Raw genomic sequence first — 122,410 nt, forward strand, 5'->3', positions numbered from 1 at the left:
TCCAGGAATAGTGAAATAATGCAGGTTAAACAAACTATTTAAAATCAATATTTCACGTCCTCCCTGCCAGGAATTGAACCCAGGGCCTCAGGAATGGAAGGCGAAACGGCAATGAGACGGGCGTATCTCCACTCGATTTCCTCACCCAGGATTTACACCTAAGAGCAGCCATTGAGTCGAAAACACTCGTTTGAGTTTTATATGCAGAATTGTATTCTGCATCTGCCTGAACCCAAACAATAATGTGTTTTATTTATTAATTTAAATAATCATCTACATATTACATATATTAATAGTCTTATTATGGCTTTTTAGGCTGTCCCCGTGTTATCTCATTTCATGATGTAATAGGAATGTATATTTTTCCCTTGTTGAGTACTACAACCTATTTTTTAAATTTCATTATTGTGATCAATTTAACTATCAACAATTTACTTCTACTTCTGGTTCGGTAATTACAATTACGTTTTCCACAGAGGGTGTAACACAATCTATGCTGGCTTATCTATAAGTCATTGCACAACTCTACTCCGTAAAAAACTCTGTAAATACCTCTATATTCTCAACAGCTTCATCTCCGTTGAAAAAATCTAAAAATTGTATTAATGACCGCATAAGCCCATATTAAATATTTTAAAATCTATGAAAAAAGTTAATTTAAAAATCACGACAGTTTAATTTTTTTAAATACGTATATAAATATTGAAAAGAGACGGTGTGAATAGGCCTTATTAGAGCTTTCAGCAAGTCACGGAACCCTCGCTGGTCATTGAACTCGAGACTGGCTGCAAGGGTGCAACGCCATGCATTCTCCCACTGAGCTACAAATCAGTTGTAATCAACCTTTAACAATAAAATTTAAAAAACTTTTTTTTTCCTGGATATGTTTTACGTATTTTTTTTCTTTTCAAAGAATTAATTGCGTCCTTATTTTCGACTCGATGGCTGCTCTCAGGTAAAAATCTTGAATAAGGAAATCGAGGGCAGAAAAGTCCTCTTTGTTGTGTTGTAGTAAGTGCGTTCGCCTACCATTCTTAAGGTCTTGGGATCGATTCCTGGCAGGGTGAATGTGTAATATTGATTTTGAAATTTGTCTAAACTCAATATTTGGCACCTAAAGCGTGGGACGGATCACCTTACCCTTATGTTATAAATGATCAACATACTGCATTTGGTTTACAAATGCAGTGTTCTATGCATCACTGATTATTATGATTATTTTTGCAAGATTTCATTAAAATTATTTTGGCATCTTAAAGAAAAATTTAATATAATTTTCTAATTCTCTTTATACATCTTAATTATTTTATAAATAAAAGACGAGTGATACTTTAATCCACAAATTTGGAATATCCAGTGACCGGTTTCATCGCTTTCGCGACATCTTCTAGACTGGCATCTTTATTAAGGAGTTCAATGTATTTATACAAAACAGAGGTAAGGATAGATAATTCAAAATTATATGAAAGTAAATTAAATAAAGTTATTTTTAGCATTTTTATATTTTTAGCATGTTTTAAATAAGTGTCTATCGCAAGAGGCTAAATTAGCAGTTCATAATGGAGTTCTGGTACCAACCCTAATGTATGGAAGCGAAGCATGGAGTTGGAAAAAAAGGGACGAAAGTAGACTGAATGCTGTTGAAATGCGATCCCTCAGGCGAATGTGCGGAAAAACAATGTATGATAGGTGCCCTAATGTCGAAATTAGAGCAGAATGCAAGGCTGAGTTAAGCATTATCGACAAAATTAAGAAAGGTCTTTTGCGATGGTTCGGTCATGTGGAGCGAATGAATGATGAAAGAACGGCTAAAAAGATTTATGATGCGAATGTGTCTGGTTGTAGAAGTCGAGGAAGGCCGAGAAAGACATGGCATGATCAAGTACAACAAATTCTTGAAAGTGGTCATGTGAAAAGTCGGAATAATCGACGTGCGTGCATGAGAAGATGTATGAATGTGAAGGAAGCAAAGGAAGTGTGCCAGGACAGAGTGGTGTGGTGTTCTATCCTCTCTGCCTACCCCTCTGGGGAAATGGCGTGATGGTTAGTTAGTTAGTTAGTTAGTATTTTTAGCTTAAGGATCATTATCATTTTTTTTTTGTTTGGGTTAACTAATGAGTTAATATAATGCTATTTTAATGAGTTTTACGTAAGGCACTAAAAATAAAATACTTATACTCATTAAAATAGCATTATATCATCTCATTAGTTAACTCAAACAAATAAAAAATTGATAATGATCCTTAAGATAAAAATAACTTTATTTAATTTACTTTCATACAATTTTGAATTATCTATCCTTACCTCTGTTTTGTATAAATACATCGAACTCCTTAATAAAGATACCTGTCTCGAAGACGTCGCGAAAGCGATGAAACCGGTCACTGGATATTCCAAATGTGTGGGTTAAAGTATCACTCGTCTTTTATTTGTATAATAAATTACAATGAACTTCCATCAAGAATTTTCACTTACAAACTTAAACGTCTCTTTTTTCATCTTTAAAACGAATGGTTGATTATTTCTGTATTCTTGGAGTGCGGCACCCCTCGTGGCATTTACCGAATAAATGTGTAAAGCTAGGGTTTCCTAGGACAGCGGTGCCCGTATCTTTACGGCCGTAGTGAACGGTGATGCGGTGGACAGCCGTCGTAGAGGTTGCTAGAGAGTGGTTTTATTTTTTAACGGTGTTATCAACACCGTTTTCCTAGGAAACAACTCTCTAGTCACCGTTACGACGGCTGTCCACCGCATCACCGTGCACTACGGCCGTAAAGATACGGGCACCGCTGTCCTAGGAAACCCTAGCTTTACACAAAGTATTCACCGAAATATCGCGTCTGTCATCGAAGGGGAGGGTGTGTGAATGTGTGTGAATGTGTGTGTTCAGTGTTTATGCGTCTGTAGAATAAAATCACCCCGATCTATAAATCAACAGGTTATATTGGCCATTGAACAGCTACTATGACACTAATGTTCTCGTGTATTGGTGGACAATAGGTGCACACACACATACACGCGGGTTTACGAAATCACGGATTCGTAATAAGGTATTATCTGATTTCTTTGTTCATCTAATTCAGTCCAAACTAGTGCTACTACTACTACTACTACCATCACGCCATTTCCCCGTAGGGGTAGGCAGAGAGAATGGACCGCCACACACGTCTATCCTGGCATACAATCCTAGCCTCTTCCACATTCATACATCTTGTCATACATGCCCTTCGGTTCTGTCTGCTTTTGACATGACCAGACTTAAGATTTTGGTTTATCTGATCATGCCACGTCTTCCTTGGTCGTCCTCGTCTAACGTTGCCGTTCATTTTTGCCATATATACTTGTTTTACCATTCTCTCGTCGTCCATTCGTTCTACGTGACCAAACCATCTCAGAGACCCTTTCTTAATCTTATCAATTATACTTGTCTCAGATTTACACTTTCGCCTGATTTCATCATTCGTAACCCTGTCATACATTGATTTCCCACACATTCGTCTAAGAGATCGCATTTCAACCGCGTTCACTCGGCTTTCATCCTTCCTCTGCCAGTTCCATGTTTCACTTCCATACATAAGTGTTGGGACTAAAACTCCGTTGTGCACTGCCAGTTTAGCTTCGATCGACATATTTTTATTAGAAATTACTGTGCTTAGTGCTCCGTTCATTTTGTTGCCCGCATTCACTCTTCTTTCAACATCTTTTTCTACTCTTCCATCTCTTGAAAACATGCTTCCCAGATACACAAATTCTTCAACTTGCTCGAGACATTCGTTGTTTACATTTATTATGCAGTCAGTAACCTCACTATCCCTTTCAAATACCATCACTTTTGACTTACTTTCGTTCATCGCCAATTCGCTCTCCAGGCATACATCATACATTCTAGAGACTATTTGCTGCAAATCAGCCTTGCTGCTTGCTAACAGAACTGCATCGTCAAACTAGTGAACCTTGTTTAATAAAATATTATACGAAATCGGGTTTTGTTTAAATTTGTTAATTATTTATCATTATTATGAATGCGTAGTGGAATTTATGAAACAAAAATATAAGACAAAAATATGTTGCATAAGATTCTCAACTATCCCTATATTATAAGTTTATCAGTAGATTTTTATGTTTATGATTGTTCCACTGCAAAAACGGGCTAATTGAATGTTTTTCCATTTTCAACAATTTAATTCGATTTCTTTTCCTAAATAAGTTAAATATAATAGAACATACTAAACGAACAAAATGTGGCATCTTGTCTTATAAATTAAAAAAAAATCATTTGGGCAAAAACCCAGTCAAAAATGCGACGGTTGGTTCAGTAAGCTTGATTTTGTCTGTTCAAGGAATGATTTTTTTTTAAATTAGCGTAGACGTTTTTCTTTGTTTTCTTTCTGTTATTGAAAAGGTAAAATTATATTTTACATAAAAATATTTTTACGTGTGCTCTTATAATAACAAAGTAAATTAAATTAATTTATAAGTTGTTTAACACAGATATCTGAACATTCAGTTTAAATTTCAATTTTTTTTTCTTCTTCAAAAATGTTTTTTCTCACATCCTAATATTTTTTTCATAACATACATAAAATTGAATTTTGATACTTCGCTTTTTTTCTTAATGTGTGTCTGATTTTCGCCTTTATCATTTCATTCGTCATACCGCCCTATCCGCACCCGAGGATGCATAGGGCACTGTATTGTAACACCAAATGCAGCGAATATTGACAGTTTTATGCATGAAAATAAAGTGATCAATCTTTCGCCTCCGGTGCCTGTCCAGGGACACTGAAATATTGCAATGTAAAATCACGTTTAAAGCTTATATATATTTCACGTAGACTAATCGAACTTTAGGATTTTTATCTGAGAGGAGCTAGCAAGCCGAAAGCACTCGTCCAGGATTCTGGTTCTATTTCACACACAGAACTGTATTCTTAATCTGCCTGGGTACAGAGAATTTTATTTATTAAATCATTATTTCTTATTTTTAATCAACATTTTCGTTTCTTATTGGCTTTCTAATTGCTAAAACATGAGAACATTGCTTTTTGACACAAATTATAATTAAATGTGGATATTTAAATATTGATGAAGAGTACTTTTTTCATTGATGTATGGCTTATGATATTTTTCGAATAAATAATTACTTTTGTAATTTTAAAATACCTACATACATTAGATTTTTAAAATTGTATTACAATCAAAGTAAATACAAGCATAATAAATCGCTTTGTCAGTGTTTTCTAGATCATTTTTGTATAAATAGGACCAAAGCATACTTAAATCACGAAACTGACAGAACCCATGTTACTTCTATTCCAAGGTCAGAAATATAATGATTGTTAGTGTTTTTTTAACATACCTATTTAAAATCATCCATCCCCTTTAGACCAGCCACCCTTCGGGTCCAAACAAGGTCGAGAAGAGAGAAAAAATCTCAGGTAACAGGGTAGCAAGGGGTCGTAAACATGTCAAGTTCTTTGTTCGACGTCAGCTGTTCGTTCTATGTTCTATGGAATTCATTGAAATCAAAAATTATGACCGTAATTTCTTATCTAGATTTTCGATAAATGCTTATGTTAAATTATATTGGTACCTGCATATTTTTATACAAGCGTGTTTATTTATGATAATTCAATTTACTTATACATATATATATATATATATATATATATGTTGCTCGGTCATTATTTATTATCGTACTGTTACAATATTCTACTGAGTTAAAACAACAATAATATTTCTTTACAAGAAATCCTTTTGCTATTTTTATGATGATTGGCGTCTACATAAAATAAAAAAAATCCTTTTAATGTCGTATCCAGCATGTGTTGTGTTTTACATTCCTTGTAAAATATATTAAAGGCCTTGTTATAATATTATTAGATGCTCACTTCATTTTGTATAAAAATGACGCATTGTCGTTGACTAGTATCAAGATTTATTAGGTTCCCGAATTGAATAAATCTGCCCCTAGCTTAAGGTTTTTCTTTTTAAAATAAAATCATGTACGTTCTTTAAAAATGCATCATTTTTGTACTTCCGCCATTGGAAAAAACGAAAAATAAAGAGTGTTTTTAAATCTAGTTAAATCTATCTATGTAAGTTATTTTTAAATATCAGAGTTTTAGAATTTTTTACGCAGTACGACTGTTGCTCAGAGGCACCTTTCATTTAACTTTAAAGGAGCTTCGGTGCTTAGCTTACCAAAAACGTTTAATATTTTGGAAAAGCTTATTAAGCTCTCTAGGACGAGATCCATTTTTTATGACAAGGGTTGGATTTTCCTCGGGGGCGGGGGATTTGAGTTGCAATCTCCTTTATGATTATTTTATTATTTGATTTGGTTGTTTAACGTTTATCATATCGTGGGAATCGTAGCACAACGACAGATGTGCGTAAAATGCGACATTGACTTTCTTTAATATTTGATATCGAAAAAGTTATATAAAGGCTTTTTTTTCAGGTTTGAAAAAATAAACTCTATATAACGAACCGATGTATAAAATGATTTACTTTTTTATTTTATTTTTTATTTATTTAATTTTACAAGACGCCCAAGGGGCATTTACAAAAAATATACAGTTAAGTACAAACATAGTGCGTAAAAATTTAAAAGATAAACAATACATTTAGAAACAATAAGAAGCATACTGCCATGCAAAATAAAAAGTGAGACTTTACATAGTAAAAAAGAAAAAAATAATTTTATATGGATATAATAAATGTAATTGAATTAAAAAGCAAATTGTAAGTAACTTGTAAAGAATTCAAACAAAAAAATAAATACATTTTCATATACTTATAAGTATAAAAATAAATATACAGGTAACTACAAACAAAGAAAGTAATAATTTTATAAATACACAACACATTAAAAGAAATAAAAAAAGATTTTATATACATGTAGAAACAATAAAAAGCAAACTGCAATGCAAAATAAAAAGCGAAACTTTGCATTAAAAAAAAGATTAAAAATATGAATATAAGAACAATGTTAAAATTAAAAAACAAATTGTAAATAACTTGTTAAGAATTCTAAATATATATATACACACATATATACACATATATACGTATAAAAAAATGTTATTAACAAATTAATCTTAAAAACAAATAATGAAAATTAGTTAACGGTAAGTATATATGTGAACTTTTGTACAAGTTGTGACGTAAAATGTTTAAAAAATCAAACCGCTCTCACGTAAATTTGAAGAAAATCACATGCGTCGTTGTCCTGATCATGACGATATGTTTGTCTTTGTTCGTTCTTTCTTGATGTGTTGTGTTTTTTCATGATGTTATTGGAAGTGACCAACCGAAGTTCTGAATTCGATTTCGGCAAAAAATTGTCCGAAACCTGCGATTGGGATGTGTCGGATTACGTTCAGCTGTACTCGGGTGCATCTTATGGCTCGTGAGGGCGTGACTCGGCCGCGTGACCTGGGACTTGTGACCTTTAGTTCGTTTCGGCTTTCGGTCGGTGTTGTTAATTATTTGTATAACATCATTACGAACCAAAAAGCGCTAAAAATAAACAAATTCATTTCATTGTGTATTGCATTTAACACTTATTTTAATAAACTCGTAAGGTTAACTAAGAAAAACGCCCAATTTGTGACTTTTAATGTATTTAAATATGTTTTGTTTTCGGTTTTGGTCGGTCACTAGTTATTGGTTATACTATACTACAATAACATGTGATAGTCGGTCTAAGAGCGAGGTCGACAGCCGTATACATCAAGCTAGACTTGCATTTAATAAAAGGTCAAAAATAATTTAATCAAATAATATAGACCTAAAACTAAGAATACTCCTAATCAAGACCTATGTATGGAGTATCTTGATGTATGGCTGCGAGACATGGTGCCTGTCCGAAAGAGATAAACGGAGACTAGAGGCTTTTGAGATGTGGTCCTATAGAAGACTACTAGGAATTTCCTGGAGAGCCCACATTACAAATGAGGAGGTTCTCCAAAGAATCGAAGGTGGAAGGCACCTGCTCAGGACCTTGTCCGAAAGGCGAGCGAGATGGATCGGCCATGTAATACGTCAAGAAGGCCTCCTGCATGTCATAATGGAGGGGATGACCGAGGGGACAAATTCTAGGGGACGCCCACGCCGAGAGTACCCGGAGGACCTATTAGAGGACGTGCGCTGCTCATCATACGTTGACTTTAAAAGAGCCGCACAAGACAGGGAGGAATGGAGGAGAAGGATGAAAGTAATTGCTGCCAGCCAATCCCAGGATTGAGACCAGAGAAGAAGATACTACGATATTATAAAATATTATTGTTGTTTTATAATTTATTATTTTAGCATATTATTCGTCCCAACTTAACACTGGACTTTAGTCTCACGAAGTTCGGACATTTGTCTCAAAAAATTCATGTAAATCGGGTCGCGGGCGTGGTCTCGAGGTAGTATTGTGGACTCACGGACCAAAGGGCCCAGGTTCAAATCCCACTCTACCACAACTGGAATTCCATTTTTCCAGCACAAGTTATTTACGACTTGTAGGAAATGGTCTGAAAATTTAAGCGTTTGAGTAAATAATAAAAACTTTAGTATTTCTCTTTTAAAAAAACAAAAAAAACACGATTTTTTTCTTTGCTACGACCTTGTGTTAATAAATTGATAACAATGATAACATTGCCAATAGCTGTTACCTAATCAAATTATAACAACAATAAAAACAGCTGAAAATCACAAAGAAATAAATCAAAATTAGATCAATTTTACACAGACGTAAAACAAATACACAACGGTACGGTACATAATAACAAGAATAATACGTGGAAAAACACCCCATCGTGAAGACAAGTTGACTTTGAATAGTGTTCTGTGAAAATTATATTTATAGTATGAAACCAGATGCTTGCCCTAATAATATTACGTGTTCTGATTTCTGTTATGGCATATATGTATGTACAATGTATTGTTAATTTAGTTAATAAAGACGCGCGTATAAGCATCCGTGAGTGCGTGTGCATTTTCTTTGTTTGAAAACATGACGTTCGCGGCTTGAAGCGTCACAGCTCGCATCGCGTTAAGCGTTGTTCGCTTCTGGTATTATTCGCCATGACTGTAAAATCAACTGTAAATGATGATCCGCTTCGTGCGAGTAACCTTGATCCCAATTTATGGTGGTCCTAGTTAGAAGCAGTCGTAAAAATTCTCGCCGCGTTTTTACTTCGCCGCGCCGCCATTTTAAGAACAGTTTCAAACGATTGATAAACGGCTGATGGATAGCGGAAAACGGTAGCCGGTAGCTACTTTGGTACTAGGTGTATCAACGGAAAATGGGGCATGTTGTGGTTAGTAAAAATATATAATATATTTAGAAGCATTTCCCTGTTTGAATACGTAAATACAATCCCTTTAACATACATAAATATTATGAAATATCGTGATTGTTTGGGGGTAAAGGGCGAGCTCGCATTTTTTGCACAAATGTTACAACTGCTATAACCGTAAATTTATTTCTCTAAAGAAAAAGATAAATTAATGGAACGAAAAAGAAAAAATAATTTAATGTTAGTTAATTGAATAATAATAATACGTCAGGACCTTTCTCTAGGATTTGTGTAAAAAATATATTACCCTAAAAAAGAAACCTACTTTTTATATTAAGGAACATTTTCCACTTGCTTTTTTTGTTGCGGCACTATTTTTTTTATAAATAACGACTCAACGTTCGTGATTAAAACACGAAGAAAAATTCGATTTTATCACAAAATTGTTTGTTTAATTCTTATTAGGTTAATTTTTATTACCTTTTTGTGTTGTTGTTTGTGTCTTATCGAAATGTATTCAGTTTCCTCGGTAAGATACGAAGGTAGATAATTTGTTTAGGAATCCATAGAAAAGGCAAAGGTTATGTTCGTGTAAGTTTTTTGTCTATTACATAATAGTTTTCCCTAACATATTCGTATTTGCGCATTTTCCAAGTTCAAAATATCAAGCCGAACGCTTCCTGCTTCGCGTGAAAGAGACATCATAACAAAGTCGAGTTATTCGAGGAAAACGAGTGAGAAAGAGACGCGCTTACACACATGCCGCCCGCGTTGGATAGAGACGCAACGAAAACAAACCGATTACAGGGGTGTGAGCGGTGTATCAATTATGCGCAATCACTTAAGAGCAAAAGAGACAGTGAGAGATGACCTCGTATATTCCATTTCAAACGGGGCTTGAGTGAAAGGGACTTCGGGAAAGTATACGGTGCGAGAGTGAGATAGCACGAAAACAATTCCATTTGCCAAAGCTTCTCAATTTTTTGAACAGATTTTTTTTAGTTTAATATTTATTATAATACTTGCGGAAAAAATGTTTTTGTTTTATAATATGACATACACATATTTTAATTTTAATAATCTTTATTAAAACAATATTCATCAAATTATTTAGCTCTATTCGAATAATATATTTATGGTACTTTTTCTTTTCCTATTCATATTAATATTTTTTCTCTTACAAACTATTATTAATAAAAAAAATAATGTGACCTCACTGGGATTACTCGTGCCGAGGAAACTTTACTATATACGTTTTTTAAAAATATTTTCACATTTGAAATTTAACAAAGAAGACTAACTTAATAAACAGAAATAATTAACAAAACGTTCAGAATTTATGTACACCTATATTATTTATATTACAAAATGCATAATGAAAGAAGATATAACATGCATATTTATGATGGAACATAATATTTTGTTTAAAAGTTATTTTGCCATTTTTTAAAGATTTATTTTCATCGTAATGTAAGTATAAATAAGTTTATGTTAACCTATTCTGTGCCAGACATGTTCCCATAGGTTTAGGCCAGCCATTTTTAGGAATTAAACTATTGGTTTAAAAAAAACTATAAAAATTATTTTTTTCCAATATTTTACAACGTACACCTGAGTTTGAAATAAAAAATGTAAAAAAAAAGATTTTTTTATTTTGATAATACAGTTTAGACAAAAAACAAATTATAAATGTCTAGTTTTGAGCGTATACATCTCAAATTACGCTTCCCATCCTTATAAGACACATAGACTTGATTTATTAATTCCATATGAAGCACAATATTGATATAATAAAATAGGATATAATTCATTAGTGTATACCTTGCTAAAAAAGATTGTAAATCTTTAAAACCGGATTTAAAACTTTTAAAAAAGTGGTTAAAAATAAAGGTATTTTATTATAATTAATAACCACACATTTAGTGCTTCAAATGTAACATTTATGCTTATAAATCGTTTATAATCTTATTTAAATGACAATTTGTCAAATAAATAATTTAAATCATCAAAATAGTCAGTCAAAACCCGAAAATACTTGAACTTGAAATAAACGCACAAGGTCCGCAAATGGGCGTTGATCCTCTATTCATATTTTTTTCAAATTGCTAAACCTAATGTCATCTGACGGCTATTAAACAAATTATTTTACGAGATTACAGATCTCGGAAGACTTTTAGTCGATCGAAAATCGATTAACGTGCAAATACGTCCTCAAAAAATGTCGTTACAATTTGAAACTGAACTGAACTCTTGTAATTCTTTACAGACTCCGTGTTTTAAGCCACAAAGTACGCGTGAGATATCTCGTTCTGGCCCAACGCAATACAACAGCTTTCGCGAGATATAACACTTTATTTGCTGTGGGAAATTACAGAACCAACACTGGCTTTTTTTCACCAATGCCAAGAAAGTTAAGGCTTTACAACGAAATGTCCATAGATAGCTCGGTAGATGTTTTCCTACAGCAAAAAGAGTGATACAAAAGAGAAATAATAATCTCACTTTTCGAAAGATAAAACTTACCGGCAGAGTAGTCTTGTCTCTGAGATAATAATTATTTCTTCATACATTTTGTTGTTATATTATGAAACTTAATGTTGTTTTGAACATACTTTTATACCTTAAATTAATTAATCATAAGGGTTTATTCAATAACTTGTGGATTGGTTTAAATAATAAAAAAATCTTTCCTGACCCAGGCGGAGTTAAATTAGTTTTGTAAAAACAATAAAATTTGGGGTTTAGAAGGAATTTACTTGTATAAATATAAATTCAATGTATCTTTGCATTTTTTTATGAATTTAATGTGTGCCAGTACCAATTTATGCAATCTAAAATAGTAAAAAAAATATTGAATCGTTTCAAAGTAACACGACAGTATTTTACTTTGGTAAGATTATGCCAGACTAGGACAGTAAAATACGGCTTCACTGTAAACAGAAAGAGATGTCATCAAAACAAATCGATATTCTCCGGAAAAGTTTCCCCAATCCCTTGTTTATTTGGCATGCGGTTATTTCCAACAAGACTTCGTATCTAACCATTGCGCAAATGTCGCGCTCTGATGTGGCGGTGGTTTGGGAATATGCGTCCAGGCACGTGGGTTGAACAGAGACAGAAATACATCGCTCCGAAAGAGACAGCAAGAAAACAAATCGATAAAGTTATCATAAGAGCGAGAGAGAAGGCCAAACATTCCATTGGTAGTGTTTTCGACCCACGGAAGCTCGCCATAAAAGCAGTTTAAATACGGACACCGTATAGCAAGAAAAAATACAGCCGCACAAACTGTAAACTTTATATGCGAACGTACTTTTTTTTTTACGAAGTGTCTCTAAATGTTTTCTTCCGCAAATCGAATTCGAGAGCGAGATGGCGGGAAAACAAATAAAACCCGGTCGAATGGCCCCGACCGGCTTTTTAAGATTGTTTATGCCAATAAAATTCATTATTTTGTACACGACAGATTCGTTTATGTGACGATAATACAGTCACGTGTAAAAAGTACTAATTTTAACTTTTAACTAACACGATTCTGACGATAGGAAATTACTTAAATATTTTTAAATCGCAACGCATCAACCGAATGTGGATTAGGATGTTTATAGTGGTTGGTGTTCTACGGTTCTAAACTTCCTGGGTTCGATTCCTAGCAGGGTGGATGTAAAATATTGATTTGAAAGGTTGTTCAAACCGCAATATTTCCGTGATCCTGGACTGGACTGGACTGTAACCTAAAGAATACAAAAATATGTGGCCAGCTAAGCTATACGTTGAAAGAAAAAGTTCAGTTTTGTTTTAATTTTAAGTTGTTAATAGACTATCAAATTAAGCCAATTAAATCAAATAAAAAAAAAAACATTTTTATGTATCGTTTTACCATCGCTATGATTTTTTTTAAATGTATCTTTTAAATTGTATCTGAAAATGAAGGTACAGGCGGCGGCTTCTCTTCATCAATATCGGCCTCTTCAGCTGTCTCCTTCAAGCTGTCTCGCGTCTCACAAGCTTTCGATAGTTTCCATCCCACACGTTGGGATATTGTCGTCAAATGTGACGAAATTGTTGAAATTCGTCTGTGTGTCAAGTCTTAGCCAATCATCTTCAGAAACCTTAACTTGTTCTAATTGTCATTATATCTCTCTTTTTCTTTCGAACGTTCTGCGCATTAGAACATACACAAAATATTAAAATATGTCAAATACGCATCGTAATTCAAACGATGAATGCGATAAAATGGTGGATAGAGAAACGATCGATGCGATCAATTTTTGTATGTTTTATATGAAACTATTTCGGAGTTGGAAGAAATAAACGACACATCTGGGAAAAGGATTATTCGAGGAACGATAGAGGTTTCTCTACTTAAAAATTTAATTATTTTTCCATCTGTCAGATTGCCGAAGAAACAAAATGGAAATTTCGTTAGTGTTGCCAGGGTAGTAATTTGTTTTCCCTACTTTGCTCATCTAATAAGAGAATTAATGAAAATTGGATCTCGAATTAAACACCTCTGTGGTGGACATTTGACTGACCTTATCATTAAAACATCAAATATTATTTAACATGATATAAAAATATCAGTTTAAAATAAAATTTATTTTATATTTTAAGTTTAAAGTTCATTAATTCAATTCTCCGCCCGTGACGTCACAAGTTGTCATCGGTAAGTTGTGCTGATATTTAAAAGTAGAATCTGTCAAAATACACCAAACGTTGAAAAAAAGGCTACCCGGAAACTGTAAATTTATCACAACGCTCTTTTAAAAAACCAGTAGGAGATAGGTATCTACAGATACGTAAGTCTAAGTACCTACACACTGCGCATAGAATATTAATATCTTGAAGTTACATCGTTTTCGTCAATAAATTTAATAACCGAATACTATTTCGTGAGTGGTTTAATAATAGTCAATGCTACTTCCTCATACAATAATTAAGGTTGAAATAGATAGTATTAAATGATATAAAATAACTTTACTGCAAACCAATAATAAGTTTATTGAATTTATTATGTACTATGATTTCTATTTTATAACTAAATCAATTACGACATTACATTTTAATTTTTTTAGTTTTAAACATGTTTCTTTTACTGTTCCAAATATCGTTGATATAATATTGTATTTTAATTACAATATATTTTGTATTCAAATTGAAAATATATTACGTATAAATAATTTCATATAATATTCCCAAGGAGTTTTTGTAAAAAACTCATTTAGGGACATGCAGATAACAATATTTATTTACAGACGTATTTATATTTTAGGCTATAACATTATTTACAAAAGCAAAATAGGAATTATGATACACTCGGATTAAAAGAGTGAAAAATTTTCAAAAAAATACATAATAAAAGTTGTGAAAATGAATGCAAAATGATATATACATAATACAATATAATACAATAAAAGAAAAAAAAAGTTCAAAAATTACATTTACGAGTATGTGCATAATACAAGCTGAATGAATATGAAAGTGCAAATGTTAAAAAATTACAAGAATGAAAAAGTTTTTAAAATCTACAAAATATATGCTAAATTAATTAATAAAATATATTTTGTCGTTAATTCATTAAATTTTTTTTTTAGAAACGCGTATTATTTTTCCTGTTAATTTATCCATTGTTTTTGTTCGAAACGCATTATCAACAAATTAGAATATAAATGATGTTCTATTCTGATTTTCAAAATATTTTGCATTTTAAATCTTCAAAAATCAATCAAATAAGCATTGTTATCTTCAACTCAGTTTCGATAGAAATTCATGTTATGTGGGTTTTTCTCAAAAATGAATAGGAATAATTACCACAGAAATATTTCCGCGAGCGTTTCTTGAATTTTAATTCGTAAAAGAAAATCCCGAATGAATAATTCATTCCTCGTTTTCTTGTTTATTGATGGCGCACAGTACAGTAATTGGGCATTAAATTTTCGAATCGCCATCTTTGAGCCATAGACAAAGAAATTCGCGGAAAATAGGAACTGTGGTGCGCATGCCCTGACCTTGGGGGTAACGATTCCCGCATATCAACAAAGTAGTACCTACTCGAGCACGTGTCGGTACTATGGATCAACTCTAGGCTCCCATTTTAACGACCTGATTAAGCATTTTCACGGACAGCACCTAAATAATGCACACCAATTTTTTTTTGAAATTCCTAAATAACGAGGTATGAATTTTATTTTAATAGAGTTTTTTTTAAGTATAAAGCAATATGGAAATTTATTTTAACAGAGAGGATTTTTTTTTAGTATATAATATGGAAATCTACGCGTTTGCGGGACTTATGATAAAAAAAGGAAATAAAATAATTTCAAATTCGAATCCATAAAATTACGCAGAAACGGGCGATAAAATTGCCAACGGTCCATTGTTTAACCAATGAAATGTAAAATCGCGGTGCGACTCAATGAACTACAAAGTAAAGTGTAGCTACAGTGGAAGTACTTCTTCCACATACCCGAAAATCGTTTTAAGGACCGTAGGTCTTGATATCGGTTTAGTTCATACAAAAAAGCAACATTTTTTGTCAATAAACGAGTTACTCTTTTAAAATTTTCAATTTCATTTATTGAAATTTTAACTGAATTTTACTCTATTACTTTTACTTTGCTTTTGGGAAATTTTGTGTTGATAAGGCAAAGAGATTTAAGTCAGCGAATATATTATAGTATATCGTTGACTTATCTCCCTTTACCTTATCAACACAGGATTGTATTGAGGCCTTTTTTCGGATATTGTCATCTTCCTCACGACCATATTACAAACACAAACGAAAGCAAAAACTGTGTTTACTTGTATCAAATTCAATATATGTTTGTATTATTATGTATCCTCATATATTTTCTACTAATATGTAATGATTTCTATTTATTTTTTTATTTAATTTTTATTTTTGTTTCTCTTCTTAATTTATTTTCATTTTTACTCCTTTCTTTGTGTAAAATGCATTTCTGTCTTCATATTTAAAAATGCACTTCTTTTCTTTCCACTTTTATACTAATATGTAAAGATGATATTTTTGATATTTTTCTTTTTCTTCTAAAAATCATTAATATATTTTTTGCTACTTCTTTGTAAAATACATGTCTGTCCTTATTTGTATATATGTATGTAAAACACGTAAAAGCCTAAAAGGCGTTTAAATAAATTATAAACGTGTATGTCCGTTATAGTATTTTTATAAATTTAATAACGTCAAATGACATTATTTTTTTAATTTCTTAACTCCGACACCCTTCGTACAAGTCACCAAATTAAAAATTCCATAATCATGCACCTAGCAGTGCTTATTTAAAGGTTATTAACTAAACCAATTTAATCGAGGTATGGCCGCACTTTAAAAAAACGTAGCTATGCAGAAAGCACCCAGCCATAAAAAAATTTACTGAGATAATAGCAGTTTGTAAATCTATACAACAGCTGGAATGTTTTTTACTTTGACAAATGATAAATAATGCAAACCTTTTTTTTTTACAATGCAAAAAAATCAGTCAAATAAATAAAACTCAAACATAATTTAATTATGGGTTAAAGGAATTTTTTAATGAAGTCTGGCTGTGACCACACAACCTAAAACATGCATTTTGCTGAAAACAATTAGATCTAATATTACTGAACGATACCCCTTTCGAACCTTGAATGTATGAGGTAACATTCTGTATTAAAACATATTTTTTGTTACAGACGTTTTTAAATGGATACATTTATAAAATTGTATTAATTCACTTTTTATATATAGCTCCAAGAGTGTTCAACGTCTTGGATGAACATATTAAGTTCTCCAAAATAACGTCTATATTTAAGTTGAAGATCCATAATTGGATTGTATCGAGGGGTAGAGACCACTGTATGAGATTGCTTCGGGAATAAATGCATAACATCGCTGCTGTTTTCATTATTATCTATATACGTATATCGTATATGTGTATATCATCATTGTCATACGGATTATTATATAACGTTTCTACATTCCATTTTTCGACATGTATAGATTTTTATTATTTATATTTTTCTATTGTTATTTTGTATATTTTTCTATTATTATTTTGTATATTGTTTTGATTATTTTGCATATTTTTTTGATTATTTTGCATATTGTTTTGGTTACCTGTATATTGTTTTAATATGTAAATAAATATTTTTGATTTATATATCGAAGAGTCCCGACTTAACACGGAATTTTCTAACACTTCAGGACATAAAAAAACATATAATTGCGTCTATGTAAATTTGTGTATTTTGTGCATTAAATAAATAAATAAATAAAATTCATTTAAGATAAATAGATTTCTGGAGGCATTAACCTTCTTATGAGCATCTATACCGTAAGATTTTTCTAGTGCTGTGGGTGTTTTCTGCGAAATGTCGTTTTTGAGATCAACGCTATTTTTAGAAGGTATTACAGTTTTTTTTTATTAAAGTGGAGAATTTACCTTACTGCACCCGATAGCACTAATATCTAATCTTGCCAAAGTTGTGCACTGGCTGTTTTCTGCATAACTACGTTCAAATGAGCATTAGTTTCTAGTTCCTACCTACATAAGTGCTGCGAGACAACAACAGTCTACGCACACAGGTCAAAAAGATGCCCAAAGGTGGACTTACAAATAAGTGTTTTACCGAGTTTCATGGAATTACGAACAACACGAGAGAACAATAGTAAAATGGCACCGAATGAAAGGGCTGACCTTTTCGTTTCTCATTTTACAGCCATGCTGGTATTGTGCTCGGTAAATAATGTATAGGTACTGTTAACGAAAAGCGGACTGTAACGAAAAAACGAATTTCCTTCAGTTTTGTAAAAGGTTGGAAATATTTGAATCAAGGATAGGAGCACGGAAATTGACCTACCTTTGTTGCTATGGGGATGTTCTTCTATTTTGGACACTGGATGAAGAAAGTTCACTGTGAATGATATTAAACGATTTATTATAATAACTTTCACAACGACGCGCGACGATTCCAAGATTTTTTATGCAATGTTATGTAATGTCAAAATTTTGTTAATAGTGTTCTAAATCTAAATGTTATATCTTGATGTTAGTTAGGTACCATTAGGAAAGGTTAAGGGAAGGATAGGAAACAAAGGAAATCGGCCAGGAATAATAAAGATAAATGCAGTTTTATACTACAAGTACATATATTATACAAATCGCTCATCCGATAAAAAGGTCATAACTATATAAAAAAACATATAAGAGTACAGAATAAATTTTACAAAATACTCTTGTATGACAAAAAAAAATTCTCAAACATTGTCATATTTTTAACTATTTTTTGTATTTTTTTTATTTTGAAAAATCCGTTAAAGTTATATAAGAAATATCATAAAGTCTAGTCAAGCTATGTCTCGTCTGGTTGGGGTAGTTATCGTGTGCTTTTTCGGGTTAATTTTAAATTTGTCTCCAGTGTAATTTTTCAAGTGGTAAGGTAAGCCATTGTGTTTAAGCCCATTGTTTAGTATTTTTTAGTGTCCTTCGTTTGTGCTTTTTGAATGTGGTAGTGTTGTTGTTGTCTGGTTATATTATTATATTTGTGTATGTCAGCATTTTTGGTGAATGTTACGTTATCGTCTTGGTAAAAAATGTAATAGCATTTTTAAGAAAAATCTAATTGTATGACACGTCGGTATTGCTAAAGGGTGGAAAAAAACTCTGAAAAATGCATGGTTTTAAGACTACGCGTAAATTTTGTTTTTTGGTTCTCCAATGATTTCAGTTTTTTTTTTTATCTCTCTATTTTATCGTATGTGCGATATCTATATCGTCGGTGATACCACGTAACCTGTTTTATTACGAAAATGTTTTAATGAAATAAATTCGTTATTAGCCGCTAGTTTTTAACTATTTTTATTCTAAATAATTAAAGTTTTTTTTTTATATTCCAGCGGTATTTGTGGTTGAATTAGATCATAAGTGTAATAATATATTACCCTACAATGCCCAATGTAGACGATCTGCTACATACCGATTTATTTATTTATTCATTAAAAATTACAAAATTAAATATTTATGAACTTATTAAGGCTTTTTAGGCTATGCCCGTGTCAATCCACAATAAATAACAATAAAAATACATAGTCAAATTAATTGGATCAAATTATAATGACATAGAATCACAATCTAGAAAAAAGGTAAATGTAATAAATAATCAAATTCCAAAGAATACAATGCAAAAAAGATAATCAGAAATAATTTTTAAAATATAAATTATACAAATTAAGAATCACACATAATCAAATGTACAAAATAGTGGTATCATTAAAATCAACAAAATAATAGTAGTATTAAAAAAAAAACACAAAATAAGAGCATGATTTAAATCAACAGAAAAAGAATATATTTATATAAAAGCATAATTGAAATGATAATTGAGTTATGTTTTCTAGAAATTCACTCAATTATAGTAAGAAATATAAGGAATAGGAGCAATAAATCATATGCCAAATAATAGTACGTACTAAATTAAATTATATAAAAATACATAATAAGAAAAACATAAAAATTATCAATATGTATAAAAAGCAAATGAAAGTAAAAAGCAAATAAAAGTAAAAGTAAAAGTAAAAGAGTATGGAAGGAAAGCAGATTTGTAAATTTTTGCTAATTTCGTCCGATAATCGGTGTATAAAAATGATTTCAAACATGTTTATCACTCGGCAACTAGTCTATCGTATACATACTAGCCATTATAATTTATTTTTAAAAGTTGCCACCAGGGTAAATTTTTTTGATAAAATTTGAAACAAAAAGTCAGTTGCGCGTATTCTGTAAAAAGTGTAATTTAGCTCAGGTTCGTGGGGTGATTTATTTGGTTTTTTTAAGATTCGAAGTTATAATTGTTTCCGCAACTTTCATTATTATATAAACAGATGTTCATGAGAATCATTATTTCTTGTTTTCCTTACACTTTCATATTTTTTAACCTTTTAATGTCCGATGTAGCATATTGTCCACATAACCTAAAATATGAAATTAAAACTGTTTTTTTTTATTTTTTAAAAAAAAACGTTTTTATTTAGAATTAGAAAAACATGGGCATTGAAGAGTTAAGATAACGCCTTTTATTTATTTAAAACTTCAAGTACAAAGAATAAGTACTTTGGCGGACTTATTTCTAAAAGCAATATCTTCCTTTTTTTAGAATCCCCTGCCAAAAAAATTCAATTAATGGTTACGTGGTATTGCTATATCACCGAAGCTATAATTATAGGTTTGGTGTTAATCGAGGTGAGGGTACATTTATATAATTATTATTTTATTAATCAAGTTAATAGATCCCCACAGAGGAAATGCGTGCGAGAAGGGTACTCAATCATTAAATTAAGGTTTCGTGGTAATAGAATTCTCATTAAATATCAATTATTACTCCATAGGTATGTAATAAAAAAGTTCGTTCGTGATATGTTTTTAATGGAAAACTTCAGTCTGTCTGTTTTATATCAAAACGCCTTCAATTTAGATAATTGAAAAGGCCAATGAGATTCGCCCAAACTGCATGTGATGACTCATTGCAGTAGCGCAAAAGTACACAATTTTCTTATCCCAACGCTGCATTTGTAAACTAATTGCGGCGCATTTTGATTATTACTTACATGACGAGAAGATCAGTCTTACGCCTTAGATGCCAAGCCATAAAAACTACAAAATATTGTAATAAAAATCACTTCTTTAAATCAATATTTTATGTGGACTTTGACAGAAATTTACTCTGCAACCCCATGCGCGGTGATTAAACGCACTAACCACTATCAATTAGACGAAGAAAAATACATTCTGTTTTACATCTTTTATTACATTTGACCGTTTTAATTTATTGGAGAAAAAAAAATATTTGGAAAAAGACATAAAATATATTCAGGAAAAGACTCGAATTGATATGCTCTATCAAATATTCAAAGCTTTTACGGGGTACACAGACGAACGTTTACAAAGGGTAACGTTCTTAAACGTGACAAAAGAAACTTGGTAATAATTTATATGGTCGTTATTCGATTTTGGAGTACTCTTATACTTTTATGAGTAACATTTTCTACGTTTTTCCCGAGTCGCCAGCGACTATTGATATTGCTGGGCAGACCTTGGCAACCTTCTGAACTCCGTCAGTTTGCCCCATTTAGCCGAAACCTCAGTTTTAGTAAACTTAGACCACACGGCTTGCGAAAAGGGCCGTGGAATTTCTAAAGCCCTGTTTTTTGTCAAACTCTCATCACGTTCCTTTTTTACTCGCTGGGACCTGGAATCGTATGAGGTTGGGCCCTGAGTTGTGTTAGGTAGGCGACCAATATGCCGAGAACGTACATACACAGAACCTTCTCATCTACCCTTCGTACGAATGTCACAATTTGTGATTTTAAAACGCTTTGTCATGGTTTTTATTTACGTTTGTCGCTTTTCAGAACCTCAAAACACACGGAAAAATCATATTTCGAGATATTTTAACAGAAATAGAGAGCATTTTCAAAATTGAATATAATTTGAGCGTCTGGGAATATACAGAGGATAAAATCCAGTATAAGTCTACTCGGCGGCCTCCGTGGTGTAGTGGTCAAGACGCTTGACTCACGCTCGGAAGGTTCCGGGTTCGATTTCCGGTGAGAACACGAAGATTAAAATGTGATTTTTCTCAAGCCTGGGTGTTCTGTGATGTAATTCACCACTGTGATTGGGCCTCCTGGCCTGTTGTGGAGCAAAAATAAAAAATAAAATGAAAATGAAAAAATGATATAGACGTATTTAAAGTATTATTGATTAGCATTTGAATCATAGTTTTCAATGTTGTTTTTCGTTTTTATTTTTTAAAAGAATAACCAGTTAAGCTTCTAGTTTAGAGGCTTTTCAGCAGATGGAAAAGTGGGGATACGGTAGGTAGTTATGAAAAATACACCACGACACCCAGACTAATTAAGAAAAAATCTTTCTTGGACTTTTCTTATAATCGGTAGGAATCGAACCCGTTACGTTAATTTCACAGTTAGTTATCTTACCAACTGCGCCAAGGCGCCCGTCATGTAAAATACGAAACAATTCAGCATATTTTCCCAGAGCTTTGTGCATCATTAATCATTTTGTGGTACGATAATCACCTTTGACAGAAATTACTTCGGCTTTCCTTTGTTGAATTTCGAATAAAGTAGTGATGTCATGGCATAATCATGTCTTTTTATGCTTTCTTATCACGCTATTACTACCAGAAAGGTAGAAAAAGAAAATCTACAGCGAAAGTTAATTTTTTTACGAAAAGGGGTATTTTACAAATTTACTCGGAACCTGGCAACACTTGATAACTTTAATCTGTCAGAATTTGTTACCGTCATGTCATGGTGATAGCAGTATTTCCTTTATGCCTAGTCCTTTAGAATACCTTCACAAAAGCGTCAGAACTTGTCAGACCCTCATCAATTGCAGGAAGGTGAACAGTCTTTACCTAGTTGCATTATTACGCGCGATTTTGACACATTATTAGTAAAATTATGTCGACATTTTCAAGAAAACGAAAAAGCCACATCCGTACCGAGATCGATACAGTTCGCCGTATTGGCCTTCATCCTACTTTTAAATCACGAAATGATCACTATAAGGGAGTAGAGTACGAGATACGACGTGAAAAGTGTCAGGGTAGCTCTCGGCGTCTTTTCAGCGCGCGGGCTTGTTTTGTTCTCCGCCATTTTGTCTCGGGCGTCTCATCCTTGAATGGGAACAAGTTTACTGGGGCGGCGGACAGCGGAGAATGGGGAGGGAAAGTGTGGGGAATGTGCGGTAGTTACGTCAGGGTAGGTGGGTAGTGGGTAGGTACTAATCGCTACGTATCGTGCCCGCGTAACTGGTAAGTCGCCTACGCAATTTTCCTTCTACGTTACGCGTACCCCATTTAGTAAACAGCGAACTGGAAAATTTGCCCCCGCTCGCGCTGGAATCACTGTAAGTGCAAAGTCATCAGTAAAGCTTTTGAATGAACTTGTTAGTATTAATGTGTAATACATAATTATAAACAATATTTTCAGTATTAACAATATTATGTGTTTGTCCAAATTTTTGTATACAAGAAGTGGGTTGTGACATATCTGTACCTTAAAGGATAAACCACGGGTGTCAAATTGAACAAAATGTTCATGAAACAAGATTTTTTAATTGTGCGATTTCCTAAACATTATAACTTTTTAACCAAATGAGATAATTTCAACCTTTAAAGAACTTTCAATGTCAAACAATGATTTTTAAAAAAAAGTTCATATTAAAATAACGTATCCCGGACTCCTGATGTTTTTTGTACTAAAACAATGATGTCTTCAGAATTTTATTTCAACTTAAAAAAGCATTTCTATGACGAAAGTGGACTTCGGTGTTCACGTATAAAATAACTTATTATGATAATTTCTGCATTTTCAACTTGTGGCAAAAAGTGGACTCCCGTGTTTTATCCTCTAAGGTACAGATGTTGATGATCATAACTCCCAAGGGGTTGAATCCGGTTTTTGTCTACAAAAATTTTAGTATAAAAATTGAAAAATATTTTCAGCCGTTGCCTAGTATGCAGATAAAAGAATTAAGCCAGAATATCACCCGCATCAATAAAGGTTTCAGCTTTTCAACTTATCAACAAATGGAAGAATTGAAGAATAGGTGAATAAATATTTGATAATTGAATAGATGTTTGAACATAAGCAGAATGGTGAATACTGTGTGTAATGTGGCCTCTTAAACCAGCTAATGACCGGTCATAAACCCTTTAATTGCCTAAACTTATATATTCCCTTCTATAAAATGTTCGTCAACTCTGTTGTAATTTGTAATTTATTAATATTTTAAGTGCATATGTCCAAATATTTCTATGATTTTTTTTAAAAATTGCAACAGAGAGGGAAAATTTTTGTTATTGAGAAGGAAATATGGAAGTCTCGGCATTTACAGGACTTCTGATCTGCCATTGGCTGATTTATGTGGCCACTTTACATAATGTGTAACATTCACCATTCTACCTGCGTTTAAACATTACATTTCAACACTTCCTCCTGTCGACTTTTGTGAAGTAAAAGAGCTGAAACCTTTATAGGTGTTCGTAAGATTAATCTGACTGAATTATTTCACCTACTAGCTATCGCCTGAAAAACTAATCGGTTCAAAAAGAAGTAAAAAAAAAAAAAAAAATTGTTTTTATAAATATTATTTTTTAGTAGGCATAATATTGTCAATTATTTTCACCACAAAACGATCTTTTCTATCATTTACTTCTCATATGGATGTTTAATTTTTCCAATTTGAATGCTACATACATTTTTTTTTCTTAGATGCAATTTTCTTTTTGCCTCATTTATTGCATGTTTTTTTACACCAATCTTCGAAAAATGTAATATATTTTTATGGTCTTGATTTAGAGACACACCTCGGCATATGTTCTTTTGTAAATTTATTTTTCATTTGGAGTAAAAATGCAACTAGAGAAATGATGTTGCTGTATAAAAAATATGCCAGAAAAATTAAACGGTCAAAATCTTTAAAACTGAGACAAAACTACGGGTATATAACCGATTTAATTAAATTATCTACCGGCTTCAAAATAAATTAAATTTTGCTTAAAATGCGTCAGGACTTTGGACTTTATTTTCCCTTTTTATTTTTTCATCGTAGAGTTTATGTATTATTAACATTTTCAGCTAGGTTTGCGATGTACAAATTCGCCAGAGTAATGAAAAGGGTACAATAATATTATACTCCCGAGAGAAATTCTTACACACCCTTCCCTTTCCGCTGCTTCCTCATTAATGTGAGAAATCTTCCGGGAACAACACTACAAGACAACGCTTAACCTCTTCAAACAAGTAAACAGAGACACATAATGAAAAACTCAAACCAGTAAACTTACTTACTGCTTCGTCTCTTTGTTATAAACTACCCCTTTACAGCCCTTCTCTCCCTGTCGCGATGTTGCGAACTGGATGTATTTCAAGTTCAATCAACGTTCCGACGAAACAAAGGGTATTGTAAAATGATATCAGTAAATTGAATAGTAATTTGATAATCAGGGGCTTTATGCTGGACTCATTCGTCTTAAAATCGCTTGCGACTTTGCGGCCGAAGTCGATCAAAAACCAGTCGAATTTATCGCGAGTGCATCGAAGCACTTCGGCATTGACGATCACGTACGACATCGTCCCTTCAGCTGTCAAACTTTCTTCGTATAAAACGCTCGCCATTCATCTTTGAATGCCGAATATTATCCGTTTTGTTATTGTATTGTAGTAAAGGTGAGTATATATATTAAGGGTGTGTGTATATGTGTATGGGTGGGTGAGTATTGTATATATGCGAGAGTGTGTAGTGAATATAAGTGCACTTATTGTACAATGATTATCAAAAAATATCTGTTTTTTTAAAACCTTAATGAGGAAACCTATCAACCACCTTATCGGTCGATGTAAAATTGCTAAGATTGTTAAGAACGCTCCGGCCTAAAAACCCAATTTAAAAATATGTGAAAAAATAAAATAAAAGTATTAAATTATCTAATATAATATAAAATTAACAGCAGTGCTGAATGTAATGATGTTGGAGATCCGATGAATGTGCAAATAATATATTTATACATATTTCCAATTGTTTATGAAATGAAACACGATTTTGAAATAATTTTTGAAATCGTGTTTATATTTTATCTTCTATGCCGATACTAGCAGTCTCCCAGATACTAGAAGATACTCGCCATTAGCAGCAAAATAATAATATTCAAAAATTCGTTCATTTTTTAAGATCTTAAATTAAGTACCTCATTCAAAGCGCGTTTCTTCCTATGACTACACAAAATATTTTATTAATAACTAATGTTATTTTTTTCGATGTTTTATTTTCATCCCTTGTTTTGCGCTTTTGAATTAGCTCTAATGCCCGCCGAGGTCACAGCTTTGTGTTGCCATGTTTTATTGATTTTTCTACCCAAGGTCTGAACCTGCCCCCGAGAGGAGTGCAGGAATTTCGAAACGAATGAACAACACCCGATTTACGGAAGCGACGGGGTGCCCGCTTTGAAACGCCTCAAATATTAAATTAATTCAATAAAACGAGCAATATACAACTTAAGTTTTGAAAAAATAAACTGTTTAAGTTTTTTTTCAGAATCTATACCTATTTCAGAAAATCTTTGATTTTAATTTCAGTTTCACCTTATTTATTTAATACGTTTATCTACATTACAAAAATATATTCAAGGCATCCATAACGCAAAAAACTAAATTTGCGATACAATTTAAATGTGATAAAATTGTAAACTAAAAGTACCCGTTGATTTATGTAAAAGGCAGCTATGTTCTCTGAACTTTCTTTCAGTAACACGAAATATGTCCATATCCTTTATCTATGAGAGGATAAGGTTGAGTAAAGACATCGCTCTTCCTACTGGCATTTGCATTGTCAGGCTGGTTTTACAAGCTGGAAGATAAAACAGAAATAAGTATGGCCAAAGAACACTTCATTATACAATTACTAAAATTTTTAATAAGATTCCTAAGATGATTTTAAAAGAAAATGTTGACAAATTGCATAGAACAAAAGCGTTCCGAATTTTTGGTTCGGTTTCAGATTACGCTTGCAATTCTCGACCTGTGTACCTACGGTCCAATGTATTGCTGTAAACGGTTTTTGTCTGTATTGGCGACTTTATTACCCAGTGGCGTATTATTACTCTAAGCTGGAAGCCATAGTCGGTCCTAGAAAGACTGAGGTCTATTATATACATTTTCCTTGTCCTAATAGATGGGGACATTGATAAATACCCTATTGCTCGCAAAGTGCGGAGTATGAATTAATTTTGTGCAGTTATATTTGTACAGCGTACATTTTTTATACATTTTTTGCAAGATTTTTATTGAATCTCTTACATCTTTCAAAATTTTAATATCCTTTTGTTAATTATAAAAGTGACGCCATATTACATTGCTTACAACATGGCGGTAGCTAATCCCTTCCCGAGTGCAGGAACGATGGCATTACAAAATGAAGTGTTATTAGGTGCGCGTGCGCCCCGTGACTAGCTTTGTTCATTTTCTTTGTGTGCATATGACGCGATGCGCTTGTCCCTAGGTAGATTTTCACGCAGAACTTTCTTTGTGACTTCATTTTATCTACGTTACATTGAGCAGTAATGAGGATTACTTTGTTTTTTCCTCGCAATACAATTTTCAACTCTCTTGGATTTAGCGTCGTATTTAAATCTATTATAAAATTAAATTATTTTCATGTTTTTCTGACACAGTAAAATTTGCAAAAAAAGATATACATGTATGGTGCTACGATTGTAATGTGTGTTTAAAAAAACTTTAAATCTATATTCGTACTATTTTTTATTATTAAAACGATAAAGTCGTTATTCACTTGTTATTTATTTATTTATACTACATTTACATTGTTTGTATTCTTTTTTTTATACAGAATAATGTTCCCTCACTGGGGTGTCCCGTGCCGAGGGAAACATTTTACAAAATGTGAAACATCTAAGATTAGCTATTTAACAAAGTTAACATAATAAAAACAAAAAAAAAACGTAATTAATCCAATTAACCTAGTTATCATTAACATAATAAACAAAAAACTAAAATAATCATAAAAAACATAACCAATTTATATAAACCAATAGACCGAGTTTCATAAACAGTACACACATTTTACCTATTTGGCTTGATCCACTCATCGATCCGTGCGCGACCCACCTCCACTATCCATTTCTTAATAGCAATTTTATATTGTGAGAACTTACTAATTGTCCTTATGGATATTGGGAGTAGATTGTACACTTTAACCGAGTAGTAGGCCAATCCTCTTTGACCAAAGGTTGTATTTATTTTTTTATTTTTTTGCAGTATTGGGTGGAATAAGTGGCCACTTTACACATTGTATAACATTTGCCATTATGTTCAATCAACATTTAATAAATTCTTCCATCTGTTGATTTTTCTGAAGTTAAAGGAGTGAAACCATTATTAATGCGGGTGAGATTTATCTAACTAAAGTGCGTACTACGTATAAGGTAACGCCTGAAAATATTATCCAATCTTTATACTTCTTAATATTTTCAGCTCAACCAAATGTTGGTAGAAAAAGACTGAATTTTATCTCTTAAGGAATTATTAATTATTGGCTACTTAAACCATACAATGACAGGTCATAATCCCTGTAAGGCTTCCATATTGCTTTATCTAAAATCTTCTCCATTTTTGTTGTAATAATAATTCATAAGTCGTGAAGTTCAGTAAAAACAATTCATAACGAACATAACGGTTGTATTTATTTAGTTCACTGTTTTTACCATAGAGTAATAATTCGCTTCCGCTTTTAGAGAAAGCCTTTAGCTCTATTGCATAAAACAAAATCTTTCCAAATTATCGGTTTAGTATTTAGTTTAACAACAATCGTGTAACGGATGGTTTAGGTTTGCGCTTGCAATTCTCGACCTGAGTACATACAGACCTTTGTATTTCTGTAAACTGTAGCTAACTTCGTAATTGTTAATCATATAATGGTTTTTATCCATATGTACGAGTCTATTAGCCGGTGGCGTATTATTACTCTATGTTTTTTATAATGCACAGAGGTTCCTGGTTTTATCATCATCATCATTCCCTTTCTGCACCTTAAGGTGCATAGGGCACTGCTTTGGTTTAGCAATCGCAACGAATATTTTATTTTATTTTATTAACATAAACGGAAAATCTGCCTTTTATAAACATTTATAATATTAACATATTTGGCTTAATATTTTTTTTTTTTTTTTTTAAAACATGAATTTCCTTATACCCAAGATTTATAAAAAAAAAAACTAAAAATTTTACAAGATTTATTTTTAAAAAATTATACAGCATATTTAGTAGAAAGTTTAAATAATTAAACATTCTACAGTAAAACAACAAGAAAATCATAAGTACTGTTTCACACAGCTAGGCAAAGTGAACAAAAAACTGCATATATAAATATACATTATGAAATGCATGAATAAATAAATATAATTACCATTCACCATCTTTGAAAAAGTTCAAAAGGTTTGTTCTATAGGAAAAATACCCTACACTAAATATATCAGATACGTGGGAATAACTATTGCCGAGTTCATGAAGTCTATTTAATACGGTATTACAAGTATACACTGTCCGTGAATTGTTGCTACAAAACGGTGGCACCCGTCTAGTCATTCTTCCAGGCACCCTGAAGGTTGATGAGAGATAATAGTTCAATATTAATCATTTTTTGATACATGAAGGTAAGATGATCAGTCTTACGCTTCAGGTACCAGTCCAAGAACTATTAAATATTTTTGTGTGAAAAACACATTTTAAATAAATCTTTACATCAACCATGTCGGGAATCGAACCCGAAACCTCTCGCATGGTAGGAAAACGCGCTGACCTGCGCTGATTACACCACGAGGCCGATTTTAGTTCCCGACCAAGTAGAATTTTTCCGGTGTTTCAGCATAACCTTTTTAGGATTCTGATGTTTCAAAATTACACAAACATAAATTAATAAATAATCTTATGTAAAAAAATAACTCTAATATAATTCTAATTAAAACAGAAAAACATTAATGTCAGGAATACAATCTACGAACTATCGATTTATTATACCCGTCCCTAGTTTACTATTTCCTGGCAACGCGATTTTCAATTTGGAACAAATGCGTTTTGAAATTCGTTGTATTATTTTATTTCCTAATATGAATAGTTCCCAACTGCACTTTGGGCGGCCTATTAGGGCCAGAGGGGAGAGTGGGGCGACTGGTTACACGTGCCGCGGGAAAGTGGAAAATGCAGCTTTGTGCAATGTACGTCAGCGCTCGGTAATAATCACTCAGGGGGACGTGCCTCCCCACTCTCCCTCCGCAGTAGGAAGAAGGAAGCCAAGCTTTGTTTGAATTTTGCAAACTATACGTTTTTCCTCTTAGAGAAAGGGATCTCCACGATTCAACATACTAAGAATGCCTTTGTAGTTAAACGGAATAATCGAATTCATTTTGCGTATAGTAAATAACGAACACTATACTTTTTTGTTTATAAATTTGTATATACGTCGACCAGTTTCGAGGACATCAGGACATTATATTATATTCTTTTTTTTTTTATTGGGATTGGTAAAGGTAATTATTTTTTTTATTTATTTTTTTTATTGAGGAAACATACAGTACAATTACACACTTTTATAGTAAATACAGTTATAATTAATTCTAATGGACCAGTAAAGTTTCCATATTAGGTATTTTATCATTGCATGTAATCTTAATTCTATGATCTAAGGTTTTCAATTGACTATTTCTAGTGCGAAAAAGAAGGTAAAAAACGTAAATGAAAGTAGTTTAAAATTTAAAATTAAAGATAACAAGTTATTACTTAAAGTTTGCATATCTTACTACTTACGTATTTTCATAAATGGAAATAATATAAAAGAATTAAAATAAATAAGAATTTTAAAAAAACATGCTCAAATGCAAAAAAAAAAACATTTTCAAAAAGGAAAAACATATATATATAGACAGGGTAGATTTTGGTTAATAGGTTTTCTTATTTCTCATCTCATTTCAACAAAGACCACCTTTAATATATCATTACAACACAGATTTAAGATATCAAATTTTAATCATATAAACCACAAAATTATAAATAATATTTTTGATATTTATTAAATATTGTTTGGATAAAATGTTTTCTCATACACACATTATTATAATAAATGCCTTAAATAACAAGGATAAACGTCAATACACTGCAAAGTCTGGTAATATTTAGAAATGATTGGCAAAATACGCGTTTTGAAGTACTGCAACCTTCTAAATTACTTCCGCTAACATCGTGCAATTTTTTCCGTAGGATTAGGCAGAGAAGACCCTCCAAACTAGTTACGCATTAATAATGAGCTAGCAAATGGAGCCAGAAAGCCTCTTCGTTCCATTTTAGGTATGAAGTGCCTTTGTCTAACCCCGCGTTTTCAAAGTATATTATCCTTATTCCTGAGCCGGCGGTCTAGTTTAGGAAAATTGACGATTTACTCCCTTTCCTTTATGTATGTGTGTGAGGGTATATCGCTGTACTACCCCCTACCCCCTCCAGCTCCCGATTTACCGACGTTTCCCGCGCAAAGTCCCCGTCGCCATGGCAACTGATGCGCTTTGTTTGGCGCCCACACCGGCATCCATCTTTGCACGGGTAGTGTATCGATCTTCTACAAGATAAACATTTCCTTTGTCCTCTTCTTTTTAATTTATCGTCTTGTTTGCGCTATACCAACACCCCTACCCAGATAGTCGATAGAAACTAAACTTTAAAAAGTTAAGAGATAACCAAATGTAAACAAAGAAGCGTCACGCTCAAAATTGGATTTTTTAGCGTAATTACGCGTCTACGGGGTAAATTATTAATTATTTTTTACAATGACTGAAGTATCTTCAAATGACACTCGATTTCCATTTCTAAACGCTTAGAACTCAAAAGTGAGAGTTTGAAATCGAACGCGCAAAGTCGCTTCGTTTTCCCGCTGGCGACGCCACTATACGGCGTAGAGAGCTTTCGTTTATCCCCACACTATGATCCAACACCACATACAAGTGGAATATACGAATATACACCAACCTACCCCCTTTCCCCTAACATCCATTCACCGGTTGGAAGTAGGTCAACGCTGCGGTAGCTGGCTGACAATGGTTTTATATGTCAAGTGTACATAGCCGCGCGGCAAAATGCATTCAAAATGCTATTTGTCTATGGTTTTATTGCTGTCATATATTTGATTACTAGTCTACGCTTTACCCGAATAATGTTTCGCTGCATTTAGTACATATTTTTAATTCAGTATTTTTCCTTATGTGATAATGTTTTCGTGTGCTTTGTACGTTGTTCTTTCATTTCCTTTGTCTACTTATGTTTTCAACACTTTTATAACCATCAAAATTGCGTTTGCAGATGCATACATGTAAAACTGAAGTACTACTTAGAAAGAAATAAGTCGTGTACAAAAATTTTCTTTTTAAAGTAACCTTTAAAAACGTTTGAAAATGTAAATAAATATTTAATCCTGCAAAGGGGTTATCTAATTTCCAAAAATACAGGAATCCAATTTTGAAGTTCTGAGATACTTTTTGTTATATTTATTGTTGGTTTTTATAAAAAAATACTTTGGGAGTACGAATTCGAACTGTCCTAATAATAATAATTGAATAGCTATCTATAAAAAACGTGAATTCTAGCAGTCTTAAAAGTATTTAATCCTACATTAAAATTTGAATGCTTTGTAAAGTTTAACAACGTTAACAGTAAGTTGTAAATTCAATACGGAACATGGAAAATCTGTCTTTTGATAAACCTACACAAATCGTTATTTTCTTTTTAATATATTATGTACATTGTATAATTAGGCAACCCTGTTAGTGCATATCGGAAAATGTGAAAATGGTCCCTTAAGTAACATAACGTTGCGAAAGTCATTTTTGTTATTATTTCAGAAAGATGAAAAAACTGCGTGTTTTAAATGAAATTTTTATCCATAAACTGTCGACTATTTAAAACTCTAAGGCTAATTCCCCTTCAATTCAATAAAATAAGCAGTTTTTTATGGCCGTCCTGGAAAAATAACAAACAAAGCTTACGCAGTGTTGTTAGCTAAGGGGCGAAATGTTTTAGGCGATTCAAAGATGTAGAAAGTTCCGTCGTTAGATTTGATCATCTATGGAAATTGTCAGTTAGGATGTGCCCGTTGTATGGTTCTGTATTTGACTTTGAATCAACCTTGGCGCCATGTTCCCTCCTTTATCCTCCGTTCTATTTTCCTTCTCGCGATGAAACCAAAATGGCGTCGCAGTGGATTTATCTACACCGGGGGACCTCTATGCAATATTATACTTCTGACCCAGTTATTAAATGACTTATTGCGCCATTTATAACCCAAACCGTTAGTCAAAAATTAATAAATTTATAAATGCCGTATGCATCGTTAAATTTGTCCGCTTCCTAAACCCATAATTCACCTTTATTTTCATTAAACAACGATATTACAAAATATTTGCTTAATTAACTATATTTTTCGAAGATGTTTATATTTTATAGCCACTAAAGTATTTAAAAAATATCATATTCTTACCCCGTTTTATTTTATGTTTATCGAAATAAGTTAAAAACAGTGAAAAATTTGCGAATAAAAGGTTTAAAATAAAATAACTTGTACAATGTTATATGAATGAGTTTAATCATCATTATCATTTTCTTTGTTTGTGCATAGGGCACTGCATTTGTACTCCAATTGCAGAGTATCTTTATATCGTTTTTGCTACATTAAAGGTTAGATGATCAGTCTCTGTGTCCCGGCGAATGAAGAAAAGAGTTCTGTGTGTCAAATAGACTCAGAAATCTGGACATGCGTTTTCGAATCGATGGTTGCTCTCAGGCAAAAATCCTGAATAAGGAAATCGAGTGGAGATAGGTACGCCTCGTTGTGTAGTGATTGGCGCGTTCGCCTACTATTCTTGAAATATTGATTTGAAAGAATGTTCAAACTGCAATATTTTATTATTTCTAAATTAGCACCTGAAGCGTAGGACTAATTACCTTACGTTTACATTTGGTTTTCCAATGCAGAGGTATCCGCCCGGACACAATTAAATAAAAGAGGTACACAGTGCAATTTTAAAATAAATTTAATCATAATTAAAAAAAACAGTAGCCCGGTTAAAAAATGTGGTTTTTTTTTGGTAGGAATCACCTAGATCATTTTGATATTTTTTTTTATTTAAAAAATGTCTGAAAATTAAATATTCGCTTTTAATTTTAGCAATCCATATTAAGCTCTATATTTTTTTTATACAGTATTTAATTAAATCGTTTTAATATGCACATAATATTAATTAATGTTTTTACTCTGAAGAACCTAAATTGTACCATTGTACTTTTCCCGAAACTAAAATAATCTTTCTTCAAATGAAAGTTCTCTGCACATTGCTTATAGATTTCAGGTTTTCGTGCATTTCAGTTTTCAGCGAAGCTCTTAACTCGAGAGTTTTGCTTTTAGTACTGTTAACCAACCCCATGTTACATAAATGATAATGTGCTCACATTAATACTACATACATTGAAATGTGTATATCCGAGTATTCATTTATTCGACAATCGTGAAGTAACAATGAAATGAATTAAAATCATTTTTCATTAAAATCATCCGTTTTAAATAATTTTATTCAAAAAAGACCCACTCTTGGTAACAAAGGTCTACAGTTTCCAAATACAAGAAGAGCGATATGGTGATGAATGTTCACAAATCTATGATGATGCTTTTTGAAATGGGTTAAAGTATGACTAAATGTAAGACCATTGTAAACGGACTTATTATTTTGAATCACGTAAAAGAATTTGTGTATATAGGAAGTATGCTTTTTAGGTACCGAAAGCCTGAGAAATATATTGAACGGTAAGAAAGTGCCGTGAACAGGGTGAACGGTGCACTTTAATCAACCTTGACAAATAAATGCTTGTCGCAGGAGGCAAAATTGTATAGACCTTTATGTATGGAAGCGAGGTACTTTTTTTAAAAATCAAAAACTTTGTTCCAAAAACGGAAAAAATTCTAATGTATGAAGCCTATGTAAAAACTAAAATATGTTATATGCAACTACTATGGGGAACAGGATATCAAAATAACATAAACAGACTACAAAGACAACAATATAAAATATTAAAGTTAGTTCATGACCTTCCCTATCTAACTGCAACTAGAGAACTTTTTAAACAAACTAAGCAATTAAATATAACTGAACTTTTTCAACTAGAATCATCAAAATTTATCCATAAATTAGCCACTAATGTAATTTTTTATTTATTATTATTTTACATATTTATTACAGCAATATACAAGTAATTATTTATACAACAAATTAATTCAGTAGTAAAAGTAAGCATACACATTTTTTATTTTTGCTGTTGGTTCATCTAAACTGCCTAACTAGGGATAGCTTCCCCGTTCTAAGGCAGTAAATTATGTATTTTATAATGATATTTAAAAGCATTTACAGTTTTGTCATAATGTGTGCTTTTTCAGTCTTAAAGGTAAACAATGAATATCCAGAGAAAACATAAATAATACCAAAATCTCTATATAATGTGTGCTTTTTCAGTCTTAAAGGTAAACAATGAATATCCAGAGAAAACATAAATAATACCAAAATCTCTATATCCTAAGTCCCAAGTCATTACTAGTAAAACAAGCAACCAGCTTACGTCCTTCTACATCGGACAACAAATTCTCTGACTCCTTCCAACCAATATGGATTAAGAATGCAGTCAACACCTTCCGAATTGTAGACGAAGAACTAAAACTTGTAAAAAATTGTAGTCAACATGGACATAATACGAGAATATCAGACAAATACCATATACAACTTTCTAAAACAAAACAAGGACAATCAAGACTAATGAACCAGGGACTGAAATTATACAATAAACTACCAGACAAAACTAAACAAAAGACTCAGACAAACTTTTCAAAAGATGTAAAAAATATTATTTTGAACAACAGAGTATGAATGAAAAATTTTAATACTATTTTTGTAAAATGAATGTAATAATCCGTAAGGGTTTATAAATAAATTTTTCAAATTAAAAAAAATAAATAATAATAATAAAAACATTGATTAAAGTTGACTTAATGCTGTCGAAAAGCGATCTCTCGTGAACTACCATAATGCAGTGCCTTGAGTACGAAGGAATGTCTCAATCGGATATTAAAAAATGTATTTATATGCTCTTCTTGATGCTTGGCAATCGCGATGGGAATCTTCCCTATCAGGGAGCGTTAACCCTTTTTTCCCTTCAATCCGTCAGCGCTTAAAATCTTCTTGGGTTATTCCCAATCACTGGACTACTCAGTTTCTATCAGGCCATGGTAAATTTAATTACAAATTATTTGTTTTTGATGCTGTTGATTCCCCTTCGTGCTGCTGCGGATTTCCTAATCAATCTTCTGAACACACCTGTGGTCTTGTCCCTTTCGCCCCTCTATGATTACCGACTGGAGTTTCTCGCTACTATCCGTGAACCTGTTATAGGTCTTGTCGGATATATAGATCAGGCGGCTTTGAAAAATAATTTCGAGGCTTTTAAAAAGGTTTGTTATTATTTCGGCGAATTGATCATGTACAATCAATTTAATCCCAGTCAGTGAAGAATTCACTTCTCTCTTTACTCAATCCAATTTAGTGCATATTATGTACTTCTGGATTACCTTCTTGCTACCAGATTACAGAGGGCTCCTTTAGACAGCTTCTATCGATCAGCAACGAGCAACTTTTCCGTGTATGTGGGCACCGCCAAGGAGACTTATGTCCTCAGGTGCGGAGTGCGGTATGTGGTGGGCAAACTGCCATGTGCATCTAGGTGAGGGTAGAGAAATGATTAGTAAAATTTTGTGATTTAATGTATTATTTTCTTTATTTACAGATTAACCACAAAGTCTTCCAATGCACCTGGAGAAATTGCATAGCATCGAGTACGGTGCGCTCTGAAATCGTCGCGCACGTTAGAAACTTACATCTTAGGTAAGCATTATAATGTTTCTTTATTAATTTATATAAAACTTTATGAACAAACGATTTTATGCACTGCATTACAAAACGCACGTCTGGGCAGCTTTTTCCGAAACGCGCGATTTTTCTTTGTATGGGTTTAGTAAATGCCTTACAGCAATTTTTTCCAGCCAACCAAAAAAACAAATGGAAAGCTTTGCAATACAAGTGGGTGACATAACTTTTATTATGTAATCACTTTTATCTAAAAATTAAGAAGAATACATTATTGACTAATTCGTTGTAATTTATTCTCTTGTTCTCATCATTTGGTAAAAGATTTACATTTTTTTTTTTACCACAACAAGCGAGGAGGCCGAATTACAATGGTGAATTGAAGCTTAGAACACCCAGGCTTGAGAAAAAACACATTATTTTTTGTGTTCTCACCGGGAATTGAATCCGGAATCTTCAGTGCGTGAGTCATGCGTTTTGACTCCTACACCACGGAGGCCGCCTTTTTTCATTGAGAGTGAAACTTTCATGGCGATTTTCGAGAAAAGCGTTCTTATTTTAAACCGACCCCGATAATTCTACTTCATTAATTTACTACAAATTAGTCAATAATGTATTATTTTTATTCTCTCGATTGAACGAGAATAAAAAGGGTTTACTTTACCATTTTGTTTTACTTTTAATGCTCATTTTTAAATTTGGAAAAAAACGGACACAACCTCTGTTAACAGCTTATATCATATAACTCACAATTTTTTTTAAGTGCAGCCTGCGCAGGTCTTATACAGTCTCATTAGTTTATTTTTTTCATCACTATTATCAATTTTTAAAAGAGGTTAAAAATGTTTTCTTAATAAATACATGTTACTATAGTAATAGTAAATATTTGGAGGATGCAACTCAATTTAAATGTATTGCATGTAAACTTATAATATATGAAATCAAACACTGATTTTTTCTTGTTCATTGAAATTTCGTGAAAATTGTTTCGCCTTGTTAGGGCATTTTCAAACGAATGTGAAGATTAAATGGATTGAATCTCCTTGCATAGTTTAGTTAACTTGAATTATATAACTTTATAAGGACATTCGATCCATCTAATCGTCACATTTGTTTGAAAATGGCCTAACAAGGCGAAATAATTGTCCCGAAATTTTTGTTTTTATATTTGTGAAAATAAAATAAAATGTTCAGTAGACTCAAATCAGTGTTTGATTTCTTATAAGTTTAAATATGGAGCTCTACAAAATAAACACCAAATCAATCAACAAGTATTAATGTAAAATATGTAACACTAAGCACCATAATAATCTTACAGTTTTTATTTTCAGTTTCTTAAATTTTTTAATTGAATTTTTATTATTATTCATCATCACCATTACCCTTCCGCACCTAATGGTGCATAGGGCACTTCATCGGTTCACCAATTGCAGCACATCTTGATCATTTTTCTTACATAAAGGTAAGATGATAAGATGATTTTGAAATCGGGTTGTGGTCCCGTGGCTAGTATTGCGGACTCACGGATCGGAGGTCCGAGGCTCGAACCACACTCTACCCCAACTTGATTTCCATTTTCTAGTAGTGATTTATTTACAACTCGTTGAAAATGGCCACCAAAATTGAAATATTTGGGTAAATTATACAAACGCTAATATTTTTTATTTAAAAAAAAAAAAAAAGATCAGTCATACGCTTTAGGTACCAGTCCAGGGACTATGAAATGTTCTAGTGTAAAAACACCCTTTTAAATAAATATTTTATATCAACCGTGTCGGGAATCGAACCCGAGACCTCTTGCGTGGTAGGCAAACGCCTTGACCATTAACACCACAAGGCCAACGAATTATTATTATATTTTTATTTTTGATTGGTTAGTCTGTAAGAAATTTCTAGAGGGAAAAAGGCCGCCATTTAACCATGGATACTGTTTTTGTATTATTTTGTTTGTATCTATAAAAAAAATATATACTAAATGGTTTTTATTGTTATAATTAAGTTAGAGCACCCGATGACAAATTGCTTGAAAGCGGTTTATCGAGACTTACATATATTATTTTTTTGTTAAATAAAATCCGTTAATATGCATTTTTTAAATAAAGACTTTATCTGAATATCGCTGCTGATGTATTCTAAATAAGAATCAGAATATAGTTAATGAGAGAAGTTGTTATTTATGACTTGTCCTTATCTGTATTGCGGGTATAGACAGTTTTGCATAACAAAAACTAATTTAACGTTTATAGAATGTCAACACGTTGTATGCCCTTGTACCTTGGTGACGTCATGGGTCACGTGGCCATGGCGACGTGGGTGCGGTTTACGGACGCATTATTAATAGCAGTTTTGTTGTCTTTAAAATAAAATAATAATAATAATGCAATCTATTAATCTATCTTCATTGAAGAAACGTAGAACTGAGGTATGCATTTTCAAAATAAGTAAATGCTATAAGTGATGTCCCATCTCAGTTGCATTCAATTTAGTTTCATGTTACTAACCGTGTCACCAGAAGTCAAAATCTGCTGTTTATTAAAGCTCCTAAAAACAAATTTCGTTTTTATGCCCCAATGTCCAGAATGTGTAGATTAGTAAATTCGTCATATAACTTGGAATTCTATAGGATAGATCTTCCGGATTTTCGTAGATCTCTTCGCCACTAAAACAGTGTGGGATGAAGATGGATTGGCATGGTTTATCATGGGTGTCCCGTGCCGAGGAAACATTTTACATAATGTGAAACATGCCTTAGATTAGCTATTTAACAAAGTTAACATAATAATAACAATAAAAAAACGTAATTAATCCAATAAACCTAATTATCATTAACATAACAAACATTAAAAAACTAAAATAACAATAAAAAACATAACCAATTTATATAGGCCAATAGAACAAATTTCATAAACAGTACACATGCTTTACCTATTTGGCTTGATTCACTCATCGATCCGTGTGCAACCTAAATCCACTATCCATTTCTTAATAGCAATTTTATATTGTGAGAACTTACTAAATTTAAATATAAACAACGAAGAATTTCCAAAACAAATATCCAAAATGTGAATTTCCAAAATAAAACTACCGTTATATTTTTTTCTTTGCATTTTTTGTGGCAATTTTTTTATGTCCGGCCCTGTACTTCGCTCACGTGTATCATGTATGCGAGCGTGGCCAAGGTCATTCTAATTCTAATAATATTATAATATACTAAAATATTCACACTGCCTGTTCGCTCTGCCACGTTCCCCAGTGCCGGTTGGCAGTTGGCAGTTGGCACCACCCAGCCGCTGTGCATACCCACATATAGCATATAGGTATGCCCTCCAGGCCTCCAGGCCTACAGCGATGTTCTGATTTGATATTTAACACATTTTGCTGCAAAATCGATTCGACGCTCGTGTTAATAGAAAAATATCCGCATGAGAGATTTTACTAGGAGGAATAACAATTTGAAGTAAATAATACACACATTTTATTTATTGCATTTACGGCCTAAGCCATTCAACAACACTTACATAGGAAACATATAAACAAGTAACCGAACAAACAGAACATATCGTACCTTCGGTGAGAAAGGCACAATTGTTAAAAATTCTTAAAATGAGTTAAGTATGCCAATGAATACCAATCGTCCATGCGCTCAGTAGCTGAAAGACTTGTTGTAATCTAACTTTTATTTTGATTAATTTGTTTTTTAGTTAGTTTTTTAAAATATCACTTAAACTCTTAACTTCATTGTCACAAAAAATAAAAATAAAAAATGCAAATAGGGGCTAGATTACTTAATGTCCATGCGCTCTGTAGCTGCAAGACGTGCTATAATCTAGCTCCTATGTATCAGAATTGTAATATATCATAAATAGAGACGAGGAACTAGAATCCCAATCGTCCATGTGCTCTGTAGCTGCAAGACGTGCTGGGATATTTATTTATTGTTCAGCGCCCTTGAGTTGATTTTCACAAAAATGGCGCTATAAAAATTATCAAAATATATATATATATATAATGTGCCTTAAAAACATCATTTTATCTTCGGAGGAACAAATTCGCCCATTAAGTTCAGTCTCATTTCGCCAGAGGGCCATACTGCCTTTGTCATATAGGCAGAATAACATGATATGATTCTACAAAAAGCTTAAAATGTCTCTAGTTAAAAAAATACAAAATATCTCACCGAAAGCGCGATATGTAAATACATGTATCAAATACGGTAAAATCGCACCTCGAGTGCAAAACCTTGGTAAAGTCGATCCTGGGCCCCGATTACAATGGGAAGTTAACATTCATCTTCAATTTTATCAACAAAGTAAAATTAAGTTTTCTGTATGAAAAACAGAATACGCATACGATGTTTTCTTCTAAACATGTTCAATTATAGATTTCAACGAAGATACTTTAAATGTTCATGCAAATATACTCATTTTCGTACACAAATATCGCTGTTTACTTCCCATTGTATTCGGGGCCCTGGATATAAGAGACCAGCTGTGCTTTTCGGAACCGCTCTCGTGGCCGTAGAAAATACTTTTATATCGTGTATTTACATACAAAATACGCGGAATAAAAGTGTTTTCTACGACCGCTAGAGCGTTTGGAATATCACCCATGGGGTGCAATTGTGAATCTTCTCTATCGCCTAGAGAGCGGTTAATTTGGGGATATTTATTTTTTCAATGTGACGACACTTTGCTTCATGTAATGGCCACACTGATGATTAAACGTCAAATGGGGTATAAAACTGCTTCAAAAACGGAAATAAAACTAATACGGTTTGGCCAATTCAACCTAATTAAGTGTTTTGGGTGTTCTAAATTAAAATCATCATGTTTGATTTCACGTGTTCATATTTTTATGTTTAATTATCCGTGTGGCCATTATATGAAGCAAAGTGTGGTCGCATTAAAATAATAAAAATCTTCAAATTAATCACGCTTTAGGGGGTAGAGTACGGTAAGTTCAAGAATGCCACCACAGGACTGAATTGCAAATTCAGTTAAAAATATACATTTCGATCATGGTATTGTGTAAAATAAAATAACATTTTTTTTTTTGTATCAACAATATTTTGAGTCTTCCCAAATGTTTGTAGACAAGAACTAGATTTAACCCCAATAAAACACAGGTAGAATGATGAATTTTACAGTGTTTAAAGTGGCCACTTAAACCAGCCAATAACAGGTCAGAAGTTCTGTAAATACCTAGGTTTAAATTAATTTTTTTTATAAAGATTATTTGCGTTCTTATGATTTACCCAAATATTAAATTTTGTGGGCCATTTTCAACGAGTTGTAAATAACTCACTATTAGAAAATGGAATCAAGTTGGGGTAAAGTGGGATTCGAACCACGAACTTTGGTCCGTGAGTCTGAGACACTAGCCACAGGACCACAACCCTTTTTATTATCTTCTATAAAATGTTCTTCATCTCTGTTGTATTATATTGACATCAATTTAGATCATTATTTTGAAAAATTGCTTAACTCCGACGCCCTTCATACAAGCCATTAAAATATCACGCAATTAACACCGCTTATTTCAAAATATTTGACTGCTTTAATTTAATCAAGTCACATTGAAAGGATTGTTAGTACTATATTTATTTATTAACGCCCAAAGAGCTTTAACATTTTCAGAGGTTACAAACAATTAACAAATATAAAAATACAATTTAAAATATGTGATCTCATACTGTTTCTTTAAGATCCTAGCAGTATTTCTACACTTCAAAAAGACACAACACGGCATAGTTGAATTCAAATCAGGAGTTGCGTACTGAGCGACGTTTACAAAGAAACTAATGGGTCAAAACGTAAAACTACTCATTTATAAGTAGTTTAGTCGCCTCCTGTAACGTTCTGTTTGATGCTTGTATGCGGTTTCTGGACTATTCTTAATTATATGTGGAGAATGTTGGAAAAAGTGTTCTAATCAAAATTCGCATGTATTTCTAAACTGTTTATGATTATACATTTATCCGTAACTATTACAATCGGAATTAGGTTGATCGTGCAATAGGCATTGATACATAGTGTTACTTTAGTGGCAATAGGTTCAAGCCGAAAAGCGAACGAAGTAGTGACTTTGACAGATAGATGTGTCAGTTAAATTATTTAATTCCCGCCTATATCAGGGTGTTGTTCTTTTGTTTGGTTTTGAAAATTTCAAATCTTGTTCTTCATTTAATGTCAAGTGTTGCAATGTCTGACAAGTATTCGCCGTGCAGACTACGGTACCTACGGAAAAACAGGTTCCCGGACTACGATGGCGCCTACTACGGTTATGTTTTACGCATCTTAGGGAGCAATGCACTAGGACAAGATTATGTATAATCTGCCTATTTTGCTCTCACACATCCGCTGCACGAACCGTTGTCTATCTCACCCAATGATGTTATTAAAAATAAAAGCATACGGTACTTAAGCATTTTGCATACTCAAGTATATTATCTCACTATAAAAAGAGATATGTGTATTTATTTATTATATTTAGCTTGTGAATTTACAATATGCATAACACACATATATTAATTATCAAAATAAATAAACCTAATCTCAATTTATCTTAAGTAATTCTACGCAATACATTATCATACCCATTTCGATCAGAACTTGGAATCGCTTCCAGCTTTGCTGAGATTTTCTGACAGCAAATGAAACATTTTCAAATCATTATAGGCCCGTATCACAATAGGAATTTCACGGTTATCTTCAATTTTATCTAGAAAGTAAAATTAAATTTCCTGTATGAAAAATAAATTATGCGTAAAGGTTTTTTACTAAACATGTTACATTACAGGTTGCCGACGAAGATACTTTTAATTTTTACACAAACATACAAAATTTCGTATATAAATTTCTATTTTACTTTATAGACAGTCGAATATATATCTTTTGATTTCCCATTGTTATCGGGGCCCTTGTTTTAACTTCCAGCCACCTTCACCTTAGAAAGAAGAGATATTCGTATTTTTTTTATTTTAAGCATTTAACTCGTCTATTCTTTGATTTTAGGCATTTTTTTATGTATTAAAAAAAATTAGCGTTCTTATCATCTCAACAATGTTTGAGTATGTCCAAATGCTTGCAGACTGACTGGATCTTTACTTCAGAAAAGTCAACAGATGGAAGAGTTGAGGAAATGTGCATGTTTAAACATGGGCAGAATGGTGAATGTTACACAGTGTGTAAAGTGGCCACTCAAACCAGCAAATGACAGGTCATAAGCCCTGTAAATGCCTAGACTTCCATATTTCCTTCTTAATAATGTTTTCCCTCTATATATAATAATAAATTTAAATATCCTTATAATCTACCCAAATATTTCACTTTTGGTGGCCACTATTAGAAAATGGAAATCAAATTAAGGTAGAGTGGGGTTCAAACCTCGGACCTCTGATCCACGAGTCCGCAAACTAGCCACGGGACCACAACCCGATTCAAACCTCCTCTTTTCTTGAATTAAACGATTTAACTCATCTATTATTTGATTTTAGTGATTTAACTTATTTATTATTTGAGTATAAACATTCAACTCGTCTATTCTTTCATTTTTAGCATTTTAACGAATATTTACATATTATTTAGGTTTCTATTTATAAAAAAAGCGTTTTCACTTCTTATAGTAGCATGTCTTTTTTTATTATTTAAAAAGATACATATTACAAAAAAATAATAACGTATCCCAAACTCTATGAGGCCAAAAGCCCTGTGTTGAGTTGGGATACAACAAAATAGAAAGTGGAAGCATGCGTATTATTAACACTTTGAGTAACGGCTGAATACACATAGAATTTACTCTGTGCCCGGCCTATTTTTGTGAAATTTCATGCTTTGTGAAGGCGTTCTTAAACGTGTCATAATTATGAATATACTTAATTAAATCAATTCTTACTTCTCACATTTATTTGAAACAATTTAATAAGTCTTTTTTGTATGATAGTTTTGCCAACATCAGCCTTTGTGGAGAGCCACATTGCAATGTTCGCACATATAACTACAGCGTCTCCCTTCTTTTTTTGTGCTTGGTATCCCGAAGCCTTGTAAACACGTGATTACATAACCACGCGTTGTGTCCCGGACCGTGTTTTCACGTGATTTACCAATTGTTAAAAAAAGTGCATTATATTGACATCTAATGACTTTTATTAGTACTTTTTCACTGCTGGTGAACTACGTAAAAACACGGGACCGGGACACAACGCGTGGTCATGTAATCACGTGTTTACACGGCTTCGGGATACAAAGTGTTAAATAATACTGCAAATAAAAAATGTTACATAAACATACATTTCAATAATCTTCTGGACGACACGCTTAATAGTACCATATATAAATCTACGCAATGTTTCGCAGCAGTCTCCTGCAATGGTCTCTTCCCTTAGACAAAACCCACACTTGTACACTTCTCTCTTCTGATAACTTGATATGTTCATCCAGGACATCGAATAATCTCGGGGCCACAAAAGAGTATATAGTTATATACATAATACAAGGTAAAAAAGTATAAAAAAACACAAATAACATTTCAATAGTATTAAAAATTACATATACAAGGAAAAACGGTAAAATATTAAAAGCTTTATGTTCAAGATGCGCCATCTCTGGATAAACTAACATTATTTATTCAAAGTACTTCTGGAAAAAATAATTCTTCAATTCGCACGTCCTGTTTCAATATTTTGAAATTGGTACTTAAAATTTGCGTGGCAATTTATGAAATTCCCTGGAACTTATGTATTGTATGTGCTACTCTGTCAGTGTTACTCGTAAAATTAACCCATATTTTTTGACTTCTCTCTTGGTGACAAAATATTAAGTAGACTTAACATTATTAAGGATCTCGGGGTTTATTTTGACACAAAATTAAATTATAAACATCATATATCATAACTCTAAGTCACTTAAGCTACTGGGGTTCCTAAAGATAGTAAAAAAACCGGAAACTGTCATATGTCTATATATGAGTTTGATTCGCAGTAATCTTGAGTACGCCTCATGCGTATGGAGTCCGCAATATCAAAACCATATAAATTCAATAGAATCTGTTCAAAAAAAGTTCTTAAATTACCTTTTGTATAAGTTCCAAATTTCTAACCCACGTTCAAATTCAAATATCTAGTATGTATCTTTGTTGAATTACCTAAAAAAATAAAATAAAATAAAATAAATAAATAAAGTAAAGATCTAGTACCAAACTTCGTAGACTTCACAGATCCAATATATTTTTTATAATAATACTGTATCTATCATCTGCCGGGTGGTAGTGTAATAAAGTGCTTGAAATGAATAGTGGCTACTTCGCGTTGAATGCAACCGCGCTAAAGGTTTACCTACGCATGTAAATTGTATTAGACGTGTTCCAATATGTTTTGGTGCCAAGGTCCGAGGAAACTCTATCACTCGATTACTATTACTACGAATGCCTCTCAATCTTCTTGCATCACGGCACAGCACGGCGCGGCGCGACGTCTCACGCATATCTATACAGGGTGTTCATTAAACCCTGTCACATCCGAAACCACGATGATCAGTATGAGCAAGAAGACATTTTGGCACATTAAAATATTTTCTTAGAACGAATGAAATTTTGAAAAATTAAACATCAAAAATAGCAAATGGTTGCTTACTTCTGCGGGGGAGGAACGAGGAGGGGGGAGGGGGGAGTCTGATACTGCGCCGCACTCCCCTCACTTCTCCCCTGCAGAAGTGAGCAACCATTTGTTTTTAAAAATATTTTATTTAAAAAAAAATTCTTTGTTCTAAATATTTTTTTTAATTTGCTAATATGTCTTCTTGCCCATACTGATCATCGTGGTTTCGGATGTGACAGGGTTTAAAGGAACACCCTGTAAACCTATATATGTATACATAAATATACTCGTAAAATCCAGTAAAATGAAATAAATTAAATGGGTAGAAATTATAAGAAATTTAAATTCCTTAAGGAAAAAATTTGATAGAGATCCATAAAAAACAAATGCTGTTTGTAAACATTCAAAATTAAACTTTTTTTATACACTAAAAAACAATATCTTTCCATTTTTTTGTAAATGCATTCTCCTCAAATGCAACCCTGGTAGATCGACGAATAAAATATTTATGCTCCTTACTTTTTTTTTTACATATTAAATTGAAGATTTTAATATCTACGAACACGCAGATCACAAATATCTATATTTCTCTGAAAACCGAAAAGAAATTATAAGGAGTTTAAGGAAAGAATTTGATTGAGATCCACAAAAAACAAATACTGTTTGTAAACATTTAAAAACAAACTTTTTTATACACAAAGAAACAAAAAAAATCAATTTTTTTGTAAATGCATTATTCTCGAATGCAACCCGGATAGATCTATAAATAAAAAAAAATATGCTCCTTTCTTCTTTTTTACATAGTAAATTGACAATTTTAATATCTACGAACACACACAGCGCAAAGATCTATATTTCTCGGAAAACCGCACGTAAATCGGTTAAGCCGTTTAGAAGTAGTTAAGTGACATCACACGTACAGAGCAGTTATATATAAAGATAACTTGTCAATCAAATATGTGAACATTGTTATTATAAGAGCACACAAGAATATGTTTATGTGTGCCATATTTCAAGATTCAAAATAAAAAATATATCAATTATGTTATCGCGATCTGTGCATCTAAGTAGGTAGGTATCTGGCTAATACTTTACCTTGAGGCAGGTTCCACTCAGTAAGAAGACATTGTAGTTCCTAGTTTCCATAACATGTACCTACATAAATACTTATGCAAATCACAAAAATGACCCTGGTAGAAAATCATTTTATAAGCAACCGCTTTTCGCCTGCTTTACTCTATGGATATTTTACACAAGAATAAATCAAAAGGGGGTTCTGTGATGGTTAGGACACGAAACGGGCAGTGAAAAAAAATAGCTACTTAAATTACACCCAACCGCGCTCATAATAGGGAAATGTCGCATACTACGAATACCGACAAAACCATATCAAATGCATTTAGAAAAATTAATTATATTTTCAAAATCATTATGGATATTGTAGAGAAATGTTTTCGTACAAAATTTTTCTAATGAAATTGTTACAAAATATGTCTTTACAAAAACGCGATATTTTTGGCTTTAACAATAGAGAAATATCACTTTTTTAAAACTTTTTTAAATTGATAAAGATCTATGAAATACTGTCCAGAAAAAAATATTTTTTTTGCTAATTATTAGTTGCATGAAAGATATTTTTAAATTTGTAATTTTGAATCCCCGCAAAAACTGTTATTCCTTCGACCACGCCCCTAATACGTCCCGATTCGTGTTTATTTGTTCCCAGCCATTGAATTTTGTTTAGAACATTACGAATTTTGACGTCACAACAACCAAGACCAAACACGTCGCGTTTTTCTACGAACGTATTTTTATTGATTTTATTTTTTACATTTATGTATGAAAACATTTCTCTACAATATCCAGTTTGATTTTGAAAATACAATTAATTATTTAAAATCCTTTTCATATATTTTTATATGTATTCTTAGTATGTGACGTCAAGATTCGTGACGATGTTCAATTTAAAATTAAACGGTCACAAACAGTTCAAAATTTAACAGAATCGTGACGTATTAGGTGCGTGGCCAATTCAATGGGCCGTTTTCGTGGGAATTTAAAATTATAAATATAAAAATATTTTTCATGGTATTAATAAGTACAATTTTTTTTCTCGGCAGTATTTCATAGGCCCTTATTAATTTTAAATTGTAAAATAAAATAAACGTTATATTTCCGTATTCATACAGAAATAAGGATTGCAAGAGGTTTTAGATAACTAATCATTTTTTTATTGATAAACATGGCCAAGGAAATGTTTGGCGTGTGAAAATAGTAAATAATGCTTACAAATTCTTATTAAATAACTTTAATAAGTTTTGCCATGTAGCTACGCCATACATAAGCACGGCAAAATACTTGTCAGGCAGGCACTGCGGAGGGATTTAACCAACAGAAACAGTTCGCGATCGTTTATGCGAAATATCGTATTATTTGGTGCTGACACGCATCGTTCCGATTTCGATTTCGTGTGACCGAACGAAATTCATTTTTTTTCTCTGTGGTTTCATGTGCATACACTAGAAAATTAGTGAGTCTAAATGTCAAATCGGCTTTGTGGTAATCGGAGGTCTCTAGTTCGATTCCCGACAGGGTTGACACGGAATATTTATTTAAAAGGTGTTTTTACACTAGAATATTTCATAGTACCTAGACTGGTACCTGAAGTGTAAGACCGATCATGTATTTTTTTATATTTTATCAAGATATACTCCGATTGGTGTACTAATGCAGTGCCCTATAAACCATTAGGTGTGAAAAAGGAATTATAATGATGATAAAATGTCAAATGGGTAAAAAATATTGTTTTTTAGTAGAAGATTTAGTTAATCGAAATGGAAATACAATTAAATGTTTTTTTAAATAATAAGTATCTACATAATTCTGTAGGTATATTTTTTCCCTTTATTGATATTTCTACCATTTTTTAAAACATGGTAATATCGGCAGAAATATGTTTACACATTTACAAATTCAGTTAAGAGGAAACGTGGACTGACTTTTCATCATACAAACGTAATCCCGTATTTTCTCCCTAGATTATTTATTTAGTAACGCCCAAAGGGCTTTTACATATACATATGTTATTTATTAAAAAAAAGAAAAAAAAGTGTGTATATTCATAAATAAATTAATATATAATTATGGCACTTGAGCAGTGAATTATTTACACAACATACATATTTGCCATTAGGATGTTTTTATTGTTTTTCTTTTTTGATAAATTGTTTCTTATGGTAGTTAGGACCATTTTACAACCCAAAAAAGCGCCCAGTTTTGTTTGCCGTCTTTGGGCGTACAAAATAATTTTGTAAAATGGAGATATCGAAACAGAAAACTTAATGTTGCCACTCTTTCTCAAAACAATTTCGGTTCAGTTTTAAGATGCGGAAACGGAACCGCGCAACGTCAAAGTTGTATTTTTCACACAGTATCATGGAGGCATTTACGAGAGAGTGACAGAAAACATTGTTCAAATACCTATTCATCAAAATTCCGCCTGCCCTTTTAATCAACCACAAACGATTTTACCATTATTTTTTGTAGGTGTATAAAAGTATTTACAAATATGTATTATATTTTTTTAAGTAAGACTTGAGAAGATTCTACGTTAAAAATGTCTCGAGACTCGAAATTCGAGAATCTCAAGTCTCAAGTGAAAGCTCTACTTTCGATCGCTTACTATAGTCCTTAAAATATAGCTTGATTAGAATGACAGCTGTCAAACTGATTTCATTAGTGATGGGAAATTACTGATCACTGATCAAATCGATTTTATCAGTTATTTCATGCAATCAAGAAACTCTGTTTCCAAAAATTGATATAAAAAACCCAAAAACAAGCCTATAATAGTGTGTTAACACAATTATTCACCAAAACATGAGACATTTATACCTGTTTCATGAACAACATCAGATGAATTATTTTTTTATTCAATCAATTTACATTGATTAATTTGTCCCATCTCTAACGTTTTTTGCAAAATGATGTAACCTTGTAAGAACGTCAAATAAATTCAAAATGTTTTTTTAACAAAGTAAATGCTGAAACAATAAATAATATAAATTTTCAATTATTTTTTTATTGTGTAATCACATTTGTAATACTAAAATACTTTTAATTGTTTTTCATATATATATCATATTGCGTTTTAGACTAGTAAAATAACATTTTTTATTGTCATAAAACAAGGTTACTAAACCTAGTAAAAGAGTCGAAGTAACTTCATATTAATTTAACAATTTTATGTTTGTATAATAAAAAATGTACATTTGTCGGCATCAAGGTCAAATAGTGCGTTTGGCATGCAAGAGGTCTCAGATTTGATTCTCGACATGGTTGAAATAAAATATTCATTTTAAAAATAGTTTTTTTACACTGCAATATTTCATAGCCTCTGGACAGGTACCTGAAGTTTAAGACTGATAATTTTACATAAAACATGTTTTCTTACACGCGGAAAAATTAGAGAATTTCAAAATCGCAAAACTTGAAAAAATCATAGCGCTAATAATACGATACATTAAAATATATTTATTATTTTTTTGGTTTTGTTTGGTGGTCAGTTAAGAAATGAAAAAAATATAAAAAAAACAACGAACCCTCTCATTCTAATCATTCTACTTTTTTTCATTTTATTTTATGTTTATGGCGTTGTTTCGCGAATTGTCGTGTATGACGAATTTTTTACCTCAGCGAAACAATGATACTCCATTCGAGATCGTTTTCGGCGTCATAAACATTCTTTCTAACGACAACTTCTATGTGATCTGTACTAGGTCCACAGAGGCAATATTGAAATAAATACTTCATAGGTAAATATCTCGCACTTAGTCCCAAGGCCTCCTGTGATTACAATATCAATGTAGGCATTACCTGTTACCTGTTAGTTACAAGCGACGATACGCTGAATGGTTATTATATGTTTTTGAAGATAGTTTCCTCTTTGAAAGAAGATAAGAATCAGAAGCAGAAATTTAAATTAATTTTTATTTTATATTTAATCATGCTCGTTAGATAATACATTTCTCAAATAAGCACGTGTATATTGGATTATTTTTACTACGCACGTGGGTAGATACTATATATTATCTATATAACGACCTTCGAATCACGAGAGAAAACATATTGATCAAATTAATTACATGAGTAAGTAACACATTTAGCCTTAATATACACAGCAGTTTGGCAGATTACATTATTATTAAGGATAACTTATATAGAGCCATTTTCGTAATATAATGCAACATAAAGTCATTCTATAGATACATTAATTTAATTGAAACTTTTAAATTTGTATTTTAACTAAAACAATTCATAATAATAACTTTTCCTCTCGCCGTAGACGTAGCTGAGCGTAAGACGTCTGTCAGCTAGTTCATCTGGAATGCATAGTTCCCTTAGATATTCCGGAGCAGAGTTGTGCAGTGACTTATACATAAGCCAACAATGTTTGTATTTCACCCTTTGTCGAAAACGTAGCCAGTGTAATCCGGAAGTAGTGGAGTGATATGACTGAACTTAGAGGTTGCGAAAATAAGTCTCGCTGCGGCATTTTAATACAGACTGTAGGCGAGTCATTTTGTTCATTGGTAGACCTACGTAATAGACATGATATGTTTACTCCAAAAACATTAGCAAAGGTGGTTAGTAATAATTAGCTTTGTCTTAAATTAGTACAATTTAATTAAGTTTTCTTTTCTATAAAAAGACATAAATCAAAATTATTCATTTGGTTGATCATAGACTTTTATTTTAGCACTCAACTGTCATATCAACTATTTAATTAGCAAAGTAGCGACATTATCGAGTCTTTTTTTTTAAATCAAAAACTTTGTTCCAAAAAGGAAAAAAAATAATGTACGAAGCCTATATAAAAACTAAAATATGTTATATGCAACTACTATGGGGAACAGGAAATCAAAATGACATAAACAGACTACAAAGACAGCAAAAAAATTATTAAAGTTAGTATATGACCTTCCCTATCTAACAGCAACTAAAGAACTTTTTAAACAAACTAAGCAATTAAATGTAACTGAACTTTTTAAACTAGAATCCTTAAAATTTATTCATAAATTAGACAATAATGTAATTGTAGACGAAGAATTAAAACTTGAAAAAACTGTAGTAAACATGAACACAATACGAGAATATCAGAAAAATATCATATGCAACCTTCTAAAACGAGAAAATGACACTCGAGACTAATAAACCATGGACTGAAATTATTCAATAAACTACCATACAAAATTAAACAAAAGACTCAGACAACCTTTACAAAAGATATTAAAAATATTAATATTAACAGTAGAATGTGAATTTTAAAAGTAAAAATATTTTGTTAAATGTATGTAACCCGTAATCAATGAAAAAATTAAATGAATAAAATATAAATAGATATATCTTTTAACACAATCAGCTTCACTAGTTCCTATACCTCTAATTTACCGAATAAATATTTAATAAATTTCAATGTCTGAACACTAAATACAAATGATTTAAGCTCTGCGCTGAAACCCGCGTGATCCCGCGGGATTGAAAATCTTTGATCCTGTAAATACCGAGATCGCCAATCAGCTGCCGGCCAGGAAGCCCGCTTGGTACTTCTTAACATAGATCACAAACCGCAATCGCGTAATGGAATGCCCATCGCTTATTATGCTAATAGTTTCTGTTTCTAACAACCTTTAGCATTTGTGACAGAAGAATGCACCGACACCGACATGCGACAGACGATCATGACGTTAATCTATGTCGAGCTTCCTACCTCATGTTGCAGTGTGGTATGACCATAACGGCGACATTGATTTTTCTCTTTGTCAATGCCAGCGGATGGACGCGCAGGCCGGAAAATGTACTGCACTATAATTACGTAATAATCATTGCATCGCGCGGGACTTTTATGGAATCATCTTCGTATGTTACGTTATAACGAAAATTTTACAGCATATGTATGGGCGTCGTATTTCAATTGTTTAATCGCATAGAAGGTCGTAAATACTCAGCGCCATTCATTTTATTCGCGAACGTGGATTAATAAATGTGCTCTGATTTATTTTGGCATTTCAGGATTATTTTTCATCAAAATAGATTCAACCGTATTTTTAATGTTAGTGGGTTCTGCTGCAATCCAATTCACCAATGCGAATTGGCTTTTCGTAAACTGGAAATCTATGACAACATTTATTGATTCGGAAGAACTAGTGACGTCATTCAAATTACAGTAAAACTACAGTCATCCAGATTGCCAAATATCCAAATCGTTATCAGGAAACAAAAAATGAAGATGTATTTGATTTAAATTTAATTGCGCAATCAACTTTGCTGGACATGTTAAAGTAAGTTTTTTGTGTGATTCCAGTTCGCTGTATTATTTCAAAAGCAAAACAATCTGATACGCTTTAACCCGGATAATTAGAGTTTTACTGTGGTTCGTTTTTTTTCGTACGTTTTCGAGAAACTTCGCCTTGTATGGTCTTATTTTTACCGCGTGTAAGATAACAGTTTTTATATCCAATTTCCCGTAGAACTGAACTTCCCCATTTCGGGTTACACATAGGAACAGTATAAAACATACAGTCCACCTGGGGGATAAGGAAATGGAACAAAAGATGTGATGGAGAAACGGATATATCGGAAAAAGGTTATCAATATATCCGATTGCAACCAGGGATGCCTGAACGTATGCACGTCCAAATATAGAGCGTATTTGTTCGGGAAAATCCGAGTGACCAGGACGAGTTTAGAACGCAGATATATTTTGTTATTGCTTGAAGGCAAACGTTGGAGGAAATGCGTCATTCTTGTTTACTTCCGATACCCCTAAATACTAATAACAAGATGCCATTCGCTCTAAATAATGTTATATAGACTCTAGCAACTCAATTTATTGTTCCGTGTAAACAGTTCGTACTTGGCGCAGAAGAGAGAAGGGAATTAGAGAAATCTCGTGATGTATTTATTTTGTTCTCGGGCATTCAAATTTCTATCGTGATGACGGAAAATATTTACGTTTTAAAAAAAAAAAAATAATATGATAAAACGCTTTTCAACCTTGGAAAAACAACCTATTTTTAAACGCGACAATGATAAATCTATCGAGAAAATCATGATGGTTTTTTTGGACCAACTTCCAGCGCTTGACTTTTCATTTTTGGCATGAATTGTATTTTTTTAATCGTAAAAACTTATTAATTAATGTTAGTAAATATTATTAATTGTGATTATAAACATATTCCACATTATTTATTTATTTATTCATTTAAAATTACACTTGTTTAAACATTAATGAACTTATTAAGGCTTTTTAGGCTGTGCCCGTGTCTAACCACAATAATTGACAATATAAAAAAAAGTTAAATTAATTATACTAAATTATAATGACATGTAATGCAATAGACAATCCAGAAAAATAAGGTATAAGTAATAAATAATAAAATTCCAAAGAATACAATGTAAAAAAGATAATCAGACATAAAAATTATAATATAAATTATACAAATTTAGATTCATACTCATAATTAAATATACAAAATAACAGTATCATTGAAATCAGCAAAATAATAGTATAATAATAAAATTTAGTAGTATTAAAAAAAAAAACAAAATAAAAGTATCATTAAAATCAATAGAAAAAAAACATACATATATATATAAACATAATTGAAATATGGTTTCTAGAAACTCAATCTATACTTTACTAAGAAATTGAAGTAATAAATAATATGCCAAATAACAGTGAGTACTAAATTAAATAATACAAAAATACATAATGAAAACACATGAAATTATATTACATTATACCTATATGTATTACATTAATTGAAAACCTATTTTATTAAATATATAAACCCAGTGTCACACAAATAAGGTTTTTATTCTTCATTTTGCTCTCCTGTGAAATGTGTTATTATTTGTTACATATTATTTATTATATTTAGTTCATTTATGAAAAAGCCCCGACCTCTACATCTAAAAATAACCGATTTTCATATTATCTTTTTGTGAGAAACGACGAATTTCAAGATTCATAGCGTGACAAATGTATGTTACCGCAACCCTGGAATAGTCATATAAATCGTCTCATTTTTGTTAATAAGATGATTAATTGCGATTTCCGCATTTAGTTCCCTCCCACACATACACGCTGAGATCAATTGTCCCTGACAAAAGACAAATTAAATGTCATTTTCTTAATTGATATCAAGAAAATTATTTTTCCGTTTCATTTTCCTTGGAAACTCTGAAGGCATGAAACTAAAATGTAATGTTCTTGGTCAATGCAACTATTTTCAACTTCAATTTAGGTAGGTACAACCGTATTAAAATATCGACCTGCAAAAAACTGACAAAAAAGGATGCTATATTGGTTTTGTGGTGTGCCAATAGAGAAATATCACGTTTTATTTTAAACCAGCCGAACCCGGCAATGCTTTGCTTTTGCTATATATGAGTGCATTCTCGTATTTATGTATTAAATTAACACAATCGAAAGTTTGACATCAATTATTGTATTTCGTTAAAATTAGATATTATGTACACATGCATTATTATTTTTGTGTTTCGGATTACGTAAATTGTGAGTACAGGCGGTGACAGGGAATTTCAATAAATAGGTATGTAAACATTGTTTTTCTATCACTGTCTTAAAAATGATATGCGAAAAAGACGAGTGCATTTTTGACCTTTTATGCCTGACTAAATAGACAAAATCGACGTTTCGCTGTCCCATTTTCTGCACCTCAAAACTGAACCGATTTTAACACAGTATCAAAAATCAGAATGAAATTTTCTGTACCGTTACGTTTTGTGTTTTTCAAAAATATTTATTATATTTGTATGCCTTGCGCATAAAATTAAGAATAGTCCAGAAACCGCATCCGCACATCAAACAGAAAGCGACTAAACTACTCATAAATTAGTAGGTTTACGTGTTGACCCATTAGTTTCTTTGTAGACGTCGCTCAGTACGCAACTCCTGATTTGAATTCAACTATGCCGTGTTGTGTCCTTTTAAAGTGTAGAAATACTGCTAGGATCTTAAAGAAACAGGATGGTATCACATTTCATGTGTAATTAGCAAACGAATGTTTAAGTAGCTTCTTCTTATGGTTTCTCTCCCCGATGGAGGTTGGAAATCATCATTGCGATTCTTACTTTATTGGCAGCTGCCCTGAACAAGGACTGAGTGCTGCAATGGAACCAGTCACGCAAGTTCTTAAGCCAAGAGATGCGCCTTCTACCTGCACTGCGTCTCCCTTCAATCCTTCCCTGTAGAATAACTTGTAAAATTTTATATTTTTCGCCTCTCATCACATGCCCAAAGTACTCATTATCATCATCTTAAGTAGCAAATGCATTAATTAAAAAATTAATTATTTTTCCATCTGTCAGATTGTCGAAGAAACAAAATAGAAATTTCGTTAGTGTTGCCAGGGTAGTATTTTTTTTTACCCTACTTTGCTCATCTAATGAAAGAATGAATGAAAATTAGACCTCGGATAAAACAACGCCGTGGGGGACATTTAAACGACATTATCTTTAAAACATCAAATGTTATTTGACATGATATAAAAATATCAGTTTTATGTCAAATAAAATGTTTTATATTTTAAGTTCAAAGTTCGTTAATTCAATTACTCCTATTAAATGACCCTTTACTTATCTACTCTGTTGTGTCAATCAATGTTTCCGCGTGCACAATAAAATTTTAGAGAAATTAACCGATTGATTTTTTTTACCTTACATTTGTGTTACGATTAATTTTATTCCCATCAAGCAACATTACGCGGTGACATTGCGAATGCGCGCGGTGAAAGTAGGGCATAGTAGGGGATTATTAGACACAGTCCGATGTATTCAAATATGATTCTACGCTCCTTCTGGACTATTCTTAATTCTATGGCCGTGCGTCCGAAGGCCGCAGATAAAACTGGACATTTTTATGGATTTTTGGATGGTACTAGTTCCCATAATAAATTATTCATCAATAAAGCAAAACTATTGAGACACGCCGATGGTTAATATTTATAGTGCCCATAACCCGGGGTGATTTTCACCCTGAATACGTTTGTTTGAAGAAAAGCCTTACCGCGTTTTCTCTAAAGATAAAACATTTTTAAGTATACTCACAAAGTTTGCTTTATAATGCTTTTACGTAACCATAGAAACAGGTTCGGTGTTTTTAAATAAAACCATCTACCTAAAACGGGACATTGCGTTGGCCACGCCCCTAATACGACACGATTCGGGTAAATTTTGAACTTTGTTTGTGACCGCTTAAATTTAAATAGAATATCGTCACGAATCTTGACGTCACAATTATTAAGGCCACACATGTCGCGTTTTTGTAGGCACATATTTTTTTATAATTTATTTTTTAAAGTTATGTGAACATTACGCATAAACGAGAAATATTGTGAAGGTACCTACCTACTACATGAATTCCGAATGAATTTTCGAACGTTATTTGAATTTGCGCGTCACCGGTGGACAAATGGAAGAAAACATGGAAGACAAATAAACAAAGATGAAAACTTCATATAAGACTGTAATAGGAATCGGGAATGAATTTTAGGAAAGAATTGATATTTATCCGTCTCGAATAGGACCAAAAAGGGATGTTTGGTCAGTTCAATGCCTCTCAGGCATCGAGTAACTGATAACAGCTTTCGCAGATTTCTCCACAATACCCATATTGAATTTAAAAATTCAAATAATTTTTCTAAATCGATTTCATATATTTTTATTGGTATTCTAAGTATGCGATATTTCCTTTTGGTCTAATTCTAATTATATAGACGTTTTGCCCTTAACTGGATTAAAAATAATATTATGAGTGGAATATCGGAATACCTGAAGTCAAAAGTCGAAGCCAACGTTTTTTAATTTACACAACTACATCATTTAAATATTTCAATAATCTTAATTCACTGTAATTACGTGAATAATTATTAAAAAAATATTTTTTCTTTAGTAACATAAGATCTGTTTTTTTATATTTCAGTCCTAAATCCGTGTCCGACAATGAAGAGGAGTTCTACTACACAGAGGGTGATGTTCCTCCTCCGCCGACCCTCTCCCATCGGGACATGTGCCGCCCTCCTCACGAGGACCCTGACTACCAGAGACAGCTTGTGGGATCCTTCAGGTATGATTAACCCTTAGACTGCCAACATCGATATGTCTTCACTCACAATATGGGGAAGAAAGTTTAAACTAGATTGTTGACACTGTAATTATTTACTTTTGGAACATAACAAATTACTAGCAACTCTCACATGGGCATATATTATTTTATTTACGGCGTTTCTGCCATTTACGCTTAAAGGGTGTTTACGTAATATGACAAAATACATATATTAACACAAATACAGGTAAACGTCGTTTTTTTTATTTTCATTTTATTTAGGAAACATACAGTACAGTTACATAGTTTTATATTTTACACAGTTAGACTTAACTCTAATGGACCAGTGAAGTTTCCATATTATGAAGTAATTATATGTAAGGTTATTAATTAAAGTATGTACAAAAAAGAGCAGGAAAAAAACATGAATAGAAGTTGTTTAAAAATTTCAATTAAAGTAAAAAAATAAAGAAAATTTGTAAAAGTAATAAAAAGTAAAGAATGGAAAACATGCTCAGATGTAAAAATAAAATAAAATAATAATAACATTTTTGAAAAGGGAAAAACATAAATATACACATACATATTTTAAGGGATTCAATGAAACGATGAGAAGAATCTTTAAATAAGAAAATAAATGTAATTCAATTTAAAAACTCTTCAAAATTAATGACACATTATAGTAAGAGCAGCAATATGTTGATTTTATATACATATACAATATAAGTAATTAAAAGTAGTTTAAAGTATAAAAACATGTCAATGCAGCAGAGAAAATAGAAAGAAGGTACAGCAAGTAATATTTAAAATTTGAAAAAGCAATATAAGGAGAAGATTTTAAACCAAAGGTAGTTGATAAAATTTCAGTAAAGCGATTTTCGCTGTAATTCAAATTTCAGTTGAAATTTTTTATTCAAATTAACAATATTAATGTATGTAATGTGAAGTGATGTAAGAGGAAAGGGGATCAGCGGAAGTTTTATTCAAAACCTTTCAATACACTATTTTTAAATAATTGTAAACCTGTATGATAGATATACATATATATGGTTAAAAAAGCTGTTAAAAGTAGAACACGATCTATGTAAAAACGAATTCTGACAATAGTTCGTATTGACGCTAGGTATTCGAAAGGTTTTATGCCGGGGTTCCGTTCCGGGAGACACCGGTGTAAAAAAATATCGGCGTAAAATGAACACAAATATAATAGAGGATATGAGGTTAGGTTCCGTGTCAAAATTATAAGAATAATCTAACGTGTTTATTTAATACATATCCTATAGAATATATTCAAAATAAATTTTACATGTATTGAATAAATACAGTTTAAATTTGTTCACAAAATAAATAATAATCGGTTGATATAAAAATTGAAAAAAATATAATAAATACTATCTCACCAGTTCGTCGGTACTAATTTAAATTCTCAGACTTTTTTTAAAAAAGCATCCAATTTCATTTGCTATGATTGTTGCTTCCTTTTTTGCAGAATCATAGCAAAAACTACAAATATTTTAATATTATTTATATTTTAATAAAATTAAAATATAATAATACCTTTTTATTTTCTTAAAAACGAAAAGAAAACTAACTCGAAAACAATTTCACATACACAATAGGCTGCTCGGGTACACGGTAATAGAATAAAACAACGTGTAAAAGTGTGTCTGCTATTAGAATCGCGGCGCCTACTGTCGGCCGAACCGGGGAATCCCGCGCTGGCACCAACCGGCGTAATTGTAGATCGGCGTAAATCGAACCTGCGCAAAACGACGTTTACCTAGTTATTATATCGTAAGTAAAATTATTTACGATTTAATAACTAGGTTAATTAAACAAATTATAACTATTTTAACCTAATCTCTTTTTGCCAAGAATATTAATAATTTCTTTTTCATAGTTTTACGATATTCCATTTTGAACATGTAGTAGAACTCCGTTTATCCGAACTCCAGTCATCCGGATTGCAAAATATCTGGATCTGGTTATCAGGAAATAAAATATAACGGAGATGTTATAGTAATAAATAAAAAGGGTTCAACGAGTTTCTTCGTCAAAGCAATTAACTTGGCTGGACATGTGTAAGTAAATTTTTAATGTGATTCCAATTCGCTGCATTATTTCAAAAGCAACGAAAAAGTGATCTTAGAATATATTTTGCATTTTCTTTCAAAAGCTAGCCCTGATTTAATGGTTCATTCAATTGTCTAAATTTCTGCATATTCGGGTAACGCCTGGCACTCATTTCTGGATCATTTGAGGTTTACTGTATATTTTAACGGAAAGACGATCACAAAACACGTTACATACAACTAGAAACGAGACGAAACAATAAAGGAAAAAACAAAGACAAATACGCATAATGGACAAACATTATGGGATCCAGGTTGATATTTGTAGACGTAAGGAATTTATTGAATATTAATAAACGTGGACACAAATTGAATTAAATAAGAAAAGATATTAACATAAATTGGATATTTATTTATTGAAAACTTCAAGCACAAAGAATAAGTACTTTGAGGGACTTATTGCTAAAAGCAATATCTGCGAGCCAACCAAAAAACAGACTGGTCAAAAAAAGAGATTGGTCAAAATTTTTTACTAACAACAACAACAAACCGTCACGCCGTTTCCCCGGAAGGGTAGGCAGAGAGGACAGAACGCCACAACACTCTATCTTTGCATACATATCTCGCTTCCTCTACATTCATACATCTTCTCATGCACGCGCGATTATTCCAACTTTTAACATATCCATCTTCAAGTATTTGTTGGATTTGGTCATGCCATGTCTTTCTCGGTCTTTCTCTATTTCTGCATCCATCAACATTCGCATTGTAAATATTCTTAGCCGTTCTTTCGCTGTCCATTCGTTCTACATGTCCAAACCAGCGCAGAGCTCCTTTCTCGATTTTGTCGATAATGCTTAGCCTTACATAATGTACGGATCTCAACATTTGTGCATCTATCGTGCATAGTTTTACCACACATTCGCCTGAGATCGCATTTCGACAATTTTGTACTAAAAAACATAAATCTATATTAAAAGATACATGTGTTAAAATAAAATATTTTTAAAAAACCTTATTAATTCAAAATAACAGCTGTTTTTAATTAGAAGATAAGGTTTGCACATTTAAACATTTTTTTAAAAAGTACATTATGTTATGCGTATTAAATAATGAGGAAAATGTAGGATCAGATTGTGAGTTTGGAAGGAGAGAGAAAAAGGAACCAAGGAAAGAAAAAGGGAAAAAAATACATTTGAGAAAAAAAAAGCAGTAAAAACTCAAGGAATTCAGGATTCTGGGGATATATAATAATGTTTCGGGCGTTTCTTGAAGGTGGCTAGAGAAGGTGCATTTTTTATATGAAGGGGTAGCTCATTCCAAAGTTTAGCGGCTTGGACGGAAAAGCAATAGCTGAAAAATGATGTGCTATGCCGAGGAATGGAAAGTGTTCTCTCCTGAGAAAGGCGAAAGAGCGTATATTGCCAAAAAACAGAAATTAGAGGAGGAAGCCACCCTCTCTTCTTTTGAAAATACAAAATACGCTGATGTCTGAAGAGATTTACGCAAAGAATAACATTAATATGTCACGATTTAAAAAAGAAGATGGATTTTTTTAGTTTAGAAAATTGTTTACAAAACTACAACAGGGAAATATCACATACTACGAATATCGATAAAAATATATGAAATCGATTTAGAAAAATTAATTGTATTTTCAAATTCAGTGTGGATATTGTGGAGAAATGTTTTCATACATAACTTTAAAAAAATATTTATGAAAAAATATGCCATTACAAAAACGCGACATGTTGGGCCTTGATAATTGTGACATCAAGATTCGTGACGATGTTCTATTTAAATTTAAACGGTCATAAACAAAGTTCAAAATTTACCCGAGTATTAAGGGCGTGGCCAATTCAATGCCTCGATTTTGCTAGAATTCAAAATTATAAATTTAAAAATATTTTTTACGCCACTAATGAGTGGTGAAAAATTATTTTTTTTCTTGACACTATTTCATTGATCCTTAATTTAAAATTGTAAAAAAGTTGTATTTCCCTATTGAATGATAGATGTAAGATTTTAAGATGTACAAAATATTATTTTATTAAATCCTTATATGTTTGATGTTTTCAGACAAGGACTTCTACTGGTGAACCAAAATAACTCAAATGGCATCAACCTTCTGCCAGCCGGACCCATCACAATACCAGGAGTCATAAATACCCCCTGGGCTAACTCACATTCTCCTGTAAGCATTATTCATATAAAAAATATTGCAAATTAAATTAATGATTAAAATAAAATAAAAATATATTTGATTGCCACTGAGCTAAATACTTATTAAAATTATTTAGTTTTATTGGCCAAGAGCCCTGTATTGAGTTGGGATACAACATAACGAAAGACAAAAATTATTTCATAAACATAAATTTAAATAACATTCATTATAACAAAAAAACAAATTATTCAAAATTGATCCTGAGATCAATTTTGGAATCATATTACTTTTATTATAATTTTAATTTGGATCAACAAACATTGTCATCCTTTATTACATAAGTCTTATAAGAACTGCAAAATTCTCACAAAAATAAATCTACCCTCTAAATTATGTCAACAAAAAAATACATTAAAATTTTTGTAAAATGTTCATAAAGTAGTTTTACACCGCAATATTTCACTGTCCCTGGACTGGCACCTGAAGTTTAAGGCTGATCACCTTACCTTCCTGGAACACATGCTGCATCTGCTTTACCAATGCAGTGCCGTATGCACCAGGTGTGGGTTGGGATTTAACGGTGATGAATTACAGTTTGATTAAATTTAGTATTTTTTTTATTAAAAGGGATTTCTCTAATCTTTGATTATTTGAATGATATACTCAACACCTGAAATGAAAAATGAAAATAATTGCAGAACTCTCCACAGAAGCACATGAAGATGTCCGGAGCCCCGACCAGCCCCGTGCGGCGCTCACGAGACACCAAGAAGTGTCGCAAGGCGTACGGCATGGAGCGCCGTGAACAGTGGTGCACACAGTGCAAGTGGAAGAAGGCCTGTTCGCGCTTCGATTAACTAAGCAAAACGGGGCCGCGTGGTCGCCACTACCCAACCTTTCTGCATAGGACGCAGTGACTCCGGTTTACACTTAGGCGTACTCTTCCCGAGTCTACCATTAGCGAGGATAAGTACAGCGCCACCTTCGTACGGAGATGGGATTAAGTTATTGATGAAGATGAGTGTCGTATTGTAAGTCTGTAGTGTCGGTTATGTGTATGCGTGGTGGTATTCGATGTTAGCGGTAAGTCAGCGAGAAGTGTTTCTTATAAGTGTGAGCAAACAGTATGTGCAAATTTCAATACTCCATTATTTTTATACACCAAGTTTGTGCTCTCCCGTTTGGCTCGTTGGGAGTATGGAATATTCCCCGACTCAGAATGGATGTTATGGTTCGCAGCTAGGTTAGCAGGTTAGCGTTATGTGATTGTTCAATAATCTTGATATTGTTAGAATTAAATTTAATTGTTAAGTTGTACAGTACAAATTCTGTCGAGGCATAGTAACCGCCCGATACTAAGGTGCCCGAGGCTGAGGAAAAGAAAATTACTTGCGAATTCTCGGAGCTTAATTGCGTGCAAATTGTTCGACAGTTGCAATATCTTGTATATAGGGAAAACATATTATTATACATTGTTGCGTAATTGTGAATAATTAGAATTTATAGTGGATGTTAATATATATTACATTATTTAAATCTATTTATATTAGTAACGGATGCGCCGAAGGAATATTCCGAATAAGAGATATTAAAGTTTATGTGGGCAGACTTTTGATGATTTACACTTGGAAAGATTCTAAATGGAACAGACCCCATTGACAATGCAATACATATCGCTATGAATAATACACAATTATGACTAAAGGGACCGCTATAGCTTCAGCCAAATAGATTTTAATGTAATTTGCAGCATTGTATAATAGACTTTATAATAAAACATGACTGATGTTAAACTCAGCATAATTTTGAATCGGAAGAATATATTTAGCGCTAGTTTGCGGGCGATGCCAAGAAGATCGGACTCTTCTGTGACTGAAGTCGCCTGCGAACAGCATTCGAGTCCCAGCCACGTGTATTATGTCAAGCTCTTAAACATTTTACCATTCGCGTATAATGTACAATTAATGAGTGTGATATTTTTTTAAAGAAATTTAGTATGTTTTATTTATACAATTTTAATTATAAGATAAAGCCGAAATGCAGTGGAGATCTCAAATCAGTTATCTGATTATATTATCAAGTGGCACTGCCTGATGGGAGCTGATCCATTTCGAACTCTGTCATCATCAGTTAGGGGATTATAATCACACTTGCCTTAAATATAAGCTATCTATCAACTTGACTTCCAGTAGATGGAATGATCAAAATGAACGTTTGGGGATTGTTTGAATGTCCCGAAAGGGGCGGAACAGTTATACGGTTTACTGCGTGTGTGGCAATCGCAAGAGCCATTGAGAATGATTTTCCATTTCCGGTGAGGGAACGTGAGAAGATAATGATGTGACTAGAGGGAGGTATGGAAAACATAATCTTTTTTGACTGTACTTCTACTTACTCGAAAGAATAAGCAATAACTTTATTTAGTCACTAAGAACTTTTGACTAAAATTCCGCAGTATTTCAATTCAAAGTACTGTGTAAGTGGATTAGACTGCAGAATATAGATATTTTATATACGAGTATATATATATATATATATATTATCATCAGGTCTAACTGAATTCTTATATGGATTTCATATGTGAAAAGCACAATCAAAATTTAGTGAATGACGTTTCCAAAATATGGTTCAGTGTATTTTTAGTTGCGCCATAGATATACTAAAATCTTTTGACTGAATTTCAATGATTCTGATAATCATACTTAACACGCTAAATTAAATATTTTTAAAAATTTTAATAAGATCTCAGAAGCTCAAGGATAACAAAAATATTGAATTCTGGATCTGGATTAACATTATTATAATTATTTATTTAATTTCGACCCTTTCAGTGTATGTTTCCATCACATAATAAACTCAGAAATAATTATTTGATATTATATATTTATACTTATGATACTTATTTTTTTTACATTTCAAAATATTGTTTGTATTGTCATCACAGCACTTTTTTTCTTGTTTTAAATATTATCTTTTTTGATTTATGCAGATTTTACTTTTTTTTTTGTAAATGAAATGAAGTTCTGTGTATATACAAAATATATAAAGAAAAGATTACTTCGATAAAGATTTCTATGATAACGTAGTAGATATATTTGACATAATGTAAAAAAAAGCACATTGGGTAACAAATAAATAAATAAATTGGCTTATAAATCAAATAAGGCTTATTGGCGCATTATAATGATGTATTCCTCTTTATTAAAAATATTTTGATTTATTGATTCCATATCAGTTTGAAAGAATTAAAGCCAATTTAATAAATACGAAATAACTAATCACATTTGAAGCGAACTTGAGCGGGGATAGACTGATTAATATATTTTTTAAAGCCTCGGTTATTTACAAAATTTAAAAAAAGACAAAAAAAAACTGAGAGATGCTCTTGGCCTCGTTAAGGACAGAAATTTATTTCGAGCCTTGAAAGAAAGGGTAATTGGGAAAGTTGCTCGCCAATGGTTGGATTTTGTGAATTTATCGGCAAGAATTAATAAAAAAATTAAAAGACTTAAACCGAGAATGCCTATTGCAGTAAGTCTCATGTGTATTAGCCATTACGGTGTTTAGAATAGGCATGTTCCAATCCTTGTCATGTCTTTATTACGGGTTTGTGGTTCGTGAGTGACAAGTCTAGTGTCATTGTGGTATTCTAAACTATATAAATATTGAGATGATCCAAACACATCGATTTAATGCCTTTCTCTATTGCAAGGAAGACTATATTCTCCTTACATTGACAATAGATTCTAAATATTGTCTTTCAAGTTTGACATTGAATCGAGCAAATAAATGTTTATCAAAAGTGAAAAGCCTGAGACTTGTATTAAAATGACATCGCCCGTAATCCTTGTTCTTGCAATAAGGTATCAAATAATTATTATATCTAATGCGTCGTGTAAAGTTATATTTTAACATCATCGCAACCACAATGGACCTATATTTACAAGGTTTCATCACTGAATTGTCATTTGAAATATTTAAATTTATCATTCTCAAAAAGCTTTACCGAGAAGGCAAATACCAAAGGTGAAATGGCACAATTAAAACCTGATGAAATATGCATATTTCAAAATAGTATGTACGTTACATAATTTTTCTCGGATGTTATTTTGTTTTATAAACAAATTTCCCTGTCGAATCAATAATACTCGTATTAACTCCTGATTTAGTTTCAAATTCTTGATGGTGCCATTTTCTCTTTATTTTATATAAATTCACAAATATGCCGTAAAAGTGACACGTCCCCGCCTGCAACTCGGCAGCCATTTTGCATCCAAATGATGTTCAGTGTTCAGTTTGGGATTCCTGGTGGACTCTGCCTAAGTTCATAATGACATCACTTTTGTGGCTTATTAAGGACCCGATGTTGCAACTCCACGGCACACTGCCAAGATGAGTATAAACTGTACATACATAGTATATTCATAACCTCAGGATTAGTGCTTACCTCATGAATATTATAAGGAATAAGTCAAGTAAACATAGATTACTTGTCATATAACATAGTTTAATTGGTAAATCTATTTTTTCTTAAGGATCTCAATGCCCAAATATAACACAAATGTGCGAGTGTGACCGCATCACACATTTTATTGATATCCAGTAGAGATCTGATTTTCTGAGTAGAAATTATTTTTACGTAAACATTCGTAAAGTTTACTGAAACATGTGCTTCGATAATTTATAACATTCTCACTTCTAAAGGAAAAATTGATAATCGTATCTCTACTGTCAATCAAATCTTAATTTCTCAAAGTACAAGATAAGATATAAATGTGTATAGAATATTTCATTATGAATAAGACTTTTATCTCAATACTTTAGCTATAGTTTGCAATATTTTATGCGTTCTAGTGAAGATATGCCTATATTTCTAAAGACAATGAAAAGTTTATAACATTATTATATGATAATATAGATCCGTGTTTAAGTTTAAAATAGATTACAAACAATATTATAGATTTATCGGCTTCATATTTTTCGTCTCGTCATGTAATGTATTTAAAATATAGAAAAGCTGAATATTTTAAGGATAATCATAATTAATTTATAGCTGTGAGATACAGTCATATTGAACATGTAAAGATCAGCCTACAATACACACAAGCTAATATTTGCCTCAATTAATACAAAACATGTTTAAAGTGGAAAATTTTATGTCAATTTAAAATTTGAAAACATGTGTGTCTTGTGGGCTAGTAAGTTGCCGTTTGTATGTTTTTATAATCATCCCTGCCAATTATACACAGGGCAAGTATTTTGGCGGTTAGTTATGCGAAGTTTCCTAATGCATGCAATAATCATTTGTCACATAGATAATATTATAATGTTTACAATATACACCAAGTTAAAGTTAAATTATGTGTCTTTGCAGTGTTAAGCTTCGTGCTTACGAAAAGTTTCACAGTGACGTCATACCATCATAAATAAGTACGCGCTTTCCTTGCAATAATAAAGTCTATCGATAAGTTTAATCTGCAGATATTGTTATATCGAAATTCTACATACGTAATCTTTAAGTTAGGTGAAGTTAACTTTTCTATAATTCTTTCCCTAATGATGAAGTAAAGAACATTTACAATAAAAGATACTGTGTTCATAATATAGATCGTTGTTTAAGTAAATTTATAAAGATACAAGATATTTTATGTGTTGGTGTTTATTTGAAATTTTATTTATGATTTGTGTGTTTTTTCAATTGAATATTTACAAATAACTAAAAGCTGGTTGTGTCGTAATATAAAGATATTTTTATGAGGATTTCACAAGTGGTTTAATTCCCATACTAGATTCACCGCGTACTTCTAAACGATTGTGAATTAGACATATCTTAAAACAATAATATTGAGTCTAATAAAGAAAAATTCCGTATTTAATATTACTAGAAACTGCATGTCTATTTATTATATTTTATACCAGATGTGAAAACAAAACTTGTGATATAAACGTAGGGAAAGTTATTATTTTGATAAAACATTCAAAGTTTAATAAAAAAAAACTACCTATGACTATGTACTCCAAGTGCGATAACTTTTGGAAAAATTGTATTTTTGAAAAATACCTAAAAAAAAAAGACAAAAAAAATGTAATGCCTTTGAGGTTATCATTTCATATATTTTATACAACAGGAGATTACTATTTCGTTACAAATACAAATGGTGTAAATACTATTCAAGAGAATATTATTATTTTTTAAATAGCGTAAGGACCGGACCGGCCACGACATTTTCCATCTCCAAATATGTATTGTCATCATTATAGATGTATGAATTTAATCTTGAAATGGTTCTTTACCATATTTCACATCGAAATATATCACAAAAAGAGCCCCTCTGTACTACAGTCTCTAATCTGACATTTACCCCTCACATCGATGTTTGAAAAATTAGTTTATAGTTTATAACATTACTTTTTAGAAATTAAGTATTCATATTGAAGGTTCATCTTATGACCATTTTACGAACCAATAAATAATAATGGAGTGGGGGTCTTTGTGTAATTTTTATTTCTAGAACATTAAATTGGAAATAACTTTGTTTCATAAAACTTTCATCTTTTCTCTTATTGAAAAATTATTTTATACGGCGTTTCCAGCCTCTAATCAAGCAAAAATCCGTAGATTCAGAAAAATTCCATATTGTAAGTTTATTATATGAGGAAGTGTTTGAAAATCAACAGAATTTCAATTGAATTCGGTAGATTGCTCCTAAAATCGGTAGATCTACAGAAAAATCGCCAGGGCTGGCAACGCTGATTATAAATCACATTTTAAATTTTACATGTCATTTATAAAGAAAAACAATTAGTCTACTAAAGTGTGAATATTATTATGCTTAATTTTACAAATTAAATTTGTTTACTAATAGAACCTGTAAATATAAATGTTAGTTCTGAATTAAGTTATCTTTTTAATGTTACTTGTTCATTTAATAACAGAGTCAACTGTAAATTTTAGTTTAACTGCAATTGTGTCAGTTTAGTACTTCATGGGAAGAAATGTAGTTTCTTTTTCTTTTTATTTATTAATAAAATTATCAAAATTCCACCGAGAGTATTAAACAAAAAATTTAAATCCTTTAACTGTAAACAATGTCCACTTTTTAACAATGACATGTGGATTCTTTGATTCTTTCGCTTGCCATTATTTTATTTTGACTTATCTAATAACATACAAAATTTTAAAATGTATGTTTTTTTACTGTAAATACATCTCCATTTCTACTGATTAAATAAAAAAAAATCTTCGCATTATTTGGATATAAAATTAATGTTCTTCATAGTTACCAGAAAACCATATTTATAAGTAGGTGATAGTATTTTTAAAAATAAATTATTTTTAAACCTATTATATTTTGAAAATAAAATAAAAGCTTTGAATAATAATTAATATGCAATCATACTATTTAATATAACGGAATGCAGTTTGGACAATAGAGACCTTAAAATGCTATAGAATATATTTTATATTTTTTTCCGATATTTCGGGCCATAAAGATTTAAAAGAAATAAAGTTCTTCCTTTTCGGTGTCTGTAAATATGTGAAATAGATTCATTGAAGATGCATTAAGAGTCCAAATTTAAATTGAAACACTACTAAGTACCTAGATATAACATTAATTATATTTTGCCTTTTGAACTAAAATTTTAATTCAGTCTCTATGACTCAAAGACAATCTAAATAATGTTGTGTATTCGTAGATTCCAATATTTTTTGCATAGAGCACATTTTATTTATGTATTCGAAGATCTCTTAAAAAGAGTCGAGAGGCTCATTAATAGATTTAAATATTTAAACACTCAATTCTGCATTTTTTAAATTGATAAAAATTATTATTGAATAAATTGTCATGAATCTTAATTTAACTTATCAATAAAAATAAGATTGGCGACGGCTCAAATATACACAAGCCAAAAATTTGTACATACATAATTTACATTATAATATCATGTGTATTTAAATTTTGATTTGGTATTTTAAGCTTGTGTTGTATTTTCTTGAAGCACTGTTGAAATTGTGTTTGCTTTTGACTAAGGATTTTAAATATTTAACTGGAGATTTTTCTCATAAATTACTATTTAAGGACATTAGCCACTTTTTAAAGTATTCCGAAAATCATTTCTGGGCCATGTAAATCTTGTGTTACCATTTACAACAGTTTGTCTGGCCAGTATATTTACTTCCAGATCTGGAATTCTTACTAAATACGTGATCAGTTCTGGGTAGTTATAATAATATTGATTGCTTATTTTATCAAAAGAAAACTTGAAATACGCCAGTACCTAAACTTGAAAATGCTACTGTTCATAGCTTGTCATCCTTTTAGTATTTTATAATCCACTGACAGAAATCGAAACAATTATTTCGTCTGTAAACAAATTGACATCACATAAATATTTATATTTCAGGATCAATTTAAATAAATATTGCCATTTTTTATTAAGATTAATGCCAGTATTTTTAATGTGGCAGAATATTTAGTTAAGTCCTTAAATAGTCTATATCTGATCTCATAAGAATGTAAGGGGAATGAATTATGTATAAATTACATATGTATATTGTTTTCTTGTACTGTCTATTTATTATTTTGAGCGTAATAATGACGTCTTGGCAACAGTTAATGTAAGGAGTGATATTCATTATTATTGAATGCTGTGGCATATATAAAATGTAATGGCTTATTACACCAAAAACCGGCGCAAAATATTGATCTACTTATTTTTAATCCAAAATGTTTTTATTTACCAAAGAATAATATCAAATTTACAAGAAGATTTTCCATTGTATGAAAACTCACTAAGACCCCTAAAGCTTTTCAAAATATAATAATTTTCAGCATCTTCTAGATCTCCAGTTCAAATTTAAATAAAGTTTAATATTCTAAGCATAATTTTTAATATTAAATACATTACTCATAATATCATAAGAGACTGTGCCAATATCCCAATTAATATTATGTACCATAGACAATTTTACATAGTTAAATTATTTTATATAAATGTAAAGTAACATTCTTTTAGTTTCCCTATTTGTGTTTTCTTCTTGACCAAATGTAGGCAAAGGTAAATGAATACATTTAAAAGTAGTATCCATTACAAATATATTGTGCCGTTTGAGATTTTTATATTCTAAAATGTTATATAAAATGGCATGCGCCATTTTCTCAATATGTTATGTAAATATTCTGAAAGTTACCAATTGTTTTGGCCATCAGTAACATTTATTTAAGAACTTTTAATTGTTTAATTAAACCATAATTTTGCTCAGTCTTATTTTTAAATGTGAATCCCAGATTTCATTATATTTACATAATAGATAAGTTCATTAATTATGTATAAAGATGGACCATATTGTACACAGACAAAAAGCATCGTTCTTTGAGTGTATATATAAGTCACGGTTTTATGTTTTAGACCTTCATTTTACATTTTATGAAGTATTGATGTAACTTGCCTCTCGCTAATAAGAAATTATCTGTTTTTTTGGCAAACATGACTAAGTTTTCCAAGGTACCACAACTCGCAAATGGCTTAATTCCTTACCATTTATCTGGAAGCTCCAGAAAAGTACGGACTTCACGATTTCCATTTCCCAATAATTTAAATAGCATTAGAGATTCCATTAGAGGAGCTTATACATATTTGGTTCGTATTAGAAATAATGTGTATAGCGGGATACTTAGTTTATTTATTTATTCAGTTTAAGTGCAGGTCTTTAATTTACTCTATGGATGATCAAACACATATAGATATTAGAGAAGCTTGTAAACAAGTTTGTATATATATTTTTACGGAAATCTTAATTATTTCAAAGGTATTTATTTGTTAAACAGAATTTAAATTGTGTTATTTTATTTGTTAATTATTCAATTTTATTACGTTAAGTTTCTATGATAATTTCTCTTTAATCTTATTTACGATAATATTCTGCATTAGAGCTATCTTCTAAATTTTAGGTTAAATCTGTGTAATATTCATGTTAAAATACGGAGTCTTAAAATAATTTTATCCGGATGGTTCATTTGTCGTTAATATTTAGAGGTATATTTAAAATATATATTTATGTATATGAAAAGAAATGTAATAGTTATTGATATACAAACGTGTGGAGAATAATTTAAATAATATATTATATGATATACTTATTATATATACAAATACATATATTCGTTTAGATTTGAAAATGTCTTTTACTGTTGCAACTCCCAATCCTGCAACTCCGCAAATCATATTGTTTATTTTGTTGGTCACATTGATAACTCATAGATCAATTACTCGATCTTCTTTACTTGATGTCTAAATTTGAACCTAGCTTTTATAGCTTAAGCAAACAAAAAAACAATACAAAATAAATGTAGATGCATCCCACACCGCTGAACCTATGAGAATAAAACTAAGGTTTCCTATGAAAGCGGCACCGTTATCTAGCGGCCATGATATGGCATGATGCTGACCAGAGATATCAACTTAATGAGAGCGGTGCCGTTATCTAGTGGCCGTGATCACCTTATTTTATCAACCGATCAACTAAATTTTATTTAAACCACTTAAGTCAGCCGGTTATAGGTCATAAGCCCTGTAAATGTATATTCCCTTCTATAGAACATTTTATAAAATTCTCTGTTGTAATAAACTAATTTTATTACCTTTTTTTGTGGTTTGACCTGTCAGTAGGGACTCACACACATGAGGGTGTGATCACAGCAGGTAACAAGAGGATGAAAGTCGAGTTTCTGACGCCTCCAAACCAGAAACAACCCGCTGAGGAAAGGTAGCCCCGACAGAAAATATCCACCAGAGAAGGCAACGTGAAACCACTCTGGTCATAATATCCCAGGAATCACAGGATAGTCGAGGACCTGTTCTGAGCGTAGGACAGATGCTTTCGATGCAGTAATCGCCGACGTCGAGACCTGACAAGGCACCGGACGATTTTTATGAAACTGAGATATACTGCGGCGAAAAATGGACAATCTAGACAACCTTAACATTATGAGGTGTATTTGGAAGATGAGAAGTATTAAAAGTAAAAAACGATCTTTTTGAGGAGAGTAAGATGTTTAAAAATCATGCTACACCGGTAGGTACATTTCAAGGTTTTTAGTAATAAAAAAAAAATATGAATTTTACAAAACCAGTCACAAAAATGTTTAAAAACATTTAAATGGCGGTACCGCTGATTGACGTTCTGTCAGCAATCAACGCTCTCTAGAAAATCTGCGCTATCTGGTTTGTACAAACGAAGTTTTAATGGTGTTATCCACTGCTACATGACGGCCACTAGATGATGGCACCGCTCTCTTAGGAAACTAAAGCTTAACTCTATCCTTTTTCTTATTCTTAATGGTGGAGATCAGTGCTATACAAGCTCCTGACGTCACTGCGACCTGTGAAGAGATCTATTGTGATGGGTAACTTTATCCTTACAACACAGACTAACACTTGATTTGGTTTATGTTGTGATGAGATGAGATGAGATTGTGAATGAGTGGAAGTGTATAGAGTATTTTTAATTAATAACTTATTTTCAAATATAAGTTTTTATATAGTATACTCAAAACGAGGCTTGAGCAAAAGATTACTAGTAGAGAGAAACAACAGGGTTTTAGATGAAATCGATCCACCACAGATGCAATTTTCATTTGAAGACAGATAAAGGAAAAGGCAATAAAATATAATAAAGTTGCATATATATGTTTTGTGGACTTAACTAAGGTGTTCTGTCGGGTGCTGCCATAAAAAGACATTATAAGAATACTACTAGAGAGGGAAATATCCAATACAATAGTAAATACTATCCAAGATCTCTATGCCAACTGCAAAACAAAAATTAAATATGTTAATAAGTATCTGAGCACTTTTCTGTTTAATCTTATAAACGATGAAATTATAGAAAAGGTGACTTGGCTTTGGACTGTGTTACGAAATGGGCGGTAAAACAATTAATATGATATGCTATGCAGATGACGCAGCTATGTTAGGAATCTGAGGATGACCTGCAAAAAATGCTGTAAATGTTCCACCTAGTATCACAAAGATTAAACATATCAATATCAGTCAGCAAAACAAAAAGTCTTCAATATCCATACAACCTATAATGTGTAAGCTGACTATTGACAACAAGCCAGTGGAACAGGTCATGAGTTTCAGATATCTAGGAATAGAAACAGCATATTTTTTATTGAATCGGGTTTTATATCACCCGTCGATGAGAGGAGTGCTCTCCCGAAACTGTAGTAATGTTCTTGTAAAAAAATAATAATTGATGTAACACTAATAACGAAGTTTTATTTTCATAGTAGAAATAGCAAGTCGTAGTGATTTGTACAGTGAAGTCCCGAGAACAGGTCAACAAGGCATTCAACTGAGCCGGGGGTGTATGAAGAATGTAATACGAAATAAGGATAAGCGTATCGATAGCAAGGTCAGAATTTACAAGACATGTGTGAGGCCCATCATGACGTATCCTGTGAAAATGTAGGCTGACACTGTTCGCACCGAAGGGCTACTCAGAACTGCTGGAATGAAGGTCTTAAGGTCCATTACGAGAAAAACACTACGAGACCGAATCCGTAATACTGTAATTAGAAACGTGTGAAGTAGAGGATATCGTGCGATAGACCAGATGCGGATAAAGATACTGAAGGGACCATGTTGGCAGAATGAGCAAGACAGACTTGTGTACACTGCAGCTAATGAAATCCTATCTGGACAACATCCGCTTGGAAGACCACCCAAGAGATGGAGGAACAGTTGGACCTCATCATCTCAGGAGAACAACTAGTTTTCTGTAACACAGATCTTAGAATCTCTTAAAAGATGAAGAAGACAAACTAACACATTTTCGATGATACAAGTAAAAAAAACAAATCCATAGGGTGACAAAAATAAAACTCGTGTGTTAACTTATTATTGGTTTAGAATATTTACCCGCACATAGATATAAATATATACTATATACAAATTTAGAACTACGCAACGCTCAGTGAAAATGTAACATAATAATTACAATCAATTACTTAACTACACAAGAGAAAGGGGATAAAAGTATGACTAAATGTGAGATCATTATAAACGAAGATATTCTGAATCAGATAGAAGAATTTGTGTATTATATGTTTACCAGAGATGGAAAATTTTAAGCTGCATCATATGAGCAAACACCTGTGGATATCGGATATAAATTTTTATGATTACCTCAATTACCCTCTTGGATGACATTTATAAAATCAACAGATATAAATGACAGAATTTGACTTTTTTTACAAATTTTTGGATAGATTTACATTAAAATCTGTGTTTGGTGTTCATCATACATAGCCCAAATAGTTTTACATAATACAATGACAACTTACTATCAATGTTTTCAAATTGATTCAAAACAAAACGATATGCTGGTTTTTTTTTTTATTGACTCTCCGGCAAAATTTTATTTAGGGCGCATCAGTCGTTTCGTTTTTGCACCATCAATAATACTTGCCTTTATTAAAAAAATAATTGAGATACGCTGCGATTGGTGTATCAGTCCACAATGAGGAAGTTCAGTGCTACGGGAAATTTTCCGTAGCACTGAACTTCCATCCAATCCAATCCAATTGGATGTAAAAAAACTATTTTCTTACGCGCAATAAAAATGAGAGCGTTTAATTGTGTGACAAAGTTTCTCAAAAATAGATGAAAAATTTCCATAAAAATGTACTAATTTGAGCGACATCACTTCTTCTGAATCAACCAATAATAAGAGTGTTGTAATAGATTTCTGGTTTGAAGCCGATCCACCAATCTCTCAGCGAAGCGAACTTGTGACGTCACAGGTGGAGTGATTTAAAAATCGCAAAACTAAAAAACATTTTTTTAAATTCTTGGCTTTGTTTGATAGTGATAGTCTATAGTTTATATCTAGTCTAGTCTAGTGATAGTCTATTAACAAATAAAAATATTTTTTAAAAACCATCAAACCCATTATCATTACCAATCTTGGTATAAGGGAATAATAATAATTTCTTCGAAGCAAATTTGATTAGTAGAAACTCCATGGTAAGTAAGAATAGAGCCTAAAATAAGGGTTGGCGGAGAATCAAAGCCGGGACCTATATTATATTCACAGACAGCACCCACACTAAACAGTATTCTACCCAGTATCACACCCGAGGTCTACTTTCCACCGTCCAGTTTCCGTGCGATGTACACCTTGCCTCTCATTTCCCTCTCCACACAGTGGTGCATAGGGCACTGCATTGGAACTCCGATTGCGGCGTATCTAGATCATTTTTTTACATAGAAGGTGAGGTGATCAACCTTACGCTTCCGTTGCCAGTTCAGGGAAAATAAAATATTGCTTTGTGAAAACAAATGTTTCACATCGACCCCGCTATATTTCTATTTTTCAACTTTACCATACATTTAATATTGTTTTGCATGCCATATAAACTAGATAGATAAAATAGTCTTTGTCTTTCTGTAATACAATTATTATTTTCCAACAAACAGTCCTAATAGCTATGATCTATGATCCACCAGTCGGTTGAGATCGATCGGTTGGCTACCTCTGTTCCACATTAAATAACCACTTAACAAAAACAAACAAAAAAAATATCTTGTGATAAATAAAACAATAATTTAATTACAGTATTTGTATTTTAGTTTTCCCCATTAAATAACAATCTTATTTGTAGATATATTAAAATATATCATAATTTTTCAATAAAGAACTATATATATAAATTACATTTAAATCTCTTAATAGCACATTTTTAATTTAGATTTTCTCTAAATAATGGTTAATTTACTGTGATGAAAAAAGAGAAAATCCTAAACATAAATGCATATACTGTGCAAGAGTTTTTCTTAGAATTTTTTTTCTATTATATAGATATATACTATACATATTTTATTATAATGACCATAAAAATGACAAAATGAGTATACTTTCCAATTTATACTATTATTGTTTCTAATCAGTAATAAAATGTTTAATTTACATCACATTGTCAGTGACAAAAACTATTTGAAATAAGGGATTGTAAAAATAAGTTTTATTTTATTTGTAAAAGAAAATTAAAAAGTTACTACTTTAATTTAAATTACAGACGGTATTTGAGACTGCGAAATTTCGGAGCAACATTCCTCATGGTAAACTATAAAAAATCCTAATAATTTTTTTTCAAGAACTCGTTCTTAATGAAATTTTTTTTTATTATAATTTGAAAATGGACACAATCCTTAATGTCACGGACTAGCATTCCTTTCCCTCTTCTACTCAGCCCCTTCCCTAGACCGCATCTGGTGCGTATGGCTTCGTTAGTCAAATACGTTTTTAATCTCAATTGTTCAACAAAATTAAAAATATGAATTTCCAAAAAATTTATTAGAACATTTTTAAAAGCACATCATAAAAAATGTTCCTCAAAAGTTTCGCAGGATGGTCCTGAAAAACCTTGTAAGTATGTAGTACATATTATTATTATTTTTTTTTTAAATTCACAAATCCAAATTTTTTAAGGGCATATCTAATATGATTGAATTGCTGTAAGTATTTGGCTGTATTTTGATAATTTATGGGAACGCTTTCTTATCTACAATAATGTTTCCTCGTCGCAATGTTCCATAAGCTAATTTTATGACATAAGTTCATCAGATTCAAAACACAGATATAATATTCATTATTACTTAAATACATAAATACAACAAAGGAAAATTACTAAAATATATTTTACTGAAATATCAAGGACACAGAACATCAAAGATAATGAATAAGAATGGAGAATTATAACTCTCGTATTGAATTCACAATCTCATATGTTATGAATTAACTGAAGTAAAGTGCACTCACAAAAACATATAAATCAACAATATAAGTTGATGTAGAAGAAAACTCAGAATCAGATGACATTTGAATCTCATTTTTGGGATTCCAAACATGAAAGGTAACAAAAAAAAACTAATGGAGTATTACTTTTTTTTAAATGGGGCTACACCACATCTCAGATCTTGCAATCGTCAATCCCCCATTCTATTCTAAAGGCCATTTTATATCTGCCAGAATATGTTTGGAAATAAAGATTATTGTTTAGTTACTTTTGTTAATTAAATGTAGACATTTGAGATTTGTAAGTAACAGATACACATAATTCGATCAAAATTAATGTGCCGATCAATTTCAGAACACTACTGTTCCTTTGTCAAGGCATAAAAAAGTATTTTTTTATGCCTTGACGAAAAAACTGTGTTTTGTTTACAAAATCGGTTGGAAAATTTAAATGAATGATTTTCAACAAAATAAATAAATAGGCAAATGATTTAATTTAAAAAATCACAAAACGAGTGCATAAAATACTAATTTAAAAAATATGTTTATATACATTTTGGCTTATATATTATAAGTATTTTTTCAATACTTCAAAAAACATTAATCATTAGGAATCATGAGAGCTGCAATGCAATCCAAAATATCAGCAGGAAATGGGAACAACTAACGTCCAGATAACCTATAAAACTCCATTGAACTATTGACTCGTGATGATGAATTTTACAATAAAAACTTTGTTATTAGTGTTGTACATTAATTCTATTGAAAAGAACACAACTATTCTGCCCTCATAAGCAAAAAGGCAGCGGGTTTGCAAAAGTCATATTTTGAGATATGACACTTTTTAATATTTATCAACTTAATGCAAATTTTAAAAAGCTGTAAATAATTATAGGCCTCGTGGTGTAATGGTCAGCGCGTTTGCCTACCATGCAAGAGGTCTCGGGTTTGATTCCCGACATGGTTGATATGAAATATTTATTTAAAAGGGTGTTTTTACACTAAAAATATTTCATAGTCCCTGGACTGGTACCTGAAGCGTGAGAATGATCATCTTACCTTCATGTAACAAAAAATATCAAAATACACTGCAATTGGGGTGCCAATTTTTACTACTTTTTACTTTATATCAAATGGTTAAAAATTTCCCATAGAACATTCCTCATGTTTAATTAATTTTGTGATCTATTGTTATATCGTTGTCGCAAAGTTGCCTTTTGTACTTAAAAGGGCAGTATAGTTTCGGGAGAACACTCCTCCCATCGCTGGGTGATTCAAAATTACGAATAGAATAAATGTGTAACACTAATAATGGAGTTTTTATTTTTATGATAACACTCTGTTAAACGGCGTAAAAATCCAGGAAATTTAAAAAAGCCCTATTTAACGCAAAAATATTATAGGAATTTATTGAAATTCATAGATCAGAATTTAATGGTATAGGTTTCTGTAATCCATAATTAGTACTGTAATAAACGAGGAACAGTATTTCATTATTTCTGAGCCGATTGAACTATATTTGCATCCTATTTAATCTTTTTATGCTATGAAAATTGTGTGGTTATGACAAATGTTGTCTACTTCAAAATTGCTTACTAAATCATTTGAGATATTATCTTGTACAGTATAATGAACTCGTATGATGGCTGATTTAAGTTTTTTGAGAGTTTAAGATACTGTAAATGCAGCCATATTGAATAAATATAATGGCGTAATTATTTATCTCCACAGAATAAATTGTGTACATTATTTATCAGAGGTTTATTATATTATATTCAATAGCTAGATATTAGTGTTCTGTTAACCAGGTCAAAGTTCTTATTAAACTTTCGATATTATCTTATGAATTATTATTGATATGCAAAGTGTTATTATGTTCATAAACGTTGCGCAATTATTCAATAAATATTTGTTAAATGCAGTAAAAACGATTTGAGAAAATCCAGAGCTATATCATGATACAAAAAATTCTATTTAAATTTTCAGAAACACTAAATTAAATACACCATTTTCATTCAAAGTTGTGATGAATACCTGAAAAAGAAAGTTTAGTTCCACCCAAAATTGTATTCCATAAATGTTGTACAGAAAATATTAACAATATGAATATTAAAAACTGTATGGTGGCTAAAATTCTCTTAAATGCATGAAAACAATCATTGATTACATTTAAAATATACTTGTGTCATTATTATTAGCAATTTAGTATGTTTTACCTGGGTAGAAAAAATCCAGAATTCTTATAACAACTGGAGGTAAGAGTGACTAAATGAAATTAAAACGGGGATCAAAAAGAAGTCTATCAAATTAACACAGAAATATTTTTTCTTGCTTAGTTAAATAGTACGGTTATAAATTCATTACAATAATCATAGAACACTAGTATAATTTTTCTTTTGAATGGCAATGGAAAATCCAAGAACTTTAAAAGAAGCAATTTACAAACAAACAAACCATTACGCCATTTCTGCGTGGAGATAGGTAGAGAGGATATAACGCCACTTATTCTGTCTTTGCATACAGATCTCATTTTCTCTACATTCATAGATCCTCTCGTGCATGCACAACGATTATTCTGACTCTTGACATGTCCATCTTCAAGTATTTGTTGGATTTGGTCATGCCATGTCTTTCTCCGTCTTCCTTGTTTTCTGCATCTATCAACATTCGCATCGTAAATACTTTTAGCCGTTCTTTCACTGTCTACTTTCACACACTTTCACGGTCACCGAGATGACGAATCAACGTGATGGTTTGTTCATTTGTATTTATATAAAGCTTGAAAGTTTTGACATTGTGATATAATTCTATTACTTATTTACTAAAAGAAATATTTTATTTACGAGTTGCTTTACTTACAGCACATATTTAAAATATATAATTCAGTCATACAGAATGATACTCTCCTATTTCGTATATTACAGTAATCAGTGGATTAAGCAAAATTACTATGGACAGCATCTACGAGAGAAACCGCTTGCCTTTTCTTCTTCCTTTCACATTTGGGACATGGTTTTGAAGCATTTAAGCATTTAGAATGAAAAACGCTAGAACACACTTCGCATCTAAATGTCGAGTCAATATCAAAAGGATACAAAACTTTGGGATTGTTACAAACTTCACAAATGAAACCCTTCTGACTACAAAGCCAGCAATCTGCAACATGGCTCTTAGCGAAAGATACAACTTTCTGAATTTGATTAGCTAGGGAGCCATTTGGAATTTGCGCAAGATCTGAAACAGAATATAGATGAACATTTTCATATAAGTACTCTCTCGGCCAGACACGTTTCTGTAGCTCTTCGATCACAGGTTCTCTACAAGTAAACAGGTAGGCCCGTAAGAAGTTCAGTTGGATTCTCAAAAACTGAAGGGTTGCCATAGCACCCACTCCCTTGTAGATAAGGGGATTGATTTTCTTCATATTTATGAGAGGCTGATGCTGAAACTCCAGGAGGAACATGGCGACTCTTTTGGAGACCGGGTAGCGGTGGAAGTCCCAGTTGTGAATTACTCTTGCCGGAATCATGAATACGTTGGGATCCATGCAACTCTCGCAAAAGTACTGTCCAGAGTAAGCGCACACTTTGGCTTTGGAAATAATAGTTCCGAGCATATCGCGACACTTGATGCACTCATAATCCTGGCTATCCAGCCCATACTCTCTAGACAATGTCCCTAGTTGGGTTACCAGGGTTTTTAATTCAGATGCGTCAAAGTCTCCCGAGGGTGTCCTCGATACCACTTCAAACCCGAGCCCTTCTAGGAGAGGATCGTCGTTGGTGGTCTGAGCTGAGTCTAGCAATTGCGGTGCCTCAGTTTCGAAATCATCGTTGGTTAGTTTAAGTTCCTTGCGTAAGCCTCTCATCATCTCTTGGATATGCGGTGTTTTCACATATGACCCCTCGTCGACTAGAGAGGATGAACTTTTAGACTGAGGTGTTTTAACCAAACTACTGTTGGAAGAGTTGGATTCCGTGGAGACTTTAAGGTCATCACTGAGATCTGAAGACCACGCTGTTTTTCCAATGAGAGAATTCCCTATATTACTAAGGTCAGGTGGTATTCTGTCTTTTGTGTCATTTTCTGAGTCACTAAAATCTATGCTGTCCGACTCCTCCGCTGTCTGCTTTTCTTGGACCTCGGTTGAAACAACTTCAATTGCAGGGTTTTTTGTCGAGGTTCCTGGCTTTGAGAGTTCCTGCGCTTTGACTTCACTAGAATGGTCATCTGCAATGTCATCAGATATACTAGAAATTATAAAATTAAAAGCTTCTTCTTGATCCATTCCTAGAACTTGTCCCAGACCCAGAATATTGCGTTCCCTATTGAGAATTTTATTGATCTTGGGTTCGGGATCACTGGAAGAGAGAGTGCTGGCCACGTCTACACCTGCCGTGATGGGACAAGATCTGATAGTCGGCATCCAGACTCCCGCCAGAACTAGTACATCCTCCGGCCACACATTTAGAAGACTCGAGTTGATAGGCAACTCAAATTGCGTGCACGATTCGATTCCTTCGAGAAACCTTTGAGCCACATCCAAGAGCTCCACATCTCTAGCGAACGCGGATTGCGAGTAGAAAGCTTTGGTTGATTTCATATTCCGAAGCATCGTAGATATATATGAAGATAAAAGACAGTCATTGAGAGCCATTCGAAGCCAAGCGCGACATTGACCTATTTCGGTAGTTATCTGTTGTAAAGACGCGATGTGTTTGATGCTATCGCTGTGAGACAGAACAAGAATCAACGGCCAAAAGTTGGGTTCTGGCTTCTGGTCAATGTCTCCCGTTATTGCACTTTTTGCCTTTTTGAAAAACGAGTCTTTTAATCCGTGTAAAAATATACCCTCTAAAGCACAACAAAGAGAGTACGATAGATCATTACTTCCGATGGTTTGGTGGTGACATTCTTCAATTTGGTGATTGAACTGAATAGCTTTTACGCATTCTGATAAATTATTGGTGAGAGATTCCTTTAGAATATTATCACGCCCGCGACTAACACTAGAAGCGCGTACATCTCTGAAGAACGAAGCCATAATCAAAATATATGAAAATTCTATAGCATGCTGCCTTTAAACTTTATTACGACTTATAAATTGAAAACATTCCGCTCAAACGTCAAATACGTACATTCAGAATGGTTTATTTTGACATTTGCTTCCATGGATAAAACTTGAAACTTATTGTCTATCGTTGGCCCAAAGCTGCTCCAAGCCTGCTCTAATCGTTTGTTAAGGTGCAAGCTTGCATGATTAGTTGTGACAATGATGACAATGATGACAATATAACAACCTTTAATCTGACTTTACCGCCAGTATTTCATATTATAATAAAAAATTCGTACAGAAGAAATGAGTTTAAAGATTAATTCCGATATGCATGATTATAATCAAACTAATTTTTTTTTTTGTATTTTTAAATTTAGCCATGTTTTTTTTCTGTACAACCTTTCTGATGTTAAAATAACATATTCAGAATAATTTATAATTATATCCTCTTATAATTTATAATGCAAAAAACATGCAGAAGTATACTACAATTCCTCATTCTAAAATTCAGTAAACACAAACAGTTGAATATTTAATAGTCTAGAATAATAGTCTAGTCTAGAATAATCTTTCATCTAAACAGATAAAAGCATTATCTTTTATACTCCTAATATTATCAGATTTATAAATCACAAGGTTGTGTGAAACAATAAAGAAGGTCCCTTTGCAAATTCGAAAAAATAGTAATTACTAAAAATTGGCATCATAAAGTTAATTCAACAAGAACAGATTCCTATCAGTGGTACCTAAATGTGAATTATAATAATAGTGTCATTGGCAATAGAGTATTTTTTATTTATTAAGCTTTTTGTGCAATGCATAATTTTTTTATTTATTTATAGATCAACGGTTAAAAAACATATTATTAATATTTAAAGCGTTAACTTTGTGGTCAAACATTTTACTAAATGTTATTAAATATTTGTATATCACCCCCTCCCTCCATCTCCTCTACTTTTTTCAACTATTTCTCAAACAACATAGAATATTTTCATAATTTAATCAGTGCATGTGTTTATTAAAATGCATGTCGTGTTAGTTTTATATTTTTGTGCAACTATGGTGAAGGTTTATAGTGGGTTTTGCATGTTGGTTTGCATGTTGCTTTAATTGGTGTCCTGGCAAAGAGAGGGGTACGTCTCGAAACCGGTCGACATAGAAAAGTCAGTAAGTAGTTATATACAAATATTTAATAATATTTAACAAAAGATAATAATTAACATGAGAAAATCTTATGTTCTAAGTATAAATATAACAAAGTAAAATTAAGAATAATTTAAGATAAAAATAAGGTGGTTTGTATCTAACTAGGTAATAATAAAAAAAAAAGAAAATATAAGGTTATGTGGCAGAATGTGGATAAATATAATGGGAGAAGATGGAAAATAAGGTTTTTTTTTAAATTCTCTTGTTCAAACAAATACTCATCATCACACAGTCCTTTCTGTCCACTGCTGAACACAAGCCTTCCCCATACTCCTCCATACGCCCCTGTCTTGCGCTTTCTGCAACCAATCACCAGCAATTTTTCTACTATCATCTGACTATCGTGAAGGGGGTCTCCCTCTACTTCTTTTGTCTACGCGAAGTCTCCACTCGACTACCCTTTTAGTCCATCTTTGTTCTTTTTGTTTGGCAACATGTCCTGAAAAATTCCCTTTAAACGACATCCGTTACTCCTGACCATCTACATATCTCGGTGTTTCTTATCTGGTCAGAGAGTTTTATATGTAACACGGCTCTTTCATCTTTTCTCTGTGCTACGCAGAGCTTCCTTATAGTATGTCAATACTGAAAGTACACATTGGTCATACATTCTGCGTTTCAGACTGGGGAAAAATGTGGTCGAAGAACTTCTTCAGATTGCCATATTGCTGCCCACTCAAGACCGATTCTCCTCTGAAGCTCAGCGGTCTGGTTATCTCTGGAGAGTAAAATATTGTGGCTGAGATACTTGTTTTCACCTACTACTAATTGCTAATAAGAACAACTATTTTGATAGTTTTTTGATCTGTTGTTTATAAAACCTGTTTTGAGTTTATAAAGTTGATGATAATGCTTTAAAATTTGTGCACTATAAAATAAGATAAGGCTTATATGAAGTGTCCAAATTTTTATGCGACAACTTCAAATTTAAATAATCAATAAAATACAACTTTTTTGAAGTTATTATTTTTTCTGTTAGATTTTTTTTTTTTTTTTGTATTTCATTGCAACTAAATAGACTAAATGAGTCCGTAAATAAAAAATATATATAAAATAAATACATCCAGCTTGCCCACCACAAACTGCACACCAGGTCTAAGGATTTGAGTTTCTATTTTTAAAATATGTGAATGTATAGGTCAGACAGAACTGGATTATTTATACAAGTTAGTATAAAAGGTCTTGTGAATGTTACAATGAAACATAATTTGAAACCTGGTACTCTAGGCAACATCAATCCAGTTGGACTACATTAAGAAATGATTCCTGTATGCTGTTGAAGAATATCTATAGTGAGGTTTTTTTTTTTTTAATTTAAAAGAAATATTTACATTATTATGATTTACACAAATATTTAATTTTGAGGACCATTTTCAACGAGTTTTAAATAACTCACTACTAGAAAATGGGAATCAAGTTGGGGTAGACTGGGATTCGAACCACGGACCTTTGAGCCGTGAGTCCGAGACACTAGCCACAGGACCACAACCCGATGAGGTTGGTCATCAATAATCATTTCACCTCTTTTTAAACAGGAAAATCACTCAAATAGTTGATTTTTCCCCAAAACATCATGTTTGAAGACCGTTGTTAACATTTCAAGAATTTCTGTGCCAGTTTGGGAAAACTGGCACAGAAATTCTTGAGTTTCATAGCTGCGCACAGATCATCCATCGAAAAAACGACGGGCATACAAAACAACAACAGTCATCAAAAAATTCCTACCAGCGGAACCTTCTCCAGTGACGACACTTGGCATACTGACTGAGAAAAGGTAGAGCTCTACATGATCTTACTGGCAAAACATAACGCTACAAAAACTCCACCTACCACAACATTAGTGCGGTTTCTTTTAGGTACCCTCTTATATATTCGGTCAGCAGAGAAATTTTCAATTTGCTGACATGGATTACTCTTTGCCACGAAAAAACGCATAATTCCACAGTGTAGATTTCCATCGTTATATAGTGGAATATTTTGGGTATAGAACTTCTAACAAACTACACCTGGATACCAACCTATGGATGAGAACTCTACTTGCACATTAGTAATAACAATTCACTAAACTGTTTTTCCATTAGCCTTATTGTATTTTTGCTCTAAGTAATATTAAAAAACAGCAACGCAGCAAAATCCAATAGTTTAACAACTTTGACATGTATTATACCTCCTCAAATTACTGCCTCATCAGCACATACATTACAAATAAAATTAGCACCAACAATTTTTTTTAAAAGCTTTATCAGCATATACCATACAGTCAAAATCAAATTCACCTGACGCCTGGGGTATCGACCGAAGAAATCAATTTTGCATTTTCTGTTATTGCACAATGGGACGTTCACTTATTGTAACCATAGTATAAAAGATGAACGAACTCTTAATAATAACACTGGAAGAAGGCATTATAACCTAGCAGTTCACAACTTTTGCTGACTTGCTCTGCATAATCAATTATATATCATATTATTAATTCACTGTGAAATAAATACACATTGAAGCCTTTATTGTCTTCTGTCATCTCTCGGCTGGTAGAAAACTCTTCTCTATCCACCAACTTAATCCTTTAGTGGTGACCCAGACATTTCTATAACTACTAATTTAAATATTTTAACCAGTTTGCATTGAGTACAGAGAGAACATAAGAATAAATGGAGATAACTTACTAAAGAGTATAAAATTGACAGGTAAATTTATTTTTAACAAAAGAAAAAACATTGTAAAAATAAAAAATTGATTGAATCGACTTTAAAATTTGTAAAAATGATTATGTTATTTTAATAGAATAAACTTATATGTCTATATGTGTATCACTAATAATTTATGAAAAATAATGTTAAAACAATAAGGAAAATAACAACTTGAAACATTCTTGGAATCAATACATAATTTTAGTTAAGGAAACTTTTTTTTAGTTAGTTAATACTGCTTTTGAAACTGAAGCATGTGAGTATTTGCAAATTAACACACAATCAAGGTTTGAAATAATTAAAAAATGTTAGGCTCCTAAGCGCATGATGAAATAATTATCATAAAATATAAGATTAATCGTCTTTACCGCATGTCCATTTTAATTTAAGAAAATTGAGTCCACGAAAAATAGCCCCTAAGCTTCTTTGTCGGTTGCTTACTGCGTCAGGTTTATACTCCGTACAGGTGTCCCTTCTTCCAAGTCGGTCCCTCAATGCTGAGGATCGTGATCACCATGAACACTTCTGATTAGTCTATTCCACTCCAGTCTGTCCTTAGCCCGACGTACTGACTCATCAAATTTTAGCCCTGTCTTAGATTTTACAAGACATCCCATTTTCAGACAGTATTTTGGGACATTGCTATGGAATCCAGTGCTGCTGATAAAAAGTATGGAGATATGATAGAAGTTGAACTGAACTTATTGTTTTTTTTAATCGTCTTTTCAACATTTTGCCTTTATTTTAGAAAGTGAAACAAAATTTGTTTTTTAAAAAGGATTTTATACATATGCAATAAAACATGCCGTGTTATACAATGCAAAGTAGAAACTGAATAAAAAATATTTAACTTTTTAATAATTTATACGGGTTTTTATTCTAAATGTATGTTTATTATCAATACCATTATCGTTTTCCATTTCAGAATAGTTTTTTGGAAAAACATTTAATTTTTATAATGTACCTAGAAGTTTCAATGTTTCTTTGTTTTGAAAATATATAGTTTTAGGATTTTAAAAGTTATTTTAGAATTACCAAATAGCTATCTAATATGCAACATTTACATTTTTACAAAGAACCATAAATATTATGTACTGCGTACATGTTTTGTTGAAATCGATCTTCGGGTTAGAAAACAAATCAAATTCAAATTGTTTGCAGTTTTGCACAAAATTTTATATTGTCTATTAGAAGTACTTCAAACGGATGAATATTTAAATGGAAAACATGCAGTTTATTAGCTTAAAAAAATATAATTAATTTTCTTATTTGAAACGCAAATTAAGTTGACTATATTAATCACATAATATGTCAGCATTTGTGTTGTTGCGAAACAAAATTAACTCATTTTTGTAAAATAGTCTTAGCCATTTGAAACAACCATTATAACAAATGTCACAGTCGTCCATGACAGATGTGCGCGCGCAATCGAGCCGTTATGGCGGACAGACACTGAAGACTTTTGGCTGTCTGTTTTGAATCGGAAAACATCGACGGATTTAAATGGCGTAAACAAGCTATCGTGTTGTTTAAAAATATTGTAAATAGTTCAGTGTACAGATAGTGTTAATATTTTTGTGTTTTATCAATTCTGTGAGTGTAAATTGTGTAATATTCCAAGTGTTTGTATGTTTTCACTGAATAATATTTTCAATGTACCGACGCCGCCGTTTTAGCATCAAATATCACGAATAAGCTCATCTTACATAGCTAAATAAGCTTTCGTATCTTTCTTATTTGAGTTATTGGGATACTTAGGTCGGTTCTTTGCGTAGTTACAGTCGAATTCGTGAATTTTTCTTTGTGTTGTTGCCGCTGTCAAAAAGACGGCTGCCATTTGTTTCCTAGGTTTTTTACAATAGACAGAATAAATGTCATCGTTTCCTTATACATTTCAAAAGTATTTCTTAACTCTCATTTAAAGATACGCCTGCTTCGCTTTGTGTGTTGACCCTGAATAATCGTCGCTTGACAGCGATATACAAAATTAATAGTCTAACTAATGTTACAGGGCGGTAGCTATAGGTTAGCGCTGTAAACAAAAAGTATTGTCCGTTAGCGCCGCATTTTGCATATTTGAACGGATCTATAAATAAAGCGCGATAGTTTGCGGATAGCGTAAATACGAAACTGAAATAGCGATTGTGAAAAATAGCTCGGAAATTGAATGATACAATCTGACAACAGCCTGATGAAGTGGCTGGGGAGCGGAGATAGCGGGGGTGATCCCAACGCTCAGGGAGCCCGAGGCTCCGCCCCGGGGCGCTCGCAAGACGACGCCACCGTCGGCTATGTCTTCCAGAGGACTCCTCAAGACCCCGAGTTCCCACAGTTCTCCAAGCAGCAGAGGTGGGCCATCGGAGACGACTCGGCCATTGATGTGAGTATTCCTCTCTTACGTACTTTCTATTACACCCCTGCACTTAGCTGTTGTGAATACCTGATTCAAACAAACCACTGTATCAAACGAAATATTTGTTTAATATGCTTCCCCAAAAAAAGATCCAAAAATTTTTCAAAGACCAAATCAAAATCTATTATAGAAATAAAAGGCGAGTGATACTTAAATCCACAAATTTGGAATAACGATCGGTTTTTTATTTATTATTTTGTTTTGCATTATTAACTCACTGGGATAACCCGTGCCTGTGGACACAACAATATACTTTTTATTTTTTTAAATATCAGAATATATTTATATATATAGAAAACATAACATGCATCACTTTCGTGACATCTTCGCATCTGTATCTTTATACAAAAACAGTAAGGATAAAGAATTCAAAATTATATAATAATTGTAATTTAATTTTGTCTGAAGGACCTTTTTTCAAAGTGTTACGAGGTAAATACGAGAGTTTATATAACATCATTTTAATGAGTTTTAATACATATATGTATGCGAGAACTAAACTATGGTAACTCCAAATATGGTGATGTTATGTGATGTATGCTCGTCCAACTTTAAGGTGTCTACTGGAGTACCCCAAAGATCAGTACTCGGACCACTCCTCTATCTCCTGTACACTAAAGATATAGAGAATATTATCAAAGTATGTGGATTGTGGTCTCACTGCTATGCAGATGATACAAACATTATTTTTTATTGTAAACCGAGCGAGAGAAATGTGCTTGTTAATTTGATTAATGGATGCATTAAGAAAATAGGAAACTGGATGGCTGGAAATAGACTAACGCTTAACCCATCTAAAACGCAACTATAGATGATATTATGTAATCACTTTATTATATTATATTACGAAAATGGCGCTTTATAAGTTATCCATAATAATAATACTATGTCAAAATCAAATTTTTCATCTTAATGTTAAATAGCATTAACTCCTCATTTATTTAATGACAAAGATATAAATATTAATTTAATTTTTACCAAATTAGATGTTAAGGACAGCAAGAAAATATACAGTACTTCCAAATATTTTTTAAATGTATGTTGTTTCAATATATTTTAGAAAACAAATTTACTTTAAAGCCTCTCATTGAAAAATACAAGATGTTGAAAGTATAAAAAATCACTCATTAGTCTCCTGAAAAGTTGGGTTTTCGGAGATCATGCAGTTTACCTTTCGCACACAGATATATCATTGTAGGTACTTGCTGTAAAATAATAATAGAAAACCTAAAAATGTTTCATCACTTCGCATCATTTCAACAGAAGCAATATTACTGATTGAACTGTTAAATGTATTTGCATGGTTAGGTAAATATGGATGTATAATAAGGTGATTGAATTTTCTTTTAATCCCACGTGAAATAAATGCCGGAGTTTACGTAAAAACTCCCAAAACCGCCTTTCTTGTCATGCGCCTGCTGCAGACATTTTATTAAAAAATCCTTTCATAATCTCAGATAAAATAAGTTAAAAATACGCATTAAAAAGTAATTAAATTTTCTCTGTAATTCAATCAAAATTAGGGAATATTTCTAAACGCTGGAGCCGCCTGTCCGTGCAAATTTATATTGCAAGTTTTGACTAACAGCGCGCCTCAGCGGCTTGAAGATCCCAGTGAATATTTTGTCGTGTAACACACAAATTGGGTGAAATTTGCGGTCAAATTCAGAAAAAATTAAAACCTATCCCATTTTTCAGTAAATATTTGATCCGTATCACACCTGTGATAATGTGTATTTGTTGTTACTCGTGTCACTTCATTTATCCTCGGACTCGTTTGTTTCGCTGCATTTATTAACTTCACACGCTTGTTTTTCTTTTCTGGAAATTCTGATTTTTCTGATCCATGTTATTTTAGGAACCCGATGTTAATTGTTGTTAGCGGCAGTGGTGTAGTCGGGCCGGAGCGCACCGGAGCGGCGCTCCGGCTCTGGTCAGGAACAAATATTACGTTTCAAAAATATTTCTACCTAAGTCTCTTCAAACAATTGGAAAGAACAACAAACGTATTTATCGCCGATAACTGGCAAAATTCTAAACATGTGTTCCCCCTCCCACTTCACCATAGTGGTGGCGGTGCACTTTGGTACTTTTTTTATTCAGGACTACACCACTGCTAATAATATGTTGTCCATATGTTTATGCGCAATTTTTAATCCCAGAAACTGCCCCGTGTAAAACAGCTAATAAAACGCCCAAGATTTGGCACAAGTATTATTGTATAGGTAGACATGGAATGCTCTCCCGGCAGAGGTGCGAGGCTGTGAGAGTGAAGTGATGTTTCGGAAAAAACTGAAAACCCGCTTGTTTTCTAAATCATTCGAATAAATCCGAAGCATGTGATAACAAAATAAATTGTTTTGCTTAAATTACAAATTCAAAAAGTAAAAATTATATTTATTTATTCTTATAATCACTTTGTAAAGCGCCCTCGAGGTATTATATTACAAAAATGGCGCCGTATAAGTTATCCATAATAATAATAAAAATAGGAAACTGCACAAGATCTTGCCCAAGAACCTGTACAATTTTCTAACTCGTGTAATTCGTACTTTAGTTTATCCCCTTTATCTTAAATGTTTATATTATCATCTTGGGTGGTTCTATTACCACTGTAATTTATTTAGTATGTAATATAATCAGTCATGAAACATTTAAAATGCATGATATATATTTTTTTCTTGGAATCAACTTAAATTTTTTATGATACAACTAAGCTTGAACTAAAATTTGACACCATGTTAAAGTATATCCCTTTATAACAAATAAAAATAAAAGTGTTTGAGATAAATATATGCTTGTAATGGAAACCACATTTAATAAAACCATTTTATTACTAAAATAAAAACACTTAGATAACCCTTTATTATTTATTTTATTACCGACTGTTTTCTGAGTAACTATGAACTCCTTTTATCTAGGCATAATTTACAATTTCATTTTTCTTTACAAGTTCTAATATAAATTTAAAAATTATTTTCTTTATTTGAAATAAATTATCGCATTAAGATCCTGCAATTTTTTAAACTAATTTTTAAGTAACAAAACTGGGACAGCAATCAATTAAATGTGAAAAAAAATAAGCATAACTGAAAGTAGTTTAAAAATTAAATTGATATTAAAATCAAAGTAAAAAAAATTGTGTTATAAGTATCTAGTAGGTATTTACATAACTGGAAGGACATGTAGAGCGAATGGACAGCAAACGAACGGCTAAGAATATTTAAAATGCGAATGTTGATGGATGCAAAAAATAGAGGAAGACTGAGAAAGACATGGCATCACCAAATACTTAAAGATGGACATGTCAAAAGTCGGAATAATAAGAAGATGTATGAATGTAGAGGAAGCGAGATCTGTATGCAAAGATAGAGTGATGTGGCGTTCTATCCTCTCTGCCTTACGGGGAAACTGCGTGATGGTTTGTTGTTGGAAATATTTTAAAGTAAAAATTTAAATAAATGAGAATAAAAACCATGCTTAAATGCAAAAAAAATTTCAAAAGGGAAAGTTTTAAGGAATTTAAACATAACTGATGAAAAGCAACAATGAAAGAAATTAAAGACAAAGACAGACTTTGAAAATAATAACATATTACACTAAGAAAAGAAATGTATTCTTTTCAAAAGCAATTCTAAAAGTAATTACAAGTTGTTAAAAAATATAAAAACATGCTCAGAGTAATAAAAAACAAAAAAAAACAGTATTTCAAGTAATCTTTTAAATTTATAATATAAATATGTTCCTCATTATTAATCTTCATACACATTTGTTTGTAAAACGATATCGGCATTTAGGTCTATAAATTATACATTAATAAGTTATAACAATATTTTTTCATCTTCAAGAGTAGGAATAATCAGCATACATGCATGAGAAGATGTATGAATGTAGAGAAAACGAGATCTCTATGCAAAGACAGAGTGGTGTGGCATTCTATCCTCTCTGGTGGATGGTTTGTTTGTAAATCTTCATCTTTTTATAAATTTGGTTTGTTTTTCTTTGATAGCAATGCAATGAATGAATGCGATAGTAAATTCATTTATGCATGTAAAAAAAACTTCATAAAATGATACCAATTACACTTATTTTGTTAGACCAGTAAGTAACCAGTTTAACCACTCTCGTGACATTGTCAGACTGGTATGGTTTAATAAGAAGTTTAAGCAATATATAGGCCGTGAAATTTAAGCATAGGGTTGGTTTTGTGTAAAAGTAGTTGAATGCGTTTTATTTTTTAAAAGTACCCCAGAACCTCTTTTTATTTATTTATTCATATTTTACTCTTACAAACTATAATCAATAATAAAAATAATGTGACCTCACTGGGGTTACCCGTTCCAAAGACACTTAACAATATACTTTTTTAAAACGTTTTTACATTTAAAAGTAAACAAAGAAGACTAACTTAATAAACAGAGATAATTGACGAAATATTCACAGTTTTAAAAAATTGGTATATACATCTATATTTTCATCTATATTATTTATATTACAAAACGCACAATGAAAATAACAAAAATCTAACATAAGCTATACACTTGTGGAACAGTTGATTCAATATTGGTTTGGGTGAATGAGACAATCCATTTTACTTCTACCTAGCTCCACTATCCATTTTTTAAAAGCCTTTTTAAACATTAAGGGGATAAGTTCCACGCAGAACCATGTAAAAAACACATACTAAAAATTATATGTTTAATTGTTTCATTGATTTAACAAATAAATTGTTTGCTATTTATTGAAAAGTATTACATGACAACAAAACACTTTAAAAAATTGCAACAAAGATTATTCACTATCACTCTCATATATTATTATACGCCTAGTAAGTAAATGAGTGATGTACAGAACTCTATTACTATAACGCATTGTTAAATAAATGTGGACAAGGATATTGAAAGGAGGGTTAGTGCCGGTAACAGAGTAAATGGTGCCTTAAAGTCTGTCGTAGCAAATAAGTGTCTATCGCAAGAGGCTAAATTAGCAGTTCATAATGGAGTTCTGGTACCAACCCTAATTTATGGAAGCGAAGCATGGAGTTGGAAAAAAAGGGACGAAAGTAGACTGAATGCTGTTGAAATGCGATCCCTCAGGCGAATGTGCGGAAAAACAATGTATGATAGGTGCCCTAATGTCGAAATTAGAGCAGAATGCAAGGCTGAGTTAAGCATTATCGACAAAATTAAGAAAGGTCTTTTGCGATGGTTCGGTCATGTGGAGCGAATGAATGATGAAAGAACGGCTAAAAAGATTTATGATGCGAATGTGTCTGGTTGTAGAAGTCGAGGAAGGCCGAGAAAGACATGGCATGATCAAGTACAACAAATTCTTGAAAGTGGTCATGTGAAAAGTCAGAATAATCGACGTGCGTGCATGAGAAGATGTATGAATGTGAAGGAAGCAAAGGAAGTGTGCCAGGACAGAGTGGTGTGGCGTTCTATCCTCTCTGCCTACCCCTCTGGGGAAATGGCGTGATGGTTAGTTAGTTAGTTAGTTAAATAAATGTTTTAAAAAATTAAATTGTACCACGCTATTTCAAAACTGTGTAAAAAGATGTCCCAGTGTAGTTGATGGTGTTTTTAAAAATATAGTTTTTAGTTCTCAGAGTCCGGGCGGATTAAGAACACAGATCTGCGTGTGAAATGGAACTGAAATCCTGGACGAGTGATTTTGACTCAATGGTTGCTCTTACGTAAAAATCCTGGATTGGAAAAAGCGAGTAAAGATAAGTCTGCCTCGTAGTATAGTGGTTGGCACATTCGTGTACCATGTGAGAGATCCTGGGTTTGATTCCTGGCAGGGTGGATATGAAATGTTGATCTTAAAGGTTGTGACACTTTATCGCCTTACTTCATGTAACGGATGATCGAAAAACGCTTCATTTGATTTACCAATGCAGTGCCCTATGCACCACTAGATGTGGAAACGGGATGATTAAAATTAAAATTTTATCATGTATTTTTTGTAGATATTTCTTGATTTAACTCCTTAGTCAATAATTTTGACAAAAATATCATGAAAATTTCCTGGTTAAGTTTTACTTTGTTTAATTTGATCAGCAAGCAAACGGTCCAGAGCTGCCTGAAGATGCCTTCTTTGGCGAAAGCGCTTGTTGGTCAAATTAAACAATATAAAACTCAACCAAGGAATTTTATTAAAATAATTTTACAGTATTACATTTTATAATAGTTGGTCCAAAAGATTGTAGACGAAAGAGTGGATTTCACCCCCTAAGTAATTAATAAGATACACAAATTACAACAAAATCCTTTATCTTATAACTTATTTGAATGTTGTGATTATTTTCAGAACCACGACAAGTGGAAGTACCCACCGCCGCCCACCATGAGCGGCCCCAACACCGGTTCCAGCCTGGGCCAGGTGGGGCAACTGGGGCTGGTGAAGGGCGGGGGCTCCCCGGGCGGAGGGCTGCTGCTGGCGCACGGGGGCCTGGGCGGTGGGCTCGTGCCCTTCCAGGCCCAGCCCGGGCTGGTGCTGCAGCCAGGCGTGTTCGACCCGCACCAGCAGCTACAGCCCGTCAACGGCGTGGGCAAGGGGGAGCATCTGGTATACCACCTCGGCCAGCCCACCGTCACGTACCAGAACCAGCTCGGGCTCAATCATATGGGAGGTGTGCGTTCGCCGGTAAGCATTTTATTCTTATCAATTACATACCCACAAGTTCCCCACTGTCATGGACTGCGAAATGCACATTATTCGTAATGTAATATCATTATTTTTTACAAAAAAATGTAAATTTCAGCAACTAGTTAAACCCTTACTTATAATCAATTTGTATACAAAAATAATTTCAAAAACAAAACACTTATTAAATCCTGATGTTTTCTGATGACACTATCTACCTATATGGATGTTTGTTTCTAAAAACCACCGTCTCCATCCCACAAAACGATGTGATAGACCCAGCATTCCTAATCTCTTTTGGCAACTCATTAAACATCTTAAGTCCTTTATGGCACAGATTGTTCTGAGTTGCCTGGATTCTTGTTTTTGGGAATCTGATACATTCATCTCCCCTCGTAGGATAGCAATGAATTTTTTGGATTTTGATATTGTCGGGATATGAACCGTTATTAGAATATCTCCCGATTTAATTGCAGTTATTTAGAATTATGCAGGCCATGATTGTTCGATGGTACGCAATTAGGATTACATACATAATATTTATTTTCACTTAATTTACAATCAACAGCTTAAGAGATTGACCCTTGTGTGATGTCACCTGAGTACATAGAATACAAAACTTTTTTTTTTTTAAATCGTATGTTACTATAACAGGCCTAAATTAATTACATTATTATTTTTACAAATTATGGTAAATAGATTATTAAACAGTGCTTATATCTGTTGATTTTTATTTTTTATGTACCTGTATTTCAAAATATCTCATCATTTGCTTCACAACAATACGGAATCGTTTCCAGAGGGATTTTTTTAAATACAGTATTTTAAGCGTTAAACTTGACATATTGCTTCGGAGGCTGTCGGCGTGGAAAAAGAGAATGATCTCTTTTGCATTCTTCTTTTATAATGTTTTTACGACGCCCTCTTTTGGCTAAATTTTACTTAATTGATATAAAAGTCTTCCTTACAAAGATAACCTGTTATAAGAAGGCTGTACAGCGTTAAATTATTTTTTTGTTTACATGCCACTCAAATATATTTTTTTAAATTTCTTATTTTCTAATAGGATTCGGCAAGGTTTTAATTGATTTTTTGGTATGTTTACCAAACGATTTGGTGGAGAAATACTTCTCGCACCATTAACCAAATGTTAACTTAAGGGAATAATTAAGGATAAATATTAAAAAGGAAATTTAGTACCTAAACTATAACCGATTTTTCCTTTATGCAGTTAATTTTATCCATCAGGATATGTTTGTTGAATATGGTATAGTTATTATAAAATCAAACAAAAATTCATTGACATTTTCTTGTATACCCACGAACAGGCCATGCCTTTGTGGGATTTTTTGTTTACTATTAATATGTATTTCATTGCTATGTAATTATCCTTTATTTTTTTAATATTCTGTTTTACCTCTTATGTATACTGTAAAAAAAAAACTAAAAAATGTAAATAAAAAAATTAAAAAAACGGCGTACATAGACCTGTTATTGTCTGATTTAAGTGATCACTTTACGCACTGTGTAACTTTCACCATTTGGCCTAATGTTTGTGATTTCCACATCACCACAATTTTCAGAAGTTGTGTATGAAGTCAAGAGAGGTGTGCTTTCACATTATTTGATACTTCCTCGTGTAGGCAATTTTTTGGTGATGTTTTTTTTGTAGCAATATTTTTTTATTTTTGCGAATGACTATTCTTTCGAATTGTAATAGAGTACTGCTGGGTAGAATACGCTTGAATGTTTTAATTTTTTTTAAATCAATCTTCTCATTTTAATCAGGTATGACAATATTTTGAGTATGTCCGAATATTTGTACACTAATAAAAAAGTTATTTTCTTATCTCTATTTATTTAGAAATACTTCTCTTTAAAATAATTTTTATCAGGTCTCAGGTCTTTCATCCTTATTCAAATTGTGTTTGAAATAATTTTCAATTTGTAAAACAATAAACGTGCAATTCGGAGCATGTTCTGTGCCTTACCTAATATTTATTTTGATATCTCATTACAATGGACCAGTCCATTGATTTTACGATCTGTGACCCCTAGAATCTTATTTTATAGATTATCTAAATCTCTTCTTTAAATGGCCACCTAATCTCTCCAGAGCATGTTTATTAAATCAGTGTTTCAGATCTTAATAAGAGGAAAAAAAATTGTTTCACTTGCAGACTAATTATTGGTTTAAAAAATATATATTATAACCACTCTGCTGTTATTTAAAATAATATTAATTTAATCTAATTTTTAAAAATGTTTATGACCCAGATGCTTTAAAATGTCTCGCAATAAAATAAATTTAAAATGTGGTCAAAATATTAAATGCAAGTTTTTTAAAAGATAACCATTTTTTTTTTTAGAAAAGTTATCTTTATTCATATAATTTTACTTTTAATGTGTGTCTATTAAAACTTTCAATAAATCATCGTATAAAGTTTCAATGGAAATTTATCATGTGCTTTCTCAATTAATTTCTGTATTTGATTTATTAAGAGTCGTAAATTGTTCGCCATGAAATTCTCAGTAAACTTTTGATTTTACGCAAACGAAAACAAAACTCGTTTGTCGAGAATATTATGCATTTTTAACGAATTTCCCGGCGCACCACAAGCCGGCTGAACGAAAGTAAATTGACGTTTAACTCAGTCACTTTAAAGCTGCAGTTCTCTACTTTACCGACCGTCAGTTTTGTTTAGTAGTTTTGTACACCATTCGGACACGAGTCACGGCCATCGTGTCTCAAAAACATCGATAGCTAAACAAAGGATGTTTCTTTAGGGATGTTATATAGATTCTTCTTATCTCAATATTCGCCTAGTCACACGTTAGTGAATTCCAATACCCGCAACTTTGTCAAGTTTCAAACAACGCCGGCCATGGCGCGTCAGAAGCCAGTGCTGAGATTCCCTCACCGCCAGCGCTTGCGCGCAACTTCACGTCCGTCTTTTGTTCGCGTTCGCCAGTCAACGAGTCAACGCACGGTCCTCTCGCCCGCGTCCGCTGTCATTTCGTATTTCGGTGTGTTTACTGTGCATTCTGAATGATATTTCGTAAAATGCCATAATCCCTAGGCATTTTCTTGTGATTTGTGGTATCTGTAAATAGTGTGCGAGTGTAAATGTGAATAATACTCGGAAAAGTTCCCAGAAAAGTTTCGTGGACTCGTATTATTGTTGTTGGCGTTGTACAGCAGCCGCTCGGATGAAACCGCTGAGCGATTTTTTCTTCGCTCCCGAAGTCACGGACATGGGCCCCGATATGGTAAAGTTAAATCTGGATGTCGATTACTCGCGTTTGTTGTTTTTCGTCCCGCGTCGGAGTGCGGTTGGATTATTTGGTCGGGCACAGGCCGCGGGCGCAACAGGTCCGCGCTTCTTTTGTTTATATACCTGTGGTACGGCCGCGGTGCGCTGGCTGTTGTCTTGTCATACTGCTGGTTAGCGGCGGCGGCTGACCGCGTAAGAATCTCGCCGCTCGTCCGTGACCCCGGCTCGCCGGTTGTATCTACAGAGAAGTAATGCAATCGTTCTCTCCACCGCCCACGAGATGATAACAATCATTGTCACTAATTACTGCCATTACGGGGTACTCTGCCCGACTGAGACGATTCGAGCTGCGGTTAGCTTAGCGTTGCCATTGTTGCACAATACAACGCGGTTCTTAGAACATCGTCTTGTGCGTGCGAATTCATCGCAGCTGATTAATTGCGTTGGTACCGGGGCACCTAACCTATCGTAGTAAATTTTACGATAAACGAGGTCTGACGTCATAACATCGTTCGTATCACACTAAGTCGGGAAAGAAAAATATATTTTTGTGGGCTGTTGTTGCAGACTCCAGATAACGGGCATCTGAGGTTCGATTTGTCGGCTTCGTGGTGTAATGGTCAGCGCGTTTGCCTACCATGCAAGATGTCTCTGGTTCGATTCCCGACATGGTTGATATGAAATATTTATTTTAAAGGGTGTTTTCACTCTAGAATGTTTCATAGTCCCTGGACTGGCACCTGAAGCGTCAGACTAATCACCTTACCTTTATGTAACGAAAATGATCAAGATACGCTGCGATTGGTGTACCAATGCAGTGCCCTATGCACCATTCGGTGCGGAAAGGGAACTATGATGATCTGGTTCGATTTTCCAATAGTCACAAATTGATTCCTGTTTTCTATACAATTACATGCGTCTTATTGAAAATATTACCGGAATATCCCTTTTTAGGTACAAGTAATAGTAATTTGGCTATTGTTTATACCGCCATTTTCGTGAAATAATCTGCACACCTAATAAATTTCGTAAATAACATTTCGATAAAAGAATTATTTTTTTTAGTTAAAAAACTTAATATTATTGAGTAAAATATGTTTAAACATAATTACCAAATTGAGATTAAATTAAAATGAGTTAAGTATATAGTTTTAAAATAACTAAACTGACTTAAAATATTTTTGGAACATTGGTCATCGTATAAATTATGAAACCTTTGAATCTTCGCTCGATTTAATTGTATTTTTTCTTTATATACAGCCTTCGGTCCAAGTCCAAGGGTCACAAATATTTCAATCATTGACTAACTATCCTGAATACTTTTTAAATTCTTAAGTTCATTAAACTATCAGAAACAGACTATAATGTTAGCGACTTTGTAAGTAATCTCTGTCCGGGCGGATGACGAATACAGTTGTGTGTGAAATAGAACTATAAACCATCCTGAAGGAGTGTTTTTAATACGATGGTTACTCTCAGGTAAAAATCCTGAAATCGGAAATCGAGTGGAAAAAAGTCCGCCTCGTGGTATATTGGTTGGAGTGTTTGCCTACCCATAAGGTCCTGGGTTCGATTCCTAGAAAGGTCAACGTGACACCACAATATTTCAATGTCCCTGGATTGGCACCTGAAACGTAAGACTGATCACATTACCTTCCCCTAACACATGCTCGAGTCAGCATGTACTTTTATAATAAATTAGGATTTGACGATGGTAATGAATAAGTAATAATAACCAAAACCATCTCGCAGTAATAAGGAAGTTTAGTGCTACTGGAAATTGGATGTAAAAATGTTTTCTTACACGTGATAAAAATTGGGGCATTTTATTGTCTCGCGAAAAAGTACGAAAAAAAAAATTTTTTTAAACGTCACAGGTTCAAGTAAACAATAACCAATAAATTATTGGGTTGTTACGTGTTTTGATACATTTTCGGTTTCCGGGTAGTCACGTTTTTCGTCGTTCAGTTAAGGTACCTACGGGGTGTCGGGAAAACTTACAGACTCGAACTCGTGATGTCACGGGCGGTGTAATTCCAAAATTACGAAACTGAAAAATATCGCAGCGATGATAATACGATACATAAAAATAAAATGACTTAGGGCCTATTTCACCACCTCTGAGTAAGGTCTTGATTAGAACTACTGGTCGAGTAAAACCAAAAATCTATTCCACCACCGCCAAGTAGCGCTATTCGCCGAGTAAGTTCCTGAGTAAACTACTTAGAGCTCTTTCCTATGATTAACTGCTAATCGTAACAAAATGGCGGCGAAACAATTTGACAGCCAGCGAAGATGGTTTGTGTTTTGATTTGTCAATTTGGAAAGTATTTATTTTTATTAATTGTCTTATGAGACCGAAAGAGGTTGGCATTGGCTCGCGGTAAACTCCGCTTGTATAGACTTCCACGTTTAAGTTTTTTCCTTCCGCAAAACATTGTCACTTTTTTATTTTCTATTACTTCTTTGTGGTGCGAAACTAGATTTATCAATACTTCGCACCCATTCGTACTAAAATTAACACTTTCGCGCGTACTCTCCATTACATTGCAATTTTAAAACGCGTGCGGCTTGTAAAGTAATGAACGAATAGAACTTTTAAAAATAAAATTCCTCAGTAAGTGAAATAATTAATTTCAAAAGTTCTAATGAAAATTAAAGGTATATCATAAAATCTTCTTAATTTAAAACAAAATCTTTAAACTAATATCTATGTTTAAAAAAATCATATAAATAACACCCCTAAAATAATGATTAAAACCAAAAGTTTTCATCTGAAAGGTAAATAAACAATTACAGCCAACAGCATTTGTTGACAGACGTGAGCCTAGACCGTTTAAATGCGACGTTGCCGAACGAAGTTTCTTTTTAGCAAATCGGAGGATACTCATGTGTCGTGAAAGCGCTCCCCGGTAATCGGGACTTAAATCATCAGATTAATGTTATGTGATGATTAGTTATTCAATACTTTACTCAAAGGTGAGGAAATAGGGCCTTAGTTTGATAGTCTTATTAACAAGTAAAAAACGTATTGAAAAAAAACACTGAACTACCTCGTCTATTTTCTGTGCATTTCAATTCGTGTGAATAAATCACGTAAAACATTTGCTGCTCGCGTTACATATTATTTATAATCTATTCCGCAAGATAATCCAATAGATTTCGATAATCCACATTTGCGTTTCCTGATCGCTGTCCATATTCAATTTGCTTAGAAATATGTTTGTATTTGGTGTGCAATAATATTTATGTTGTCCTCGCCGTGAGTAGAATCTTGCTCCCGCCCGAGACTTCCTTAGAAAAATGCTTCGATTCCGCGATGTTCCATAGAGCATTCTAGAACTTACTAGTGTGAGTAAGGTCATTCATCTCTCTTGCCTACAGTTGAGTAAAATATCGCCGTGTGGGCTAGCCTGAATAATATTGCACCATGTCCAATCGACATTTTTTTCATTTAAGTTTTTACTCAAAAAGTTCTGCAAAATAAAATTGTTTAACAATAAATCCAGATCTCGAGTGATTTGGTCAAGGGAGATTGATGTTCCAACCAAAAAAAAACTAGTTCTGGTTTAGTATATATTTTAGTGCAATTTTTATTGAAACTACGTTCCAACATTTAGAAGTACATTAACTTTTATTCGATTTGAAAAATAACAGTTCTTGTGCACAACAGGCCAGAAGGCCCAATTACGTTCATGAGCTTCGGGATTTTTCTGCTATTTCCCCTTTGGGTAAACTTTTAGTCCAATGAATGTTTTTTTTCATCTGCTTTTTCATTGCATTGGATTCCGCAGTGTCTTCTTATCCACACGATATACACATTCTGCTATCTGAATTTTAGATGGCCATAACAATCGGGTTGACCGAATTTCAATCAGCTATTGCTTGGACCCCTGCTTTGAAATCTGTCAAAATCGACATTTGTTTCCATCTGTTTAATAGTTAAGACATAAATTAGAGGTCTTATTGGACATATTTCAGCGTGAAACATTGACCACAAATCATCAAACATGTTCAAAAGTAATTCAGCCGAAATTATTGTTGGTTAAAATATTTTGTCTGATAACCATAGATTTCGTATTTTATAATATATAATTAATTATATTTGATGTATTCATATAAGTGTATTTTTATATATAACTTTTTGTGCATTGGAAAATTCAATTTCTTCCAACCAGCCAATGATTTAAAAGTTTTATTTATTTATTTGAGTAGCAATATGTTGATATGCTAATAGAAAAACCAAATAAAATAGAACTAATATTTAGATTAATAGAGTAATATTTATTTTGTCTATGCAAATAAATAAATATCGATACTAGTCTTCAATGGATTTTTTTCAAAATAGGAGTGGAAAATCGGAAAGATTAAGGAAGAGAGAGGATATTTTTTATTTTATCCGGCGACTACAATATTCTCAGTTTCTTTGTTATCATTTGCACTTGGCGCAATATAATGTTCACCTGTCGACTTACGTTGTTATTACATTGTGAGTGTTAGGTAGTTACGACATTCGGTCATTACTCCATCTTTACAAAATGTATTTAATTCAATGTCATCGAATAAACCAACTCTTTGCCTAATGGCTGGTGCTAGCTGCTAGCAGAATCTACTAGTAGTGATGTCACGGAAGGTATTTTGTTATTATTCCATCTCAATTAAGGACAAAAAGAAGACGATGATGACGCTTTAACTAGAGTGGCGCCTACAGTATTCCGCGTTCGTCGTTTGTTCTTATTACTAGTTTTTATAGAGTAAATAATATTTATTGTTTTTTTTTTATTTATATTTTCGACCACTTTTTATTTAATTTGAGGTACCATTTGATAAATGAGGAAGTTTTTTATTTTTTTTAAATATTTGTTCATAGACTATTAAACTAAGCCAATTTTTTTTCCAATTTTTAAATATCGTATCATCAGCGCATCATTTTTAAATATCGTTTTGCATTTCTGAAATAACTCTGCGTGTGACGTCCGAGGTTCTTTTCCGATTATCCTCGATCAGTTCTTCCCATAGGTTCATCCACGGCAAGCAAACCTGAAATCTTCCATAACTCTCGTATCATAAGTTGATTCATATGAACCAGTGACGTCATTCAAAGTAATTCGTTTTTATTCAAATGTTTTTTTTTTTTTTCGTACATTTGCCGTGCAATTGAATGCTTCAATTTTTACCGCGCTCAAGAAAACATTTATTGTATCCATTTTTCGTAAGGCTGAAGTTCCTCATTATCGAAATATACTAAATATTTCACGAGTAGTTAAGTATTATCACTATATATTTTTTTTTTTCACGCCTATAAGGCTTTTATGGGCGTTTCCATGTACATACATGGAAGTTATATAAAACATGAGTACATAAACAACATAAAATTTTAAAAATACAATATAAAGCAATAAAAGATAGAACAGTGTTTAGAAGTAAAGTTGGTATAAAAAAGAAGACTAGTATATAAACAACATAAATTTAAAAAAAAACAATATAAAGAAATTAAAGATAGGATCAGTGTTAAGAAGTATAGTTGGTATAAAAATAAAAAGATGGGTGTATAAACAACATATATAATACATATACATATATAATACAATATAAAGAAAATAAAATATAGAACTGAGTTCTATATTTTTAGAAGTTTAGTTGGTTTTAAAAAAAATAATAATAAATATTTTTTTTTAATAAGCTAAAGAAATGCAGTTAAAGGTTTAAAGCAGCTAGGTACATAATGTTATAAAATACAATATAAACAGAATATTAAGTTCTATTTGATATGGAACATATACATTGATATTTAAAATTTACAAGACTCACGTTAATAAAGACATCGATGTTATCAGCATTTTTTATTTTATTTTATTTGGGAAATATTCTAATGTTAAATTTATATTTGATGCACATTTATCTCGGAACGTTAATCCAACTGTAGGTCAGTTGCACCACGAAAACTTAAGTTAAATAAAATGAAAAGTCAAATATAATTTGTTGATCCGCATCTAGTGGTGCGTAGGGTACTACATTGGCACTCTAATTGCAGCGTATCTAGATCATTTTTGTTACATAGAAGGTAAGGTAATCGCTCTTACACTTAAGGTGTTAGTCCAGGAAAATGAATTATTACAGTCTTGAACCAATATTTTACGTCCACCCTGCCAGGAATTGAACCCCGGACGGCGAGAATTGTAGGCGAACGCGCCGACCACTACACGACGAGGTGGACTTATCTCCACTCGATTTCCCTTTTCAGAATTTTTACCTGATTAAAGTAGCCATTGAGTCAAAAAGTGTTCGTCCAGGGTTCTGGTTATTTTTCACATTTAGAACTTTAAACTTTTACTTACTTAAAATTGACTGTCAATCTGTTATTAAATTGGTGTGCGCGTTAAGTAACCACTTAGAGCAAGTTAAGTTGAAGGCCGACACCATTGTTCACGTGGAAACATCAATTTGTAGGACAAAAAATTGTCCCGAGACATCGCCACCGAGATAGACGGGCAGGCTATCTCCGTGGACAATGATTACACCTACCACCGCGCGCGCGGCAGCCAGCGGACGGTGTCCTTGTGTGAATACGTACGAGCGGGACCTCGTAACAATAGCGATTTATTTGACGTGAACGTATTGCTCCCAAAAAAAAATCTGGCGATAATGGCGGCAGAAAAAAATCCTGTTTATTGTATAGTTTGACTTTTAACAATTCCAATACATCTTGGTATAATTATTTTTTTCATAAATTCGCTCGTAACAAACGCCGTCGTGTATTCATTTTCGCACCACTAACGTGTGAATTGCGCCCGAATTTTCCATATAATTTTCCATGTAATCGCGGCCCTAAATACGTGCGGCCTGTTGTATTGCTGTAAACTGTAGCTGACTTCGTAGTTGATATTCATAAAAGGGTTTTTGTCCGTGTGGGTGAAGATTGGCCGGTGGCATATTATTACTCTAAGACAATATATGCATCCATCCATTTGATCATTTGTGTTCCCATCCATAAAACCAGAATAGACATATTTTTTTCTGCACGCTAACTAACCGCTATGGAAATGTCCCCCTTGTTTTACAGTAAAATGAATAAATTGAAAGTTATGTTTGTACACCGCTAGAAGATATCGGTTCCGTATAATCAATAGCCAGTGTCAGTCAGAGACGAGAGTGTATCCGATTTTAGTGATTTTTTCCCCTCCTTCGCAGGCCAACCGTTTTATGTACATGCCATTTGCATGAATATGTATTAAGTTTTCTCCCGTTACCGTATTTTTTTCATGAATAAATATTTTTTAACTAGGGAAACAACATTCATTTTTTCCATTTACCTTATTTAGATGAGCCCACGTTATTTATATCGACATTTGAATAAAGCAACGATTTTTAAGGTTCGTTACCATATTCGACTTATGTTTTTTTTTAAAGTAGAAGTTGGCATACAAACTACTTAAGTAATATTACATCACACACAAACGCGTATTATGCATTGAGTAAAATACGCTGTTTACCGCTTCACACATTTAATTTCAGCTTGAGTACGTAATAAATCAAAAAAATCAGTAAATTATTGAATAACCCCTGATCTTGTAGGCTGACAATTCGATTATTTATCCCTGCTTTAGACGTTGTTTTATTTTAGCCGCGGAAACCATTCGATAAACACGACCGCAAACTGTTATGAATTCGGATGTTCTAAGATTTGCCGTTGAGAAATGTGCATTTAGAAATATGCGTAAATTATTTATAATGATTAAATCGATTACCTACTTGAATTAATTTATTACTTCATCGGATTGCGCTGAAGTAAATAACAGAAATTTCCCGAAGGATCTTTGAGAATTCTTTATCCTTTAAATGCCCACTTCTCACCCCATACCCGACCCTAGGGAGTATCGATTTATGCGTAAAGGGGACTGGCGTATGTATACAAAATAAAATAATACGTGTCGAGGTATTTATTACCTTCCCCTCATAGCGATTTCATTAATTCGCGAAAATCGAAAACGTACTGTAATTCTCTAGCGAACTAAGAACTGAGAGCTTTTGGAAAAATACTCGTATCGTAGAGGATAAGTTAATAAGAGGTTTTCAATGGCAAACTAACGACATGCAACACCCGGGCACCTATTTTTATTCGAAATGGCTTAATTTAGGTGTACATTCTTTTTAAAATTACCGTTTTTCTTCAAATTGTTCGTGATTTAATATGAGTTAAATACGGCTTGATTTGAGATATGTGTGTGTTGAAATGTATGAAAATGTCAAAGCTTTGAAGGCTATTTTTTATTACAAAGTAATCATAATTAAATATGTCCATAAACGTCAACATTTTATTAAATGTGCTCCTATTTTTTTTTTACTGAAATACTTAATCAACAATATTTTAGGTTTGTCTGATTGTAGACAATAGGTAAGGAAGGGCATGAACACACTTCCTGGGGAGTTATCAAGATTAACATTGAGGTTTCAACTCTATAACTTTACAAAAATTAACGGACGAAATAATTGAAGATATGTGGATGTTCAAATATAAGCAATGTTATGAATGTTACACTTTGCATTGTAAGTAGTCACTGAAACCAGCCTTATGCCTAGACTTCCATATTCCCTTCTAAAAATCATTTCATCTCCGTTGTATTTAATATGAAATATTAAATTACTACATTTGCCGCACTCTCGGAGGTTTCGGGTTCGATTTCTGGTAATATCACAGTAGTATAATGACTTTTTATAAGTTTTTGCCATCAACTACAACTTTTTTTCGTAATCAAACAATGAATATTAATAATAATTGATTCGTGCTAGTCCACCGAAGAAAAATGGAACGGTTTTACCGAATCTTCGCTTTATATATTAAGTGCTTGTCTGCAATTAATATTTGCATTTTTATTCGTATTTGCACTTAAGTTATGAAATTTGCAATTATTGCATCACGTGAAATGTTTTATCATTCTTCCAACTTCACAAATACGGGGAGCTATATAATCTGACCTCGGTTAGAATCTATCAATAATATTTTATCATACCTTTGCATGTACCTAAAGTAAATATCTGTTTCACCCCCCTTTTTTTAATGACATTGACGTCACGCTTCACCACAGCTATGCCCCCCCCTTTTAAAAAATAATTTTTATTTTTTATTATTTTATTCTTTATTTTATTTTATTTTATTCAGAAAACATACAGTCATACAAAATAAGTATTAAAAAACAACATTTTTTTTAACATAAAAAGACTAATTCAGTTTTCATAAATTAAAAAGATATTAACATTAAATGTGACAAAAAAATAAAAAATAAATAAGAATTTTAAGTGAGAAAAGAATAATTGTTGACATTTGATTTTGCATTAATGTTTTAAATGACACTTGTTACGATAATTTCGAAGGACCTCGTCATTAAAAATACGTAAAAACAAAATTGTTAACTTATTTTAGTATGTCTTACAGAACATAATATGGAGAAAATTAATGTGAAATAGGTGCGAAGGTTTTCACGGTCACTGTTATCAATATTATGTATCTTTTACTAGTACTTAAATTACTAGTACTTAAACACATACATTTCTCTATAAAACACACAGTTTTCCCTGAAGATGGCTCCTGCAATGGTAGCCGAAACGTCGGATCAAATCCAACATACACGGTATCACCCAAAAAAGATACATAATATTGAAAATTAATGTGGTTTGCGCGTTCGCTTACTACGCTTGATGTCTCGGGTTCGATTTCTGGGAAGGTTGACATGAAATATTAGTTTATTAGGTGGTTTTACACTGCATTATTTTACTCTCCCTGAACTGACACCGTAAACGTTAAAAAGTTTTACAGTACGCAACTCGTGTTCAATGCGTTTATTTGTTATTATTATAACATTTGTTGTGTTAGATCTAATATTAGTTGATTCTAATTAAGTAAGTTAAATTTTCAAGCTTGCTTTAAGGCGGGAGTGATTACACCTCAGAATTATTTTTTTATCAATATTCCTACAGAGATGAGGTAGAATTTTTTCAAATTCAGGATTATCGATATTCGAGCGTTTACAGGGCTTATGACCTGTCATTGGCTGGGTTGAGTGGCCACTTTACGTTTTTAACAACATTCAGAATTATTGTTTCATTCTACCCATGTCGATTAACCTAACCTCTCTTTATAGCAAAAAATCAGACACTCTAAAATGTTGGTCTCCACTGTTGGTTAAATTATGTGTTTTCACAAATTTATACTTTATTTGTAGTTCGCTTTTCCCTGGATTTTCCAGTTAATACAATAATCCTTTGAATTCCACTATTTCAAGAAATGTCTTTGTATTTCTGTTTCAAAGAAAAAACGTATTATAATCGCCGCTTTTGTTACTCATTGACAAATGACGAAGTTCAGTGTTTTTATTTTTATATGTCGTATTATCAGCGCTATGATTTTTCAAAGTTTTGTATTTCTGAAAAAACTCCGCGTGTGACGTCAGAGGTTCTTTGTCAGTTTTACCGATTGGTTCGTTGACAGTAAGCAAACCGGATATCTTTCACATCTCTCATATAATTGGTTGGTTCATATGAACCATTGAGAGTAGTGCGTTTTTATTAAAATGTATAATATTTTTTCGTACATTTTCAAGAAACTTTTCTGTACAATTTAATGCCCTTATATTTACCGCGCGCAAGAAAACATTTTTTGTATCCAATTTCCCGTAGGGCTGAAGTTCCTCATTTCGTGAAATCGCTTGTAAAATATTATGGGCTCGGTGTTACTGAACTTTCTGGTATGGTAATCTCATTAGTAAGATGTTTTATGGTAGACCCTAAACACAGTTGTTCAATGCACGTTAGACCACTAACCGGCTGTGCTAACAATATTGAACTCAGTCTTACCTGCTATAACCCAGTCCCATTAGACTAAAAAGGGGCTATTGATGAAAAAAATCCTAGATTTTTGTAAATGATCTTGAACGCTTCCTTTAGACTATGGTTGATGTGTGCCAAAAGTGAATGGACTGTATTATGTACTTAATTAAAATGCGATCCTTTGCAAATTAATATGAGTAGGTTTCGTGGTGAAAGTCAATACGATTTGTACTTATTGCATAATTAGATTTGGTTTTCGGGTTCGATTTCTGGTGAAACCACAAAGTTACATGTCATATTTTTCAAGCCTGGGATATTGTAATTTACTGCCTTTTGTGGTGCAAACTTTCAACATCACAAGTTTCTGAAGTTATTTTAAAACTTTTCCCTTCGCTTCTTAGCACAGCTGTATATTTGGTCCTCGATACAGTAAGAGTAACAGAGTTGTCCTTCAACGAGGAACTTCAGCCCTACGGGAAATTGGATACAAAAAATATTTTTTTGCGCGTGGTAGAAATTAGAGCATCGAATTGTACTGCAAAGTATCGTGAAAATGCACGAAAAAACAATAAAAAATATTTTAATACAAAAGAACTACTTTCAATGACGTCGCCGGTTCATTTGAATCAACTGAGAGCTGATAATAATATCTGAGAACTGACAGAGAAGAACATCTGACGTCACACGCGGAGTTATTTAAGAAATACAAAACTTTAAAAAGTCATAACGCTGATAAAACGAAATATAAAAATAAAATAAAAACACTGAACTTAGTCATTTGTCAATAAATAACAAAAGCGCCAATGTCAATGAATATAAAAAAATATTTAATTTTTCACACAGAAAATTTGACTGTACCATATAGACATTCGAATATAACTCTCTTATCTTTAATTTTCTTTAAAATAACATCATGTTGTATGTATGAAAAATACAACATCCATAAAATAATTATGTTTTAAATTTGTCATGTTCCCATTGTAATCAGGGCCCTGATATTAATTAAGCAATGGTTACGTTGCTCAAAACATTTCGTCATAATTCCTAGGCATATAATAGTCGGCATCGTCTTTTCAGTTGATGCTGACAATGAACAGCACAGCGTCCACAACAGACTTCAACTGGATTGTATGTTGTCGCATCTCGCAAATAGTAGTGCTTATTTATTTCATGCAAGTTTCGGTAAACATTTTGAACTGCCGTTTATTATTTACGACCCTGAGCAGAAGGCCGCTAACAGGCCATAGGAACTGAGAGAGCCGCCGACATCTCCGAATATTGATTGCGGTAGAGCGGCGGTGGCAGTGTTTCTATCTTTACTCCCATCTTCACTCTTGTCGCTAACCGCCGGAGGGCTGGTTCATTCAATCGTCTCTCTAAGGCTTGGGTCGGCAACCTTTTGTTGTAAGAGGCCTAAATATTTTACATGATGATGAGGGCGGGCCGCAGTGGGACATATGTCATCATTTTTCAAATATTTTAGCTTTAAAAATAAAACGTTAATTATATATTTTTACGAGATTTATTCTAGTCAGTAAGATCTATGAGAGTTTTGTGACCGCATTTGATTTTCAAGTTTTATTATATGGACGTAGTTATGGAGAAAGCGTCCAACCTTCAAAATGTTAAAAATGAGTTTAATGCCGGTTTCGATAACATACTACGACATCTTTATGTGCTGAAAACGTCAATGCTCCAAGTGCTATACTTTTTTGCCATTTAAATAAATTTCTAACCCACATCACAGCTATCAGTGACTGTTTTCTGCGGCTCCAAATTTATTAATTCCTGCCATAAAAATGTGGGTTAGAAAAAAAAATTAATTGGCAAAAAAGTATAGCTTTTGGAGCTTGGATGTTTTCAGCTCATAAATATATCGTAGTATGCTATTGAAACCAGCATATAACTCATTTGAGGGTTGGGCGCTTTCTGCATAACTACGTTCATATTAGCTAGCATTTTTGAAGTAGAGACACTCAATATTTGCGTCTAAATGCGAATCTGATAACCGAGAACTGTGTTTTTTCGGTAATTCAGAATTAAATAAGTTTGCTCACATATGTGTGACGACTTCCGTAGCGGTCAAGACGCTTGACTCGCGCACGGATGGTTTCGGGTTTGATTCCCGATAAGAACACAAAAATTAAACGTGATTTTTCTCAAGCCTAGGTGTTCTGTGATGTAATTCACCACCGTATTTGGGCCTCCTGGCCTGTTGTGGTCCAAATTTATAAATAATATATTACATACGAACGTAAAACATATTTGCAAACTCCCAAAGAAATCCATCAACCAGGTTTACAACAGAGATGGAGAACATTTTAGAGAAAGGAATATGTAATTGACTGGCTTAAGTGACTATTTTAGCAACAGTTACAACTATTCAACGAACGAAACATCTCTCTACTCAACATACAAAATGCTTGATTCGACTATGTAACAAAAGCTTTAAGTATTTTTGTTCTGAACTAACATCGTTGTTTTATTCGATTTATTGAACACGAACACATCGATGTATCGTATGCATCCCTACTTGCGGGCCGTCAGTTGCCGATCACTGCTCTAAAGCAACGTTCTGGTAAGTGTCAACATATTTCATGCTTGCATATAGAAAATCATTGAAATTTTAGATAAACCCGGAAATCATTATATTTTCCCATAACAATTTATTTCCCCCTCGTTGAACTTGAAATTAATATTTGTAGGTTTTTTGCATCTTGTAGATACATGAAAATTTAGAAAAAAATCATGAAATATTATACATACGAATTCTACTAATTCTGCCTGATTCCCTAATAAAGCGTAACGTATTAAAAGCGATTAATTGATCAGTAACCAATAAAATTTGTCCTTAAGTATGAGCAGTAAGTAATCTGTAAATTTTTCTGCATTTTCTCCACAATATACCTAAAAATAATCCTTATTGTATTAGTTTACCTAGTTTTTTTTTTTTTACTCAAAATGAAAATAAAATATTATAATTAGTGGTTGAAAACAAAATGTTTTTATTTTAATTATAAAACTTAATTGCCATGTCCGTTTTTAAAACAACTGGCAATTACAAATGAAGGGTGATGAGTAACGCACGAAAATATCACTTTTTTTAACTGGATATCTTCAGATCCTTCATGGATGGATAGTATACATTATAACATTATTTTACTGGCCTTTATAACGTCCTCGATCTTTTGACGCAACGTGAAATCAAAATGACTGTTTTGCAAGAAAAGGGTATTAGCCGAATAACCTTCTCAACTTAATTGAATTATATGGCAAATACCAGGTACAATTTTAAACACGGCTCTGGGTATAATCTGACATTATTTTAAATAATATGTAAAAACGTGTTGAAATAATTTTATTAGGGACATTAACCTACCTGCCATCATAAGTGTGTGAGTGTTAAGTATTAACTAATGTTTGGCTGTAATATTACAGCAGTTTACACCGCATGCAACATATACCTAAATTAATCTTCTTCGCAATCTCAATCCTGGGGATTGGTTAGCGGCAGTCCTGCAGCTCGTCCTCGACTGCGCTCTATTTTCCGCAGCCCTCTTCAACCCGACATATGAAGCGCAGTTCAATTTCTCGCACGATTGTTCTAAATATTCCCGTCGGGGGCGCGCTCTGTGATTTGTCCCCTCGGCCATTCCCTTTATTATAACATGCAGAAGACCCTCGTGGCGCATAATACGACCGATCCATTGGGCTTGGCTATATTTTAGCAGTCAAGAAAAAACCCTTTTGAAAGCGATTAGGGCTGGTCTGAAGGCCACGAAAAAGTCAATAAGATATTGTTTTAAATTGAATATTACAACCAGAATTGTCTTCTTTTTTAAAAAAAGAGAATACAATCCTTTAAAAAAAGGTTTCAACTAAAGTATTTCAATATTTTTTTTAAAGTATTACCGGAGGCATAATTTCAAGTAGAAATAAAGGAAAATGACACAAAAATGTATGTGAAGTAAAATGCTTGTATTTCATTTCAAAAACAAAAAAATAAAATTTGGCTGCGGCCACTTTCATGTTCAATTTATTATCTTCAAATTATTCAAACAAATTTTAGTTCAATATTATCCCAGATACCTAAGTTTAGTCTAAATTTGAAAGGTCGTAATCTGCCGGTCTAAAAGTAATTATATTTTAGTTACATAAAACTTTTAAGTATATTTTTTAACAGAAATACCTTTAAAAAATATTGTTCTTATCTAATTTATGTTTTTTTTTTTTTTTATTATTGCGCGATTAAAAAAAAACATTCGTTTTTAAATGGCAAAATCGTATGATTTCCTAATTTTTGTTCGTTTTACCAGACTACAGCCTTAATAATTATCTCAAGTGTGATTTTACGTGAAGATTGAATTATGTATGTGGTATTTAGTACTATTAAATACAAGGATAACTGGAAAGTATTTATCCTTAGGTCAGCGGTTGATTCAGGCAAAGGCCAATTCGTCTCCTGATAGTCCTGACTTGGGTTGGAAATTGTGCGTTGGCAGTAGCCGGCCGCTCTTCTTGGAACCGATTGCCTGCCGATTCAAATAGTACTTTTTCCATTGATATTTCGTGGGTTTACTGGCAAAAAGCTTTGACTCTCAAATCCCTGTTTTGAGAAATCAAGCATTTAAGTTTTGTTCCAAATTTACTCTTTTATATCTTATTTAAATATAGTAAGATGTTAAGTGCTCCTTTAAGAACATGTATTTTTTTTCCGTTTCTTAAGTGTATATTAAGTTATTCAAAGCTTTTAGCCTGAATAAAATACCCGGTATACGACTTAACCTTAAATTTATTTTCAAAACTACAGATATATGAAATTTAATATGACTTAGTGTATTTTGCCAGTTTGTAGAGCGTTAAAAACTTTACAAAACTGCATCATTAATTCAAATCCGCATATTTTCGAGTCAACGTTTTTTGCCAGTATAAGCATTAACTTTGTGGTCTAACATTTTACTAAATTTTATTAAATGTGTGTATACAACAAAGACAGAAAAGTTGGTACGTGGATATACAAATATTAAATAAGTCATTCTCTCAATTTTCAATAAGTACCTAGAGTTGCCAACATTCCGAGCTTGTCAAATTTTGAAACTGATATCACCACAGACGCGTAATAAATCGACCAGTTACTCCTACTAGCTACATCTGCAATAAGGTATATCAAATATTGCGTTGTCCGCAACGATTGAAGAAAAAACGAGATAGCATATCAAAACACTCATCCAATTATTCATTTAAGAAAGATATATACATAGTTTTCTTATTTTTGTGTAACTTGTTACCATAGAAACGACAATGGCAACTGTAAAATAAAAACAAAACGTAATTGAAAATATAACTAAATATCTACATACTCCCTTTATTGATCGATATACGAGTATATCTTTTTTTACAGCTGCAGCGCAATAAAGCATTTATCTTTTCATTACACACGACGGCGTATTTCTGCGTAGCATCACGTTTGATCATGATGAAAGTCCGTTAAACAATGAAGGCAAATTATTACCCACGATTGAAATGCCATTTTCTTCGCGCTAGTAACGTGTCTATGTATTTACGCGTCATTGGTTATCAGTCATCACTGGTTCACTTTGAACGGCTAAATCTCATTTTTTCGGTACAGTCGTTTTACCCGTACTTTCAACAGTACTTATTCGCTCAATAATCTAAAAATATTTTTGTCAAACCTTTAAAATTTGACGGATCGAGTTGTTGATGAAATAATCTAACGATCCAATCGAATTTCAATAACGAGTTTAATGCTAACGAATGCCATTTTCCGTTTCAGTACGCTCTGAGGTGTCATTCGCCGAAGATAACTTTATCACAGTCTGTGGCACAATTCGAGATAGAATTTTCCATCTTGTCAGTTTCCCGTTCTTTTCACCGGCGGCAAATACCGCCGCCTTCCTCCTCCTCCCCTGCCACTTCCGGCGGCGGCGCTGTCGCTTCCGACTTCGGTCCAAAAGCCAAAGAGAAAAGACTTCGGCGCGAGTGCTAACTGCTAACAAACCATGCCATTCTGTTACTAGTTACGATCATAAATAGCTCTTGAAAGATTTATCGATAAAGTCACTTCGAAATTCCCATTTAAAAAAAAATATCTTAATACAAATTCGTCCGAATGTATCAAAATTTCAAATAATTATGTGTGTATTCATTTTCTATCCGACGTAACTCTTCATAGTCGACGATGTCTTTCAATTATCTCATTTGTTTAAATATATATTGTTCTGAAATTATTTGAATATCTTTTTTAATGGAAATTGAAATGTGTTTTATGTTTTACCCGAATATTTCAATTTTTAAGACATAAATATTCGTGTTAGAAAATAAAAAACAAGTTGTGGTAGAGCGAGGTTCGAACCTTGGACCTCCTTATCTGGAGTCCGCGATACTATCCACAGGTCCACAACCCATCTCTTACCGACGAGTAATATTAATTTATTCTTTTTACTGTTTATTTATTATTCAAAACTTACATACATTCTTAATTTAAACTACAAATAAGGAAATAATATATGCTTCTATGCATATATCTCATTAATTCAGTATTGGTTAGTTTGTGAATTATCCTTCTAGGACAAAGATGTGTTCTGCCCTGCTGCCTAAAAGTCGTAACTGTCAAAATTTCGTTTTGTGTTTTTTTTGTAATAGATATTTGATAGCCTCACATATTTACTAAACTACTTGTCAAGTCATTTTTGCTTCTCGAAAATGAGATATTCTCTTAACACATCGATCGCCAATAGGATTTTCGTAAAATGTCCAAAAATGTTTTTACGTTTTTAGGGGTTTAATTTAATATTAAATCGAAAACCAATTATTTAATTTGTTCGGAGGTATTTTTAAGGACATTTTTAAGGAGATGAGGGTGTCAACCACCGGTGGCCGTCACGGCCCAATTGGAATACCTCGGTGTCGGCCACCGGTGGCTGACACGGCGATCCACGTGTTAAAATAGTACAAATATTTATTATCAAAGTAATTTTCAAGAAACCCTCTACAAAAATTACACGGAAAATCTAAATAAATTATTTATAGTTTATACAGTAGACACCATTTATAAAATAAAGTATATAAGAAAAAATAAACAAGGGTGAGATGAATAAAAATGGTCACAATAGTTTTGTTTTCAAAGGAATAAAAAATTACAATAATGTCCCCTATCAACTAAAAAATCATGAAAACCATTATATCAGTAAATATATTCAAAGTAAATTTAAAGAATTTTTTTTAACCCGAGTAAAAATAGCATTCTATTTTAATTAGTATTATCGTATTACTATTTTCAGTATTTCGTATAATTTCAATTTTTTTCTCGTGCATATTCGAAATTTTATAACTTCAAATTACTAAATAAATATAACAATGTAAGTCACTCTCCAACCGCCAGAGCTAGTCTTTTTTTGGAAAGTTAGTTCTAACATTAAAAAATTATAAAAGTAGGAAAAAAACATGTATTAAAATTAAGAAAATATGCATTTAATAAATAAATCAGATCGGCAAAGCGTATAACAGTAATCAAAAGTGACATTTGTAATTCAGCAGATACGTCTTTTAGCCTTAGCAGGGCAGTATTATTCTTCAGTATATTGGTAAAATACTGTAATTACATATTTATATATTAGTTGAAGATAAAAAGTACTTAGTTCACTTTCACTTATTTATTTGGCCAATTAGCAATTTCACCCACTAACGTATATCTTCAGACTGGTGTATTAATGTGAGTTATTATGTAATCACAATGGAATTCCATCAATAATTGACAATAAATAACATATACTGTAGTTTGAACGAGTAAAATGTCGTGTTTTTATAAAAATATTCATTTATGTTACAATTTATTGTTGTCATAATCATGACGAGTTAAGTTTAAATACGTCACGACGTGAAAAATATCCATGCACGCATAGACAGATCAACAACCATCGTCAAAACATATAACATGTTAAAATCATCTCTGCACCTTTTAACGTCGTATTATTACAAATTCACTATTGTATGTTGTGTTTACACGAATATCCTATGTATACGCCTCGCATTATCTCCCGAGTGCCATCATGCCCTTTATTTCGAGAGTGCTCGCGGTTCGCGTATTATTCATCAGGAGAGTTTGCGTAAAACCGGCTCGGCAAATGGGATACCCGCGGGGTTTAAAAGGCCCGAGCCGCTTTTCTACTTATTCCTTAATATTCGGCATAATCCCCGGAATCAATATTGCGTCTGCCGCGTGAGGGAATCCCCGTTCCCTGTAGCTATATCCCGCAGCCTGCGGGGCTGTTGTAGTATGGGACGCTGGGGCGAGAGGCGAGAACGCCACTTTATCAACCCCCCGATTCCTACTCCAACGAGATGCTCATAACAGGACTAATATTTGAACCATTTTTATTTCGATTTAGCCGCTCATATACGTTATTATTTTTGATCATTAAATAATTTATTTATCTTTTTTTAAAAATATTTGTCTCTTTCTATCGGCAACAACAACAAACCATCACGCCGTTTTTCCGAAGGGGTAGGCAGAGAGGATAGAACGCCATATCACTATCTTGGCATACAGACCTCGCTTCCTCTACATTCATACATCTTCTCATGCACGCACGCCGATTATACATACGTTTGACATATAGGCGTCCACCGTGGTGTAGTGGTCAAGACGCTTGACTCACACACTGACGGTTCCGGGTTCGATTCCCGGTGAGAACCCAAAAATTAAATGTGATTTTTTTCAAGCCTGGGTGTTCTGTAATGTAATTCACCACTGTTATTGGGCCTTCTGGCCTATTGTGGTGCAAAGATAAATAATAATAATATTATGCACATGGGTTCCCGGAAACCGGAAATCTTTCACAACACAGAAGCCGAATCTCATTGACAATATTAATATTTAGCCTCTATAAATAAATGAAGGTACAAAGACAAAATATACTAAATCTACTATAAATATAAAACAATCGCCACATTTTACGCACGTCACTCCGTAAGCCACACTCCTTATTCACAAAACAATGGAGATACCAATACAAATAGAGTCACGTTTTATACTTATTTTCGTCACATTCTGTTGTCCTGTCCAGAAATTGTATTATATATTGTGTTGTGTACGTAATTGGTGCTGTGTTTACTTAGGTTTATGTTTTTTTTTAAAAATAATATTGTATTTAAATAATATAGCACACTGTGTGCACAACAATAAACATTTAAATAAACATAATTAATTGGCTATTCTAAACAGCTGTTGACTAAAACCTATGACGTTTTAAAGTAATTCGTTTTTTTAAACGTATTTTTTTCATACATTTTCGAGAAACTTCGCCGTCCAATTAAATGCTCTATTTTTTACCACGCGCAAAAAAATCTTTTTACATCCTATTCCTCGTAGCACCAAACTTCGTCATTCACAGATAAACTTACTTTAAAACTAAAAGGTGAAGAAAAATGAGTGCTATACATTTCTGTAATTGGTATAATCCATAAACCTTTTCCCCTGGTTATTTATGCTAAATAACATCTGTGTTAATTAAAAATGACCAAACAGTTTGGTAAAAAAAAAAGACAGAAAGCCCGTGGATCAAAACTTTAAATACCTACTGAAGTTTGACCATTTTGTCAGTTGGTTCACTTTGCCTGGAATGGGTTCGATTTGTAATTATTGCCTTTTGTTTTGTTCTACGATATTTAAGGTGCATAGGTAAGGTAACACTTATGGAACGGCTGCAGACATTCTGTCCAATTCTTTACTATCTTAAAAGTCCACAATATCAAGTTTATTTGTAGCTGCTCGTCAAACTATTATTGACAATATAATTCCATAAATTAAAAAAATACTTACTTGTTTATTTTGATTACCTTATACTTGTTTTTTTATTTTTTACTATTATATCAAATTGCATTGTAGTATTGGCAAATACGCATTTCATAGATACATATTTTTATTTCTTATTTTTTCGTGATAATATATGCTTGCTTGTTTATTAATTTAACTTAAAAATGTCTTTTTTGCTTACCGCAACACTTTATTTATTGTTTGCTTTACAGAATTTATTTCATAAGCTTATATCTTTGCATTTTTTTGTTTATATGCTCACTGTTTTTTCTTGCATACCTTTGTTATTATTGTTTTTTTTTTTTTACTTTGTAAAACTTTTTATTATATCCTTTTAACTAATTTCACATATTTTTTCTGTGTTTATTATTTAGTATGTAGCATGTATTTCATTTTTATTTTTTGTAAATGCCTTTTGGGCGTTAATGAACAAAATAAATAAATAAAAAATGTAAATAAGCTAAAGTTCGAAGGGCGATTTCCTTGTTTTTCAAAAAAGATTTTAAGTTGTAATTTATTGTTTCCGCAACTTTTATTATTATATAAAAAGATGTTCATAAGAATCGTAATTTCTTGTTTTCCTTACATTCTGGAATTTTTAACCTTTTATACCCGTATGCAGAGACAAACCTTAAGGTGAGGAAAGTACATTCTATTGTCGTCACCTTCGGGTTATTCTCTGCATATAAAATTAGAATGTACTTTCCTTACCTTAAGTTTTGTCTCTGCATACGGGGTATTAACGTCTGATGTAGCATATTGTCCACATAAACTTAAATAAGAAATTAAAACTAAAAAAAATATTATTTAAAAAAAAAAAAAATCCCAGTATTTGCGTATTTGCTGGGATTTTTTTTTATTTTTAAATAATATTTTTTTTATTTTATTATTCTAACGAATTAGAAAAATTGGGCATTAAACGGTTAACAAATTTTACCTCCATCATAAAAAAAAAAAACGGTCGGGTATCTGCACTCATTAAAAAGTTGGTGTCGTCATAATATCACAATATATTATAGATAAATTGTGTTTTATAAAATCTATTGTTAAAACAGTATGTGTGTTGTGTTCGCTCACGTCGTGAATTATTGTTTTTTGTTTTAATCTTTCGAACTTGCTTCCGCTACGCGTATTTACGTGGTTATCTCGGTCATGGTCAATCTTGCTAATTCAATGTGATCAAATATATAAAAATACAAGTTTTATGTTTTTGAACCTGTCAAGAATCAAAATCTTCTCGCCCCGAATGTAGTACAACGTACAACCTATACGAGGAAAATAATTACATTTTTGTCTTGTATTATTTCCCCGAGGACGTTGTCAAATAAATGGTGAAACGGTAAATATGACATATCGGCAGGTGTAGCATTGGAAGTGTTCAGTTTGCGGTATTTATTAGTCATTTGTAAGTCTTCGTAATACGTTCTATTACCGGACTTACAAAATATCGATTTACATGGCGAATAATAATGCATCAACTCGTAAAATATTTCAACCGTTATGTTATTCTCTTAAATGTGGGCCAACCTGCCTCGCGATGCAACAATTTTTAATATAGATACTTCAATTTTAAATCCGAAAATTGGAATATTATAAGGACTTTAGATAGTAGCACGGTTCATAATTACAAGTAAAATACGTTTTCCTTAGTTTTGACCACCTTTAATTTAAATTTGTTTACCAGTAACCGGATTTCGTCATGACCGACATCGTCAGACTGGTTTGAGTCTAAACAAAATTGAAGGTTAGTAATGTTACCTGGTTCTATTCCCGACATAGTTGATGTGAAATATTTTTTTAAGAGGTCATAGTCCTTGGATTGGTGCCTGAAGCGTAAGACTGATCATCTTACCTTCATATAACAAAATGA

General features: G+C 32.4%; 3 protein-coding genes across 8 annotated transcripts; 2 read left to right on the top strand and 1 right to left on the bottom strand.

Moving 5' to 3' along the window:
• Window positions 1-29,996: 29,996 nt before the first annotated feature.
• On the top strand, window positions 29,997-71,490 carry LOC148272005 (zinc finger protein 704-like). The gene is made up of 5 exons (XM_088240627.1): window positions 29,997-30,104; window positions 36,751-36,848; window positions 58,430-58,573; window positions 62,704-62,818; window positions 63,487-71,490. The coding sequence occupies exons 1-5, from the start codon at window positions 29,997-29,999 to the stop codon at window positions 63,643-63,645; spliced, it is 624 nt and encodes a 207-aa protein (XP_088096753.1). The 3' UTR covers window positions 63,646-71,490.
• An 8,420-nt stretch (window positions 71,491-79,910) lies between these two features.
• LOC148272006 (uncharacterized) lies at window positions 79,911-83,759 on the bottom strand. The gene has a single exon (XM_088240634.1). The coding sequence runs from the start codon at window positions 83,635-83,637 to the stop codon at window positions 81,529-81,531; it is 2,109 nt and encodes a 702-aa protein (XP_088096760.1). The 5' UTR covers window positions 83,638-83,759; the 3' UTR covers window positions 79,911-81,528.
• Window positions 83,760-88,971: 5,212 nt separating this feature from the next.
• LOC148272007 (uncharacterized) lies at window positions 88,972-108,418 on the top strand. 6 transcript variants are annotated; one of them, XM_088240632.1, is made up of 4 exons: window positions 88,972-89,171; window positions 89,557-89,925; window positions 96,271-96,606; window positions 108,254-108,418. In XM_088240632.1, exons 2-4 carry the CDS (start codon window positions 89,713-89,715, stop codon window positions 108,278-108,280), a joined length of 576 nt encoding a protein of 191 aa, XP_088096758.1. In that variant the 5' UTR covers window positions 88,972-89,171; window positions 89,557-89,712; the 3' UTR covers window positions 108,281-108,418. The 6 variants fall into 6 exon arrangements, with proteins under 6 accessions (XP_088096758.1, XP_088096754.1, XP_088096759.1 ...); XM_088240633.1 differs by having other exon boundaries at window positions 88,979-89,138; XM_088240628.1 differs by lacking the exon at window positions 108,254-108,418 and having other exon boundaries at window positions 96,271-97,333.
• Window positions 108,419-122,410: the final 13,992 nt, after the last annotated feature.

Source organism: Micrasema longulum, unplaced genomic scaffold, assembly GCF_059751315.1.
Source record: "Micrasema longulum isolate JH-2025_06_02 unplaced genomic scaffold, ASM5975131v1 h1tg002533l, whole genome shotgun sequence".
NCBI classification, from domain to species: Eukaryota; Metazoa; Arthropoda; class Insecta; order Trichoptera; family Brachycentridae; genus Micrasema; species Micrasema longulum.

Excerpts from the sequence above, each read along its gene's own strand:
- LOC148272007 (XM_088240628.1), top strand. The coding sequence starts at position 89,713 with ATGATACAATCTGACAACAGCCTGATGAAGTGGCTGGGGAGCGGAGAT. Across the intron at positions 89,926-96,270 it reads GAGACGACTCGGCCATTGAT|AACCACGACAAGTGGAAGTA; the intron begins GTGAGTATTCCT and ends GATTATTTTCAG.
- LOC148272005 (XM_088240627.1), top strand. The coding sequence starts at position 29,997 with ATGAATAGTTCCCAACTGCACTTTGGGCGGCCTATTAGGGCCAGAGGG. Across the intron at positions 58,574-62,703 it reads CAGCTTGTGGGATCCTTCAG|ACAAGGACTTCTACTGGTGA; the intron begins GTATGATTAACC and ends TGATGTTTTCAG. Across the intron at positions 62,819-63,486 it reads GGGCTAACTCACATTCTCCT|AACTCTCCACAGAAGCACAT; the intron begins GTAAGCATTATT and ends AAATAATTGCAG.
- LOC148272006 (XM_088240634.1), bottom strand. The coding sequence starts at position 83,637 with ATGGCTTCGTTCTTCAGAGATGTACGCGCTTCTAGTGTTAGTCGCGGG.